The sequence below is a fragment of the Peromyscus eremicus genome, chromosome 14, assembly GCF_949786415.1.
Source record: "Peromyscus eremicus chromosome 14, PerEre_H2_v1, whole genome shotgun sequence".
NCBI lineage: Eukaryota > Metazoa > Chordata > Mammalia > Rodentia > Cricetidae > Peromyscus > Peromyscus eremicus.
In genome coordinates this window covers 67,349,808-67,488,162 of record NC_081430.1, presented here as the reverse complement: position 1 = coordinate 67,488,162, position 138,355 = coordinate 67,349,808, and the positions used below count along the sequence as shown (strand labels likewise).

The 138,355-nt window shown below is 42.4% G+C and overlaps 3 protein-coding genes, 1 long non-coding RNA gene and 1 pseudogene across 4 annotated transcripts; 3 read left to right on the top strand and 2 right to left on the bottom strand.

Moving 5' to 3' along the window:
- Positions 1 to 34,315: 34,315 nt before the first annotated feature.
- Positions 34,316 to 35,554, bottom strand: Arf6 (ADP ribosylation factor 6). Its single transcript, XM_059279031.1, has one exon. The coding sequence runs from the start codon at positions 35,313 to 35,315 to the stop codon at positions 34,788 to 34,790; it is 528 nt and encodes a 175-aa protein (XP_059135014.1). The 5' UTR covers positions 35,316 to 35,554; the 3' UTR covers positions 34,316 to 34,787.
- Positions 35,555 to 36,356: 802 nt separating this feature from the next.
- On the top strand, positions 36,357 to 52,672 carry LOC131923835 (uncharacterized). The gene is made up of 4 exons (XR_009382737.1): positions 36,357 to 36,701; positions 42,107 to 42,184; positions 44,335 to 44,419; positions 50,714 to 52,672. It is a non-coding gene; the product is annotated as an uncharacterized LOC131923835 (long non-coding RNA).
- Positions 38,465 to 41,195, top strand: LOC131923834 (small ribosomal subunit protein eS1-like; annotated as a pseudogene).
- A 12,960-nt stretch (positions 52,673 to 65,632) lies between the features above and the next one.
- Positions 65,633 to 122,937, top strand: Nemf (nuclear export mediator factor). The gene is made up of 33 exons (XM_059279758.1): positions 65,633 to 65,749; positions 66,435 to 66,503; positions 66,651 to 66,753; positions 68,235 to 68,360; positions 71,243 to 71,391; positions 73,663 to 73,730; positions 79,444 to 79,530; positions 83,263 to 83,336; positions 84,611 to 84,681; positions 84,758 to 84,833; positions 85,304 to 85,366; positions 89,908 to 89,985; positions 90,071 to 90,279; positions 90,447 to 90,638; positions 91,706 to 91,769; positions 94,383 to 94,471; positions 104,505 to 104,608; positions 105,381 to 105,443; positions 106,544 to 106,656; positions 109,125 to 109,182; positions 109,618 to 109,676; positions 109,758 to 109,878; positions 111,473 to 111,752; positions 113,386 to 113,428; positions 113,556 to 113,605; positions 116,226 to 116,379; positions 117,285 to 117,362; positions 117,712 to 117,912; positions 119,944 to 119,976; positions 121,891 to 121,991; positions 122,097 to 122,140; positions 122,221 to 122,300; positions 122,501 to 122,937. Exons 1-33 carry the CDS (start codon positions 65,691 to 65,693, stop codon positions 122,576 to 122,578), a joined length of 3,237 nt encoding a protein of 1,078 aa, XP_059135741.1. The 5' UTR covers positions 65,633 to 65,690; the 3' UTR covers positions 122,579 to 122,937.
- Positions 122,938 to 123,651: 714 nt separating this feature from the next.
- On the bottom strand, positions 123,652 to 137,094 carry Klhdc2 (kelch domain containing 2). Its single transcript, XM_059279759.1, has 13 exons — positions 136,815 to 137,094; positions 133,422 to 133,501; positions 131,920 to 132,037; positions 129,630 to 129,745; positions 129,269 to 129,350; positions 128,802 to 128,885; positions 128,245 to 128,325; positions 128,107 to 128,165; positions 126,907 to 127,016; positions 126,485 to 126,557; positions 124,852 to 124,939; positions 124,072 to 124,124; positions 123,652 to 123,961 (listed from the first exon to the last, which is right to left on the bottom strand). Exons 1-13 carry the CDS (start codon positions 136,965 to 136,967, stop codon positions 123,838 to 123,840), a joined length of 1,221 nt encoding a protein of 406 aa, XP_059135742.1. The 5' UTR covers positions 136,968 to 137,094; the 3' UTR covers positions 123,652 to 123,837.
- Positions 137,095 to 138,355: the final 1,261 nt, after the last annotated feature.

The window sequence follows — 138,355 nt, the reverse complement described above, 5'->3', positions numbered from 1 at the left end:
ATCAGTGAACTGTAACACTGGCCAAAACATGACAAAGTCAGCGCACACAGAAAACAAGAAAGCTGCAGGCCAGAATCTCTAATGCCTATCTATCAAGGCAAACAAACCAGGTTTTATTCTAAGGATGCGGGTTTAGATATAATTTTAGAAAATCTATTTATGGGTGTTGAGGAGTTGTAACATCCACCTCTGGGGCACCGACAAGGACAGTCTCCCCTCTCACCTGAATGTGGCTTGGACCCCCTACACTCCCTAAGTGTAGACTCCCACTCCTCCTCGGCCCACAGGGAGCACAAGGGTGGGAAGAAGAGCCAGTGGCTGTACATCAACCACCTCTGGTTTGTCTCTTCTCTGTGTAACCCTGCTCAAATTCAGTCTGTCTTTTGACTGGATAATGAGAAGTCCAAGCCAGTTCTTGGGTATGCCTCTGTCTACTAGAAACAGCGGAACACGAAAGTCACTGGGCAGTTAACATTTTCCAGACAGGTCCCATGTGGTATCCGCAGAATGTGTGTGAAGGGTGACAGTTCATTAAGGCACTAACTGAGCAGGATGTGAGCCACTCATCCTAAGCAAGCCCCCATCCCTTCCCAGATTGACTTCCCAGACTGGGAAAGGGTCCCACACAATGCCCTTAGAAAAGCCATACACTCCAGGAGTAGTCATGGCCTTTGGTCGGAACCTGATGTATTTCAGTATCTTACCAGTATCAGCTTCCAGCTGAAATCTCAATGATGTCCCACACCTGTGCCCCCAAAGTGCCTTATTTTGCCAATACCTCACAGTGCCTTCCACCACACTTTCATTAAAACATGAAATATTAGCCAGGCAGTGGTGGTGAACGCCTTTAATACTAGCACTTGAGAGGCAGAGGTAGGTGGATCTCTGCGTTCAGGGCTAGCCTGGTCTACAGAGCCAGTTTCAAGACAGCCAGGGATACAGAGAGAAACCCTGTCTTGAATAAACCATAACAACAACAACAACAACAAAGAAGTATTATTGGCACTGTGCCTGTCCTTCACTGTGATCTGGACTATGCTTCCCTCTGGATCAAAATGTTGCACCCCAAAAACCATTATAACTTTGGGATGCCCTAGGCTGGGCGCCAGGCTTGGCTAACTTTAGAATCCCAAGGCTCACTTGCGAACCAGTCAGATTGCCGGGAAGGCCCTCCCTTATGTGAGCGGCCCACACCTACTATGGGATGCACAGAGAGCTTCAGGGCGGCAAGAAGGGCACACAGGAGAGGATGCCCAGTCTGAAGGCCTTCTGCCAACTTCTTTCCAACTGTGGAAAAGCTTATTCTAAGGGCTCCTGCCATGTAGGTCACCAACACAAACACACAGTGGGAAGAGAAGCCCCACAAATGCCGCTGGGAAGGCTGTACATGTCTTTCTTCTGTTCCGACAAGTGTGGATAACATGGGCGGAGCCATGCCGGATATCAACTACATAGATGTGATGAGTTATGACCAGTAGTCCATGAGATCCATTTCAGACAACACCAAAGGACTCAGCAGCAGACGCCAGGGTCCCCACAACCTCAGGCCAACAGGACGGGTGGTCCCCTTGCTCTTGGCCAGGAGCTTCAGGGCATCTTCCTCACCATTGGATTCTCCAACCCAAGAGCCTGCTCCCTGCAGCCAGGTCATCTCTAGGGTAAGTAAAGTTTTAAATGGAGACAGGAAACTAGGAAGTGGTGGTAAAGCCTACAAGAAGCTCTGAACCCCATCATAGATTACTCAAAACCCTGAAAAAGTAGTCTCTAGTTCCTTCTTCCGGGGACCACCAACTTCTGCCAATTAGCCACGTGAGAAAACGGAATATGGAAATAGAGACATAGAAATCTTGTCCCATGTCACTCCCCAGTTGTAAATCCTTTAGTGGCTCTTGTCTGCCAGCTCCATGAAACCATGTCCTCTGCTTGTTTCTTCCACAGTTTCCAGAGATGGGCTGGGTTCAGATCCCGAAATCACACCTCATTAGCAAATGACCGTGGGAAAGGTCTTTGAATCGTACCTTTTACCTTCTGGAAAATAAGAAGAGCAACTTCAGTTAGTTCGGGTGTGTCACATCTACCACCCTAGATTCTCTCCAGCACTGACCGTCCCGTGAGCTGGGTTTCTCACCAGACTTGGATGGAATGTCACACCACAGACATGGCACCTGGCATTCCATGAAGCCACAGCAACCAAGCTTGAGGGAGCTAATGATCATGGAGAAAACACTGACTAGTGGGCGATGGGAGCTAGGAGAAAGCCGGGCAGAGACGTCTGTCTTCTCTCCCTCTCATGAATTGTTGCACGGCCCTGTTTCTTCCCCACGGCATCTGAGGGGAGACTTTACAAGCAGCCTGTGAGCGTGGCTTATCTTGTGAGCACAGTTATGAAGAAGTGCCCAGTGTGGAAATGGCTGGCCTGGCACCGATTCCCATTCTTCTCAATCCAGCTGACATTTCCTCACTCCCATACCTTAGCTTTGAACCTCCGCAATAAAACATCAGTATTAGAAAAAAAAAATAAGAAGAAAATTAATTTATTCATACATATTACTAGCTCTACAGAGAAAAGTCATCTACATGATCACCTCTATACTTGCTATGAAAGCATTTGATATCAGTATCACTTTTCAATTACATTTATTTATTGTGCATTTGATATTCAGTATCACTTTTCAATTATGCTTATTGGTTTGTGTATGTCCATGCATGCAAGCACCACAGCACACATGTGGAAGTCAGAGGACAACTTTCAGGAATCAGGTCTCTTCTTCCACCACATAGGCTCCTAAGATTGGGAGGTCGCAAATGTCTGTTCCCCCTGAGCCATCTCACAGGCCCCAGTACCACTTTTTTTTTTTTTTTTTTTTTTTTTTTGGTTTTTCGAAACAAGTTTTCCCTGTGTAGTTTTGGAGCCTGTCCTGGATCTCACTCTGTAGACCAGGCTGGCCTTGTACTCACAGAGATCCGCCTGGCTCTGCCTCCCGAGTGCTGGGATTAAAGGCGTGCATCACCACGGCCCGGCCCAGTATCACTTCTTGAAGAAAAACTCTCGCTAAACTATTAACAAATTGATACTTCCTTAATATGATGAAAATGGCCTCTTTTCCAACCTTGAACCTAGACTCCTGAGAAAGAGGACGTGCTGTTTCTGCATTGCCTCATAGTGCTTACAGGTCTCAGGACCTCATTAAGCATTTCCTGTCAGCTCTCTCCAAGCCTGACTTCCTCACTTTCTGGGCTCAGTGTAGACGTCCCCTCCTCTGACAGACAATGGAAATAGCTTGCTCCTCCAAGCTCATTTACTTATTCTTGGCATCCATTTAGACTGTATGCTTTAGAGACATAGAACCTACCTTGTGTCGGCATTGCCACCTTCCCGACTCCTGGGTCAGTGCCTGGATCTCAAAAGAAGGTTAATGGGACAAAAGGAAGGAGAGAAAGACAGACAGACAGAGAGAACTAAACCACAGCACAGACTAGTAGTGAAGAATGCAAATGTTTGTTTGTAAAAAACAAATATTGATTGGCTTTATTTTTCATTTCAAATCAAATGAAGCATCATCTACAACTTTCAGATTGCTTTCTTATGTATCACGTCTCTGTCATCCCAGGGCCTTTTTTTGTTGCTTGCTTTGAAGCCTATGATTCTTGTAGCTACTTTTCTTCTTGGAAGTCACCATAAAGGTAACTTAGGTTTGATCTAGGGAAAAATGTAGTCAGACTTTCCTTTCCACCACTAGCCCCAAATAATGACATGGTGACTTCTTATTAATTATGAAAGCTTGGCCTTTAGCTTAGGCTTGTTTCAACCAGCTCTTACAACTTAAATGAACCCATTTATGTTAATTCTGTCATGTGGCATTACCTCTCTTTCATCTTGGACCTCCTGTTTTATCTACATGTCTCCTGAGCACCTCGATTCCTCCTCCTCTTCCTTTCTCTCCCCAGAAATCCTGCCTATACCTCCTGCCTAGCGATTTGCCATTCAACTTTTTATTACACCAATCACAGTAAACACATTTTCACACCGTGTACGAATACCCCATAACAGAAAAGTGTGTCTTACACAGGATCGATCAGCTTCCTTTCTCCACCCTACACTTTCTTCCAGACCCAGGCAACAGGCACCTCGGCAACCTCACTGGTGGACTTTTCTGCTCGCCAGCATTGATAGGAGAGGGTTTGTGTATCACATCAACACAAAGCCTTGGATAGGGAAATAACCAGCGTGAGCCTGGTGTAACACAGCACTTCTGGGAGGGTGAAGATGTTTCTCCCACACCCTTGCTCTACTTCTGAGTCTCAAACTAGTTAAGTAAAAAGAGGTCAAATATGATGTCTGAATCAATAGTATTATTGATGTACAGGCTCCGGCATTCCACTAACATAGCTATAACTGTCCTTGATCTTTCTGAAAGATTGTTACGACATGCTCTTTATCTCTAGCTTATGAGAGAGACAGAGGAGCCTGAGGTCATGTATGGCCCCACATCTTGTCCCTTGACTAATACTTTTGAGACTGTTCCTCTATGGACATGTCACTAAGGCAAAACATATCAAAATGCACCAGTATTAAACCACCCCCTTTAAAAAAAATCTTCAGTGTTAGAACTCATCCAGGGCCTAGTCTCCGCTCCTGTGGTACTCTGAATGAGGTTTCCCCTAAAATATTTTGAATATTTTGAATTTGAATATTTGGTCTCCAGTTGGCGGCTGTTTGGGGAAGAGATGTGGCCTTGCTGGAGGAAGTGTGTCACCGGGGATGTAGCTCCATGGAAGAGTGTTTGCCCAATTTGTGTGAAACTCTGGATTTTATCCCTAGCAAACACACACAAAAAAAGCACTTTACAGTGAATACCTATGTGGTCACACTCTGTATCCAGCCTTTATCTTTTCCTTAGGCCTGATCTATTACACTAACCATTCCTCTACCCCCATTAATCTCCCTCAGAGGTTTTTTTTTTTTTTTTTTTTTGGTTTTTCGAGACAGGGTTTCTCTGTGTAGCTTTGCGCCTTTCCTGGGACTCACTTGGTAGCCCAGGTTGGCCTCGAACTCACAGAGATCCGCCTGGCTCTGCCTCCCGAGTGTTAGGATTAAAGGCGTCCCCTCAGAGTTTTATACACTTATGAGAGAATCATAGACATCAGTGCCCTTGTCCCTAAACAATTCAGTATTAATCTACAAAATAGACTTTTTTCTTTTGTGGTGCTAAGTAAGCAGTATGTGAACGAGAATTTAATATTTGCTTATAGCCTTATATGAATTTTACATACCATGATATACATAATTTAAGCATTTTTGACAAATGTGCCCATGTAAGGCAAACCCCTATCAAAATGTAGAACATCATCTTTCCCTCCAAAGTTCCCTCTGCTCATTCCTGGTTAATCCACTCTTTCATGCCTTCAACACATGCTGTTACCCTCTGACATTTCACCATAAATTGGTTTTCCTTATTCTGGGATTTCATATAAATGTAAACATAAAAGATGTACTCTTGTGTAACACTTCCTTGGTTAAATTATCCTTCAAAGTATCCATGTTGTTTTCCATGACAGTGATATGTTACTTTTTATTGATGGTGTGGGCTGCTGAAAAAAAAAAAAAAAAAAAGACCACAGTGGATTTATCAGTTCTTTATTGATGGATACATAGGTTATTTTCAGATCGGGGCTTCTGTGAAGCATGTTTGTAGAGGTGTCTTTGTCAATAGGCTCCATTTTTCTGTGTCACGTGTGGTAACGTACATTCTATTGGTGAGCTTGAACTTGTTGAAAGCAGACGGTAGGAGTGAGGTGGGCCCTCCATCCCATACCCCAACTTGTCTATTGCAAGTGTTCTCTCCAAAATGTTCTCCAAAACATCTTTTCCTGGGGCAGGCTGTTCCTCCTAACTGACCGGGAGCATAGAGAACAGCAAAACAGCCCAAGAGTGAAAACATTGTGTCCTTGAGAACAGCTCACAGATGTTGCTACTGTTTATCCCATAATATAAAAATGCCTGTGGTGGGACCAAGAAGCCTAGAAACCCATCTTTGGAAGGATGAAGACGATCCTATGCCTAGAATTCCCAATCAAGAACTTTAGCTGAGGGCTGGAGAGATGGCTTAACAGTTAAGAGCACTGGCTGCTCTTCCAGAGGACCCAGGTTCAAGTCCCAGCACCCACATGGCAGTTCAAACCATCTGCAACTCCAATTCCAAGAGATCTGACACCCTCTTCTGGCCTCGGAAGGCACCAGGCATGCATACGGTGCACATAAATACACGCAGGCAAAAACCCCATACACATAAAAATAAAAAAATCTTTTAAACTTTTTATTTTTAAAAAAATCGTTAGCTGAGTACCTCAGCTTTCCCAGCCAGTCTGCTGCGTGTTTGTACGTTACCAACTTGACGAGGTTAACCTTTGCTTGCTGTCTCAAATGGACCGTTCCAACGGTCTGAAGGACGCTTTGAGCCCTGATTTGCTGATGTTTTGATATCTATCTGCAGCTAATACCTTCTACTCATGTTCTTTTAATTTTGCTTGCTATATGCTTAATACACTCACTAAATCAAAACCAAGAATATGGCTTCCATTAATCATTTTCTAGACTTACAAAAGTGTATGCTTCATTTTATAAGAAACTACCAGACTTTCCCCCCAAAGTCAGAGTATTTTACATTCCCGCCTCTACGTTTGTAGGTTCTGTTGCTCTATCATGTTCACCACTATGTGAAACTGTACATTTTTTTTTTTAGTTTTAGTTATTTTGGTGAGCATGTGAGCAGTTTTATTTTTTAATTAAAATATTCCCCATTCTAAAAAACGTCAATGAAAGACAAAACATTTACAGAATGTGAGCAATCACAAAAATGAGTGCAGAAGGAACAGGGTGTGTAAGAATCATAAGGGTAGGTATTGGTGTAGACATAAATGCGAGCAGAGGAAGGTGGTCACTTCCTTTGACTCAGACCACCTTCGAGGCCCAAACAAAGGAATGTGACCGGTGGTCAGACATACGCTGTCACTTAGGTGACAGTACAGCTGTATCACAGACCTGTGCCTTAAGGGGTCTCCTTTGTTAGTTCTCATATCAAACACATTGTAGCCCATACTCTTAGCAGTTCTGTATCCAATTACTTTTTAAAATGTAACACCTTCTACACAGTCCAAAGTTGTTTGGGGAGAGGGGGTGACTCCAGAGCAACAGGACAGACATCAACAGGACAGACATCAACAGGACAGAGCAACAGGACAGAAAAGAAGACATCTCTGAGAGCAGGACTGAGACCGCGCAGAGCAACTTGTCCAGTTCCTTTCTCTGCTTGATGATCTCTGCCATATCAGAGCCGATCCTTGTAGAGTGTGGTGGTGGTGGTGGTGTGTGCGTATGTGTGGTATGTATATGTGTATGTATGTATGTAGTGATTTGTGTGTGTGGTGTATGTATATGTGTATGTGTGTGTATGTGTGGTGTGTGTATGAGTATATGAGTGTGTGTGTGTGTGTGTGTGTGTGTGTGTGTGTGTGAGTTTATGAGTATGTGTGTGTATGTGTGTGTGTGGTATGTATGTGTGATGTATGGGGTGTGAGTGTATGTGTGTGTATGTGTGTGGTGTGTGTGTATGTGTGTGTGGTGTGTGTATATGTGTGTGTATAGTGTAGTATGTATGTGTGTCATGTATGTGTGCACACATGTGCCATGGTATGCCTGTGGAGGTCAGAGGATCACCTTGGGTGTTGGTCCTCACCTTCCACCAGGTTTGAGGCAGGTCCTCTTGCTGTTCCATATACATCAGGCTACCTGGAGTTTCCAGGGCTCCTCTTTATTTGCCATAGGAGCCCTGGGATTACAGACACACACTACTGTCCCAGCTTTCTGTGGGTTGTTGGAATTTGAACTCAGGTCTTCATGCTTACATAGTTACATGGTTACACTTTGCCCACTGATTCATCTCCCCTGCCCTAGAGTTGATCTTTATAATCCTAATAATTGATGTTAAATTATCAAATTCATTAATTTGTTGAAATGTGTTATCTTCCATCTTTTTCCAAAAGTAAAATGTATGTAATGTTTCTTTTACTATTTTTTTCACAAATGACCTTTTGTGCATATAATCACTTCCTCCATGACTAGATTATAAATTCCTCAAGGGCAATTTCAATGCCTATATTTCAATCAACAGCAAATATGGACTAGGCTGGGAATGCAGCTCAGTAGTAGAGTACTTGTCCAGCATGTCTAAGGCCTGGTGTGCCCATTTACATAGAAAACAGAATTCATAACAGGGAATGGTGGTACCAGCCTATGGTCCTCATGCTTGGAAAGTGAGGCAAGGGGACCATGAGGTCAAGGCCAGCTTGGGCTACATAACAAGATTCTGTCTTGAAAATGAAAATAGAATTTATGGCTTTTTATAGCTGGGTGGTGATGGTGCATGTCTTTAATCCTCTGTGAGCTCGAGGCCAGCCTGGGCTACAGAGTGAGTTCCAGGACAGCCAGGGATGTTACACTGAGAAACCTTGTTTTGAAAAACAACAATAAGAATTTATGACTTTTTTTTAAAGCTAAAAAAAACCCACTAAAATGCCGGGGGGGGGGGGGTGGCGCACACCTTTAATCCCAGCACTCGGGAGGCAGAGCCAGGCTGATCTCTGTGAGTTCGAGGCCAGCCTGGACTACCAAGTGAGTCCCAGGAAAGGCGCAAAGCTACACAGAGAAACCCTGTCTCGAGAAGAAAAAAAAAAACCACTAAAACAAATGTAGAACACCGTATGTGTATTATACCACATGCCTAAACATAATGCCTTTAGTAAACACCATTGTTTCACAAATCCAGCTATGGTTTGGGTCCTTCAAAATGGGCCCTTCATTGTCTGTCTTTTAAAAATATTTCAGACTTCCTCAATTGCTTACAACAATGTATGATATGCCAGGCAGTGGTGGTGGCGCACACCTTTAATCCCAGCACTCGGGAGGCAGAGCCAGGTGGATCTCTGTGAGTTCGAAGCCAGCCTGGTCTACAGAACGAGATCCAGGACAGGCACCATAACTACACAGAGAAACCCTGTCTCAAAACAAAACAAAACAAAACAAAACAAAAGAATGTATGACATGCCATGGGTACCCACTCAACATCAAGTGTTGTGGTATGACCTTCTCACAAGGATAACAAGAGCTCACTGGAGCACGTACTGAGTACCAACTGACAAGCCTATGTTGCCAAGACCATTTCCATTCCCAGCCTCTGCTGAAGAAGGTATCAAAGTTAGTGTCTCAAATTTTTAGATGCTTTGACAGCTTCCAGAGGTCATATGGTAGGTACTTTTTTGGCTGATGGGACACAGTGGATATATATTAGTACCTCTTATCGCCTTTCCCTACCTTCTATCCTTATCCCTAAAAGCAACAACTTGAACGTTCTAGGGCCATATTGCATACATTGGACAAAGGCTTTCTATGTTGTGTGGTGGTTTAAATAGGAATGACCCCACAGGCGCATAGATTTAATGCTCGGTCATCAGGGAGTGGCACTACTTGACAGGGATTTGGAGGTGTGGCCTTGTTGGAGGAGGTGTGGCCTTGTTGGAGGAGGTGTGGCCTTGTTGGAGGAGGTGTGGCCTTGTTGGAGGAGGTGTGGCCTTGTTGGAGGAGGTGTGTCACTGGGGGTGGGCTTCAGGGTTTTGGAAGCCTACGCCAGGCCCAGTTGCTCTCTCTCTCTTTCTCTTTCTGCTGCCTGTGGCTCTGGATGTAGAACTCTAAAGCTACCTCTCCAGCACCACATCTGCCTGAGGGCCACCATGCTTCCTGCCATGATGACAGTGGGCTAAACTTCCAAACGGTAAACCAGCCCCAATAAAATGTTTTCCTTTTTAAGAGTTGCCATGGCCATGGTGTCTTTTCACAGCAAGAGAACACTGGCTACCATCATGAGGACGGCAGAGCCATGAGGCTTAAGAGAAAGTCTAGGTCCAGAATGACTTAGACTTGAATCTCCCCACCAGCTAAGGTTTCCTACCATCATAGCCAGTATGTGAGAGGGTCCCAGGGGACATAAACTGTTGCTATTCACATCTTAAGTAGTCATCTCCAGCGGTGAATCAGGCCTGACCTATGTGATAATGGAATGGCACAGAGGTAAAGGTGGATCTTTTTTTTGGCTTTAGGAGGCAGGTTCTCATGTAACACTGGCTGCCCTTTAACTTACAGCAATTCTCCTGCCTCAGCCTCCCGAGTCGGTAGGATTATAGGCCGGAGTCACCATTCACGGAAGCTGGCCTCAGCTTCTGCTTGGATTGTTCTGCTGGGGGGAAAGTGAGCTGCCATCCTGGGAGGACAGTCGAGCAGCCACGTGAAGAGGCCCCTGTGGAGGGAAACTGAGGCTGCCTGCCAAAAGCTGGTGTCTACTTGCCAAGCATCCATCTGAGCCGCCGTGGCAGCGTGTCCTTCAGCCCTTCAGGCCCTCAGATGATCACAGCTCCAGCAGCTGCCAGCAACCTCACCAGACATCCTGACAAAGACTTGCCTAGCCAAGTGCCGGGAATTATTTAACTACAAAGAACATGGGAGACTGTTCCACTCATTAAGTTTTGGGGATTAGTTATTATTGACATTATATAACAAGTTTATTATATTTCTTGTGTAAGTTGGGTTTACACAAGTGTTGGTTGAGTAACTTTTTTATTTGCAGTTAAATATCCTAACTGATAAACTATCCCTGGAAATTAAAGAGGAAAAAAAAGGGTCACTATAAAATTGTCCAGTCTGGCAATTTATCCTAAAAACCTGTATTTAAGCTAAATGGTAGGATGTATGTTTAAGTGCAAGGTCCTGAATTCAGTCCCCAGCACCACAAATACAGCACACAAAATTATATCCAATTTCATGGCTTGTTAAGAACAAAATAGGGAAGTGAATCTAAACCTTAGCCCCAACCCCAGTCTCTGTTGTATCCCTGAGAAGACGACTCACAAAAGATCTGGATTTCTCTCTCATTCGAATGACGAGAGGACCAGAGGAGGCACATTCCATAATGCTCTTTAATGGTAAGGTCTGATGCTGTGCAGTAAGAGTTCATTCAGGTGTTTTTCAAGAACTCTGTTAACTAAGGAAAGAAAACATTGCAGTAGTATTTAACCAGCCTACATGTCTGTCCCAGAGTTCAAGGCCAGCTTGGGCTACAGGTTAAGACCTTGACTCAAATCTTGGGGTGGGGGAGAATAGCCCAATACACAATACTAGAAAAATGCAAGGAGATTGGCGCTGCTGTGCCAACATTCAGGAAATAAATTGATTAAATGATTTTGGAAAGCAATTTGGTACTGGGTCAACATTCCTTATTTTTTTTCTTTGTAACAAAAAATAATAGCATAGTAAACTTAAAGATCAAACAAACAATATTACTCAAAATCATGTTTATAGGGCTTGTAATGCAATGAAATACATCTTCATGCTCAGAAAAAAAGTAAATAATAACAATATTTTCTGTTGTAATTATATATATATATATATATATATATATATATATATATATATATATATTTGTTTCTTTGAGACAGTTTCTCAATGTAGTTTTGGTGCCTGTCCTGGATCTTGCTCTGTAGACCAGGTTGGCCTTGAACTCACAGAGATCCGCCTGGCTCTGCCTTCTGAGTGCTGGGATTAAAGGTATGCACCACCATTGCCCTGTAGAATATATTTTAAGATGCATTAATTTGTCTATGCTATGGAACATCTAATGATACAAAGATGTGTGGCATTCTTTTATGTTGCATTTGCTTAACTCTATGAAGCTGTGTTACTGTGCCTGTCTAAAACACCTGATTAATCTAATAAAGAGCTGACCAGCGAATAGTGAGACAGGAGAAAGGATAGGCAGGACTAGCAGAATAAATAGAAATAAATCAGGGAGGAAAATAAGGAACAAGAGAACAGGAGAAGAGGATGCTTGGGGCCAGCCACCCAGCCACCCAGCTACACAGCCAGCCACGGAGTAAGAATGAAAGTGAGATATACAGAAATAGAGAAAGGTAAATGGGGATAATTTAAAGTTAAGAAAAGCTGGCAAGAAACAAGCCAAGCTAAGGCCAAGCATTTATAATTAAGCATAAGCCTCCATGTGTGATTTATTTGAGAGCTGGGTTGGGTCCCACACACAGAGAGAGCTAAGAACTCAAGAGTAAAAAACAACCAACAACAATTTTCCATTGTTTTTGCATCTTCACAATTCTTTATGAGAATCATGACTCATTTTTATGATCTCCAAGCTTTAATATAAGATTAGAGAAAGTAAATTCAAAGAAGAAAATTCAAGACATAAAAAATTTTAAGAGAAGAAAAAAAAAAAAACCAGGAGGGGGACCTTAGGCTAACTCAAGCCCAGGATCCGCTGGGTCTTATGGGTTGGTCAAAGGAAGGTGTCTGCAGTAAGACAGGTTAGTGCAAGAAGAGGCGGCTGGAGAAGCTACTGCTTGGGAAATTGGACTAGGAAATAACCAAACAGACGGCACAGACCCAAGCGGAATGGAGGTTATAGCATCCTATGAGCCAAGGCCAGTGGGAAGTAAAAACTGAAACAAGCAACAGAATGTAAGAAAGTTGTTCATCACCCAGGGAACAGGTGGAATGGGCAGAGGAGCATAAAACCAGTTGTTACGTATTGTACAGTAAGCAGTTTTTAGTTCATCTGCATCAAAGCCACGTACAGAAAGTCAAGGATTTTCTTTTCCTATTACATGGAATGGAATAAAAACACAGGGTCAAACGCAGTTGGAAATGCACATTTGAAGCATGTTTGTTGTGAGGCTTTTGCTCTGCCGTTTTCAAGGGCGAGCAAGCTTTTGTTGAGAAGTGGAAGGATTGCTCCTTATAGCAGCGTCCCCGGGTTCCTCCTTCTGATTAGAACTAGTGTCACTTCCGTGGCCAGCATAAGAGGAGACTGAATACCACATCCAACTTTCACTCTCTCTCAGAGCTGAAGATGGACAGACCAACGGTGAGCACGCACAATGACATCCCCCCAAAGTGCCCTGGATTCCCAAACTGCCGATTTGGTAAAAGCCTAGGGGTGAAAGTCTCCAAAGAACTCTAATTCAGGCATTTTCCCTCTGTCTTCTCATCCAATTAAAATCAATTTGTACTTCACTACAAAAACTTTATGGCGCTGGCTGCTGCTCTTCCAGAGGATACCAGTTCAATTCCCAACATCCACACGGCAGCTTATAACCTGCTATAATTTCAGATCCAAAGGATCCAACACCTTTGGCTATACTCCACAGATACTGCATATATATATATATATATATATATATATATATATATATATATATATATATATATATGTAGGCAAAACACCTGTACCCATAAAAAAAAAACCTCAAGAAAATTTTAATTGGAATTGGGAATATAGCTTGTACATGCTTGTATGCACATGTACACACATGTATACACACACACACACACACACAACCATATACTAATACACACAATTTTTTTTTTATTTTAAAGTTTTTGGGTTTTTGGTTTTTCGAGACAAGGTTTCTCTATGTAGTTTTGGTGCCTGTCCTGGATCTCGTCCTGTAGACCAGGCTGGCCTCGAACTCACAGAGATCCGCCTGGCTCTGCCTCCCGAGTGCTGGGATTGAAGTGCGCCACCACCTCCTGGCTAATTTTTAAAATATTTTCATTTGTTTCATTTTTGAGACACTATCTCATGCTATATCAGAACTCAAGATCTGCCTCAGCCTCCTGAGTGCTGGGACCATACGCATAATCTACAAATCCATCATAGCAGTTTGGGAGATTGTATTCATTTATTTATATTTGTTTTTCAAGATAGGGTCTTGTTCTGGGCAGTAGTGGCTCACACTTTTAATCCCAGTACTCCCAAGGCAGGTGGATCTCTAAATTTGAGGCCAGCCTGGTCTACAGAGCGAGGGAGTTCCAGGACAGCCAGGGCTACACAGAGAAACATTGTCTCAAAAAACAAACAAAAACAAAAAACCAAAAAGATAGGGTCTTGCTCTAACCCTGCCTAGCCTGGAACTCACTATGTAAACCAGGATGGCCTTGAACACACAGATCCCACTGCCTCTGCCTCTTAGACTCTGAGATTATAGGTCTACATCACACACTCGGCTCAACCTTAACTATTTTAAATACGATAGTATTTTCAGATGTGTGGGTTTGAAAAATTATTTAAATTCTTTTTCCCAATTTTCTTTATTGATGTAGTTTTGGAAGATTGAACCTGGGGCAGTTAGGCAAGTCCTTTATCACTGAACTGTACCTCCAGCACAATTTTTACTTTTTTTTTCCTTCCAGATACAGTCTCATTTAATTGCCAAGGCTGACTCTGAACTCACTCCGTGACCCAGGCAGCCTTGAATTTATGATCCTCCTGTCTCAGCCTTCTGCATAGCTGGGATTACCGGCCTGTACTGCCAAGTCCAGCTTAGTCTTACGTTTTTTTCAGAATAGATGATTTCAATACATTTTTCGTCATTACTGTGTTAACTTCAGCTGCAGAGTGTAGCCGCTGTGTTAATGATCTACTATTCAGTCTGACGAAGCCAGCATGAGGAACCTGAGGCTGTGTTTTGTTGTTGATGTTGTTGTTGTTGTTTCAGTGGTAAGTGAAATAATTACAGACATCCACACACACAAATTAGATGAGAGGTGGTGGGGGCCTAAATAACAGACCTGATCAGATCAATGAGCAAAGGGAGTTAGGGGACAAGGAGAGGGGTCAAAGGCAGGCCAGAGGATCTGTTGTATCAGCCAGGACACTGGTGCTAATATGATGAAGATTATGAAACAAAATGGGGTGTGTTGGTACAGAAGGCTGAGCCAGGAGGATTGTTGCAAGTCCTAGGACTCTACAGACTGTCTCAGAAAGAAAATAAAACTGAGAAGGACAAGGCAAGGAAAAGGATGAAAACTGTCTCCTAGAAACACTGACTTAGAAGCATCCACTGAGTCATGCCTGAAAACCCAGCTCCTGAGAAGCTAAGGCACAAGAACTGAAAATTCAAGGCCATTCTGGGCTACGAGCCAGACTCCCTTCTCAAGGGAGAAAAAAAAAGCTCACTGAGATAATCAAAGGGTGGATGCCGGTTGAGTACAAGAATATAAAGTATAGAATTTAGGGATAAATATGGCAACTAATCCCATCACTGAGGTAACCAAAGGGTAGGTGCCTGTTGAGTACCAGAATATGAAGTACAGAGTTTAGGAATGAATATGGCAACTAATCCCATCACCAGGATAACCAAAGTGTGACACCTGTTGAGTACCAGACTATGAAGTACAGAGTTTAGGAATGAACATGGTCACTAATGCCATCAGTGAGATAGCTTTCATGCTGTAAGGAAATAAAATTGCCCAGGGAGCATAAAATGAAAAGTACATAATTTTGTCTAGAAATTCACATTTTTCTCCCAAATTCAACCCTCAAAACACGATGTCTTCTAGCATCATCTACATGCCAGGATATTCCACTCAACATCATACTGCCATCTCAGATATGAAGGAATCTAATTGTATTGTAGGTCAAGCTAGTCGATGCTGGAATTAGCCATGCCTTAGCCTCATTCACTGGTATTTCACAGCTGCGTGGTCACAGCTGCGTCTCGTGGTGTCCTCGCCTCCCTGAGCATCTCCCTATAACCCAGATTGCTAAACAGGGTAGTTCTCACACCCTTCTTCGCATCTCATTTCCCTTTTCCAAACCCTTCTGCACGGCCCTGTTGTTAACAACCGATCTAAACCCCACCCTCACTTTCCAACACTAACACTGTTCTCCACCTAGAAGGGCGGGGTTCCTCCATAGCAGCTACTCTCTCATAGCTGTTCTACGGAGGGCGGCGACAGGTAAGCACTTAACTTCTGTTGAAGAAAGTTTCTAGGTGGATATGGTGGCACACACCTGTAATCCCAACCAAGAATCCAAGGCCAGCCTCGCTACATAGTACCAGGCAAGCCAGATACATAAAAAAGATCCACAAAAAAAGTTCCAAAATCCAAAAAGCACCAAAAAAGGGTTTCAATTCTTCAACAGCAATATGCTTGGATTGTTATAAGCATTTTATTCTCCTTTGCTAAAACTAGAAAAGATGCGGTGCTAAATTCTACATTTTCAGTCAGTTTACTATGTGCGTTCCCTCTTTGGGGAGGGGGGAGACAGATGAGCAACTTATGAGAATGGGGCACAGTGCAACCTACTGTCCTGATCTGGGCAGGTAACCCTCTCCTGCTAGTTAAGCAACCTCTAAGGCCCCGTAACCCCACTTTCTGATAGCTGCGTGGCTGCTAAATCCCATCCCAGCCAGTGAGTGGACTTAATTACCAGATCATACGGTAACTCTGTGATACCATTCCAAGGAAATGCCAAACTTTTTGTCCAAACTGGCTGCAGCATTTTACGATCCAGATTAAGTACTTCTTGTGTGTGGGATGATAATGCAAGTTATTTAGCCTGATTAAATGAGAGGGTTCCAAAAACAAAGATTAACATTTATTGAGCACTTAGAAGCATCAGCACTGTTCTACTTTGCTTGATTTTGCTGATTTTATTCCCTGTGGTAAATTCTAAAATAACAGGAGACTGTTAAATTTAAGTGCTGCTATGTTCCAGGACTGAAGTCAGGATGCAACGGTCACCCAAAGTCTCTTGGTATTGGGTGCTGCCATGTTCCAGGACTGAACCCAAGCTCTAGAGCTGCTGTTAATTTCAGGTACTTCAAGCAGTTCTCGCAATAATAAAGAAAAAACATATCGGGCTTGATGATGTGAGCCTTTTATCCCAGACCTCAGGAGGCAAAGGCAAGTGGATTCCTGTGAGTTCAAAGCCAACCTGGTCTACATGGTGAGTTCCAGACCATACAGGGCAACATAATGAGAATAGTTGATAGCCCCTGTCTCAAAACAAAGAAACAAAAAAATTTAAGAAGACACACAGTACCCACATGAGTGATTAATAATAAATTCACAATAAGTGTTCACCCTCTTCAAGGTCACACTCCCCCTCACTCCCAATGCCATCACCATTAGAATTGAACCACTCACTCTCTATAGATGCTCATGGCACTCTACTTATATTCCTCCTGATATTCTACAAGCTCCTACAGGATTAGGGTGATGGTTGTCCTTGTTGAATGACCATAGTTCCTGAATTGGAGCTCTGACGAAAGATTATCTGTGAACTGAGGCTTTAATGAGAGGCAAGTTGCATATTTATCTACTGTATCAGGTTACGTTAAAGGATACCAAAATCTTTGGAGACAATTTCGAGAAATAGAACACTTTCTAAAGACAGACCAGGAAATCAAAAGCCCCCATTCTCTCTGAATGGACACGTGGTTTCTAATTTGGCTCTTTAAAAAGAAATCTTGTGGCAGAAGAGATGAATCAGTGGTTAAGAGCACCACTGTTCTAGAGAGGGAGGGTGTTGTTTCAGTTCTCAGCACTCATGAGGTGGCTATCACCTGAAACTCCAGTGCCAGAGGAACAGATACCCTCTCTGGCCTCCACAGGCACCAGGCATGCATATGATACACATCATACATGCAAGCAAAGCATGCAGACACATAAAAATAAAACTAAATAAATCTGATTTTTGTTTTGTTTTGTTTTCCAGAGCTGAGGACCGAACCCAGGGCCTTGCACTTGCTAGGCAAGCGCTCTACCACTGAGCTAAATCCCCAACCCCATTGTGTTGTGTTTTTGAGACAGAGTCTCACTATGTAGACCAGGATGGCCCCAAATTCAGAAATATGTGTCTGTCTCAAGAGTGCTGGGAGTAAAGGCATTTGTCACCACATCTGGCTAAATCTGTTGTTGTTGTTATTATTAAAAATAAATAATTATTTTTTGGTGGTGCATGTCTTTAATCCCAGCGCTCGGGATGTAGAGGCAGGTGGACATCTGTGAGTTCCAAGCCAGCAAAAGCTACACAGCATCAAAAAAAAAAAAAAAAAGAATAAAAAGTATAAATAAATTAAATCTTTTTTTTTTTTTCTTTTTTGGTTTTTTGAGACAGGGTTTCTCTGTGTAGCTTTGCGCCTTTCCTGGATCTCGCTCTGTAGACCAGGCTGGCCTCGAACTCACAGAGATCCGCCTGGCTCTGCCTCCCAATGCTTGGATTAAAGGCGTGCGCCGCCGCCGCCGCCGCCGCCGCCGCCGCCGCCGCCGCCGCCACCACCACCACCACCACCACCCGGTATAAATTTAAATCTTTTAAGAGTTCTGGATGTGCCGGGCGGTGGTGGCGCACACCTTTAATCCTAGCACTCGGGAGGCAGAGCCAGGTGGATCTCTGTGAGTTCGAGGCCAGCCTGGGCTACCAAGTGAGTTCCAGGAAAGGCGCAAAGCTACACAGAGAAACCCTGTCTCGAAAAAACCAAAAAAAAAAAAAAAAAAAAAAAGAGTTCTGGATGTAGATGGGAGAGTACTTACCCAGAACGCATGTCTAGCACTGCATAAATTGGGTGTGTATAGCAAGGATTCATGCTCCCAGCACTCAAAGAAGCCAGAGAGCCAGAAAATCAATGTCATCCTCAGATATTAGTAAATTTGAGGTCAGCTTGGGCTACAGGAGCCCTTGTCTTTACACAAATATTTTTAAAATAAGTAAATATAGCCAGACAGCAGTGGTGATGCATGCCTTCAATCCCAGCACTTGGGAGGCAGAGGCAAAGGATCTCTTTGAGTTCTTGAGGTCAGCCTTATCTACAAAGTGAGTTCCAGGACAGCCAGGGCTACACAGAGAGACCCTATCTTAAAAAAAAAACAAAAACCAAAAATAAATAGTTTTAAAGACTAGCTTGGACTCTATCAGACCCTGTCTCAAAAACAACAGTAACAACAAACAAGCAAAAAGTTCCAGGCCAGCTTACACATAGCAAGACCCTGTCTCAAAAAAAAAAAAAAAAAAAAGAATGAATAAATAGATTTAATGGTCAAGAATATCCACTATATTATGATTACCAATTATTAAATGCAACAATGGTAATTCTTTCTTCCAAAAAGTTTCTCAAATACACTAGAATTCAGCCAAGATCTGCAGGGATTTTTAAAAAGATCGTGCTGGCCATGATGGCACTTGGTGACAGTTCCCAGTACTAGGGTGGCTCAGGCAAGAGGATCACTTGATTATGCGTTCAAGACCATCCTAAGAAGTATCGAGCCCCTGCAGCTGGGAAGGCCCTAGGCCTAGTGGAGGAAGCTATGGCTAGTATTTGCCAAATGGACTGAATGTGTCCGTCCAAGTGCTGACAAAACAGTTGAGTTTATACCCCTGGAATAGTGCTACCATCAACTTTGGTCCGAGAAGCTCCTTTTTGCAGTGGGCAGCAGTCAGCTTCAAAGACTCAGACTTATGGAAAACTCAGCCGTAAGTGGAAAATCTGCATCATCCCTCCAAGGCTCAGGGAACACGGAACATGGAAGATGGGGTGGTTAGAATGTGACAGCCAGAGAAAGAAGTGAAGCAGAGTAAGATGATGTGCTCTGAACACGACATCTCCATTGCATTCTTGACCTGTGCAAGACTAGATCTATCAACATGCTGTCAGGGAGGTGGGGGACTTAAGCCCGTACCCAGGACCTAAGGCTACATAAAGGTAGCTGGGGGATGGGCTCACAAGGTACCACCTTTAGCTGCCTGTCTATAGGCACTAAATGGTCCCCGAGGAAGGGGAGACATTTTCTTCAGCGGTGGAGCCTCTGGTAAGATGCCCATGCTCCTGTAAATACTCCCTCACCCAGGAGTCAGGAAGCAACCCTAAGGAAACTTACCAGGTCATCAAAACAAGTAAAGATTTTGAAGTGGAGGACAGGGGTTAACCGAAGCAGGAAGGGAACAAGAGAGGGCATTGGAGGTGAATATCATAAAAGAACATTATATGTATGTTTGACATGCCGTTCATAATGCCATGTAATAATGCAGTTTATGAGATTCCATTCAAGTGCCATGCAATAATGAAATTCATTAGTCTGTATAATCAACATATACTAATAAAAAATAAAGTTTAAGAAGTAGGTCTTACCGGGCGGTGGTGGCTCACGCCTTTAATCCCAGCACTCGGGAGGCAGAGCCAGGTGGATCTCTGTGAGTTCAAGGCCAGCCTGGACTACTAAGTGAGTTCCAGGAAAGGCGCAAAACTACACAGAGAAACCCTGTCTCGAAAAACCAAAAAAAAAAAAAAAAAAAAAAAAAAAAAAAAAAAGTAGGTCTTTCACTTTCTACAGTAAGCAATGTGACTCTAACCAATCATTAAAATGCAGGAAAATAATCTATGTTGACCAGCATAGTTATGAGATGACTCAGGTGTTCCTTGCTGGGCAAGCCTGAGATCCTGAGTTCAGTCTTCCCATTCACACACTAGAGGAGCTGGGGAGGTGGCTCAGTGGTTAAGATCCCGCAGAGGACCCACATTCGGTTCCCACATGGTGGCTCACAGCCATCTGTAATGCCAGTTTCCCGGGGTCAGAAGGCCCCTTCTGACTTCTGCAGGCATGCACACAGTGCACAGATATGTGTACAGGCAAAGCACTCACACTTGTTCAAACATTTTTTTTAAATTAGACTGGCTGCACTCTCCCCATCCTCCACCCTTTGGAAGATCTATGCTCTTATTAAGTGGCCCGCAGAGTTTATCCAGCTATTTGTGACTTGGTGTATATTCATTCTTGGAAGGTTGTAAGATCAAAAGAAGGAGCATTCCTCTCTCTCTGTTACTCCGGAGATGATAGAGGGAAAGCTCGCATATAAAGCTGGCTGTGATGTCGGAGAGCTTGTCTGGGCCCTGTTTCTTGACGCAGCCGCCCTTTCCCCAGGAAAACGATGTCGGCAGGAACCTTCCCACAGAAACTCCACACTGTGCAGTGACTCAGATGACCACACAAAAGCATTTAAACCTCCCCGGGGCCTTTCAGGCTCCCCCTTGACACTCCTTCCTTTTAGTCAAAGAACTACTGGTTATTCATTTTGTGTGGTTTGAAGAAATAACACCACCACGATTCTTCTCATGCTTTGGGGGTGGAGGGTGAACACCTAAAGCAGGGGGATTGCCTTGAGTTCAAGGTTACCCTGCGCTACACAGTTCTTAACCATACCAAGGAGGGCTACGTAGCAAGACTCTGTCAAAAAGAAAACATCCCAGTCACAAAAGGTTCAAGCTTTCTCATGTAACCGTACCAGCGTTTAGCTTGAGATGCACAGCTATGTGCCCACCTTTACTCACAGGCCTGATCATCTGTCGGATTTCAGGTTTGTTAAATGCTAGGCATATATTCAATGGTAAAATGCTTGCCTAGTGAGCAGGAAGCCCTGGGTTCAATTCCCAGGAACACACACACACACACACACACACACACAGTGTTCATTTCAGTTGTGAGCTTAGAGTGCCTAAGAAATAATTTATGGCTCAGGGGGGAAAAATACCAGCAGTGTACCAAAAAGAAATACGATGTATCAGTAGCTACCAGTGTTGCAGGTTTAACCTGTTAAATGAGTCATCAGTTACTAACCTCAAAAAGAAAAAAAAAAAAAAGAAAAAAAAAAACTTGTTTGGAAAACAGCTTAAGAATCACTACGGGTTACCTGCAGCTAAATATATACACAGAGACAATGATTCGTTGCTTATGCTTTTAATCACTACATTTTTTTCAACAGGAAGCATATACTTACTACTTTTAGTGTCTCTGTATTTTTACTAAAATTTCTTGAGAGAATAGATGAATCCTGGCGTTAGAAGATTTCTAAACAACGGTGAACTCTGGATCCATTGATAGTGAGCAGGATTTCTCAGATAACTCACCACTGAGCTCTCAAGTCTACACACTGGAAGACAGCTCTGGTTCACAGCCGCTTACTCATTTCCTTAGATGATTCAGCCTGTGGCTAACGTGTCCAAGAGTGGGGTAGACCTGAGACTTGAGGGTTCCTTTCCCCGTGGTACCATCTGGTTATCTCTTAAATAAACTAAGTCTTCCTACAAGCCTTTGTACGCTTTTTGAAATTGAAGTCCGGTTATATAATTCAACTAAGAGTGGGTCAAATTCAGAATAAGTTACACAGATTTTTCTAAGAGATATCTTAAATTTTTAGAGATTTTTTTTCAGCTCTTAAAAAGTCATTTTTTTTTCCTTGACACAAACATGATTTCATTAAAAAGTGTGGTTTTCTTCTACCCTACACAAAGCTTTGAAAGTTAAATCTGAACTTTGTTTTATTTTTTTCCCATGCGTTCTTTAACTATTATACACCATAAGTGTTGAATTCCTTATGAATATGTTTATGAGTATACTTAATGCAAAATCTGATGGAAGCAGAAAAATGAACAGACAGAAACGTGACTCTGCATGCCCGTGACTTCTGGCCAAATGCACAGCAGAGAGAGAGTACATCTGGCTGTTCTCCAAGCAAAGACAAGACAAAGCCATAAAGGGTTCTGAGATCAGGTGTTCCAATGCTGCTGTTGAAAAAGAGCAACTTTGGGCCCAGAGAGATGGCTCAGTGGGTAAAATCGAAACTGGTTCAAGGAAGCTAACAAAAGGCCTTCAACCCCTGGAACCCATGGGTTGGGGAATATTATTTTAAGGTGTGTGACTTTTGTTTATGTTATATTTGTTTAACTCTGTGAAGCTGTGTGACTGTGCCTGTCTAACACATCTGATGGTCTAATAAAGAACAGAACGGCCAATAGCAAGGCAGGAGAAAGGATAGGCAGGGCTGTTAGGCAGAGAGGATAAATAGAAGGAGAAATCTGGGGGGGAGGAAAAAGTAGCCAGAGAAGGAGGAGGACATCAGGGGCCAGCCACCCAGCTACACAGCAAGCTATAGAGTAAGAAATAATGAAAGGTATACAGAAATAGAGAAACATAAAAGCAAAAGGCAAAAGCTAGACAGGATAATCTAAGTTAAGTAAAGCTGACTAGCACAAGCCAAGCTAAGGCCAGACATTTATAATTAAGAATAAATCTCGCCAGGTGGTGGTGGTACAAGCCTTTAATCCCAGCACTCTGGAGGCAGAGGGAGGCAGAGGCAGGTGGATCTGTGTGAGTTCGAGGCCAACCTGGGCTACAGAGTGAGCTCTAGGAAAGGCGCAAAGCTACATAGAGAAACCCTGTCTTGAAAAACAAAACAAAACAAACAAACAAAAAAGAATAAGCCTTAGTGTGTAATTAATTTGGGAGCTGGGTGGTCAGCCCCCACAAAGAGCAAAAACAAACAACACTCATGTAAAAGCTGGACACAGTGGCAAGCATCTGTAAGGAGAGCACTCTTACAGGAAGATGGGAGGCAGAGATAAGAGAATCTTCTGGGAGCTAAAGGGGCAGCTATCCTGGAGTATGCAGTACAGCCGCAGAAATAAGAAGGACCCTGCCTCAGTTGCTCTCTGACCTTCACACATACAACATGACACACATGAACTCATACTCACCTTATACACACAAATACACATAAATAAATACTTTAGAAAATGGTATTGTAAACCTGATCAAAAGCCTATTGCTGGGTCCAGACAGAGGAAACTCTATGAGTGTTTTGTGACATGGGCATACCAAACTGCCCTCTAAATGTTTATGTTTGGACACATAGACCAGTGCTGCTCCCAAACTTGGTTAGGGAAGCGTATTTGCCATGGGCAACAGTTGGCGAGGAGACTCATAAGTGGTCAAAATGCTAGAAATCAGTGACTGTTGGGTGCATGTCCCTAAATGGGACGTTTATATCCCACACTCCCTTCAAGACTCAGAGAACACTGTAGAAGAGGATCAAAGAAGGCGAGGGCCAGAGACATGGAGAGGAGCCCCGTGAAATGCTGGCTTCTGGACACGATGTGGTGTGGCCATTGCTATCTGAACTCACAGAGGCTGTGGTGACTTGCACAAGACCCACACGATCAAGACGCTTGACGTTCTAACACCAACAGGAGAGGGGCTCATGAGACTCCACCCTTAGCTGAGGAACTATTGGCGACTGATGGCTGCTGGGGACGGGTCATTTTTCTTGGGGGTGTGGCCACCAGTAGATTGCCCCATGCTCCACTGATGGCCCTCCATCCATGAATATGCAGGCATCACTAACTGGACTCGGTGGTTATTTAAAAGGAGAAAAGGACATGAAGAAATAACATGAAGATTATTTAAAAGAAGAAAAGTAAGTGGAGGAAGTCTTAGGGAGTCTGGGTGGAATGGCAGGGGAGATATGGGTTTGATATGATCAAGACACATTGTACACATATATGAAACTAAAGGATAAAAAAAAATTTTAAAAAGAGAAATTTGTCATGCAAACAAACAAGTCCCTTGATCAATGCTATAGAGAAGTAAGCGTCACTTGCTCTCACAACAGAGATCCGTAACTGTCTCTGTGAGTTCGAGGCCAGCCTGGTCTACGGAGCAGAGCGAGGTCCAGGAAAGGCTTCAAAGCTACACAGAGAAACACAGTCTCGAAAGAAAAAAAAAAAGACAGAAAGAAAACCAAGAAACCAAACAAAGCAGAGATCCTTAACTGTTTGTCCTCTTGGCCCTCACCATTCTCTCCCCTCCTCAGCCAGCCTCACTGGCATGTGTTTCACGGACATATAAACAGCAATGTCTGGTAATTAACACTGCCAGCTCCGTCCCTCATATACTTCAACTAGGTCCCTGCCTCTCCACAGTGTCTCCAGGAGCTCACACAGACACCTATAACGTGGACTGACAGATCTGATGCGTTGCAGCCATGGTTTCTTACTAGACTTGATATGTGAATCATACACATACCTGCAGTTTGTGAGAAGTCTTCCATTCTAAAGGCTACTGCTTGGGAGTCAACAAGACTTAAGTCTAAGTACAATCTGTCACTTAAGCTGTGTTATCAGGAACAAATGGCTTAAATTTTTTGTGCATTAAGTCCCTTATCTATAAAATGGGAGATAACACCCTCTCCTTTGGTCTGTCCGGAAGGTTATATTTAAAGCCCACAGCATACTGACAAGCACATAGTAATTACTCAACAGCTACTATTATTTAACTATATGCTCCATTTTCTGATCCTGGAGATGGGGATGAAATATTCCACCATTCAGAACTGAGGCCAACAAAGGGTTAAACTTCAGTTTGCAAATCTTAAGAGAAGCCTCACCAAGGGGGCTGGAGAGATGGCTCAGCTGCTCAGAACACTTGTTGCTCTTGCAAAAGACCTGGGTTCAATTCTCAGCACCTACATGGTGGCTCACGACCACCTGTAATTGCAGTTCTAAATCCTCAGAAATTCCCTTCTGACTTCTTTGTACACATGTAGTATACATGTAGGCAAGACATTCATATACATGAAATAACTCCAAGATATTTTTCTAAAAAAAGAGAAGTTTCATATAAAATGTAAGAGAAAGAGGAGCAAGTGTGCTGGTACACAATTTTAACCCCATTGTTCTGTTTGGAAGGCAGAGGCAGGAGATTCTCTGTGAGTTCCAAGACAACCTGGTCTACATATCTATCTAATCTCAGGCAAGCTAGGGCTACAGAGTGAGACCCTGTCTCAACAGACACAGACACACACACACCCCATACGCACGTAAGTAGAATTTTTTTTTTTTTTTTTTTTTTTTTTTTTTTTTTTTTTTTTTATTGAGACAGGGTTTCTTTATGTAGCCTTGGCTGTCCTGACACTCACTCTGTAGACCACCAGGCTGGCCTTGAACTCACAGAAATCCACCTGTTTCTGTCTCCTGAGTGCTGAGATTAAAGGCGTGCACCACCACTGCCCAGCTAGTAGAATAGATTTTTTTTAATTGGTAATTTTATATTAGTTAAGAGATGAAGTTAAACTGGGAGGTGGTGACACACACCTCTAATCCCAGAACTCAAGAGGTGGAGGTAGAGGCAGGCGGCCGGGACTACAGAGTGAGTTCCAGGACAGCAGGGCTACACAGAGAAACCCTGTCTTGAAAGAGAGAGAGAAAAAAAAAAGAGAGAGAGACTAAGTCAATCAGCATGATTAACTTTTATATTGCACTACCTGAATGATAAACATACAGAAAATTGGAGTCTAGTGTTAACTAGTAGTCATTGCTATGACTTGCTGTCTTAGTCTCGGGCTACCAACCTGTAACCTACTTTGTACATTTTTGGGAGGATATCACAGTTTGCATATATAATTGCTGTGGGACTAGAATTACTTGGGTGTGGTCACCACAGAAAACTCCAGGAGACCTAAACAATGCAAAAGCAAAAATAAAACAAATGAAAAGGACAAGGAATAAAGGCAACATTTTTCAAATGGTTTCTTCTAATTTTCCCTTACCTCAAAGAAACTATGACGAACTCATGTTCCTCATCTTCTACTCCACCCAAACTGCCAATCCCTACAATACTTTTAAGAGAAAATAGCTTGAGAATTCAAGGCCCCTGGCGTATTAAAGTGTCTCTATGACTTCCACCCACATGTCCTCTCTAGCTACCACTTCCCAGCGTCTTCAGCTTTGGGGATATCTCTGCTAGTAGCTTACCCTCCCACCCCACCCTGCCTTCTCTTTCACTGCAGACTAGTCTCTAACTATGTCATTTACAAAATCATCTCAGGAAAGTCCCAGTCACTCTAGTGTCATTTCTAAACCGTTCCTACTGGGACTGGTGAGATCGCTCAGCAGGTGAACGTGCTTGCTGCCACGCCTGAAGAACTACCTGAGTTTGATTCCTGGGACCCACATGGTGGAAGGGAGGGAACGGACTTCCAAAGGTTGTTCTTTGACCTTGCATGAGCTCTGGACACATATACACAAAATACAATGTAATACAAAACTCCAAAGGAGCCACATATAATGTAGAAATGAACACCTGCAGGTACATTTTGATAAATTCTTATCTACAAAAACAAGCAGTGGACGTATTTTGGCTCACAGGCCAGCATCTGTGGTCTTGAAAATTCACCACACCTGAATTTTCTCAACTTGAACACTCTAATCCTTATAAAAGTTTAAGAATGGAATTAGAAACTGAGAGGTGGTGGCACATGCCTTTGATCCCAGCACTCCATTTTTGTGGGTTTGTGGCCAGCCTGGTGTAGTGAGTTCCAGGACAGCCAAAGCTAGAATCACCTTTAAAAAAAATGTTTTTTTAAATGTTCAGTATGTATGTCTCCTCTGCATGTATGTGCATGTGAGTGCAGGTGCCCACAGAGCCCAGAAGTGTGGGATTTCCTGGAGCTACAGGCAGATAAGCCATACAGTACGGCTGCTGGGAACCAAACCCAGGTCCTCTGGAAGTATATGTATGCCCCCATAACCACTGGGCCACCTCTCTGGTCCAAGAAATCATCTCATCTTATGGAAGGCAGGCACTGTCCTGCACGTCAGCCACTAGCTACTTGGATACTACTTCCAGGAGAATGTGGATAGTTCACATTGAGACGCGCTTTAAATGTCATATAATACATCTAGATCATGAAGATTTTGTATAAAAAGGCTGTTAGTAATTTCTTTTTCGTTATTTATTTATTCATTTCATGGTGGTGGGGATGGAACCCTGGGCCTCATAAATACTAGATAAGAATTCTTTCTCTGAGCTGTCTTGGTCCATTGTTTTCATTTATACAAAAATCTTCAGGACCCAAATTGGACTCCCTTTGCACAATGTGAGTCCTGGGGATCTAACTCACGAGGCTTGGTGACAAGCACTTTTATCCACTGAGCATCCTACTGGCACTTTTATATTTTGTTGTTTTTTTCCAGCAGGCTTTGGGTACCCCTGGCTGTCCTGGAACTGGCTCTGTAGACCAGGCTAGCCTTTAACCCGGAGATCTGCCTGCCTCTGCCTCCTGAGTGCTGGGACTAAAGGCCGAGTCACCATGCTGGCTTACCAGCACTTTTATTTGTTTCATGAAACAGTCTTGGTTGGATTGGAATTTGTAGCAGTCCTGGTTTAGACCCCCACATGTTAGGACTGCAGTATATGAGCCACTACACGGGGCCCAGCATCTGACTTTTACAGAAGCTGTTTCTAGTATCATTCTACAGGGACTCAAAATAATCTATTAGAAAATTATGGGAAACTATTCAAAGCAAGCAAGTTTTTAAACAAAATACTAAAAAATATTAAAAGTAATAATAACTGTCATCTAGTCACATTCATAGTAAGGGACAGACCTCCTGAATCTAAAACCTCAGTCCAGAGATTAACATGAACCTCTCTATGCCCATTTTTTCAACTATAAAATGGGAGCCTGTCTGCCAAGGCTGTTGGGAGGCCACTCAGAATTTATATGTATTACATGCCTAGAACAATGTCAGACATACAGCAGACATTCAGCAAATGTGATTATTAGAATGCTTCTTAATATTAATCTCTTTAAGTCCAACTGCAACCTATACCTATTCACGAACTTTTTCTCAATGCTGGGGATCAAACCCAGGGCCTTGCCCATGCTAGGCAAGTAAGTACCCTGCTAGGGAGTTGTATCCCCAGCTGATTATCATATTGTAATAAACTCAAATATCTACATCCCACTTCTATAACCAAAATATTTGGTTGTTTTCCTCTCACATGCTGTGATCTTCTTCCTCAGTCTATTCAGCTATAATAGAAAACTTCTTGCTCATCAATAATGAGTTTCACACAGCCTATAAACTACAAGTTTTTCACTTTTTAAAAGTTCACTTGTGGGGGGCCAGCAAAATAGCTCAGCTGGAAAAGGCCCATGGCACCAAGGCTGAGAACCTGAGTTTTATCCTTGGGTCCCACAAAGTGGAAGGAGGGAACCCACTCACACAAGTCTTCCCCTGACATACAGGCCTGGGCACTCATGGACCCACACATACATATAATAAAATAAATGTGATTTAAAGTGCTAAGTGCTCATTTGTAAATCTCCTTCACAGAACTAACTTCCAGCTAGGTGTGATAATTTATATCCGCAACCCAGCCCTCGGGTGGCTGAAGCAGGAGGATTATTGAGGGCAAGGCCAGCCTGGGCAACACTATGTGAGACCCTCCCTGTCTGAAAAACAAAACTAAAACCACCTTACTTCCATAATTCCTCTTAACCACACTTGTTTAGTTCCCACATCCTGTTATATTAGTATAGGACAACTTTCCAGGCAAGAGAAATTCACATGTGGAATCAATTATTTTTCCTAGTTTATATGGAACAGGGTAATACTGGAGGAAACAAAATATATTAGTTGCTATGTCAATAAAACTTTTCCTCTTGCAAAGTTCCATAATATGAAAAATAGAATTCAGAACTGATTACAGTAATGCCACGAAAAAAAAAAAGGCCACAACTGAATGATGTTATCTGAGCCTATTCCAAACTAATCTAGGCTATCTAAAGGGAAGTGTGCTTTTTAACAGAGAAACACATTTAAATCCAAAGATTAGACCACCATAAAAATAGCCATCTTAAATAATTCACAAATTTTTCAGGAAATGGAACTGAAAACCTCTGGTTTCACATATTTACATGTAGAAAAATGTCAATAAAGCAGGCTTTATTGGTGTACACTTGTAATCTCAACACTTGGGGGGCAGAGACAAGAGGGTCACAATAAATCTGAGGTCTAGCTGAGCTACACAGAGCCTGTATTAAAAAACAAACACACCAACCAACAGAACCACAAAACCTCCAAGGTTAGCCTGGAATCCCAGAAGTTACATAGAAATGTGGTAAATTATATAAGGACTGTTTCTCAAAATTTTGATTCAAATTTGCTTAACAATAGTCTTTGAAAATGTTGGCTTTAGACATGGAGTCACTATTTCCCATAAAGGGCCACATGGTAAATATGCATTTTCAGGTCATATACTGTACCTGTGCCACACTGTTTCTTACACAATCTTTTTCCTCCAGGGATAGGGATCAAACCCAGGGCCTTGCATACATACGCCAGGCAAGTACTCTACTACCGAGCTACATCCCCAGCCCATTTTCCTACAATCTTTAACACTCCTTTGAAAACATTCAAAACTATTCTTAGCACCACTGTAAAAACAGGCCGCAGCTAGATTTGCCCTTGCTCCTGTCTCCCAGTCCAGCTTTTACACTCTATCTTTTTGTTATAGTACCAACTGCACTATTTTTTTCCTTCATCCGTTTGTCCAACATAACCTTGGTGAAGCCTTTTGAACGTCCTTCCATTCCCTTTTATGTAACATACTGTGCAATAGTGTGTCACCAATATTTATACTTACCATCTGATCTTTGTTCTCCACCCACCCACCCGTGTATGTCCACGAAGGCAGACATTTGTTGTTTTGCACTTCACAGAAACAGTTCCAGGAATATTAGGTTCTCAATAAATCAATCTACCCTCAAACTTATACAACAGATACCGCAGGGGAAGTGTGTACTCTATGTGAAATAATCCAACATGTTAAAAAAAATGCTCAAAGACAAAATTGACAAGTAATTGAAAGTTGTTCAAGTAGTCATAAGACATTTTAAATAAAGGGAGGGTTTTAAAAGTTAAAGCATTTTTTCTAGATATGTCTGAGACAGGATTACAAAATCAAAACTAATCTGGATTACATATTAAAACTATCAAAATTAAAAATTTTAAATATTTCTTATCATCCCACAAAGTGAGCTTGCTCTTAGTCTAATTCTCTTGAAGCATACCATTACTTTAGTTAATATAATGAACAAATTTCAATTATAATTCCTAAGTCCCTCTACAGACCAGTTCTACTTTCTTTGATCTTATCCACAAGTGTTCCCTGCCAGTTCAACTAGTTCGGCAGCTTTAAAGTTTGGCAAAGCAGTAAGTTACTTTGCTTTTTTTTTTTTGCAGCTCCTTCTCATAATATTTCAATAATATAAACTTCTGAATATTATCACTTCTATAGTCTACCATTTAATTAAACAAGCAAAATGCTACTCTATTGACAGCTAGGCTCCAAATATTATGTTCAGTGATTAGTCTGATATGAAAAATATTTAAAATTGCTACATATTGTTTTACAGATATAATTATTACGTCTAAGAAACAAGACTTATCTGACTACAAGCTGTGTACGCAAACACACACACACACACACACACACACACACACACACACGGGGGGGGGGGGGGGGGGGGGGGGGGGGATATGAGAATGAATAACTGGAATGTGGTAAAGTATCACTATTCAGACTAAGGTGGCTCAATTTCTGTTGAAAGCATTACAAACCATTAGAAAATATTTTCTACTGTTAACACTGAGAAACTGACCCTGGACATCTCAGTAAGTCACAGTAATAGATACACTAGCAAAGTATCAAGATGAGCTTTATTGGCTGGTTAGTTAAAACAGGGTCTCATATAGACCAGGCTGACCTCAAACTTCTCCCCCTGCCTCCAATTCTCAAGTGCTGGGATTACAGGTAGGCACTAACAAACCCAGCCTTAATGTGTGATCTAAATCATACTATGTATCACATCAAGACAGAATAGAATCAAACTACAAAAAACTTGACGGATTAGTATAAGGAATGCTTACAAGAATATTTAAATGATTTTAAATTATTCATCCACAATTTTATCTTTTACATGGCTATAATTCTGTCCTTATTATTAAACAAGCAACTTTGAACTCTAAAAATTTTAAAATTCAACTCTACTATTAAAGAGTAAGACAACTAAAAAAGGACTCTGCAAACCAATCAATTCCTTACAAACACAATTTTTAAATTTCAAAATGCTAGGGCTGTAATTTGAAAAATGCAGGATAGACTCCTGAGGTGGAGATGGTCGCACAGGCTTGTAACCCCTACTACTTCAGGAGGATGAAACAAGGATCACAAGTTCAAAGTTCACCTGAGCAACTAATCAAGTCCCTATCTCAAAATAAAAACCAAAGCAAAAAAGGTCAAGGATCCAGCCAGCATGTGGTGGAGCCCTTGCCCTGTCTTCACCAGGGGAGGGGAGACAAATACCTTCAACTGTTCCTACCCTCTGTTGTCACAAAACACAGCTTAGTGAAATTAAAACAGGAAATACCTTAAACAGCCACTAATTAGGGGGGAAAATTCTTTTTTATCTTTTATGAAAGTCAGGCGAGTCTCAAATTCACTTTTTACCATATATCCCTGGAGAGTAACATGGCCCAAGATACCAGCACATCCCACTTATCTACTCCAAGTAACGTAACGTGAGAAACTGCACTGTGTAATTCCTTTATTTTCTGCATGTCAGTGCTTAGCAACACTACAACCATAAAGAACAATTCCAAGGACTGCACTTGTTAGCTGGGGGAGGGGGATCACAGTCTACAGACTCATTTACTTATATTAGACAAGATTAACCTCATTCAAAACTTACTGCAAGTTTATAAATTCACACAAGTACAGAAATTGATGCAATTAGACAAAATCTTTAGGACCTTATTTTTTTTAATTCTTCCATTATAACTTTTTCTGCAGGCTCTAATTTCCTGCTTCATAATCACCAATGTTATGGTTCAATTTAACTACATCAATTATAAACCTTTTATATATACTCTTAAAGAAATGTAAGTGAAAATTACAGTTTCTTTCCAAAAGGTTTAGGGTTTTTCAAATTTCAGTTTCCCCCCTCCCATCTTTTCAGACATTTCAAATAAACTAAAAATAACCCATCTCACCTGCAACATTCAGTAATAGCAATCACTTGTATAAAATTTTAACTATGCCCCCAGTTATTTTTAAGACACACACAATCTGTCTGTCACAAGTCAGAATACTACGTTTAAGAATCAACAAGAGGGTTTCAAGTTTCCTCCAGTTTAGGCATTTATACCTTTGTGCTTATTTTGTTTCAGGATGTTACTATAGCATTGATATTCGTATAACCATATTTATGTACCTTAAAATGCAATCATTTAAAACACTAAGAATTACATTTATGCTGGAGCTTTGGGAATTTTAAAAAGCAACTATGTTCTTAAATGTGAATCAGCCTCATTTCTAGAGATATTTTTATGAATGTGAAGATGAGAACTTTAGGCTTGAGTTGCATCTTGAATTCAAAAATCCCTCTGCACCAATAGGAGCCTACAACATAGCACCTTTTCTCATCTGCTTTAAGTTAGCTTTACTTACAGTTCATTTTTGTATAGCCTTCTGTTTCTCATACATCTTTGGTAAAAAGCTCCATTATACAATATGGCCAAAACATGAAGGACCAATACTGTCCAACTATACCATGATATCCGGCTTGATTTTAATTTTCAGACACCCTCATAAGCAAAACCACTCCACCTTTTCCTGTATACTGCCCTTGCAGTCTACATTTCTGAAATTCCCTAAGTTTAATTCCTTGAGGATCACTACATTAATCCTTAAGGCTACATAAGAACCAGATGCTGCTTCACAACTCTGAATAAACATTAACATTTGGTTCAATATATTACCATAGTGGTCTCAATCTAGTAACTGGTCCTAACCAGCTCATCTTGTTAAGATCTGGGTATCACCAGTGAGCACAATGCTTACCCTTAAAGAAGAATAAATTTACATTCATTGTCATCTGTAGGTTCTTCCTCTGCATCCTACTCCCCTTTAACTGTCCCTCCAGTCTGCTTCATTCATTCAGCACATTTCCTTCCTTAAAGGAGATACTGTAGACTGAACCAACAGGATAGCTATTTGCATGAGTTAATCCTACAATCAAGCAAAACTAAATATCTTCTTTTAAATAAACCATCTTTTCCAGTGTTTTAATTCATGGAGATGTAGATCACTCATTAAAAAAAAAAAAGTCATATATCTTCAGTTTAATCAGTTGCTGTAATGTGAAAACAGGAATGTGTATTTTTTTTTCCAGCTAGGTAAAAGGTGCATATAATTTGACTTTTTGAATGTTTTATTAGTGAACAAAGTAAATGTTTAGTAATTTTAAAGCTACTGGTTGTAAGATATTTGAAACAGCGTAACATATTCCAATTTTGCCCGAAAGTCACTTAAATATCTACAGATATTTCACCTGTGTGTGGCGTACACCATTATTGCTCCATTTTCTGGAAAGAGTCTATTTTTAAAGGTAAGAAGAGAGGGAGATAGCAAAGTCCCCAACTTTGCAGTGTAAAAGATATGCACCCTTGTACAGGTTACAGTTGTTTTCTGCAGCGTAAGTTAGCTACGGCGGGGAACTTGAGTTTTACTCCTACTCATGCACGTTAATAGCTGACACTTCAAGGGATTTCTTACATTACCTGTTTAACACACTGATGTGCAACTGGAACATTACACTGGTATTACTCATTACTTTGCCACTGTGGGCTAAGTTAACCATACTGGTCTTGGATATAAAAGGTCACATTTGAAATTGCTAAAGTTAGCGCTAACAAGGAAGGGGGGAAGGCCTTAAACATAAAAGACAAACGGCAGTTTGATTAAGCAATCATTTTCAGTTTACTAGATGAAACAGACTTGCAACACAGTCTGCATGAATGCAAAATAAGCCATCTACAGCAAGTGATAAGAAACTGGGCAAAAAGGAAAAAGGCATACATGGGAAAAAAAGATTCTCTCGAAATAGAAAAATCAAACCATTATTATAAAGGATTTTACCAAGAGCTGCTATTACCCCACCCCGTTTGCTGGAAGTCACAAGAGCATCTAGCACTGTATTCGTGTCAAATATCAGATCAGAGCATCCTAACGCAAAGCAAAAAAAAAAAAAAAAAAAAAAAAAAAGGAAACAAAGAAAACCCCAACCCCACTAAACCGTAGAACTGTAACTCCAGAGTTCAGATTCAAAAAAGAAAGTGGCAATTGAAAGAGGTTGATGACGGTGGCGATAATCCTATGAATGGGTCTTTGATTTCTCTCTTTCCGGGGGATGGGTGGAGGATGCCCATTAGGATTTGTAGTTAGAGGTTAACCATGTGAGCCCCTCATAGAGTCCGTCCCCAGAGGTGGCACAGGAGGGCTGCACATACCAGTTCCTGTCCCGAATCCGGGTCAGGCCCAGTTTCTCCTGGATCTCATGGGGTTTCATGGCATCGGGCAGGTCCTGCTTGTTGGCGAAGATGAGGATTATGGCGTCCCTCATCTCCCGGTCATTGATAATGCGGTGCAGCTCCTGGCGGGCCTCGTCGATGCGGTCGCGGTCGGCGCAGTCCACCACGAAGATCAGACCCTGGGTCCCGGTGTAGTAATGCCGCCAGAGCGGCCGGATCTTGTCCTGGCCGCCCACATCCCACACGTTGAACTTGACGTTTTTGTAAGTCACCGTCTCCACGTTGAAACCCACCGTGGGAATGGTGGTCACCGACTGGCCCAGCTTCAACTTGTACAGGATCGTGGTCTTGCCGGCTGCGTCCAGGCCCAGCATGAGGATCCGCATTTCCTTGTTCCCGAAGATCTTGGATAGCACCTTCCCCATCGCGTCGGAGGAGCCGGGGCCGGGGGCATTCAGGTGTCCCGGGTCCCCTCTGCCTACACCACCACCGCTGCCGCTGCCGCCGCCGCCGCCGGGATCGGAACGAAGCCGCCCCGCCGCGAGGACGCCCAGCGGCCTGCGCGGAAGCTGCCTGCTAGGGGGCAGGGGCCCGGCCTGCGCTCACTCGGGCATCGCCCGCCGCCCGGGCCCTGCGTCTGCGCCGGGAGAGCCGCCGCCCTGCTGAGACGAGGCGAGGCGCGGCCGGCCCGGAACTGCCCTTCCCCCCCGCGGGCGCCGCCGCCGCCGCCGCCGCCGCCGACAGCACCGCCGCCGCCGCCGCCTCGGCCACGCGGCGGGTCAACGGCGGCCCTTCCCGCCTCGGCCCTGCGAGCGCCCGGGGACTCGGCCCCGACCGACCCCGGCCACCCGACGAGGATCGCGCGCGCGCGACTCCGCGCCCCGTTCAGGTCATGGATCCTCGCGGGAACTCGGTGCTGCTGCTGCTGCTGCTGCTGCCGCTGCCGCCGCCGCCTGCAGGGACACACAGAGAGAGGGAAGAAGGGAGTTAACCGCCGGGACGCCGAGGGTTCGCCGAGGCCGACGCGGGCCCGCCTTGCGGGATCGGCCCGTGAGGTTACCTCCAGCCGCCGCCCCAAAGCGCGGGTTCCCTCCGGCCTCCTCCACCACCTCCTCCTCCTCCTCCTCCTCCTCCTCCCAGCTCTGCCGCCGCGACCGCCGCTGCCGGAAAAGGCGCCGAGGAAACCGCCTCACTTCCCCTCCCGACCCGCGCGTGCGCAGCTCGGGCCGCCCGTTCGGGAAGAGCGCGACCTCTGGAAGGAGAGTGGCCGGCGCGCCGAACGTCACGGGCGCCACGCGCCGGCGGCGGGGGAGGGGGCGGGAAGGGGGCGGGGCTACGGCGGCTCGCAGGGCTCGCGCAGGCGCGCCTCTCTCGCGGAAGCCGCGGGCGCGGGGCTGGCCGGGCGCCCACCTGTCGCTCCCCGAGGGTCTCCCCGCTTTCTCTCCTCCGCTCCCCCCTCTGCAGGCGGGGGAGCAGAGCTGCCCCGGGGTGGGCTTTGTCGGCCCTCGAGACCAACGCCCCCACCCAGGCTTGCAAGGCTTGTTCCCAGACTCCCAGCGCCTGGGTCTCCTTTTTTACCCCCGTCGCCTCCCGACTTCCTCCTCCAGTTTTCCTGGAAGACACGTGGGAGGTCGGGAGTGCCCTAGGATCCGCCAGTCTCAAAGTAGCCCGCACTTTTTCTCGTCGTGGGTTCGCTCCTAAGCCCTCCTTTTTGAGCGTTTAAACGCTTCCCCTTCGTAAGTCTCGTGAGAACCACCCACATTTCTTAGGAAAAGAGGATCGGGGCGGACGAGATGGCTCTGCCGCCCAGGGTGAGCACCCGCGCCCCATCCCCAGAACCCATGGAGTGAAAGGAGAAAAGCAACTCCCTTAAGTTGACCTCTGGGCTCGACGCACAATAAGGAAACCTAGTTGGGTTTTGCTTTTGTTTTTAAATACTTTTTCATTTAGTGTGTGTGTGTGTGCGCGTTAGAGAGGTCAGAGGACAACTCGCCAGAGTCGATTCTTTTCCACCATGCGGGTCCTTGGTATCAAACATCAAGCTTGGCAGCCAGCACCTTTACCTGCTAAGCCATCTTGCTGGCCCAGGAAACCTTTTTGTATTAAACGGATAGCGTTAAAGGTTAAAATCATAAACTGGGCGGCGGTGGCACATGTCTCTAATCCCACCCAGCTCTCGGGAGGCAGAGGCAGGTGGAGCTCTGTGATTTCCAGGCCAGCCTGGTCTACAGAGTGAGTTCCAGAACACCCAAAGCTACACAAAGAAACCCTGTCTCAAAAAACCAAAAAAAAAAAAAAAAAAAAAGTTAAGGTTACAGTAAGATGAAACTTTAAATATCAAATAAGGGCAAAAGTAAACACAAGGTGGAAAAACAAGAAAGTTAAAAGAAGTTGCTACAACAGCATATGATAGTACACTGTTTTTATTTTGTAATTTAAAAAATTGTGACGCCACCATCGAGACATGGTGGCTCACACCTATCCCAAAACGGATGAAGCTGATGAGGCAGAAGAATTGTCATAAATTCTAGGTCATCCTAGGCCTAGGCTTTGACAAGTAATACATTCAATCTTTATTTCAGGCTGGGTTCCCAGGCTGGCTTCACATTCACTGTGTAGCTCAGGATGATCTTGAAATTATTCTCCAGCCTCCATCTCCCAGGATAGTGGATAGGGGTAGGATTACAGGTGTGACCCAATGTATGGAGCTAGCAATACTTGAAACCACACCAGGCGTTTTAACTTGGGTGCTGACTGAAGATTCGAACTCTGGTACTTATGCTTACAGAGCAAGAGCTTTTTATCCACTGAGCCATCTTCCCAGGCCCAATAATAAATTATTAAAGAATAATTGTAGTATAAAACAGTTAACAATGGCCAGAACATAATCACTGATAGTGAGAATTTTAAACTTCGTATATCATGCTACTTTTTAAAAATAGGTCAATTTGGGGGCTGGTTGAGATGGCTCAGTTGTTAGAGCACTTGCCACCACCCCTGACTTGAATTCAATCCTTGAAATCCACATGATGGAAGGAGACCTTACTCCTACAAGTGGTCCTCTGAACACACACACACACACACACACACACACACACACACACACACCAAATAAAACGTTAATTTTAAAAAATTTAAGTATGCCCTTGACCCCAGCACTCGGGAGGCACAAGCTGATGCATATCAGAGCCAGCCTGGTCTACATATCAAGCTCCAGGATAGCCAAGGTTACATAGTGGCATCTTGTTTTTTAAAAAAATAAAAGGTAAGATAAGTTTTAATATAATCAAAACACTTCCAAGTAGTAACAATTTAGTCAGCTACTAAACCATACTACAGATGAAACATTTTATTTTCTTGATTCCTTCTGAGGAATAATTTTTAATTGAACTTTTTATTGTCATATTAGTGGTATATAACAATCGGTCTCATTTTGACATTTTCAAATATGTACATAATATTTTTTCAACCATACTTGCCCTCGGTTACCTTCTCTTAATCCCCCTTTCACTGATTTCCTTTTTCAGCTAGGCCCCCTTCTACTTTCTTGCCTTTTTTTTTTTTTAATTTTTTTGTGACACAGTGAGTTTCATTAGGGTTGTTTACAGGAATGTGGACACCTTACCAGCAGCTATGACCCTTAAAACATGCCTGTCCTTCCCCTTTCAATCGTTAACTGCCTATACATTTGGAAGGGGAGAAATACGTGAGCCCCTCTCCACCTCCATGACAGGGTATTAGCAGACCCAATCTCATGCAGGTAATCATGACTGCTGGGAGTTCAAGTGTGCCATTAGCCATACCATGCCATACCGGGAAGTCTGTCCCATCCTCTCCCTCTCCTTCCCAGGATCTTAGATTCTTCCATGATATTCTCTGGGATAGCCTTGGAGGAGGTAATATAGATGTCCTGTTGATGGTTGGTGCTCACAGTCATTATGAGACTACAGTCACTGCAGATAGACGCTTCTCTGACCAAAGCGGACAGCAAGCAACACTACACTATGGACATAAACAGTTATCTAGTAGGCAATCTGATAGGTACATCAGGTCTGTTTAACAAAGCACCAGCAGCAGCTTCCGCAGTGGGGCCCATGTCCTCCCGAGCCGTATCCTTTTGGCCAGGTTTACAGTATCAGGCACGAATTCCCTCCTGTGCAGCAGGCATACATTCCACTCAGACGGTTGGTGACTCTCAGAATTGCCACCGTGGCACCAGTGGGCTCCTCTTGCCTGGCCAGTCAGTATTGTTGCACAAAGGATTCACGGCTGAGTAGGATGTGGAGGACAATTCTCCCCCAACACCCTACAGAGCTCTCGTACTTTGAGGGCTGGCCAGCAAGGAGGATGGATGCTTCCTGCCTTGTTTCAGTTGAATTTCCTTATGTACCAAGATATGGGGCATTTTCAGCAACTGAGTCTTACCAGCCACCATCTTACACCATCACAGTAGGGCTTCTTGTTCTTAACGACAACATAGTCTCTTGATCAGCCTTTCCCACCCCAGTCCCTCCTACTCTCCCCAGTTTCCGGTCATGACCATTCTAATCTCCATGACTACGAATTCAACTTTTTACACTACATTTACGAGAGTGGGATGAAGTGGTGCTTGTTCTTCTGTGACTGGAATATTGGAAACAAGTTTTTTTCAGTAAAGCTTAAAGCCAGGAGTGGTGGCTAAAACTTGTAATGCCAGTACTTGGGAGGGTGAGGCAGGAGGATCACTGCAAAGTCAAAGCCAATCTAGGCAAGAGTGTCTCAAAAACAATAGAGAAAACTCAGCACGGTGGTGCATCCCTTTCATCACACACAGACACAGAGGAGGTAGGTTTATATGACTTCAAGGCCAGCTTGGTTTACATACAGAGTTCCAGCCAGGTCTATATAGTGAGACTCTGTCTCAGGAAAAAAAAAAAAAATCAAACACATTTCAATTTTGAAAAGAACATTCCCATTCAGTTAAATCGTTTATGAACAAACTAGCATTTGTGTATATGTGTTTTGTTACTGTTGTTACCGTTTTTATTCTTGCAGGACTGGGGGTTGAATCCTGGGCCCTGAACCGTGGTAGAACATGGAAGGCCAGCAGTCTACACTGAGCTATAGAATCTCCATAGCTGTCCAGGCTGGCCTTGAACTTACAGCAACCTTTCTACCTTCTCCTCCCAATAACATTTGTGTTTATGAAACAAAATATTATTATTTCTCTACGGGTACCGTTTTATTAATGTATTTTGAACAGAAACAAATTAAATATAAACTAAAGAACCAAAACAAACTAAAGAAAACTTGGAGACTAGATGCCTATAGTCCCAGCACTGGGGAGACCGAGGCAGGAAGGTGGTGTTGAATTGCCATCCTCTGCCTTAGTACAAGAGGATTATGATACACCCAACTGAAGAGGCTTTTTAATGAACAAAACCAGTAAAAATCGAGACTCAACATTGTACAAGGTACTTCCGTCCTTTTGGCTCTCTGGGCAGTACCATGGCAGTCAGCAAGAACAGATGCCTGATGAAACGCAGCGAGAAGAGAGTAGCTGACGCATTTCCTAAGACAGGTTGGCATGATGAGAAAGCTCCAGTCCTGTTCATTGTTAGAAACACTGGGAAATCAGTAGTCATCAGGACTCAGGGAACCAAAACTGCATCTCACGGCCGCAAGGGCCGTGTGTTTAAAGTGAGTTTTGCTGATCTACGGAATGGCAAAGTGGCATTTAGAAATTTTCAGGTAATTACTGAAGATATTCAGGGCAAAAACCGTCTGACTAGCTTCCAGGGCATGGATCTTACCTTGGACAAAATGTGTTCCATGGTCAAAAAGAGGCAGAGCATGATTGAAAGTCATGTTGATGTCAAGGCGACTGACGGTTATTTGCTTCATCTGTTTTATGCTGGTTTCACTAAAACCTGAAACAACCAGACACACAGAAGTCCTGTGTGCATCAGCAGGTCCAGCAGATCCGGGAGATGATGATGGAGCTCATGACCTGAGAAGTGCAGACAAATGACTTGAAGGAAGTGGTTAATAAATTGTTTCCACAGCCAGGCATGGTGACCCACGCCTTTAATCCCAGGAAGTGATGGCAGGAAGCAGAAAAGTATATAAGGCGTAAGAACCTGAGCCTGGTTAAGCTTTTAGGTTTTTTTAGCAGCAGTTCAGCTGAGATTCATTCTGGATGAGGACTCAGAGGCTTCCAGTCTGAGCAAACAGGATCAGCTGAGGAATTCCCAAGGTGAGGTAGCTGTGGTTTGTTCTGCTTCTCTGACCTTTCAGCGTTCACCACCACCCCCAGAAAAAAAATTTTTTTTAAAAATAAATTGTTTCTCGACAACACTGGGAAAGACATAGAAAAGGCTTGCTCTTCCATTTATCCATTTCACAGTGTCTTTGTTAGGAAAGTAAAAGTGCTGAAGAAATCCAAGTTTGAACGGAGAAAATTCGTGGAGCTCCATGGTGAAGGTTCTGGAAAAACTACTAGTAACAAGACAGGTGTTAAAATTGAATGAGCTGCAGGCAGTGGTGGTGCACGCCTTTAATCCCAGCACTCGGGAGGCAGAGGCAGATGGATCTCTGTGAGTTCGAGGCCAGCCTGGTCTACAGAGTGAGTTCCAGGAGAGGCGCAAAGCTACACAGAGAAACCCTGTCTCGAAAAACAAAAACAAAAACAAAAAACAAAAAAAAAATTGAACGAGCTGACGGACATGAACCACTAGTCCAAGAATCTGTTTAAATTCCAGACTTTTAATAGGAACAAATAAAAAGTCCTATTTGTGCCGGGCGGTGGTGGCGCACGCCTTTAATCCCAGCACTCGGGAGGCAGAGCCAGGCGGATCTCTGTGAGTTCGAGGCCAGCCTGGACTACCAAGTGAGTCCCAGGAAAGGCGCAAAGCTACACAGAGAAACCCTGTCTCGAAAAACCAAAAAAAAAAAAAAAAAAAAAAAAGTCCTATTTGTGAACAAACAAAGAAAGAAAATCATTTTCATGTACAAGTGTTCTTTGGTAACTTTAATGGATTGTTTTTTTGAGGCAGGGTCTCTTGTAACCCATCCTGACTTTGAACCCCTTATCCTCCTGATTCTACCTCCCAAGTGCTGAGATTAGAGGCATGACACTGAGCCCACCTAATTATAGCCTTAAATGACTGCCTAGCTCTTCTTGGCTTACCTGGATGATTTACTCATGATTGATTATCAATTTCTCTATTCCTGTCAGGGGAAAAAAAATCTCTTCCATGAATCAAGCAGTCTGTCTTCTTTTCAACAAACTTGAAGAAGCTGAAGCATAGAAAAGGTGAGCAAGTTCTTCAGATCAATAAATGAGCCAGGCAGTGGTGGCACATGCCTTTATTCCCAGCACTCAGGAGGCAGAGGCAGGCGGATCTCTGAGTTCCAGGACAGCCAGGGTTACACAAAGAAACTTTGTCTCAGAAAAACAAACAAACAAAATCAATAAATGATGCAGAGCAGATTCAAATTAACACTTGTTTGTTTTTATTTATTTCATTAGGAGAGCAGATTCAAATTAACACTTGTTTGTTTTTATTTATTTCATTAGGGACTAGTGATAAAACATGGTTTTATGCAGCCATCATACTGGCCCCGAACTCATGATATAGACAAAACAAACTTGAATTCCTCTGATTCTCCACTAAGTGTTGTGGTGACAAGCATACACCATCAGAGATAACTTTTATATTATTTTTAAAAATTAGGTCTTATTATGTAACACAGACTGACCCCAGAATCAAAATCTTCCAGCCTCAAACTTTCAAGTGTTAAGAAAATTAAGATTTTTGGCTGGGCGGTGATGGCACATACCTTTAATCCCAGAGGACTAAAGGGAGGCAGAGCTAGGCGGATCTCTGTGAGTTCCAGGCCAGCCTGGTCTACAGAGTGAGCTCCAGGACAAGCACCAAAGCTACACAGAGAAACCTTGTCTCGGAAAAAAAAACAAAAAAACAAAAAACAAACAAACAAACAAAAAAAAAGATAAAAAAAAAATCCAGCCGGGCGGTGGTGGCGCACGCCTTTAATCCCAGCACTTGGGAGGCAGAGCCAGGAGGATCTCTGTGAGTTCGAGGCCAGCCTGGTCTACAGAGTGAGCTCCAGGACAAGCACCAAAGCTACACAGAGAAACCTTGTCTCGGAAAAAAACAAAAAAACAAAACAAAAAAAAAATTAAGATTTAAAAAAAAATCCATGTCTGGCATTCTTTTTCTCTGTGAATTATTGTATTTATGGGTGACCTCAGGAAGCTGCCTAGATCAATGGCTTTTAGCACTGACTGCACATGTGAATCACCTGAAGAGGAACTTTGAAACCACATCCCAGATCAATGAAGACAAGATACCTGAGGCCAGAGGTTGGGGTTTTTTCCCTTTCTTTTTAAGAATTCTGATTTTCTTGGTTTGTTTTATTGACTGGCTACTTTTGATTTTCCTGAGACAGGGTTTCACACTGTAGCCCAGCCTGGAACCCATATGTAGCACGGGCCGGCCTCAAAATCATGGCAATCTGCCCCAACCTCCCAACTGCTAGGGTCACAGGCATGTACCACCACTGCTGGCTGATGTTTTAGCTGAGTTTGAGGCTCATGTGCAGCTGAGGTTGAGAACTACTTGCTAAGTTTTTCTCACATTCAAAGTTCTGTGAAGTTTGAATTCCGTTCACTGTCTCTCATCCCTAAAATGATACACCCTACACATCTCTTTCGAATAGTGTGATCTGAGAACGGAACGTAACGTATCAAGGTAGAGCTGTCAGCCAAAAGCATAAGTCGTTCGGAAATGCTTTTACTTACATAAAATAAGGGGTTTTATTCTGAAACTGACATTGATACACGTTATTGTACCGTACTGTATTTGTTCATAACCCCCACCCCATTATCCTTCCATATTCCCATTCATCATTTCTGAGATTGTTTTTGGTTTTTTGAAACAGAGTCTCACTATGTAGTCTTAGCTCGCCTGGAACTCACTCTGTAGACCAATGTGGCCTCAAATTCATAAAGATTCACATATCTCTGCCTCCTTTCTGAGAGGTGTAAAAGCATTTTGACTCTACAAGAGCGACCCTAGCAAAGTCTCCTAGTAATGGGGGATATAAAGCCCAAACTGGCCATCCATGTAACCAGACAAGGCTTCCAGCAGTGGGACTGGGACATAAACTCAGCCACAAAACCCTCAACCTACAATCTTTCCTGCCTGCAAGATGTGCTGGGGTAATGGTGGTGCAGAACTTGTGGGAGTGGCCAACCAATGCCTGGTCCAACTTGAAGCCCACACCATGAGAGGGAGCCCACCCCTGACACTGCCTAGATGACCAGGAACCAGAGGCAGAACAGCCCAGACAGTCAGGATAGAACCAAATATGACTGGCCAAAAAAAAAAAAAAAAAAAAGCAAATGAAATTAGTCCTAATGATAATCTGTTATACTCATAGATCAGTGGCTCGCCCAATTGTCATCAGAGGGGCATCATCCAGCAACTGATGGCAGCGGATGCAGAGACCCACAGCCAAACACCAGGTGAAGCCAGGGGAACCCCACAGAAGATGGGGAAGAAGGATTATAGGAGCCAGAGGGGTCGAGAGCACCACAAGAACATGGCCCACAGGACCAACTAAGCAGGGCTCACAGAAGCCGAAGTGGGACAAGCATGGACCCTGTATGAGCTAGATCCTCTGCATGTACCTGATGGTCTAGCATGCTCCTGTGGGACTCCCAACAGTGCAGGTGGGGCTGTCTCTAACTCTTTTGCCTGCCATTGGGACCCTTTTCCTCCTACTGCGTTGCCTCGGCCAGCCTTGACGGGAGGGTTTGTGCCTAGTCTTACTGTATTTTGTTATACAGTGTTCAGTTGATATCCCTGGGAGGCCTGCAGTTTTTTGTTTTTGTTTTTGTTTTTGTTTTTTTAAGGGAAACGGAGGAGGAGTGGATCTGGAGAAGAGGAGATACTGTGGTCAGGATGTAATGTATGAGAGAAAAATAACTTTAAAAAATGTATTTTGTCCAGGCGGTGGTGGTGCACACCTTTAATCCCAGCACTTGGGAGGCAGAGGCAGGTGGATCTCTGTGAGTTTGAGGCCAGCCTGGTCTACAGAGTGAGTTCCAGGAAAGGTGCAAAGCTACACAGAGAAACCTTGTCTCGAAAAACAAAAACAAAAACAAAAAACAAAACAACAAAAAAAGGTATTTTGACAACATACCATAATTATAGCTTAATTATTAGTAGAACCAGAATCAACTAATTAGTGCCACTAAAAGAAGGGACTCAGGCCAGGCATGATGTATTCTTGTCATCCAGCATTCAAGAAGCCAATACAATAAGCTCTTGAGTTCAGAGCCTGCCTGAGCAACACAGTGAGACCCTATCTAAGAAAAATAAAAGGTAGAGGGGAGGGGCTAGAGATATAGCTCAGTTAGTAATTGTCATTATTATTACTATTATCATTATCATTATTATTTTCTTTTAATTGATTTATTTTTATTTCATGTGAGCTCATGTTTTGCTTGCATGTGTATCTGTGTGAAGGTGTCAGACCATCTGAGACTGGAGCTACAGACAGTTGTGAGCTGCCATGTGGGTGCTGGGAATTGAACTCAGGTCCTCTGGAAGAACAGCCAGTGCTTTTAACCTCTGAGCCATCTCTCCAGCCCCATTATCATTATTATTGAGACGGGATCTCTCTACATAGCCCTGGCTGTCCTGGAACTCACTGTCACTTATGTTGACCTGACTGGCCTCCAACTCACAGATATAAGTGCTGGGATTGAAGGTGTGTACCACCATTCCAGGTCAGTAATTGTCTTAGCCTACAGGAAACCAAGAAATTGATCCCTAATAGCACGTAGAGACAAAAACTGTGTGCCTGTAATCCCAGCACCTCGAGGCGTAGAGACAGGAAGAGCAGAAGTTCAAAGCCATCCTGGGTTACATGGGATTGTAGAAGGGCTAGAAAGGTGAGAGGGAGATGGGAGGTAGTGATAGAATATTTAGCAACCATTATTATCTACAGAATTCATGCTCAAGAACCTCAAAATTGAGTTACCCCAAAGAAAAACAGAAAATCTCATTTTTTGAAAGTGAGTTTATAATTTTGTGTTGGGTCCATTCATAGCTATCCTGGGCCACAAGCCTCCCTCTGGCTGCAGGTTGGACACACCTGCTGAACTAAAGTTTCCTATGGATCCTTGAACCATTTAACTACCCAGTGTGTCAAAATCTCTCCTGTCAGGAGGATGAAGATGAGCAGTTAAATCCTCTCTCCTGCCTTGGTGTTCCATAGGTATAGGTGTGGGTGAGCCACACTCAACCAATCAACTAATCAGTGTGTTGTTCCAAGGTTTGAATTTTGAGAGATTGAAAGTTCCGAAGTTTTAGCTGGATGAACATGCTTTACTCCTGGCACTCCAGAGACGGTGGCAGGTGGACCTCTGTGAGTTCGAGGCTAGCCTAGTCTACAGAGTGAGTTCCAGACCAGCCAGAGCTACATCGTGAAATCCTGTTTCAATCAGAAATTTGACTTTGTAGTTTTAAGCTAAAATGAGACTACTATTTCAGCAGAAACTGACACAGACTTTCCACGGCTGATAGTCTTCAGTCATTTTTAAAGAACGGAGAGGCCCAGTCATTCAGGCTGTTTCATTAGCTGAATAGTCCAAACTTAATCATTAAGTAATAAAACAACACTGTGTGCAGCATCTGCGGTGGCAGTTGTTGGGCCTGTATTATCAGCTCCTTGGTTGTACTGTCAGATGCAGTAACACAGTGGCTGCATCTTGGTACAGATGGTTCAGGAGATCAAGGGAAACCAAGACTCTGATGGCTTCTTCTTGTCCTTCAAAGGACACTGCCATCTGACATTGTCATTTTCAAATACATTGGGCTGCCTTCCTAGCTCTCCTGGGACAAGTGCAGGTTGGACATGTTCTGGAGATTTCAATGTAAAATTTCCCAACATCCAGATTTTCTGCTTTGTTCTGGTTTTACTTGTTTTCTCCTCTAGACGTTGACTGATGATGATGATATAGATTCAAACACTAACTTCTAGTTGGTGACATCACAATGGTACTAAACAGAGTCAATCATTTAAAGTATCTTACAAGATACTCTGTGTTGCTCTTTTGCCTCTAGACGGAATTTTGTGTTTTAGCTGCCTAGCTTGATAACTTGTAGGTTAAAGAGCAGCTTTTCAAGTGAGTCCTCCTAGTGTCTAGCTTGTAGTAGTGTCTAGCTTGTCAAAATAATTGATAAACCAGTCTGGTTTAAAGAGCGAGATCCAGGACAGGCACCAAAACAACACAGAGAAACCCTGTCTTGAAAAACAAAACAAAACAAAATAATAATAACTTTAGTGCCATACAGTGTTGCTTTAAAGAGAGAGTAAGTAGAGTAATAAAAAGGATCAGGAAGGATGAAGGAGGGGTGAAGATTAGCGTTGCAAGGGAGAGTTGGGAAATGCAGGGCATGTGCTGAATGAACAGCTTCAGGACGGAAGGGGAAATGCCACTGCAAACATACCCAGGTAGGTTCCTGTGAGACTTTCTGTTCCTTATCCTTTGGAGGTTTTGCTTTGTAAGCACACATAGTACGTGTACCAAGAACAAATACAAATACTGGAGCAGCTTTGATACGCTCAGAACCTTTGAACCACCAGTATGTGATTGATTACCTGCAGTAGCTTCTACTCTGAGATACAGAGTATGGAAAAGGTTGTAAAATCCTAGGTAAATGTTACACTGTAACCAACTTAACAACAGCTTAGCTGAGCACAATTTATGGGTCTGTTTCTATTCTGAGAAAGAAGGATTTACACCACAGTAGATTTAGAAAGACACCTACTGGATTTTATGTCCACAAATAACAGCCCCGTCACACAGGCTGTGGTGCTGAGGACTGGGTCAGTGGTGTGTGACCCTCTCTGGTGGATACTGGGGCAGCCGTTTCTCTGCAGTATTCACTGTGTGAAGGTCAGTTAGTTACCCTGTGCACTGATTTCAGAGTCTACTAGAACCACCACCGCCCAGCTTCTATGGTTAACGAGTGGCTAGCTCCACCCTCTGATCTCCAGGCAAGCTTTATTTGTCAGAACGCAAACAAAATATCACCACAACAAATGCCACAAAAGGGAATCTCCAGCAGGGGCTTTGCAGCAGTTTTTAAGGCTTGACTTCATTTACAAATGTAAGAATGGATCTTTCTTCTGCTCATTTTATCTTATTACTACCACAAGAAAAACAGGTCCTATGAATTAACATGCTGATTATAGAGTAGTAACCCTGGTTAGGTAAGAAGATTGAGCTTTGGCTGGATACATCTTTAGCAGTGTGTTAAAGAATCTAGGAATAGAACAAGTCCTGCTGCATGGACACTCAGATGCCTTTGGGAACACCACCCCCAATACAGAACACAGAGTTGAGTCCTGATGTCCATTTTTCAGGTCTCCCCCAACACAGACATCCACACCACCTGAACCACAGGTAGACAAACTATTCTAATTACCGGCTCTTCCTCCCTCCCTCCCTCCCTCCCTCCCTCCCTCCCTCCCTCCCTCCCTCCTCTCTCTCTCTCTCTCTCTCTCTCTCTCTCTCTCTCTCTCTCTCTCTCTCTCTCTCTCTCTCTCTCTCTCTCTCTCTGCTAGGGCCTGAACCTTCCTACCAGCATGACCTCTAAGATATAGCCCCATATTTTGTTTTTTGAGATGCAGTCTCACTAAGTAGCCCAGGCTAGCCTCAAACTTGTGATTTTTCCTGTCTTTGCTGCCAAGCACTAAAATTTTAGGTGTGCACCGTGCTTGGCACTATCAAATTAATACTGATAATTTAGAGTTAGATACAAGGAAAGATGATGTGATCTGTCTCTCCTCAGCATATCTACATGCTACTAACCAGGATCTGTGTCAAAGTCTATCCTTTGTGTTGGTGGATACTGGGTGACAGTATAAGTTTTCTTTTTCCAGGAGAAAAAAGGGAGCAGATATGTGGAGGGAGCAAACTACTCCTCTATAGTTCTAGGTCCTTCCTTAGCTCTGTAAGTCAACTCTTGAGCTTTATGAGACAGATTATATCTTCATATCAAATTACCTTTCTTCTGCTAAGGCAAGCTCTAGTCAGCTTCTGTTACATGTAAACAGAAGTTACAGCTTTACAAAACACGGCAAGGGAAAATATGCAGGTAAAATAATTTTAACATCAAAACAATTGCATCAAGCTGGGCGTGGTCATCCATGTGTGTAATGTAGCACTCGGGATGGTATGACTGAAAGATGTGTTCTAGGCCGACCTGGACTACACAATGAGCCCTATCTGGGAGGTGGGCAGGGCAGGCATTGAGGCACCAATCTCAGTTTATAAAGAGCACTAAACTGCTATGGGACATAGCCCTTTGGCCTATCTCTAAATTGGTTTATAGAGTCCTTAGAATAACTCAGTGCATTCCAATCTGGATGTGGTGGTACATGCCTGTAGTTCTAGCACTTGAGAGCGACCAGAGGATCGAGTTCAAGGATAACCTCAATGACTTGTGAATTAGAGGCCAGTCTGAAGCACATAAGACCCTGTCTTTAAAAAAGGGGAGGAGGAGGAGAAAGAAAAAAGTCAGGCAAGCAGGTACACAAGAATACAAGGATAATCTAACACATCTTTCAGGCTCTAGACGTAGTATTCTTGCTTTTGTTTGGCAGAGTCCCACTGTGCAGTCTAAGCTGACCTGAAACTTCCGATATAGCACAGGCTGGCCTTGAACTTGCCTCCCACGTGCTGGGATTACAGATGTGTACCACCATGTGGGGCTAGAAGTAGTTTTCTTTTTCCATCCTTCCTCCTTTCTTTCTCTCTTTCTTTTCCTTCCTTCTTTCTTTCTCTTTCTCTCTTTCTCCCTCTGTGTGTGTGTGTGTGTGTGTGTGTGTGTGTGTGTGTGTGTGTGAGAGAGAGAGAGAGAGAGAGAGAGAGAGAGAGAGAGAGAGACTCTGACTATGTAGCCATGACTAGGCTGGAACTCACTATGTCAGTGTGTGTCACAACCCTTTGTGGGTCAAACAACCCTTTCACAGGATCACAGAGCAGATAGACTACCTATCCGATATTTACATTCCGGTTCATAACAGTAGCCAAAGTACAGTTATGAAGTGGCAACAAAATGATTTTTATGGTTGGGGGTCAACACAACATGAGGAATTGTATTAAAGGGTCACAACATTAGGAAAGCTGAGAACCACTGCACTATATAGACCAAGATGAAGCTGGCCTTAAACTCGCAAGAGATCCACCTGCCTTTGCCTCCTAAGTGCTAAGATTAAAGGCGTGCACTTCCATGCCCAGTCTAGAAGTAATTTTGTTAATGTGGGAGAAAAAAGGGACGTCATAGAATCCCTGGGGCAGTCTCTCAAATAGCATCATTAGCTTAAACAGAAAATAGTCATAAAAAATGCAATGGACATCTAGTTCTTGGATGTTGGAGTAGGTATATATTTTTACAATTCTTCTTTCTAGGTAGCACTGAGAACTATAGGCTCTACACACAAGACATGCACAAGAAGACACTGGGGTGACTCTCCATTAAGGAACCCATACACTTGAGTCTGTCTTACTTTATGTGACTATTTGGAAAAACCCAGAACCCATGCTCTGAGGTGTGTCTTAATTCCTTCTAGGCTCCTGTCTGTCTCTTAACCATCATGCTTAAGCCTATATTAAAATATCTTCATTAAAACCCAACTCTGCTTCATTTAAAACAAGGGGAAAAGACACTAGAAGGTGGAGAGAGGTAGACTGGCCTTGTGGTGAGTGCTCTGAATTTTCTTTCTACCTCATATCTTCCAGATGTGGAGCTTAAGAAGCCAGCTACCGAGAAACGGCAAACTCCCCAAACCAAAAACAACCAAACAGAAACACAAAACCCAGACACTTGCAGAAAAGCCTGCCCTCTTGAGGAAACCATAAGGGAAGAGACAAGCTAAAGACTGGAAAACTTGTAGAAATAGTAGCAAGGGCTACTCTTTCTACTAAAGAGTCCCCCTTTGCTTTCTGTACCTGCCAGGCTCCTGAGGAGCTACCCCAGTGCCCTGCACCCTCACTAGATGGAGGAGGGAACCTGTGTGTCACTGCAGGATGGAGTCACAAGGGGCCTGGGCTTCCATTGCCACTTGACAGCACTGACCACTTGACCACTCTTTTTCCCACTGGGGTGATGACAGAAGGCGTGGTGGAGAGCCAAGACATTCACCACAATGAGACCAGGCCCCTCTCACTGTGTCCTGATGTGACATTGTGGCACAATATGTAATCTGTTTTTGGGTTTTGTCCCCAACTTATAGTACAGAGCTGACACGGTTGGAATTCTCTGAACAATCAGCAGAGTGAAGGAAACATCTTATTATTCATTATAAACCTTTCCAGCCACATCCAAGTTTATTCTAATGAGGTGACTCCAGAGGAGGTGGGTGTTGCCTGATGAAAGAACCATGTGATTAGAAGGGTTGGAATTTTGAGATCTCAGGGGAGTGGAGGAAAGGTGTGGAGATTGAGTCAGCCACTTTCAGTCAATGATAGCCAATCACACTTATACCATGGAACCTCTATAGCAACCTGAATGTTCAGAGAGCTTTTGGATTGGTGAATACATCAGGGCCCCCCAAAGCCTGGCACCCACAGAAGGGCATAGAAGCTCTGGGTGCCTTGTACCACCACACCCTGACCAGACATCTCTCTCCCTTGACTGTGTAAAACGAGCTGGTAGTAGTCAAGGTCCTGCCTGAGCTCTGTGAGTTACTTCAGCATATTAGGGACCTTTAGGAGGAAGCCATGGTTCAGTTGGTCCAAACACAAATTAACCCACAGCTCAAAACACAGCTCCCATTTCAAAGGGACCAAGAGACGGTTTACTCTGAGCCAAAGACGAGTGACCACAGCCTAGGAAGACAGAGCTAGGAAGTTGCTCCAAACATGTTTCAATATGGAAGCAGTTGCATGAACTTTTATATATACTCACAGGACAACAAAAAAGTTCTAAATCAAGATATTTTCCAAATACATTGGTGGGAACATCAGGTAGGCAAATTCCAGCAAAGTGGAGAGAACTTTGCTAGAGGTCTCAGACGCTATCTGATGACATTCTCGGCTTCTGAGGCAGTGGAAACTAGTGGTCTAAGTTAATACATTCAACCATAGTCGAAAGGATGTTGTGTCAGACATCGATGTCTGCAATAAATGGCTGCTAAGGAGACTAAAGGTGGCCCGAGATAATTTGGCTCTGGATCTGCAGCATCCCAACTATCTAAAATCATGACATTCTAATCAGTCAATCAGCCTTGTGGAATATCCTAAGTTTGGCTTTTTTCTGGAACCAGCAGTTCATACTTGGAACTTGAAACTGATACTCGAAACAGGAGCATTCTGTTTATTTATGAATGTACTTATTTATTCAGGGTCTCATGCCACTCAGCCTGGCTTTGAACTTGCTGTGTATCCAAGGATAACTTTAGATTCTTGATCCTCCTGCCTCCACCTCCCAACTGCTGAGATTATAGGCCTGTACCACCAAACTAAACCTTTAGCCAGTAGGATTTGCACTGACTCTGGGTAGCTCCTGTCAGAACTGAATTGCAGGGCACCCATTGGGATCCAGAGAGTTATTAAATGGCTTAATGTAAGGGGAACTCCCACATTTGGTTATTCTAGAAATGTGAGTGAAGAGGAAATGGTTTTTCTTTTACTCTTCACCCTGAGTATCATCATCTCCTGTGATAAAATGTCACTGAAAACCAAGTGGGTCAATCAGAAGGTAAGGTGGTTATATGAGTCTGATGAGGAACCAGTGTCCCCACATCCACCCAGCAGTGACAAGGACTTCACCCACCCCTCACAATGTCAATAGAGGCCAGTAGGAAACCTAGACCACTGATTGTCCTTACCTGGCAGAAGCAAGGTTCCTTTTTTGTCAGGAGTTAGCTAGTTAGATATTAGCAGGCTTGGATGCCTTTAAGGTCTGACAGCTCCCTCGTGAAAGCAGCTCGTAAAAACAAGAACTGAAACCACAGGACTCTGACTACTGGTATACAGAATGGGGTCTGAGTCATAGCTCTGACCCTGGGTGGAAGCATGACATTCAAAACTGCCTGAAAGGTCCTTAGCAGATAGCCACCTAAGCTCTATGAGGTCATCATCTATCTGGAGGCTTTGTGCCGAAGAACAAGAATATACCGTTGTTCTCTCCCAAAAATGTCTATCCAAGTGGATCTGTCAATCACTGGGGCAGGAAAATACCCCCTGTGAAAAGCTGTCTCTCCTCTGAAGACTTCAGAAATAGTAAAAATCCTACCTAAAAAGTAGTTCAGGATGGGTGGGGTGCTGGAGAGATGGCTCAGTGGTTAAGAGCACTTGCTGCTTTTCCAGAGTCCCCAGGTTTAGTTCCTAAGCACTCAAACGCCAGCTCCAGGGGAACTGATGCCCTCTTCTGGCCTCTGAGGGTATCTCACACATATTGAGCACACATAACGTAAAAAAAAAAAAAAAAAAATTAAGAGAACAATTTAGAGGAGACATACAGTGTCCTATAGAGGAGAGGTTGTTTCCAGCAGAGTAGATGAGAACACACTCTCAAAGGGTGACAGTGAATAGTAGATCCACTGACAAGATATCATTGTGCTGACCTACTTGTTTTTAAAGGTGTGTGTGTGTGTGTGTGTGTGTGTGTGTGTGTGTGTGTGTGTGTTTCCCACAGTGGAATGTGGAGGTCAAAGGACAACCTAAATGAGTCAATTCTTTCCTTCCACCATTGGGTTCTAGGAATTGAACTCAGGTCTGTGGGCTTGGCAGCAAGTGCTCCCCTCCCTCCCTCTCTCTCTCTCCCCCTCTCTCCCTCTCTCTCTCTCCCTCTCTCCCTCCCTCTCCCCCTCCCTCTCTTTATTTCTCCCTCCTTCCCCCTCCCTCCCTGCCTCCCTTCCCTTCCCTTCCCCTCCTCTCCCCTCCCCTCTCCTCCCCTCCCCCCCTTATATCTCAGGCTGGCCTTCAATTAATATGCAACCAAGGATGGTCTTGAAAGTCTAATCTTCCTACTCTACTTCCCGTGTGCTCTATATTAGAGGTGTACACCACCACACCCAGTGTCATAGTTAGGGATTTCATTGCTGTGAAGAGACACTATGACCATAGCAACTCTTATAAAGGAAAAACATTTCATTGGGGTGTCTTACATTTTCAGAGGTGTAGTCCATTATCATTATGGTGCAACATGATAGCATACAGGCAGACATGGTGCTGGAGAAGTAGCTGAGAGTCCTACACCTTGACTTGCAGGCAACAGGAAGTGGTCTATCTCATTGGGTGTAGCCTGAGCATAAGAGACCTCAAAGCCCACCCCCACAATGACATACTTCCTCTAACAAGGCCACACCTTCCATTAGTGCCATCCCTTTGGGGGTCACTTTCTTTCAAACCACCACACCCAGTTTACAGAATGCTGGGATCAAATACAGACTTCTTGCATGCTGATCCAGAGCCATCCCAGTAACACTTTCCTTGTTAGAGAGGCACTAGAAGAAGCCAGCTGAAAACAGAAGTCTAAGTAAAATCTAGAAATATAATGCTCAAAATATTCAACTTTCAACCCAAACCTACTCATCATAATAACTCAAAGTGATTTGTTTAAGATAATAAATGCCAATACCAAGATGGAAATCATGTTTGACTCTCCAATAAAGATCTCAGCTAGAATAAAAATGTTGTAAGCAATTATGAACATACTTCAAAGAACTGAAAAAATATAAAATCTTGGCCAAAAAACAGTCTCAGCAGAAATATAGAAGATAGATGTTGGGCGTACTGACCTATGCCTTTAATCCAGGAGCCCAGCTGGTAGAGTGCTTGCCTAGCTTTCAGGAAACCATGAGTTCAATCCCTTGTACCACCTCTGTGGCAATCAGGGTACATGTTGTAAGCCCAGTACTTGACAGGGGGAGGATGGAAGGTCAGGATTTCAAGGTCATCAGTTGCAAAGTGATGCAACTAAGCCACATAAGACCCTGTCTTTAAAAAAAAAATCCTGACTGGATGTAGTGGTACACACATCCTTTAACCTAGCAGTTGGGAGACAGAGGCAGGCAGGTCTCTGTGAGTGAGTTCAAGTCAGCCTGTTCTAAAGAGACAGTTCCAGGCCAGCCAGAGCTGCATAATGAGATTCTGTCTCAAAATAAAAAAGCTGGCAAAATTTGTTTTATTGTTTGCTTATCCATTTATATTTCTTTGCTTGAGACAGGATCTTGTTATGTAGCCCAGGTGAGCCCCAAAATTGATTCCTCTACCTCAGATTCCTATACATTAGGACTATAGGTATGTTTCACTATTACATCTAGCTGTCCTGGCAAGATTATTTTTTTTTAAGATGTAGGAAGGATTATTATAAAGCATACATAGGAAGCTGAGCATGAAAGTACATCCCTGTAGTTCCAGGACTCAGAAGCTTGAGGCCAATCTAAGCTACATAATAAGTTTTGGGCTAGCTTTGGCTGCATAGTAAGACCCTACCTTAAAGATCAAACAAACCCCAGGGCGGTGGTGATGCACACCTTTGATCCCAGCACTCAAGAGGCAGAGGCAGGTGGATGTCCGTGAGTTGAAGGCCAGCCTGATCTACGGAGCGAGTTCCAGGACAGCCAGGGCTACACAGAGTATTGCAGTTATCATAGTGGGTTTGGAGTTACAGCTTATTGTGCTTTTGTTTTTGCTGTTTTTCGAAAGCAGAATTATTTTTCTAGAGTTTTTAAAGGCTTTACTTATTTACATAGAGGTAGTGCATGCCACAGCATGTCCAGCTGGTGGCAAGTATCTACTCGATGAGCCATCTGCCTGCCCTGGTTTTTTGACATATGGATACACGGTGTTTCGGCAGACCTTGAACTCCATGTGTAGATGAGGATGACCTTGAACTCTTGATGGCTATTCTGCCTCCACCTCCCAAGGACTGGGATTACAAGCATCTGCCTCTTCTCCCGGATATTACTAAACCTTTTAATCAGAGTAGATGAACTACTTCCTTTATAGTTTTCAAAATGATAATTCAGAAAAATAAGTATATATTATATTATATATACATACCCTTCTGTAGTATGCATATGCAACATTGTTTGTATACGGCAGTGACAACAGATTGTCCATCTCTCTTGCTCTTTTTTTAGGCAAGGTCTCAGCTATGTAGCACTGGCTGGCCTGGAACTCACTATATAGACCAGGCTGGCCTTTAATTCAGACCCCTACACGCCTCTGCCTGAGTGCTGGGGGTAAAAGTGTACATCACAATGCCTGGCTATATTGCCCCCTTTTACAGAATGTGACTTATCTGTGGTGGCTTTCCTTTCATCTCTTGCCATACCTCAGGCCATGCTCCTCTTTGAGAATACACTGTGGCACAAATGAATCAGAGTGTTGTCATTGTGTAGTGGGGTGGCATAAACAGAGGTCAGTTGTAGCCTGTGCCTTCTGTATTCTACATATAAATAGGGTTGCTTGCTGAGGGCATTAGCCCTAAATGCAACCTCTGAGGAAAGACTGAATCCTTTTAATGTGGTCATTAAAAGTGGAACAGAAGCCACAGTGTAATGCAACATTCTTAAATTTTTTGGTTTTTGTTCTTTGTTTTCCAAGATAGGGTTTCTCTATGTAGCTTTGGTGCGTTTTCTAGAACTCATTCTGTAGCCCAGGCTGGCCTGGAACTCATAGAGATCAGCCTGGCTCTGCCTCCCAGAGTGCTGAGATTAAAGGCGTGTGCTACCATGCCCAGCAACAATGTAAACTGGGTTAAGCACCCCCTAGCATGAATCTTGACTCTATGTACTCAATAATTACATCACAAAATTGAAATGAAATATTAACAAGTTGACTAACCACACAGAGAAAAGCTTAAAATTCCCCTCCACAATAAAAGTAAAAGTGGGTTGCCATTTGAGCCCAGTAAGGCTCTTTATAGTTTCAATATTCTCACATCAGTTCTTGAGGAGAGGAGGTCTCCTGGAAGATGTTACTCCCCTAAAACCTCCACAGAAGGAAAGTCTTTGGATTTTTGTGTTACTGGAGGTCAAGACCAAAGGTTAAACAAGATTGTACACATTTTCATTCCTTACTCAGAAATGATGCCCTTTCCCTGGGATTCAAGATGAACAGACATAAATTTGTACATGGTTAGATTGTCTGTAACATGTTGAGAAAATGATTCCTGGCTTAAAGTTTTAATTTTAATACTTAACACTTATCCCCCAAATTAACATTTCAGGACACCCAGAACACAGCAGTCTCAGTATGTTTTGTTTGTTTGTTTGTTTGTTTGTTTTTTATGAGTAAATAGAATGGTTTAGAGCTACAACCCAATACAAGTTCCTCATGTTGTGATCCTCATGTTAGGATCCCCCTTAACCATAAAATTATTTTTGTTGCTATTTCATAACTGTAATTTTGCTACAGTATGAATTGTAATGCAAATATCTGATGGTTGTAAGTGGCCCCTGTGAAAGAGTCATTTGACCCCTGAAGGGTTCAAGACTCACAAGATGAGAACCATTGATTTACACAAAGAATGTTATCTTGATCTCTCACCTTAGTAAATAATTTGATTTCCTATCAAAGCTAGGCTGTTCTAGGATTAAATGTCAGCATTCACATAAATTAGATGAAGTGGGACTCCATTTTTACAACCTGCTATACTTAGTCTTTGGATTTAGAAGTAAAAATAAGGTATCTCTGGTTTTCTGTTTTAAACAGCTAACCTGTTTAAACACATTAACTGTGGCAAATAATTAGACTTGAGAATATAAATTCAGGAAAGGCAAATTGATATGCCTATTATTTTGACTGAGTGTGACATCAGGCTTAGGGACGTCCTTCAAAGGAAGAATACTTCCAACATTGGTTGACTTAAATGAAGTCTTAGAATGATTTTCAAAATAAATAGCAAAGAGCCTCTGCCCCACTGCAGTGAAGAAGCAGAATGGGCATTCTCAATACATTCTGTTAAATATATATATATATATTTATATATATATGTATGTATATATATATATAATTATATATATATAACTGTAATGAAATTCTGTTATATTCTAAGATGTCAAAGCATTCAGGGTTGTCAGATGCAAATTAAAATATATTCAAGTAGGAGAAAATAGGCCTACCAACTATGACATTGGTTAAGTAACTTTTAACTGTTGGGATTTAGTCTGAGAGTTAACTTGACACAAGAAATTCGTTCTTGAATTTTGTTTTTGAGATGGTTTCTCAACTACCTCCAACTGGCACGAAACTGCTACTTACTCGAGGCTGACCTTGAACTTTGATTCTACCTCCACCTCTCAGGTGCTAGGATTACCAGTATGCGCCACCATGAATGAGATTATGGGATGTTGGGGATCTAATCCAGAAATCCAGGGTTTCACGCAAGTTGGGCATGCCCAGCCTAGTTTTTGTTTTGATAAGAAAATATTAATTCCATTAGCCGGGCGGTGGTGGCGCACGCCTTTAATCCCAGCACTCGGGAGGCAGAGCCAGGTGGATCTCTGTGAGTTCGAGGCCAGCCTGGGCTACCAAGTGAGTTCCAGGAAAGGCGCAAAGCTGCACAGAGAAACCCTGTCTCGAAAAAATCGAAAAAACAAAACAAAAAAAAAAAAAAAAAAAAAAAAAAAAAGAAAATATTAATTCCATTCAAGTTAATCCCTCCAAGCAAGGTGCCGCCATTAAGTAAACGTGTGCTATATCAAAGTGTAATTCCAGTTACTTGGTAGCTCAATTATTAAACGTAATAAGAGTCAAGGTCAGACTACAAGGTACATGTCCCTAAAAGGCAAATAAAGTCTGTCCTAATAAATATCCTGTATGCCGTATCAGGTAACCCCATTATGGCGAACCGCAGAAAAGTCTATCCACGATGGGGAAGCAGGGTTTGGTCTGGAGGGCGCAGCTCAGGGACAACCGCGGAAGTTCCATCCGAGGTTGCCCTGGGTGATCAGTTTTCTTCTTGCTCAGCGGGGGCCGCGTCCCGCCTCCCCCTGGCCCCGCCCTGCCACTTCCAGCCCCGCCCCTCTCTCTGTTACTGGCCCCGCCCTTCTCGTTGTCGCCCCGCCCTTCCGCCCGCGTAGGCTGTAGGCTTTCCTGGCTACTGCGAGTCCGCGCGCCTTGCAAGCTTCCGCCCTGAGTCCCCTGAGTTGGGGCTGGGAACTGGACCCCTGAACCCCTCTGTGGCAAGCTCGTCTCTAACCTCTGCGCCGCCTCCAGCCGCACGGCGGCCCTTCTCCAGCGTCCTCTCCGCGTCCAGCCTCCCCTGGTCCTGTGTGGCTGCCCAGGTGGCTGCCTTGGTCTAATGGCCAAGACCCTGCAGAAAGCTGTTCCGTGTGACCCCTTGCTCTTCTGGGATTAATTTAGAAACATCATGAGTCCTAAGGTGTGCTTTGTAGACAGGTTTACATTCCATTTGTGACGAGGGTGTTACCTACAACAATGTTCAGGGCCCAGGATTCTCCATGGTACAGGTTACATTTCAAAAGAGATTGCCTTTTATCCCATCACAGCTGCTCCCAGGCAGCAGCAGGAGGATCTCCGAGAGTTGGAGGTCACCTTGACCTTCAGGGGAAGTTCCTGGAGCATAGTGACCCCCTGTTTCATCAATATAATAATAATAATAATAATAATAATAATAATAATAATAATAATAATAATAATAATAAATAACAATAACAATAATAATCTTATCGTTGGGGGCCACCAAACATAAGGAACTGTATTAAAGGGTTGCAGCATTAGGAAGATTGAGAACCACCGAGTTAGAGCATCCTGTGAGGATGCAGAGGCCCCCAAATATAGTGATTTAAAAGCCGGAGCTGGCCTACTGGCTCAAGATTACTCGTGTTTAGACCCTGGTTTCTTTCTTCCTAAGGCCATCCCAGGTCCCGGATGGGATCCCCGCATCCCTTCCTGATCTGCACGTTAAGTTAAAGCTGGCGGCACTGCGGCTAGCCTTCACTGACGCCCTCTAGCGCCGTAGCAAGGCAAATGGACAAAGGGGAAGAGGAATTCTTCATTTACTTTCGGTTTTTCGAGACGTGCCTCCAACTCCCAATGTGGCTGAAGATGGCTTTGAACTCTTGACCCACTAAATCGCCTGTTGAGTGCGGGGATTCCAGGAGTGTGCCACCCTGGACTGAGGTTATTTTATTTTTAAGCAAGTGTTACATATCACACCACTCTTCATTCGTGTGCCACTAGTGAATAGGGAAACCATGAAATGTGGTCCACTAGGATAAAAATATCAAACCAAAATGTATTAGCGTAATAATGGGGGTAAGAAATTTTGGGTACAACCAACTTTAAGCAACATCCTCGTTTTTATTTAATTCCTTAAGAGGAGCTCTTTAGTTTACATTGGGTCTTTGTTACTTTCAACCAGAATCACTGCGACTCCTTCAGTTCTCAGCTTTTGCTTTACTTTTGCAAAGAGGCATCCAGGGAATAATTGTTTTTATAGTGAAGGCTCAGGGTGGAGTGGGAGAGAGCGGGAAGGAGGAAGACAGATTTGGTAGAGGAATTTTTACAGAGTTAAGAGACCACGGAGGGTGTCTAAAGATTAAACTTAGAGGAGGGTTGGAAACGGGAACGGGTTGAGAGACTTCTCCCCTCTAACGGCCAGAAAGTGAAGTTATCTGCTGCAAGGACGGACGGAGGGAGCAGGGAGAAACTCAGAAAGGGTCTGCTGCAAGCAGATCTATGGTCGGAATTTTTTTCTCCCCCCTTACATGCCTTCTTAACCTCCGCTTGTTCTAAAACACCCTACAACTGTAAGGAATCCACGCCCACTCCCGTCTGCCCACTTGATATCTTTCCTCCAGCAACAGAGGAGCCGAAAGCAGGGGTAGGCAGCGGGGGGAGACTGACGTCCTAGGTTTCGTTCCTTCCAGTTAAGACCCCACCAGTCTCGGCACCTTTGCGAACCCCTCACCTCTGCCGCTAGGGGTCGTGCTACACAGCCTTTAGATGGCTCGCTTGTAAGTAGCATCTCCCAAAAGATGCAGCAGGGACTTCGGGCCTCAGAAGCAACCGCGGTGCAGAGCAACGGGATCGGTGCTCTCCCTTCGCCTCTCGCGGCGTATACAGCTACGGGCAAGAAAACACAGGCCAGTTTTTGAAGACTACGCACGGAGTTGGAACAAAACGCCTGGCTCCAGCGGAAGAAGGCGGGCCCGGGTGACATCACGCCGCCTCGGCCCCGAGACCGCCCGGCGCTGGGCGTGTCTGAGGCGTTGTGACCGAAGGCTTCGCCCCGCCTCCGGTGACGTCACGCCAGCCCGAAGCTCTAGTATCTCCCCGGCCACGTTCCCGACCGCCGGGCGCGGTGGCGCACGCCTGTAGTCCCAGCTACTCGGGAGGCTGAGACAGGAGGATCGCTTGAGTCCAGGAGTTCTGGGCTGTAGTGCGCTATGCCGATCGGGTGTCCGCACTAAGTTCGGCATCAATATGGTGACCTCCCGGGAGCGGGGGACCACCAGGTTGCCTAAGGAGGGGTGAACCGGCCCAGGTCGGAAACGGAGCAGGTCAAAACTCCCGTGCTGATCAGTAGTGGGATCGCGCCTGTGAATAGCCACTGCACTCCAGCCTGGGCAACATAGCGAGACCCCGTCTCTTTTTAGTTCTACCACGGCAGCTTTTTTGTTTTAAATGACATTTCGCGTTTCGCTCTCTAACGTTAAGAAAATTCGGAAACATTATGTTTTTAGGTTTCAAAGTAATTGGCTAACACAAAGTTTAAAAATACTGCCCTTTTTTTCTAACTTAAATCTCTGGCTTCCTCATTCCCACTCTTTCCCCCGTCTATTCACCGGTTTTATATTTCCTTTGGGGTTAAAATTTAACAGGTTCGCTTAAGATTTTTCAGGGACTTGTAGTCTCTCACTACTGACTCCTATCGGAGGATAATCAAAACATATCCCAAAACAGATGTTATTACCCAAGGAACCAGTAGGGGCTGCTAGTTTGTTTAAAAGCGGCTGGAGAAAAAACTGCCGTTTGATAAAAAATGCTTTCCCAAGCAGCTTACAACGCTGAGTTGCTGCTTAGTGGCGAGTGATAAATTTAGCTGTGTTCCCGCGTTCAGTCCTTAACTGGAGACTTTTCTGTTATGTCTTCCGAGCTTTTTTTTTTTTTTAAATGCATGCCTCTGCATCCATTTGTGATAAGTCTTACTGCAGATGAATACAGAACGACCTGTAAAAACTTGGACGCCATGCCTAAGGATGTAGCCCATAGTAGTCCTAATTTAGAATGCATAAGGACTGGCCTCTATCCTTATCACTGCAAAAGAACAGAAGGAATTTAAGTCATACATATTTACTAGATGGAAACAGCAGAGATGCTAAATATTAAAAAACAACAACAAACGTACCGTCTCCCTACTACAAAAACAGAGACAAAACAATTTTGGTATATCTCATTCTGGTTTTTGTTTTTTGTTTTTGTTTTTTGTTTTTTTCCTCCTCTCCTAAATAGGTCCCTGAATTTGAGCCACAGCAGCTTAGCTGCGCCTGTAAGCACCACATCAGAGTAGCTAGCTTCCTTCTTAGCCCTGGAATTCTTACCCCCTTAGTTCTTTCTGAGACTTTTAGAAGAACTTCTCAGCTTTGTGGAACCTAAGAGTGAGAGGTGGCATAATTCCTCTCTCCTCAAAAGATGTCTGTATGCTAACATCTGGAAATGGCCATACAGACATGGGAGGGATAAAAAGACTTCATAGATTCCAGTAACTTTGGGGTCATGAGGTAGAAAGGTTATTCTGATGGGGCCAAATATAATCCAAGGGTCCTTATGTGAAGACAAGAGTGCTAGAATTATGGAAGGAGATAAACCTGGAAGCAGAGATCAAAGCCATTCAGGATCACTGATGAAAGAATATAGCAATTTTGGGAGCTGTGAGAGAAAATGCAGGGGATTTTCCTGAGACACCCCCCCCAACACACACACACACACACACACACACACACACACACACACACACACACACACGGGGAGGGGGGAATGCAGCTCTGCAGACCCCTTTGGGACCTCTGACCCTCAGAATGCTCAGAAAATAAACTCGTGTTGTAGGAGTGGAGAAAGCCTCAAGTGAGTATGGGTTGTTGACATAGGCACAGCCATAGGGAGGACTCCAAAGACCCCCATTAAGACCCGTGGAGGAATGGCAAAGCCTTCCCCTAGGGTGAGGTTCATGGCAAAGTCTTCCTCTGGTCCAAGTATGGATGTTGGCAGTGTATGCAGAAAATGTCCACCATAGCTTTTTCCCTCTATGTATTTACAGTCTGAAGACTGCTCCTCTACAGAGACCGCTCCTACTGAGATGAGCTAAATCTGTCTCCTTGATCCAGCTGTAGACTGTAAACTCTGCCTCCTTGTTCAACTGTATACAATAACCCACCTCTCTGTTCAACTCTAGTTAATTAACACACTGAGCTCAGAGCAGGGGCTGGCGTTTCTCCAGCAGAGAGCCCTGGCCATTTGGTCCCAGCTTTCTGTCTGTGTGTCTATCTTTTTCTTCATTCCCTTACTGCCCTAGTCAGACCCATCCCTGGATGCTGCGCATGGACAAGGCCTCGCATTCTTTCCATCTCTACACTTGTGGCTGTTACAACAGTAACAGAAGCCATTTACAGAAGGAGTAAAGCTTCATGGGTATGAAAAAAAACTGAGAGCTGAAGAGATTCTTGTCTGTTGCTCTCTTCTGTCACATGCCTGTGTTTTATTTTAAATATATTATGTTGGTCACTTTTTTGTCAGTTCTTTCCCCCATGCCTATGTCTCCGTATGTGTTTTGGCCGTACACTGAACCTTCTAATTGTATTTAGGACAGAAAAGAAATTTCTGATGCTCCCTACAGAATGCTGTGATATGGATAGGGTTTGAGTGCTGGAATCTTGGTGCCCGGCGAAGTGGTGTGGAGGTGACAGAATCTTTAATGGTTGGGGCTTAGATATTACCAGGTGGGTCGTTAGAACACTGGGGTCCCTGTATCTCGGGAGAAAACAGTTTCACTCCCATGAAAGAAAACTTACATAAGGCGCAGCCTGGCCAGGTGTGGTGGTGCATACCTTTAATCTCAGTACTCTGGAGGCAGAGGCAAGAGGATCTCTGAGCTCCAGACCAGCCTGGTCTACAGAGTAAGTTCCAGGACAGCCAGGGCTACACAGAAAAACCCCGTCTCACAAAACAAAACAAGAAAAGGAGGAGGAGGAGGAAGAGAAGGAGAAGAAAAGAGCAGCAGTAGCAGCAGCAGCAACAGCAGCCTGGCCTCTTGAGTCCCTGCTGTGTCCTGTCTCACCTTGTAACTGTTCCCTCCTTCTCACATGGGATGCAGCCGGACAGCCCTCGTTAAATTTGAAACAGACAAGACCACTCCATCTCAGATTTCCAGCTTTCAAAATTGTGAAGTAAGTAAACTATGTATCGTCTAACCTTTGGCATTTTGTTACAGCAACAGCAAACAGATCAAGACATTTGCCAATGTTGAAGGCTTATGAGCTGGGCATGGCATTATGTACCTGTATTTCCAAAACCAAGGAGACTGGGTGAGGGAGCCTGAGGCCACCCTAGGTTATATGGTGCATTTAGACCAGCCTTGACAGTACGCTGTCTCAGAAAACTCCAAATAATAATTACAAAAATCCTTATGTATTTAGATATACTAATCTGACCCTTTTCCTGCTTTTGGTGTTTTGTTCTGCAGGGTCTCACCCATTGGTCATTTGAATGCTCATGACTTTTAATTTCTAAGTACACACATCACTGGTCTAAAGTTTGCCCGCTTTGCTAAGAGTGTTGGTAATTTCAGCTAAGGCAAGAGAATAGAGAATTCTAAGGCAGCCTGGACTACATAACAAGACCCTGTCTCAAAAACAACCACACACACACACACACACACACACACACACACACACCCTTTACTGTCCAAAACTAATAGATTTTTGTTTTTAGTTTTAAATTTGTTTATTACTAATACTAGAACTTTAAAAAAGAAAAAAAATAGACTAATTAGTTAGCATATATTTGTACCCGGAATAATTCATGAATCAGTAGCGCGCAGAACCAGAAGTTCAGAGAACGCTGGGATGTGGGCGAGGAGTAATTATTCTCCTTCTCCCACAGGAACTCACGCTTTATTTTTATCTGACATCTTAGCTAAATTCTTGAATATTTGAGGTGGTAAGAATTTATGGAACTCAGGCTGTATAGCACACCCACCACATTCAAGTTGAATGAGAATCCTGCAGTACGCTGCAGAATCCTACTTCGGATCCTACTCATCAAAAGAGGAACCCCTCTCTAGGGACTCGTCTGGATGCAGAAATGCCAACAGTGCGGGTTTTCTCTGGGCTCAAAATCGCGTTCGGAAAAGTGCCCTTGATCTTCCACCCTGAGCGCCAGCGCCCTCCAGGGGAAATTCTCCTTCAACTCGCTTCAAAATTGTTACTGACCAACGCAAAGAGGCAGTACTAATAATCCCGCTAATGTTCAAGGAAGGGACGCGGTTTCGAGAAGGTAGCTGGCCCTATTTTCGAGTTGTTTTAATACAGTGGGAAAAAAAAACAAAACAAAAACAAAAACCCGAGCTGACCATGATTAAACCAAAATTCCCAATTACACGGCGCACTTTCGCTTCAAGAAATATTGGGTCGTCTGGGCTGCCGTAGAGACGAGCCAAGCGCGCGTGCGCAGAAGCCGAGCGGCCGGGCGTCGGGTCAGCAGCTGAGAGAGGACTGCGGTGGCGACCGGGACCCTAGCCATGAAGAGCCGCTTCAGCACCGTTGATCTCCGCGCGGTGCTCGCGGAGCTGAATGCCAGGTACGGTGGTACGGGGTGTGCAGGCTCGCGCGAGGAGCGCGGGAAGCAGAGGCCGGGCTCCGGGTGGCCGCGAGACGGGCCCGGGATCCCCGCGGTCGTCCCCGTGCCCCGGGGATTGGTGAGGCCTGGGGGCCGATCTCCGGGGCCGGGGCCCTCGGGAGACCCCCGGGGACGTGTGCCCGCGTGCAGCCTGTCCCTAGCGCTGGCCCAGCGGGATCCTGCCGGGTCGATCTGATAAACACTGGAGGTGCCAGAGTGATGGCCATTGCCCCGTACTGGCGTCCTGGTGTCTTCGGAACTCCCGTCTTCCATCCCAAAGAGGGGGACCCGTGCCATTTTTTTTTTTTTCCCCCAGCTGTAATTCGCAGTTTTGGACCTGGATGCTGAACCTGTCTTTTACTGTTTGAGCTTTGTCATATTTTCGTGGGGCTCGGCTACTCTTCGATCGTAATAAATCAGTGAGATTAAGTTTTACTGTATTTCCCCCAAAGTCCTGGGCTGTTTCAGAGGAAGGCAGTTATCTGGTGTTCCTGAGGCCAACAGACCATTTTTGTGCTTAAATGTCTGTTTGGAGGATAACCTTAGCAGGTGGTCCTGATGTCCTTCCTCAACCTTAATAAATGACGGAAAGTTTTGCTTCAAACAAGAACATGATTTTGTTATTTGTTTCTTTTTATCTTTGCAGCTTGCTAGGAATGAGAGTAAACAATGTTTATGATGTGGATAACAAGACATATCTTATTCGGCTTCAAAAGTAAGGATATTTTATAGACTTACTTTGGTTAAAAAAAAAATATGACATTCTTGTTGGTTTTTAACCTGCATTTTAGGTTTGTTTTTTTTTTCCAGAGAGTAAGCTTTGGCAATTCCCTAAAGAAAAATTTGACTTTCTCTTGAACAGACCTGATTTTAAAGCTACATTGTTACTTGAATCTGGTATACGTATTCACACAACAGAATTTGAGTGGCCTAAGAACATGATGCCATCTAGTTTTGCCATGAAGGTAAATTTTAAGTTTGAAGCTAATTTTTAAAACTACATTTATGTATTTGTTTGTGTGTAAGTATGTGTATGTAGGTGGAAACAACAGACAGGCACAAGTTGGGGCTCTCAAGTGAATGTCAGGACAGCTTGGGGAGAGTCAGTTCTCCTGGTATACGATGAGGGGAAGGGGGTAAGATCCAACTCAGATCCTCAGAGCTGGTATGCTTTTTCTGTCCGACCTGCCAGCTCCCAAATAACCACATGGAGACTTTTTATTATGTAAGCTCAGCTGATAGCTTAGGCTTGTTCTTAACTAGCTCTTATAACTTAAATTAACCCATATTTTTATTAATCTATGTTCGACCATGTGGCTTTTACCTCTATCCTACTTATGTGTCCCACTCATTTCGTGGCTCTCTGGCTTCTACATCCTTCTTCCCAGCATTCTCTCTGCCCTGAAAATCCTGCCTAGCTATTGGCTGTTTAGCTTTTATTTAAACCAGTCACAGTGACAGATCTTCACACAGTGTGTTCTGGCCTGGAACTTGCTCTTTTTTGATGTTGTTTTTGAGACAGGGTTTCTCTGTGTGGCCCTGGCTGTGTAGACCAGGCTGGCCTCAAACTCAGAGATCATCTGCCTCCCGTCCCTTGCCTCCTGAGTGCTGGAACTAAAGGCATGTGGCACCATTCCCAGCTTGAAATTCGCTATATAGACCGGACTGGTTTCAAATTTAGGATGATCTTTCTTCGTGTGCTAGGATTACAGGAGTTTGCCATCATGTGTCACTCTAAAAAAATTCTTGAGCTGGGTTTGGTGGTAACCCCAATGTTCAAGGGGCTGAAGTAGGGTGGTTGGTCTGGGCTACTGGGTGACATTTTGCCTCAAAACAAACAAACAGAAAACAATAACAAACTCTTAGCAATCTGATGAGTTAAGTATTTTTGTGTACTTAAATGATAAGTTGTTTTTTTTTTCAAAAGAGCAGAAGGTATTTTAGATAAATAAAGAGCTATTGGTATATGACATAAGCAGGGTAATGCCTAGTGCATGGTAAGTCAGTGGTTGCCCTGGTTCTCATCATTATTCTGAAAAATAGAATACAAAATAACCGTTTCAGTTAGAAGTTATTAGAATAAAGGCTTAGGGATTTTTCCACGCGTGAGGGCCTGGCAGGATGGCTCAATGGACAGAAGCTACCAGCCTACTGACCTGAGTTTGATCCCTGGAGAGTGGAAGAGAACTCATTCGTGCAAGTTATTTACTGACCTCCACATGCACACTGTGCCATGCATGTGTTACCACACATACCCCAAATAAATAAATATGTAAAATTTTTTTCTTCTGATTATCATTTGTAAGCTTTTGTTTTATGACAATACTGTTTTATTTACCATTTAAGTATTCTCAGTGGCATAAAAATAATTTTCATAAACTAGTACCAAGTAGTTAGGAATTTACTTTTACTGTATAAATGCTTTTTTTCTTCTGTTTCTTGCTAGTGTCGAAAACATTTGAAGAGTCGGAGATTAGTCAGTGCAAAACAGCTTGGTGTGGATAGAATTGTGGATTTCCAATTTGGAAGTGATGAAGCTGCTTATCATTTAATCATTGAGCTCTATGATAGGGTAAGTTAAATTGAGAGGACTAAAGGAATAGAACAATATATCCGTTTTGTTGGGAGGCAGAGGCAGGTGGATCTCTGTGAGTTCGAGGCCAGCCTGGTCTACAGAGCTAGTCCAGGACAGGCTCCAAAGCTACAGAGAAACCCTGTCTCAGAAAAAAAAAAAAGAAAAGAAAAAAAAAGTTATTTTAATTCTACATCTTTGCTAATAGTCTTTTTTTTTTTTTTAATTTTTTCAAGGCTGGGTTTCTTTGTGTAGCTCTGGGTGGCCTCAAACTCCCAGAAATCCACCTACTTCTACCTCTTGAGTGCTGGGATTAAAGACGCGCACACACACACACACTCTTTTTTAAACTTGGACATAATACCAAGTACTTGTGTATTGTACACTTAGTTTTTACTAATGTTTTATAATATTTGTTAAACAGTGATACATAATGTTAATTGAATTGTAGGCTGTCTTCATTCATGGTTTTTCTGTTCCAAAGTATCATTGATTTTAGGGGGTTTCCATTTGAAGGATCTGAGCAAGGAGGCATGCATACTGTCTAGGTTCTAGAAATCCAATAAGTGATGAATTAGTGGTAAATACTAAGAATTTATGTATGAGAGTGTGCGCTTGGAAATCTGTTTAGTCATTGTGGTATTTGTGAGAGGGACTTGTTAAGAATATATTTTAAAGATTGCTCTTTCCTTTCTGTGGACAGAATTTGACCTCCTAGCTTTCTTGCCTTCTTGCTTGCTTTCTTTCTTTCTTTCTTTCTTTCTTTCTTTCTTTCTTTTTAAGATTTATTTATTTACTATAAATAAATATGTAGACGGTGTTCTGCCTGCATGCCAGAAGAGGGCGCCAGATCTCATTACAGATGGTTATGAGCCACCATGTGGTTGCTGGGAGTTGAACTCAGGACCCCTGGAAGAACAGCTAGTGCTCTTAACCGCTGAGCCATCTTTCCAGCCCCCTCCTAGCTTTCATGTCTGGAATTTTGAGGATTAGTGCATCTAGGGTTGATTAGACTGTGTGTAAAGAGGATCACTGCAACTTAAGACCAACTTAAGAAACTGAGAAATACAAATTTATGATAAGTTTTGGCTGTTGAGATGGCTTAGGAGCTAAAAATGCATGCCATGAAGCCTGAAGACTGAGTTCATTCCCTGGAACCTGTATAAAGATGGAAGGAGAGAACCAACTCCACATACCTGTCCTCTGACATTCACACACAGAGTGTGACTCATTCATATGCCATCTCCACCACACACACAGCGTATATGTGTACATATGTGTGTGTGTGTATGCATATATACACACAAAAATACTAAAAATTCAAAACTTTTTTAAGTTATGATACATTTATTAGGAGCAGTTCTGAGAAAAGTAACATAATATCAGAAAGTAAGCCGGGCGGTGGTGGCGCACGCCTTTAATCCCAGCACTCAGGAGGCAGAGCCAGGCGGATCTCTGTGAGTTGGAGGCCAGCCTGGGCTACCAAGTGAGTTCCAGGAAAAGGCGCAAAGCTACACAGAGAAACCCTGTCTCGAAAAACAAAAAACAAAAAACAACAACAACAAAAAAAGAAAGTAGTGTAGGAGGGGAGGGATTATTTAATTACTTTTTTTAATTTTGTAAAAAGATTTTCAGTATTGGGACAATGGTGGCACCTTTAATCCCAGCATTTGGGAGGCAGAGGCAGGCAGATATCTGAGTTCGAGGCCATCCTGGTCTACAGAGTGAGTTTCAGGCAGCCAGGGCTACCCAGAGAAACTCTGTCTTAAAAGTAAAACCAAAAACCTCTGTCTGGTTGCTATAGAGGGCAAAAGGTCAAAAGAAGGTGCTGAATTCCATGGAACTGGAGTTACAAATGGTCGTTAGCCACCCTGTAGGGACTTAGAATTGAACCCTGGTCCTCTGGAAGAGTAACAAGTTCTCTAAACTGCTGAGCCATCTCTCCAGCTCCCTAATTTTTTTAAATGAATCTTGTAAGAAGATCTATTTTTTCATTTTTAGTTATGTGTATTTGTGGACATGCACGAATGCATTTGAATGCAAATGCTCACAGAGGCCAAAAAAATATCCTCAGATTCCCCGGGGACTGGAGTAAGAGGCAGTGGTGAGCTGCCTGCCATGGGTGCTGGAAATTAGCTCAGGTCCTGTGTAGTAGCAGTATGTACTCTTACCCACTGAGCAGTGTCCCCAGCCTGCTTTGTTTTTTTTTTTTTTTTCTCTTTAATATCCTAGACTGGCCTGGAATCTGGAATCTTCCTGCCTCAGCCTTCTGAATGTTGTGTTGTGAATGTTATAGTTGTGCCCCATCACACCTGGCTACATCCCACTGTTGTCCTTTATCAGACATTTCATACTATGCTATTTCATACTTCCATGCGTTTGCATTTCATATTCTCTTGACCTGAATTTTTTTGAAACTTGGAACTTTTGTTGTTGATTTGTGAGACAGACTCAACTCTGACCTCAAACTTGTTATGTAGCCAAGAATTACCTTGAACTTCTGAATCTCCTACCTTCTGAGTGCTGGGATTATAGGCATATGCCATTCATGCTTGGCTTTGGCACACTTATTAAAGGCACTCAACTGTTAGATTTTCACAGTACTACAGGTAGCTTGTGCAGTAAGCAGACAAAGAATGTAAAGTTGCTCTAAGTTCTTTGCTCTAGGTTACTCTAGGTTGCTTCCAACTTGGAGTCCATAGAATTCATTTCACAGCCTGTTGGGTCAGTGCAAGGAGCCCTACTTAGATGGCCTGCTGGTTTTTGTTTTGCAGTTTCACTTCTGTAGCTATAAGTAGGTCCTCTGAGACATCTTTTTCAGTTTTTAAGATGCTTCAAGACTGATTTGTATAAACATTAAATTATATTTTACTCTATTGCAGGGAAACATTGTTCTTACAGATTATGAGTACCTAATTTTAAATATTCTAAGGTTTCGAACTGATGAAGCAGATGATGTTAAGTTTGCTGTTCGTGAACACTATCCCATTGATCATGCCAGAGCTGCTGAACCTTTGCTGACTTTAGAAAGGTAACAGTGTTTATACAATCATCATATTGTATTAAAAGGTAAACTAGGTTAGATTTCAGAAAAAATTGAATTAAAAATGTTTAATTATATAACACTGAATTGTATAAACATGCGTATGAGCAATTACATTTTATTTGTGGGTAGCAGATGTCTCCTTCTCTCTCTCCCTCCCCGTTTTGGTGCCTGTCCTGGAGCTCACTCTGTAGACCAGGCTGGCCTCCAACTCACAGAGATCCGCCTGGCTCTGCCTCCCGAGTGCTGGGATTAAAGGCGTGCGCTACCAGCACCCTGCCCCCCCCCCCCCCCCCCAGACAGGGTTTCTCTGTGTAGCTTTGCGCCTTTCTTGGATCTCGCTTTGTAGACCAGGCTGGCCTTGAACTCACAAAGATCCGCCTGCCTCTGCCTCCTGCTAGGATTAAAGGCGTGCACCACCACCGCCCGGTTCTCCCTCTTTTTCTTTTTCTTTTTTTTTTTTCCGAGACAGGGTTTCTCTGTATAGCTTTGCGCCTTTCCTGGAACTCACTTGGTAGTCTAGGCTGGCCTTGAACTCACAGAGATCCGCCTGGCTCTGCCTCCTGAGTGCTGGGATTAAAGGCGTGCGCCACCACCGCCCGGCTGGTTCTCCCTCTTTTTAAGTCAAGATCTCACTATGCAGCTCTGACTGGCATAGAACACTCTATGTAAACTAGGCTGGCCTTGAACTCACAAAGATCCACCTTCTTTGCCTCCAGAGGCTGGGATTAAGATATACACCACCAAGCCCAGCCCTCAAGTAGATGTCTTTTTATATACAGTTTGGATTTTTCTTTTCTTTTCTTTTCTTTTTTTTCTTTTGAGACAAGGTTTCTCTGTGTAGCTTTGGAGCCTGCCCTAGAACTCACTTTGTAGCCCAGGCTGGCCTTGAACTCACAGAGATCCACCTGGCTCTGCCTCCCCCACCTCCACCCCCCCACCCCTGAGTGCTGGGATTAAAGACATGCGCCACCACCGCCCCAGCCATTTGTGTTTCTTAGTGCTTCTGATTTCTTGGCAAAGTGAGGTGTTCTCACTGTTCTGTGAGAAGACAGATACATTAGGCAGGCAGAGTGTAGTGTGGGTAGTTCTGATTTATTTAGGAAAAAGTGAAAGGATAAGGTGATGATTAATTACAGCTTCTCTGACTGTAAGGCTTTGCTACCTAGTAGTCCACTTGATGTTCTTCAAGCTCAGCTTTCATCAGAATCAGTGGGAGGGCTTGCTGAACTGTAAACTGCTCTATCTTTGCCATTGCAGTAGATCCAAGGGGGACTTTTTTTTTTGTTTTTTGAGACAGGGTTTCTCTGTGTAGTTTTGGTGCCTATCCTAGATCTCGCTCTATAGACCAGGCTGGCCTCAAACTCACAGATCTCCCTGGCTCTGCCTCCCGAGTGTTGAGATTAAAAGCGTGCGCCGCCACCACCACTCGGCTCCAAGTACATTTTTAACAGGTTCTCTAGTTTGGGGGCTACATCGAGCAACAGAATTCTTAAAGAGTTCTTAGCAAATCTTTAATTAGGTGTAACTATTGCAGGTGTTCAGATATATCATGTAGGTTTACAAACAACATGCAACTTTTATATAGAAATGCATCTTTCATATCACATTGATGATAAGCAATTCATGACTTTGTTGAAAAATACTGATTTCTTATAGAAAACCTGGATTTAAGTCTCAGGTTGCCATTCAGGAACCTTCTAATTGTGAATAAATTATGAGAGTGTGTATGTGTGTGTTGATACAGAGTCTTGCTGTGTAGCCTAGTCTGGCCTTGAACTCAGGGTGTTCCATCTACCACTGTCTCAAGATTATAAGCATATATCACCCTACCCAGCTCCGGCTTAAAAAAAAAAAAATTCCTTTTAAAGTGTGTGTGCACACGTGTATGTGCCCATGTATGTGCGTGTGTGTGTGTGCGTGCGTGTGTGTATGTGTGTGTTGTGCGCTCTACAGAGACTAGAAGAGGGCATCAGAGCCCCTGGAGCTGGAATTACAGATGGTTGTGATCTACCAGTTGTGGGTGCTGGGAAGGGACCTCTGGTCCTCTGCAAGAACAAGTGTTCTTCACCTCTGAGCCATCTCTAGCTCCATGGATAAATTACTTTTAGGACTAGTTTTTCATATCTACAAGAATAATTTCAGACTCTTGTAAAGAAAGATTAAATAAATTGATGTAGATGAAGGTAATATGAATGTGAATAATGCTATAAAGTTTATTAAGTATAAGATGATAAAATGTACCAATTTTGTCCACAGATTGACTGAAGTCATAGCTAGTGTTCCTAAGGGTGAACTGCTGAAGAGAGTTCTTAATCCATTACTTCGTGAGTACTCCTGCATTTGCAGTAAGATGTTTGTATGACAACACTTTCACGAATATATTTAAAAATTTTTTTCCCCTTTCAAAAAATTGAGCAAGGGGCTGGAAAGATACTTAAATTCAGTTCACAGCACCATGACCAATGGTTCATAACCACCTATAACTCCAGCTCCAAGGGATCTGATACCCTCTTCTGGCCTTCATGGGTATCGACACACATGAGGTATACATTTACATAGCATACACATAAATAAAAAAAAGCATTATTATTATTTTTTTGAACAAGAAGTTAAAAGGGATCTTTTGAGTAATTACGGTTTTACTCTTAAAGAAAGAAGTTTTTGTTTGTTTTGTGGTGCTGGACATTGAGCCCAGGGCTCTATGATGATGAGCAGCCGTCTCCCACTAAGCTTCATTGTCCTGAAAGATGGAGATTTTTATATTGGCTCCATCTTATTTAAAAACAGTGCAGATGGAGCTGGTTATAGCTCAGTTAATAGAGTGCCTGCTTAGCATTCACAAAGCCCCGGGCTCAACCCCCAGCATTATGTCAAAGTGGCCTGATGGTCCACACCTACAATCCCAGTACCCTTGGGAGGCAGGAGGATCAGAAGTTTGAGGTCATCCCTTGACTTTGCAGTCAGCTCAAGGCCAACTTGGGACAGATGGATGAGTAGCCCTTTTCTCAAATATAAACGCAGTGGCTGGAGAGATGGCTTAGTGGTGAAGAGTGCGTGCTCTCATAAGGATCTTTCCCAGTACCCACTTGTTGCTCTCAGATGCCTGTAACACAGCTAGTTCTAGGGCTTCCGATGCTGTTCTGGCCTCCATGAGCTCTTGTTTGCCCTTGATGCAAGTAAACCCACATACACACATAATACACATAAATAACACATCTTTTTAAAAAATAAAAGTGGCCAGGCGATGGTGGCGCATGCCTTTAATCCCAGCACTCAGGAGGCAGAGGCAGGTGGATCTCTGTGAGTTCAAGGCCAGCCTGGTCTACAGAGCAAGGTTCAGGGCACCAAAACTATACAGAGAAACCCTGTCTTGAAAAAACCAAAAAATAAATAAATAAATAAATAAAAGTGATACAGAATATGTTATCAGTACTTCAGTATTGTAGAATACAGAGTATTTGCTTTTTTTCCCCAAATAACTGTTTTGTTTAAAAACCACTTAGCTTAGTTGTTTGTATTTATATTACTTTATTACTTTATTTATTTATTTATTTAATTTATTTAGTGTGTATGCAACATTCTGCCTCCATGTGTGCCTGCACACCAGAAGGGGTGCCAGATCTCATTACAGATGGCTGTGAGCCACCATGTGGGTGCTGGGAATTGAACTCAGGACCTCTGGAAGAACAGCCAATGCTGTCAACCTCTGAGCCATCTCTCCACCCCAGTATTTATTTTGTTATTTTACAACGTTTGTGGACCTCCAGGCTGATAGCCTCTGCCAGATATTCGTTCTCTCCTGTCCCTCTCAGCTTTACCATGTCCTTTGTCTGTTTGCTTCTGTTTGGTTTGCTTTGGTTTTGACACAGGCATGGCTCAGTTAGCCTTGAACTTGTATGTAGTGCAGGCAACCTTAAATCCATGGTGATCCTCCTGCTACAGTTTATCTTGGCAGATTTCTATGGCTTTTGAAATTAGATAATTTAAATATTGTTAGGTCTTTCTTTTTTCCTCCGAAGCCTTTGACTATCCTTTTGCATTTCATTGTACAGTTTAGAGTTGGAGTATTGCTTTCTACAACAACAAAAATTTGCTAGGATTTTGATGAGGGTTGCATTGGCTCTGTGGGGAGAATAGCAGTCTGAATTTGCAGAGTCTTCTATGAACAAAGAACATCTTACCATTTATTTGGATTTTTCTTTTAATTTCAGTATTTTATAGTTTGTGTATATAAATTTTATTCTTAAATGCTTGGATTTTCTTTTTGTGTTGTTGTTAGTTTTTAAAAATTACTAGGCATGATAGCTCATGCCTTTAATACCAGCACTTGGAAAGAGAGGCAGTCAGGTCTCTGAGTTTGAGGCTAACCTGGTTTACATAGGGAGTTCCAGGACAACTATGACATAATGAGACCCTGTCTGCAAAAATAAAGAACAAAACAATAATTATATTTTAATTTGTTTTGTGACAGTGGGCACACTCAAGCCATGGTGCACAGTGCATCTCAGTCAGAAGACAACTTGGAGGGAGTCAATTCTTCCAATGTGTGGGGGTCTTGGGATTGAACTCAGGTCATGAGACTTGGCAGTGGCAACCTTTACCTGTGGAGCCATCTCACTGGCCCATAGAATTGTTTTCTTAGTTTCGTTTTTTGTTAAGAATACAATTGATTTTTAAAAAATATTTGTTTTTATTTTTTATGTATATGTGAGTACCTACATGTATGTCTAGTGTCCACACAGGTCAAAAGAAGTAGTCAGGTCCCCTGGAACTGGCATCACAGTGGTTATAAGCCACTGTGATTGTTGAAACTAAACCAACATTCTCACTAAGATTAGCAATTTCTCTTAATTACTGAACCATCTCTCCAGTCCCCAATTGATATTTATATAAACTTAATTTATATATATTGTATCTTTCAGAGCTGATAAAGTCATTTAGTCTAGAAGACTGAATGTGTGTGTGTGTGTGTGTGTGTGTGTGTGTGTGTGTGTGTGTATGTGTGTATTCTTTAGGAATTTTTAGCATATAGGGTCATATCTCCTCTGAGAATAAAGCTGCTTTTTCTGTTTTACTTTGAATGCTTTTGGATAATTATATCTTTTAAAAAATTGTTTTATGGGTATGGGTATTTCGCCTGCATGTATGTCTGCTAAGATTTATTTATATATTTTATGTATGTGCATGCTTTGTCTCCACACCAAAGAGGGCATCAGATCCCATTACAAATGATTGTGAGCCACCATGTAGGTGCTGGGAAATTAATTCTATCTTACTATACCAACTGTGATCTAGAGTACAATGCTAAGTAGCTGTGGTAAAAATTAATAGCTTTACCTTTTACCTCATCTGAGAGAGAATATATTTAGTGTTTAATTAGTAAGTATGGTATTAGCAGTAGTTTTTTTTGTTTTGTTTTTTGTTTTTTTATAGGTATCCATTGACAAATGGAAATGGTTCCTTTATTGAGTGTTTTCTAATAGGAATCGGTGGTGCAATTTTCAGATGGTTTTCTGCATCTCACTGATATATGGTTGTTCTATGAATATGAATATGTTCTGTGAATATGGTTTATCTTATTAGCCAGTTGTTTTGTTTTAATTTAAATATTTTTTTCTGAGTTTGATATTGGTTGAATCCTCCTTCTTACACCAAGCTATATCCTGGGCTCTTTTTATTTTAGTTTTTTAATATAGTGTTTTGCTTGCGTGTGTGTATGTGTGTGTGTGTGTGTGTGTGTGCGCGCGCGCGCGCGCGCGCGCCTGCCTGCCTGCCTGTATGTATGTGCCTGATGCCCAGGGAGTCAGAAGAGAGCGCTGGATCCCCTGGAAGTGGACTTATAGATGGTTATAAACTACCATGTGGGTTCTAGGAACTACCAGAGTGTGCCCAGATTCTCTTAACCACTGAACCATCTCTGTCTAGCCTCCTACCCACCCGTTTTTAAATTTTTGACATGTCTTTACTGTGTAGTACAAGCTGGATTCCAACTTGAGATCTTGCTGTTTTCAGCTTCTTGGGATGGAAAGCATGTTCCAACATGCCCAACATCTTTTTTTAAAATCTGGTACCTAATAAAAACTGTATATATTATTAGGGTAACAAGATTTTAACATACATGTGCAGTGTTTGTGTTATCTTTAGTCACCCTACTGTGCGGTAATATACCACAACTTTATACTCTCTAACTCGGTCTAACTCTGTACCCACTGATCAACCTTTCTCTAACCTGTCATGCCTATTCCCCTGTTAACCACTCTCTGTTTCTTCTTTTTTTTTTTTTTTTTTGGTTTTTCGAGACAGGGTTTCTCTGTGTAGCTTTGCGCCTTTCCTGGGACTCACTTGGTAGCCCAGGCTGGCCTCGAACTTACAGAGATCGCCTGGCTCTGCCTCCCGAGTGCTGGGATTAACACTCTCTGTTTCTGAAATTTAATATTTTTAGATTTTTATGTACTGTGAAATAATGTAGTTCTTGTGTTTCTATACCTAGCTTATTTCATTTAACATAATATACAGTTCCATTCTTGTTATTGCAAATGACAAAATGACAGGATTTCGTTCTTTTTAATATCCAAATAATATTGCAGTCTTTTTTTCTTTCTTTCTCTCTTTCTTTCTTTTTTCTTTTCTTACTTTTTTTCTTTTCTTTCTTTTCTTTTTTTTTTTTGTATTTGAGACAGGATCTCTCTATGTAGCCCTGGCTATCTTGTGTAACTCACTTTGTAGGATGATACCTCATTTTTATTTTGGTTTGCATTTTGTGGATAATTAGTGATCTTGTACAACTGTATTTTATTTTATTTTATTTATGTGTATTGGTGTGTGGGTATGTGAATATGTGTGCCATTGCCTGTAGAGCTCAGAGGCATCAGAACCTCCTGGAACTAGAGTTAGGTCCGGTTGTGAGTTACCTGATGTAGGTGCTGGGAATCACACTTGAGTTTAACTGCTGAACTGTCTCTCCAACCTGTGTAGAACATGGTCTCCATAACTTTTGGCCATTTGTGTATCTTTTGAAAAGTAGTATTGCACATTTGTTAATTGTAATATTTTAGTTGATTTTTGTAAACCAAATCAACCTTGAAATACAATGACAAATCCCTCCTGGTCATCGTTTATAATTTTCCTTATGATTTCTTTGTGGTATTAAGGGTCAAGCCTAGGGGTGTTTGTTTGTTTGTTTGTTTGTTGTTTAATGTGCTAAGCAAATGCTCTGCCACTGAACTACATTTCTAGCTAATCTTATATGTGTGTTGCTTAATGCCATTAAATACCTGTAACATGCACAAATTCTCTGTTTGCTGTAATTTCAGACTCCTCTCTTTACTTCAGGTCTTAATTCTACTACCATTTGAAAAGAAGTAAAATTACTTTCCCTGGCTATTTATATTGAGTAGGTTATTCATACTGAGCTATAAATTTTTTAAAATTTATTTAAGTTTATCTTATGTGCATTGGTGTGAAAGTGTCAGATCCCCTGGAACTGGAGTTATCGACAGTTGTGAGCTGCCATGTGGGTGCTGGGAATTGAACCTGGGTTCTCTGGAAGAGCAGCCAGTGCTCTTAATCACTGAGCCATCTCTCCAGCCCCCTGAGCTATAAAATTTTTTTTTTTTTTTTTTTGGTTTTTTTTGAGACAGGGTTTCTCTGTGTAGTTTTGTGCCTTTCCTGGATCTCGCTCTGTAGACCAGGCTGGCCTCGAACCCACAAAGATCCACCTGCCTCTGCCTCCCGAGTGCTGGGATTAAAGGCGTGCGCCACCACCGCCCAGCAATATAAATTTATACTGTGGTTTTTTTTTTTTTGTTTTTTTTTTTTTTTTTTGGTTTTTCGAGACAGGGTTTCTCTGTGTAGCTTTGCGCCTTTCTTGGGACTCGCTTGGTAGCCCAGGCTGGCCTCGAACTCACAGAGATCCACCTGGCTCTGCCTCCCGAGTGCTGGGATTAAAGGCGTGTGCCACCACCGCCCAGCTATACTGTGTTTTAAATGTGAAGTCCTAAAGGAAAATAATAACAACAATACTCTTTACTTTTGTAGCCTATGGACCAGCTCTTATTGAGCACTGTCTTATAGAAAATGGATTCTCTGGCAATGTCAAAGTGGATGAAAAACTTGAAAGCAAAGGTATGTATGTCTGCATGGTCCAGATTTTGTACATTTTCACTTGTTTCCTTTTTCCTTTGATCCTTTTTCTTTGAAGTTTTGTGGTACTGGAAATTAAACCTAAGAACCCACAAGTCCTAGAAAAATGTACTGCTGATAAACACCTCATTTATTTTCTTTTTTCCAATTTGATTTTTTTTGGAAATAAGCTTTCTCCTACATTGTAGTGCAGTGTCATCTTGAGCTCTGAGTCTCCTGCCTCCGCCTCCTGGATGCTGAGATCACATGTGTGTGCTAGCACACCTAGCCCGCCCTTCCTTCTTTCTTTCTTTTCCTTCCTGGTTTTTTTGGGTTTTTTTGTTTTGTTTTATTTGGCTTTTCGAAACAAGATTGCTCTGTGTAGCTTTGGAGCCTGTCCTGGAACTTGCTTTGTAGACCAGGCTGGCCTCGAACTCAGAGATCGGCCTGGCTCTGCCTCCCGAGTGCTGGGATTAAAGGTGTGAGCCACCGCCCAGCTTTTTCTTCCTTTTTCATATGTAGGAATGTCTTGCTTCCTTGTGTATCTGTTTGCTACATGCTTGCCTGGTGCCCTGGAAGGCCAGAAGAAGGTGTCAGATCCCTTGGGACTGGAGTGAGAACCCATGTAAGCCACCATGGTGGATGCCAGGAATTGAACCTGTGTCCTCTGGAAGAATAGCCAGTGCTCTTACCTGCTGAGCCATCTCTCCAGCCTTTGGCCCTTGTTTCTTTACTAGGAATAACTTAACTTTTTAAAGTTAGAAGTGAATGGATAACTCAAGACTTAGAAAACTTTGGTCTGGGATTGGTAAGATGGCTCACCAGGTAAAGGCCTTGCTGTCAAGCCTGAGGATCTTAAGTTTGATCTCCAGGATCCACATCACATGTTGGAAGGAAAGAACCAGGTCCAGCTTTTTATTTGTCCTCTGATCTCTACATTTGGGCCCTACCCCTGTCCCTATACATACATACATATATATGTAAATATATAAAGGTAAATAATGGTAGTTCATACCTGTAATCTCAATGCTAAGAGTGGATTTTGATGAGTTTGAAGACAATCTGGGCAACATAGTGAGTCCCTGTCTCAAAAAAAAATTTTTTTTTTTTAATTAAAAAGAGCAACAAAAAACAACAAACAAAAATTTGATCAGAGTATCCTACACATATGGCTTTTCCTCCATTCCTCCTCCAGTGTGAACATTTATCCCTATTAATAAGCACTTTAGTCTTGTTTACCTACCTTCATGCCTTTGAACTTTAGAACTTTCTTTTCATACCCTCTTGTTTTTGCACTGAATACTGAGCTTGGGATAGTAGACATCTAGATTAGTTGGATTACTAGCCTTCTGACTAAAAGCACAGGGTACGTCTAGAAATAGCATTCATCATATATTTGAATTTCTGCAGTCCTGTAAAGTGGCTGCATGATGAAATTAGGCTCTAGTAATTACTTATGGAAGCTAACTTATCAGAATGAGAAGAATAAGAAAGTAGGGCTGGTGCGATAGCCCAGTGGAAGGGTACCTGCTCCCAAGCCTGATGACCTAAGTTTGATTCCAGGATCAAACTGACTCCCGAAAGCTGTCCACTATTCACCACCTGCACACTGAGGCACACACACAAACATACAATAATAAATAAATATTTTAAAAATAAAATAATAGCTATTTTAAAGCTGTTATTTAAAAAGGAATTTAAAAATAAATGTAAGGAAGATTTGTTCTTGGACAAATTATGACCTGTCTGGCTCTATATGATGTTTGAAACATTCCTAGTGTTTGTGTTTGAGGATTATTTATCATTTTCTAAGGTATAGAGATAATTTTCATTTTATGAATGAAATTTTGTTTGTTTAAAAATACAAATCAATGCCAAGTGGTAATGGTGCAGGGCCTTAATCCCAGCACTTGGGAGGTAGAGGTAGGCAGGTCTCTGTGAGGTTGAGACTAGCCTAGTCTACAAAACAAGTTGCAGGACAGCCAGGAGTGTTACACAAGAAACCCTGTCTTAAAAAACAACCAAATAAACAAACAAAAACAAAATACAAATCAAACGCTTCCTGAAATATACTAATGCCATGTATCCTCTTTGTCTCTAGTGACAACAGATGGTGGTGTGTAGCTGGAGTTTTCTCCTCTCCCTCCTGGGCCAGCAGCTGCTCAGACCCAAATAAACACACACAGAGGCTTATATTAATTAAAACTGCTCGGCCATTAGCTCCGGCCTACTACCGACTAGCTCTTACACTTAAACTCAGCCCATTTTCGTTAATATGTCGCCACATGTTTCGTGATTTTTGTGATTTTACCTGTGTGCCATTACATGCTGCTCCCTGGATGGGCGGGCTGGCGTCTCCTGATTCAGCCTTCCTCTTCCCAGAGTTCTCTTTGTTTGCTTATCCCGCCTATACTTCCTGCTTGGCTACTGGCCAATCAACATTTTATTTATCAACCAATCAGAGCAACACATCCACAGCATACAGAGCAGTATCCACAGCACTTCCCCTTTTCTGTTTTTTTTTTCGAAAAGGAAGGTTTTAACTTTAACATAGTAAAATTACATATAACAAAACAGTTATCAAGCAGACTTAGGACTGGTGGGTGAGAGAGATTTGTCCTGACCACAGGCCAGGTGAGACACAGGAAAACTTCAGCTCAAAGGTGGTATTTTTTGTGTTTTTTTATAAAATGAGCAAAAGCATGGGAAAGTGTTTGGGACAACTCTGGTTACTTAATGTTAGTTAAATAACCTTTTCACAGGTTACAATGTGTTATAAGGTTGTAGAAATTAAATAGTAACTTTTTGGAGAAGGAATTTACAAAGAACCCAGAAACAAGTATATATGGAAATTAGTTTTATGAATAAAGAATCCTCTTGTATGAAAGGTGGATGATTTAGAATAGGCTGACCAAATTATAACATATATATATATATATATATATATATATATATATTTTGTATATATATTTAGTATATATATTTTGTATATGTAGCAATTACACAAATGAAACAACTGTACCTTATTTTACTCATTTTATTAAGCACTTACATTATTTCATTAATACTTTTCCTTTTTTTGTTAAAATTTGTGTGTGTGTGTGTGTGTGTGTGTGTGTGTGTGTGTGTGTATATGTGCGCGTGTGTGCCTGATATGTGTTGGAGAGACAGGACACATGCCATAGCATCTATGTGGAGGTCTAAGACCAACTCTGTGGAGTCTGTTCTCTTTTCACCTTTATGTTGGGTTCTGGGGATTGAATTCATGTCTCTAGGCTTGTGCAGCCATCTCATTGGCCTGTTTTTATTTTTATTGTTACTAGATTTAGTGTGTTTATGTGTGTGTTCAGAGGGCGGCTTGCTAGGAATTGGTCTTCTTCCTTCCACTTCTGGAGACTTGACAGCATCCCAGTTTTTTGGTTGTTTTTTTTTTTTGGTTTTTTGTTTTTTGTTTTTTTGAGATAGGGTTTTACTGGGAAAGTTGGCCTTGAACTCATAATTGTCCTGCTTCAGCCTCCTTACTGCTGGTATTAGAGGCCTGTACTACCATACCTAGCTACCTTCCTGCTGTTCTTGTATTTTAATAAATATATTGAGCCAGGTGTGGCAGCACTGCATAACGCATAATGAGACCCTGCCTCAAAAAAAACGAAAATAAATAATACATAGTTATTTAATAGTGGTTAATCAACTTGATTGGCATCCCTTTTTCCCTTGTTTTTATTTCTCCATTAGATATTGAAAAAATCCTGGTTTGTGTGCAGAAGGCAGAAGACTATATGAGAAAAACATCCAACTTCAATGGAAAGGTAGCAGCATCGTGTAAATACTTGCCATGTATTGTTTACATGTATCTGTTTATTGGGGAGGTATCATAGCCTTGGAAAGGTTAGACAGCCTGCAGGAGTTGACTAATTACTTTACTGTGTAGGTCCTGGGGATCAAACTCAGGCTTGTCAGGCTTGGTGACAGACATCTTTACCCATTGTTGCATCTCAGCAACCTTGTATTATTTTGATCTTACTGGATTTCCAGAAATAAATTATCTTTTAACTATTTAATATCTTTTATTTATTTATTGTTCTAACTTAGAGTTTTGTTTTTCTTATGTGGGGCTTGAATGCAAGGCCTTGTATATACAAATTCATACTGTACTATTGGACTATACACCTGGTTCTGGGGTAGTCTCTTCATAAAAATTTTTTCTATCCTTTATCTTTTATAGAAAATACTGTGTTGGGGCTCAAGGTAAAACTCAGTTGATAATAGTCTTGCCTAGAGTACACTTGGTCCTGGGTTTGGTCCCCAGCACTGCATAAATTAGGCACTATGAGTGCATGCCTGTAATCTTAGCACTTGAGAGGTGGAAGCAGGGGGATCAAAAGTCCAAGGTCATCCTTGCCTGCATAGCAAGTTGAAAGCCAACCAGAGCTAAACAAAATCTTACAAAACAAAACAAAACAAAATCCACAAAAGAGAAGAACAGTTGAGGAATTTGTGTAGAAGAAAAAAAGTTTGACTTTATTTTTAATTACATGTATGTATATGTGCATATGTGAATGCATGCCACAGTATGTTAGTACCCTTGGAGGCCAAAAGAAGGTGTCGATCCCTTGGAACTAGAGTTATAGGCAGTTGTGAGCCTCCTATTATGGGTGCTGGGAACCAAACTTGGGTCCTCTGGAAAAGCAACAGACAGTCTGAAGTGCTTACTCCAGCCAGTTTCTCTTTCTTTGATACAAGGTCTTGCTATGGAGCCCAGGATGGCCTTAGTACTCAAGATGTTCCACATCGGCCTCCCAAGTGCTGGGTTTATAGGCAGGGATCACAGTACATGGCTAAAATGTTTCATCTTGAATTGATTTTAGAGAAGCACTCTTTAATTTGCTAGCACTTTAAAAAAAATGGTGGCTTATAGTCTCCTCATAGTTAAACAATTAGAAAATTACCTCATACTTTAATATTTTTCTTTCATATTCAAAATGCATCTTTAATTAGAAAAAACAACAGTCATGTCAATTTTTGTTAGTTGTGAATATAGATGAGTCTAATATTAGTTGCTTTTTGTTTTTTGTTTTTGTAGGGCTATATAATTCAGAAAAGAGAGGTAAAACCAAGCCTGAATGCAGATAAACCAGCTGAAGAAATACTCACGTATGTAGCCATGGGTCAGTTTGCTTTGTATGCTAATTAATATTCTTAATTGTGATATAATAAATATGTTTTACAGGTATGAGGAATTTCATCCTTTCTTGTTTTCTCAACATTTACAATGTCCATATATAGAATTTGAATCATTTGACAAGGTGGGTTTTCTAGTTCTGTTTTTTCACTGGTTAACATGACATGAGTTGTAAGAATTGGTTATACTGTCTTGGGGTTGGGTGTGTAGTGTAGCCCATTGTGAGTGCATGTACTAAGCCCTGGATTGAATCCTCAACACTGCAAAAAAACAAAAAAGAAGAAAGAAAAGTAACTAAAAAAATATTTCTTGCCTTATAGTCAGTGTGAATCTGGGGATTGATTAAAAATCAATACAGTTACAGATACAACTATTAGAAATAGTTGTTGCCATTTTTATTTAAAGATACGACTAAATACTTGACCTTATTTTTATTCTTGACATTGTTAGCTGTATTATTGGAAATGTGGTCAGGTCCAGTGAGGGCACTACAGTATAAAACAGGCTAACATTGTGTGTGTGCAAGGTGAAGTAGAGACCATGCTTTTTTTCCTTATAGCCAATTGTTTGTCTTTTTTTTTTTTTTTTAATAAGGCCGTGGATGAATTTTATTCCAAGATAGAAGGTCAGAAAATTGATTTAAAAGCTTTACAACAGGTATAGTATTATTTAAAATATTTGTATTAGACTAGCTAGTCAAAGTGGTTTGGAGGTAAATATGCTTTCATTTAAGAATAAGTTGCGCCGGGCGGTGGTGGCGCATGCCTTTAATCCCAGCACTCGGGAGGCAGAGCCAGGCGGATCTCTGTGAGTTCAAGGCCAGCCTGGTCTCCAAAGCGAGTTCCAGGAAAGGCGCAAAATTACACAGAGAAACCCTGTCTCGAAAAACCAAAAAAAAAAAAAAAAAAGAATAAGTTGCGACTTTAAATTATAACCTGTTTTATGTTCAAACTATCTGTGTGTTATTTCTCCTGTAGTTGTCCATAAAATGTTTTTACATTAAAAAAGGGACAAATACTATAGAATTGTATTACATGAAATATATAGAATATACAAATTCATAGAGACAGAAAGATTAGACATTATCTTAAGATAGAGAAGAAAGGAATATAGAGCAATGATTTCCTAAGTACAGAATCTCTGATCTGTGTGATGGAAAAACCCCACAAATGGATAGTAGTATCAGGACATAATATCATGAATGTAATAAATCAATACAATTAATGTAATTAATGAATATCATAAATATAAATATTGAATGAATACTGCGAATGTGATCAATGAATAACACAAATGTAGTTAATATCATGAGTGTAATTAATGAATATCATGAGTCTAATTTAAAAAAATAAATTAAAATAAAAAAATAATTTAATAAATTAAAAAAAAGAATAAGTTGCCTTCTAGAAGTAAGGGACATTGTATGAGAGTTCTCAGATCAGACCCCCCGGAACTGGAGTTACAGATAGTTATGAACTATCGTGTGAATTCTGAGAACGGAAGAGTCCTCTAGAAGGGCAGCAACTACTCTTAACCACTGAGCATCTCTCCAGCCCCAGTGTTTTCTTTTGAGCTAGGGACTCACTGCATTCCTGGCTTGTCTTGACATTCGATGTGCAGATCCAGTTGGCCTCAAACAGGTCTGGGTTGAAGGCATATGCCACGATGACCCGGCCTTCTCTTAGTTTGTGATAAAAGCCCAGGGGAGTCCTGTGGAGAAGTACGCCTCATCCCATCCTCCCACTTTTATTCCACTTCTCATCTTTCTAAAACCTGTTACGTACCCTGGTATGACTCAGGATAGTTAAAGCCACCCAGAGCTTCTCAAACTTGGACATTATGAGACTACATGATAAGGAACACGTTCCATGGGCCAGGGGGAGAATGTATTTTCTGTACTGTTTCTTTATTGTAAACTTTGTATTCTTTTTCTTAAGCTGCTTTAAAACTTGTCTGTTCTGTATGATGATTCGTCAGTGAGGATTTTACATGCACTATTTTTGCAGCATATTTGACCACGTTTTTAGAGCATGTGCTATAGATCTGTTTCTTTTTAATTTTTATTTATTCTCTCATACAATATATCCCAAAAGTCACTTTTCAAAAATATTAGCCATAGGGCCTCAACCCCAAAGAAGTATGGGCAACTATGGAATGCTAAGAGTGGGAGAAATGGTCTTCCCCAGGGAAAGCCCCTGAATTGGCTGTCCAATGCTAGGTGGGCAGCACTGAGATCATATACATACTGGTAGTATTATGTGGACTGAACAGGTTGTATTTTAGTATTTGGCGTAGGAGGTGGGGGGAATGTGTGTAACAATGGTTAAAGAAAGGCTGAGTTTGGGGAAAGAGCAAAGGAGTGTGCATGGGAGGGGCTGGAGGGAAAGGGGAAAATAAAATGTTGTTATAAAAAAAGAGTTAAAGGGCTGGAGAGATGGCTCAGAGGTTAAGAGCATGGTTGCTCTTCCAGAGGTCCTGAGTTCAATTCCCAGCAACCACATGGTGGTGACAACCATCTGTAATGAGATCTGGTGCCCTCTTCTGGCCTGCAAGAATACAGGCAGGCAGAACACTGTATACATAATAAATAAATAAATCTTAAAAAAAAAGAGTTAAACATAACAAAAATAGTGCAAGATTCCAAGTTATATGACTGCCTATACACTCTTCTCTTTTGTTTTAAAATAGTACAATTTCCAAGCATGTAGTTAAATAAATTGCATCATGTGATTGTCACATGATGGCAGGACACTGGCTGGCTGGAGAACAGATATTTAGCAAGAATACTCATTATCAATATTATTATTATATTTTTAATTTTGTTTTTTGAGACAGAGTCTATACATAGCCCTGGCTGTCCCGAAACTCACAGAGATGGATCTGCCTCTGCCTCCTAAGTGCTGGGATTAAAAGCATGCACAGCGATATTCATTATTTTATTTATTTATTTATTTTTTAATATTTTTTAAAAATTTAGATTTATTTATTTTATAGGTATGAATATTTTGCCTGCATGTATGTATGTATGGATGTATGCATGCATGCCTAGTCCCATTGCATTAGGGCACCAATGCAATTTTATATGCAATTAGATCAACACAATGATATTGAAAGGGTTTCAGATATTTATATTAGGGTTGCACAGCTGATAGTGTATATACAGGTATTCCAAAATCCAAAACAACTCCATTGTAAGAAATGTACCAAACACTTAGGTTTAAGGATACTCAGACTATACCAATAAATTCTTGTGATAATCACTTTTAATAGTCCCCACTCTTATAAATTAGATCCTTTAGGTATTTTGTCCAACATTTAAATAATAATTAATTGGTGATGCTATAAAGTTTAAAAAAAGTCCTCAAATCAGTAATTTTGAAATATAAGTCAGGATGGTAGTGTATGCCTGTAATCCCTGCTGATGAGAAGTGGAGTCAGGAGGATCAGGAATTAGGCTAGTGAGTTTGAGGCCAGCCTTGTCTGCTACATATAAGACCCTGTCTCAAAAAACAAACTCTGAAGTATAAATTATGTCTGATAAATGTTATACAGGAGGGCAAATAACTTCTCTGAACCTTTGTATTATTATGTGAGGGAAAGGTGTTAATGAAAAATACTGGAATTTAATGCTGAGATAACTAAATGTCAATAAGACAATAATTTGTGCCTTTAAAAAGTTGATTTTAGTGGGGGTGGGGTTGTGCACACCTTTAATCCCAGCACTGGGGAGGCAGAGGCAGGTAGATCTCTGAGTTCGAGGCCGGCCTGTTCTACAGAGCGAGTTCCAGGTCAGCCAGGGCTACATAGTGAGACTGTGACTTGAAGAAAGAAAAAAATAAGTTGATTTTAGATGTATTTATTTTATGTGTATAAGTGTTTTGCCTGCCTATATGTGTACCACACGTGTGCCTGTTGCCCATGAAGGTCAAAAGAGGGTGTCAGATTCCGTGGAACTGGAGTTACAGATGCTTATGAGTCACCATGTAGATTCAGGGAACCAAAACTAGGTCCTCTGCAAGAACAGCAAGTGTTCTTAATCACTGAGCCATCTCTCCAGCCCCTTGTTTGTACTTTTAAAGAACTTACTGGGAGGCTAGAGAGAATGAGTAAGGATGCATAATGCTCTTCCAGAGGCCCCGGGTTCAGTTCCCAGCAGCCATGCTAAGAGGTTCACAACTGTCTGTAACTCCAGTGCTAGGAGATTTGAACCCTCTTCTGGACTTCACATATAGAAATCCACACACATACACACATACAATCTTTAAATACATATTTTACACAAGACTTTATGGTGATGTGGAGGGAGCTCAGCTGTTACGAGCACATGATGTTCTTGGAGAGGACACAAATTGAGTTCCTATGACCCACGTTGGGTACTCAAAATCAACTCTGACTCCACCTCCAGGAGATCCAGTGTTCTCTCTGCCCTCCATGGGCACCTGTAATCAAGTACACATTCACACATACATGTAACTAAAATAAATTTAAAAAATTTTTATTTGGAGCTACTGATGTAATTCAGTGGTAGAGTGCTTTCTTGGTATTCATGAGGCCCTGGGTTTGATCTCTAAGGCTACATAAGAAAGAAAAACTTAGCCAGGTGGCGGTGGCACATGCCTTTAATCCCAGCACTCGGGAGGCAGGCAGATCTTTGTGAGTTTGAGGCCCTTCTGGGCCAAAGAGTGAGTTCCAGGAAAGACACAAAGCTACACAAAGAAACCCTGTCTCAAAAAACCAAAAAAAAAAAAAAAAAAGAAAGAAAGAAAAACTTACACGCCTTAAGAAATCTTGAATTTTGCCTGCTTGAATAATACCAAGGGAGTTGGGGTCATACTTTATATATAACTTACTTGTAACCAAAGCACACATACAGGGACTGGGAGGTAGATAGAGATAATATTTCAACATGACATGTCTTGAGGGAGTGAACTATTTTTTCTTTTTGGTTTTTCAAGACAGGATTTCTCTGTGTACTGCTGGCTGTCCTGAAACTCAGATCCGCCTGCCTCTGCCTCCCCAGTGCTGGGATTAAAGGCGTGCGCCACCGTCACCTGGCTTATGGAGAAACCTTACAGCTGCCTATGTGATACCATTGACGGGTAGAGGAACCATTAGGACAGTAAGTTTTAGGAATTGAGGGTAGAAGTGCTGTGCATTGAAAGAAACCTAACCTGAAAATTCTGTTTTGTTACTGAAAGGAAAAACAAGCCCTGAAGAAATTAGATAACGTTCGAAAGGACCATGAAAACAGACTGGAAGCTCTCCAGCAGGCTCAGGTATTATGCCGAGCTTTTCCGGTTCTTCTCCGAACGTGATCATCTCAGCTGGCTTTATAGTAAATACACTGGGTGTGTTTCTTAGGAACTGGACAAACTGAAAGGAGAGCTCATAGAGATGAACCTCCAGGTAGTCGACCGAGCCATCCAGGTCGTCCGAAGTGCATTAGCCAACCAGATAGACTGGACGGAGATCGGAGTGATCGTGAAAGAAGCCCAGGCCCAAGGGGACCCTGTGGCCACTGCAATCAGAGAACTGAAACTGCAGACAAACCATGTCACCATGCTGCTCCGGTGAGTGTGCTCCTCACCAGCTGGTGACGCTTCATTTGTGAGTTGTTCGTTGTGTTCTTTCACATAGAAAATATATAACTAAATCATTGCTAATTGTATTGAGGAAAATTTGAAATGAAAAGTGATGTCATTGACATTAGTGAAATACTATTGAATATTTTTAATAGAAATCCATACTTGTTATCAGAGGAGGAAGATGATGATGGTGATGGTGATGCCAGTATTGAGAACAGTGATGCTGAACCACCAAAAGGGAAAAAGAAAAGGCAAAAGAACAAGCAGCTGCAGAAGCCTCAGAAAAACAAGCCGCTGCTTGTCGATGTGGATCTCAGCCTGTCAGCCTATGCCAATGCCAAAAAGTAAGCCATTTAACTATTCCTTTTAGCTTGTATTTATGTGTGAATAGTTTACTGGCATGTATTATGTGCATCAGTGTATGCCTGTTGTCGGAGGAAGCCAGAAAAGGGTGTCAGGTCCCCTGAACTGGAGTTACAGATGATTGTGAGCAGCAGTATGGATAACAGGAACCAAACCAGGGTCCTCGGGAATAGCAGCCAGTGCTCCTAACGGATGACTCATATCTCTACACCTAACTATAGATTCTTGGTAAAATATTACTTATGGTAAATCAGTAGGATGTTAAGAACAGGTGTCATTTTGCCTGTTATATAAGAGACTTTCCCTGGGGAGATGAAACACAGCACACATACATGTGCACATATATATCTATTCACCTCAGAAAGGGAATCCACAACAGACCAAAGAAGAACACTCAATCACTCACTCACTCTCTCTCTCTCTCTGTCACACACACACACACACACACACACACACACACACACACACACACACACATACGTCTTTTCACCCCAGAAAGGGAATCCACACAGATCAAAGTAACAATCACACCGAAGTCTCCCTTGGTGAGCCAGTGAGTTTTTATTGGGTTACTGGCTGGAGTCCGAGTGAGGAGGGCTGGCTTACAGGAGCAAGGATAAGGCTGAAACAGTTGCCTCTCAGCATGGGTGATGCTGCCTCAGGAAAGCTGTGTATCTGGAGCCCTGTGCTCAAGTTAGAGACACCTGGACAAATGCAAGGCATCTCTCGCAGTTCAGCTGGAGTCTCCTCAGGCAGTTGTTTACTGCTTCTCTAACTTGAAGGAGACCTTGAGGAATCGTACTTACTGCAGGCTACAGCTTTCTCAGACTTGCGAAGTGTGTTCACTTCCTGGGTCTCTTAGCACCCCCTCCTAGAAGGGAGTGTTTCAATTTGTAAGAAACTGCTACAGAACATGTATACATACTTCTTTTGGTAAAAATTAATTTTGTGCTCTATACAACTTGGTTCTATATGATTTAGGACTGTAAATTAAAAATAGAAACTATGAAGGTTTTACTTAATATTTAAAATAGATTTATTTTTCTAGATATTATGATCATAAGAGGTATGCTGCTAAAAAAACACAGAGGACCGTTGAAGCTGCTGAGAAGGTAACTTGATAGTACGACATTCATTGTTTTTTGTAGCTTCAATGACTTTTCTGTTTAAGTGAGCTTTTCTTTTTTCTTTTTCTTTCTTTCTTTTTTTTTTTTTTCAAGACAGGGTTTCTCTGTGTAGCCTTGGCTGTCCTGGAACTCAATCTGTAGACCAGGCTGGCCTCGAACTCAAAGAGATTCACCTGCCTCTGCCTCCCAAGTGCTGGGATTAAAGGTGTGTGCCTGGCTAAGTGGGGTTTTCTAATTAAAAAATCTCCTCCATTTTTAAATCTTGCTTTAAATGTGCTTATTTCCTGCGTTTACTTTCTTCCCTAACCCTGCACCTCCCTCTTTTTTCCTCATCTCAGCAAATAGCACTGTCATCCTTATCTGCTTCAATGTTAGAGATTTCCAGAACTCTCTTCTCATGTCCAAATCAGTCGTTTCCTGTGTTAGTGTGTGTGTGCATATGCATGTGCACATACCACAGGGAACCTGTGGGCTTGAGGACAGTTCTGTAGAGTTGCTTTTTCCTACCTTTATGTGGGCTCCAGAGATCCAACTCAAGTTAGCAGGCTTTGAATCACGTGTTTTACCCACTGAGCCATCTTGCCAGTCCCACATTTTTTTTTTTTTTTTTTTTTTTTTTTGTTTGTTTTTTGTTTCTCAATTTCATGTATAACTAGAACCTACTGGGTCCTTTGTCACTTGACTGTGATTTTAGGACTTGGGAAGTGGGGGCAAAATGATCCTGAGTTCAAGGTCATCCTAATCTGTCTAGTGAGTTTGAGACCAGCCTTACACACACACACACACACACACACACACACACTGTACACAGAATTTGACCACGTATCGTATTCCTTTGGTTTAGGCCTTGGTTCCCTGTATCCACATGGCTAGACCTTTTCTCCCACTGCAGTCTGTTCTCAACTTAGCAGCCATAGTGATACTTTTAAACCACAAGCAGACTCTGTCATCTTTCCTGCACTCAAACCTTCCAGTTCCATCCCGTCTGAGTACAGTCAGGGCTGTCTGGCCTGCAGAGAGAGCCCTGTGTGATCTGTTCCCCTTTGACTCAGTATATACTCAGAATTTCTGCTACACTTGAGCCTCGCAGTTCTGAAACCGGAGTGCACTGCTCTTCTCCGAATCGTTGTCCATGCTAGTCTTCTTAGCTGAAGTGATCTGCCCTCGGATTTTCAAGGTTTTCTTTCCATTTGTTCATTTACATATCTGCCTGAGTGAGACATCAGAGAAGCCTTTGTTGACCATTTCTACTAAAAATAATGCCACTCTCAATCTACTTCGCTGTTTTTCTCAACTCCTCAACTGATAGAAAATTATGTGAATATTTATCTGTTTATCTTTTAGAGTGTAAGTCCATAAAAGTATCATTGTTGCTGGGTGTGCTGGCGCACGCTTTTAATCCCAGCACTTGGGAGGCAGAGACAGGTGGAGCTCTGTGAGTTCAAAACCACCCTGGTCTACAGAGTGAGGTTTACATTGGTGAGTTCTAGGCTAGCCAGAGCTACATAGTGAAACAACAGAAAACAAAAACACCACCACCCAAAATTACCATTGCTGTTTTGTTCATTGTTGCGTTCTAGTCTTCAGAGATTGTCTGGAACAAACCAGAGACTTGAATTTCTGTTAAATGAGTAACCTCCTTGACCTACCCTCCATAATCCAGGCTGGCCTCACACTTGTATATCCAGGCCAGCTTCAAACTCAGGATCTTCTTGCCTCTGTCTTTCGGGTGGTGGGGTTATAGGAATACACTACAATTCCCAACAACAAGAAAGTTCTTAATTTATAGCTCTTAAAAATTTGCATACAGGGGCTGGAGAGATGGCTCAGAGGTTAAGAGCACTGACTGACTGCTCTTCCAGAGGTCCCTGGTTCAATTCCCAGCACCCACATGGTGGCTCACAACAATCTATAATGAGATCTGATGTGTAGGCATATATGCAGGAGGAACACTGTATACATAATAAATAAATCTTTTAAAAATTTGCATACAGTAAATATTTAATTCATTTTACTTCTTAAGGTAAAATATCTTTTCATTATACATATACTTGTGTGTATAAATCAAGTCACTTTATGACATAAAATCTTTTTTCTGGCCGGGCGATGGTGGCGCACGCCTTTAATCCCAGCACTCGGGAGGCAGAGCCAGGCGGATCTCTGTGAGTTCGAGGCCAGCCTGGGCTACCAAGTGAGTCCCAGGAAAGGCGCAAAGCTACACAGAGAAACCCTGTCTCGAAAAACCAAAAAAAAAAAAAAAAAAAAAAATCTTTTTTCTGTTTTCCTTTTTGCTCATAGTACACATATAGAGATTAGAGCACAACTTGTGGGCACAGGGATCAAACTCAGGTCAGCAGGCCTGGCAGCAGAACCATCTCATGGGTCACAACAACTGTTTATTAAACTAGGTGTGATGGCTTGTTCCTATAATCCATGGGGCTGAGGCAGAAGGATCTTTGTGAGTTAGAGGCCAGCCTGGGCAATATAGTGAAAGCTGTCTAAAGCAATTTGTTACGCCATTATATACTTTGATGCTATGTAACTACATCCTAAAATTACTAAAAAAAAAGTTGTTTGGTCTCTTTTTTTTATAAATAGGCATTTAAATCAGCAGAAAAGAAAACAAAGCAAACCTTAAAAGAAGTACAAACAGTTACTTCTATCCAGAAGGCAAGAAAAGTGTATTGGTAAGTGTTCTGCTCTTTTTTATATTTTGGGTTTTTTAATTGGAATTATATACGCCTATTATTTGGAAAGTCAGGCAATTATACAGCGCTAGCTATAAAACCAGTAGTCTTACTACTCTTCATCCTTACCCATTGCCTGCTCTCCCAAGGAAACTACTTTTTAGTTTTAGTTCTTTCTGTTTATTTCCTTATTCATTTATTTCTTGTGTGGGTATGTCAGTGGGGAAACATGCCGTGGAGCACGTGTGGAGGTCAGTGGACAGCTTTCAGGATTGTTTCTCCTGCCTCCATGTGGGTCCTGGGAATTGAGCTCAAGTTTGATGGAAGTACGTGGACCCACTGAGCCGTCTCTCCAGCCTCTGCCTTTAGCTCTTTTAGGTCAGCCTGTTAGATACTCCGGTTTCTCTCTGTAATAGCTTGTATTACTACTTCATGGGTTTTTTTTGGGGGGGGGGGAACGTGGGGAGGTGGGGGGGTTGTTTGTTTGGTTTGTTGGTTTTGGTTTTGGTTTTTTGAGACAGGGACTCTCTGTAGCCCTGGCTGTCCTAGAACTCGCTCTGTAGTTCAGGCTGGCCTTGAACTCACAGAGATCTGTCTGCCTCTGTCTCCGAGTGCTGGCATTAAAAGCCTGCACAACCACCTCCCGGCTCTGCTTGATGATTTTTGTTGTTCTGTAGCCCTTCATTGACCTCTCCTATAGAAGATGAGAATTTCAGTTTCTTTCCACGTGTCTTCTGTTAGATACAGACATAGTTTTGTCAAGATTGATAATGAGCTTTCACATTTTATGGATTATTCAGTTGCAGTCATAGCTGAGCCTTGTAGTATTCTGTCTTCTGTAGGGCTGGAGAAATGGCTCAGTTGTTAAGAGCACATGTTATTCTGGCAAAGGCCTTGAGTTCAGTTCTCAGGATCAATGTTGGGCAGCTTACAACTACCTGTAACTCAGTCATGTAACACTTATACACACACACACCCCCCTATAAAATTTTTAAATTTTTTTTTTTGTGTGTGTGTGTCACAAATTCAGTGTCAAACTTTCATCTATATTCAAATACATTAGAATTTCATTAGTATTACCTTTTTGGATATGTCAGAGATCTTGTTAATATTCGGATCCCTCCCATTGGTGCCACCCTGTGTCCTGACATGAGTCTCTTTTTAAGGAAAAATTTCGCCCATTTCTCACTTGTGCGCTCTCTCTCCCCCACCCTCTCCCTCTCCCTCTCCCTGTTTCCCTCCTTCCCTCCTTCCTCCCTTCTCTCTTCTCTCTCTCCGCCTCCCTTCCACAAGGTGCTCACCCTTGAATCCCCCTCCCTCCCTTCTCTCTCTCTCTCTCTCTGTCTCCCTCCCTCTTTTAGCTCTATAAACTCTCCAAGGGGATGCATCATCTGGGTTGTGTATCACATGTCTCGAATGGCTGCCTAGCCTGTCGCTGCATCTGCCCAGCATGTTTCCCTGCCCGCGGGATACCCTCAGGGCCCACCGAGCAATTCATAACAAACCTCTCTTGAGTTTTATTTATATTTTGGTGCTAGGCCTTCACATGTTAGACCACATGCTTACTCTTGGAGATTTTCTAGCTACTATATTCTTGTTTTGTGTGTGTGTGTGTGTGTGTGTGTGTGTGTGTGCGCGCGCGCGTGCGTGCGTGTGTGTGTGTGTGTGTGTGTGTGTGTGTGTGTGTGTGTGTATGCACATATACACACATATATTTTTGTTTGTTTTTCATTTTTTGGTATTTTCTTTTTGTTTTTCGAGACAGGGTTTCTTGGTGTAGTTTTGGTATCTATCCTGGATCTCTCTGTGTAAATCAGGCTGGCCTCGAACTCCCAGAGATCCACCTGGCTCTGCCTTCTGAGCACTGGCATTAAAGGTGTGAGCCACCACCGCTAGGCTATTTTTTGGTTTTTTGTTTTGTCTTGTTTTGTTTTGTTTTCGAGACAGGGTTTCTCTGTGTAGCTTTGCGCCTTTCCTGGATCTCGCTCTGTAGACCAGGCTGGCCTCGAACTCACAGAGATCCGCCTGCCTCTGCCTCCCGAGTGCTGGGATTAAAGGTGTGCGCCACCAATGCCCGGCTTATTTTTTGGTTTTTTGAGACAGAGTTTCTATGTGTGGCCCTGCCTGCCCTGAATCTCACTCTCTAGACGAGGCTGGCCTTGAACTCACGGGGATCTGCCTGTCTCTGTCTCCCAAGTGCTGGGATTAAAGGTGTGTGCCACCATTCCACCCTTACCCCCACCACACACACACACACACACACACACACACACACACACACACACCCTTACCCCTACCACACACACACACACACACACACACACAGCTTGGTTTTGTTTTTAGGTGAGGTCTCATTATGTTGCCTAGGTGCGTCTTGAACACCTGGGCTCAAGCAGTCTTCTAGCCTCAGCCTCCTGAGTAGATAGGCTCAGTTGTATGGCACTGCACTAGCTAGTGCCCACACCCCTTATCTTCATCATGACCTGCCTGCCTTTCGCCCGCCCGCAGGTATCCACCCCGTAACCTTGTATGGACTTGGCAGGCTGTCTGTGGCCTGAGCTTTAGCTCCAGCTCCTCAGTCGTTCCAGCAGCTGATGCTTTGTGCCTTCTGCAGAGCTCTTATGTAGAGGAGCCCCACCCCACCCCCTCCCACTCCCCGCCCCAAATCCCCTTACAGCCTTTTCCCTTCAGAATTTCATGGATAGGAGTTGGGGAAAATGTTTTAGTCTGTCGTGCTGCATACTTTGTGGGCCCTTTTAGTTTGGAAATTTAAGTTCTGAGACACTTTCTTGACAGTTTTTTCCTCCCTGTGTGTTTAATGCGTGCATGTGGAGTGAGGGGTGGGGTGGGTGATGGCATTCCTATTGAGGTGAGAGGACAATTTGTGGGAATCTGTTCTCACTTTCTACTATGTAGGGATTGAACTCAAAGGCAAGTGCCTTTACCCACTCAGTTATCTTGCTGTCCCCTTTGTATAGTTCTCTTAATGTATTTCCTTTTCTGTGTTTACATATGGAAACTTCTGAATGGGTCCTCCAATTTTCAACTCAGTGTCTCTTTTCTGCACATTCTCAGTGATGTTTTCAACTTTATTTTTCAGTTCTTCCGCAGAATTTCTTACCTGACTTGTCTCTCTTGTATGTGCTCACAGCTGTGTACATGGAGGTCAGGAGACCTCTGTTGCTCTCTACTTTTGTTTTGTTTTTTGTTTTTTTGAGACAAGGTCTCATTTTGTAGTTCTGGTTGGTCTGAAACTCACTATGTAGACAAGGCTGGTCTTGAACTCACAGATGTGCTTGCCTCTTCCTCCTGAGTGCTGGGATTAAAGGCATGTACCACCACACCTGGCTTCTCTAACTTACTTTTTGAGACAGGGTCACTCACTGAATCTGGAGCTCTGCATTTTGACCAGACCAGCTGCCCATTGAGCCTCCAGATTTCTCTTCCCTTACCCTCTCTCTGCACTGGTGTTACAGTTGTGTGCTGCCTCTCCCAGCTTTTTGCGTGGGTACTGGGGATCCAAACTAAGGTTCTTGTGCAGTACTGTACTGGCTGAGCAAGCTCCTTAACTTCCTGTCATGTTTTCAAGGAAGGGCTAATTAGTTGGTTGATTTCTCCAAGTACTCTGTAGAAGCTTTGATTTATGTATTACTGTTTGCTGGGGTTGTTCTTTGTTTGTTGATAAAGAGTCTTATTCTATAGCACAAGCTTTCTAAAATCCATTAGGTAGACCAGGCTGGACTATAACTGAAGCAATCCTACTTTTATAGACCCAGTGCTGGGAACCAGTCCCCACTGCCGTATTACTTACTCTTTTTTTTTCCCCTATCAATTATAACTTCTCCAAGTTGTTATAGTTTATTTTATTGTATATATTTTTGTTTTGTTTTTCAAGACAGAGTTTCCTAGAACTCACTCTGTAGACCAGACTGGCCTCAAACTCAGAGATCCGACTGCCTCTGCTTTCCGAGTGCTGGGATTAAAGGCGTGCACCACCACCGCCGCCCAGCTTTTATTGTATGCATTTTAAAGTATACAACATGAAGTTTTCATGTATTACATGCACAGTGAAATGATTATCACATCCAAGCATATCCAACATAGGCTGGGTGTGGTGGTGCATGCCTGTAACCCCAGCAGTGGTGAAACTGAGGCTGGAGATTTGTCATGAGTTCATGAACCAACTTGGACTAAAGAACAAGTACTAGGCCAGCCAAGACTTCAGAGCAAGATCCTGGCTCAAAACATAGGGCCTGTTGATAGGCCTTGGTGGGTGTAAAGGTGCTTGCTGCCAGGCCTGCTAATCTGAACTTAAGCTCCAGGAGCCCTTACGCATATGGTCCAAGGAGAGAGCTCCTACAGGTTGTCCTCTGACCTTCACTCATGCGTGATCCTACACAGAGAGAGACAGAGAGACAGACAGACAGGCACTGGACATATAAATGTAGTTTTAGAAAAAAAGGTTTAAAAAGCAAATTTCTATTTATCATGTTTCATTGAATACCCATTTTGTTGTTGTTCGGTGATAATACTCTGATCAAATTTCCAGTGTACAATAAGCTAATTCTTCTCTTCTCCTTTTCTCTTCTGTTTCTCTGTTTTGACAGGGTCTCACTGTGCAGCATTGGCTGTCCTATAACTCCTAGAGATCCACCTGCCTCTGCCTCCCAAGTGCTAGGATTAAAGGTGTTTGCCACCACACCTGGCTTTACAATTCTAATTATTAATTATATATAGTCCTCATGTTGTACATTAGATCTACAGATTTGTTCAGCCTGTATAACTCTAACTCTGTAACCTTAGAATTATATTTGCCTTATGACCTTGCTTGCCTACCCACTTTTTTCCTGGAATCGCCAGTTTTCGTAGGGGAGACATTCATTAGTATTTGGTACCCCTGGTTGTCACTCACATTTCAGAGGAGGATATTAAAATGCTAATGAGATGTTCTCTGGGTGGTTGGGCTTGTGACATGATCTCTGTTACCTGTTTGTGTAGACCTCTCAGTCTAATATGATTGATTCTTTCTCATTTATCAAGTTTTTGTTGTATTTCTTGTTTCCCTTTTCTTTCTGCTTAATTTGATTACATTTGACATCTCTATTGATCAGTCTGACCTATAATTTTCATTTTCTTTGTAGTTTTCTTATCAGGTAGTCATATCTAGGTCATAGTGCCTTATAAAACAAGCTAGAAATGTTCTTTTTCGAGTTGTCTTTAAATGTGGATCAAATTTTCCTGTAAAATGGAGTAGTCCTGAAATTTTCCTTATGGGAAAGTATTTCAAAAGCCTGGTATGGTGATGCATACCTTTAATCCTAGCCCTCAGGTGGATCTGTGAGTTCGAGGACAGACAGGACTGACTACACAGAGAAACCATCTTGGGCGGTGGGAGGGAAGGAAGCATTCCATTACAAATAAGGGTTTTGTTTTGTTTTTTAAGACCAGGTCAGTCTGTCTGTCTTTGGCTGATCTGGAACTCACTGTGTAGGCCAGGCTGACCTTGAACTTGCTGTTTTCCTGCTACAACCTCCCAGATACTCTAGATTATAGGCCTGCATCAGCCGAGTATGCCTGGCTTTCTTTGTAGAATTTGACTGTTTAGATTCTCTAGTTGTAGTAATGGGGGTTTTTCTTAGGTATATAGTTTATAATAATTCTACTTAAGAACTTAATATAATTATGGATTTGTCCATTTCTCCTTTTCTGCCATTTTTGCTTTATGTGAGGCTATAATAGATACAGATATGAAACTGTTATCTGGTTGGGCTTCTTTTCATTAGTGTGTGAGTGCTCTATCTCTTTGTATTTTATTTCAATCTTTCTATAACCTGTATTTTACACACACACATGCACACACACGCGCACATGCTGTTGTTATTATTTTCTGACCTGATAGTTTTCCATGTTTTACTGAGGGCTCTTACTATGTTTATGCCACATGTAACTTCCTGTTATTTGCAGCTTACACGCACCCATCTTGCTGTCTGCTTTCTGTTTGTCCCATCTGTCCTGTGTTTGTCTTTCTTATTGCACTCTGTACGTTGGCTAGTCTTTCCTGACTTCTGTATTAGTTCCCTTCCTCATTGTTGTGACAGAATACTAGGAAAAAGCAAATGAAGAAAACGTTTACTATGGCTCCTCTACAGACCTGCATGCTGAGGCGGGGGCATGGCAAGGAAGGCATGGTGGCTGGGGCAGGAGGCAGCTAGTCACTGTGTTCATAGTCAGGAAGCAGAGAGAGAGGAAGGCAAGTGTTCAACTCGCTTTCTCCTTTTATTAGTGCAGGAGCCCAGCCCATGGGATTGTGCCACCCATATCCTGGGTGGGTCATCCCTCTTCAATTACACCTTTTGGAAACATTCTCTTGGATACACTCAGAGGAGTGTTGGTTCCTTGGTGATTCTGAATTCACTCAAGTTGATAAGTAACATTAACTGTCATAGCTTCTTAGTTATATATATTCTTCTTCAAGTGTGTGTTCTTTTACTAGGTTGATTTTAGGGTATGTATTTTATCTCGCCTATTCTGTTTGCTTATCCTTGTTTTTCTATAGATATCTTTTCTGGCGGTCGTGGAATTAAATAAAGAATTAAAGGCATTCAGCAAGGATATTTTGTGTGAAAAAAGAAAGAAATGTAGAACATTGTATGCTATGTCTGAAATATGACAAGGCTGGAATAAATGTTTTGGCTTCTTTGTACATAAAGAAACTAGAGTTCTGTATGCAGGAGCTAACCGGTTAGACAGTGATGAGAAGCTGAAGGGATGCACCATGTCTTTTTGTAAACCTTGGCCTGACGTTTTTGAACCAGTGTATACTTCCCAGTCAAAAGCCAGAGTGGGGCGTAATGCCAGCACTCAGGAGGCAGAGGCAGACATGTCTCTTTGACTTTGAGGACTGCCTCGTCAACATAGTGAGACTCAGTCTCAAAAACACCACCAATAACAAAATTAGATTACAGGAAAGGGATGTAACTCATTAGCTAAAGCACTTTCCTGGCATGGCCAAGTCCCTGGGTTGTATCTCTGGCAATGCTAAAAACATGCAAAAAAAAAAAAAAAAATGAACTAGGCACAGTGTCATCTTTTTATAATCCTGGCACTCATGAAGTTCAGGCAGGATGATCATAAGTTCAGGACTAGCCTGAGTTACTTCGTTGAGACCATGTCTCCAAAACAAAGGATGGGGGATGTTGCTCAGTGGTAGAGCATTTGACCATCATGTCCAAGTTCCTAGACATTTATTAACAAATCAGTCAAAATTAACTCAAGTTCTGTCTCCAGCAACAAATAAGTAAATAAACCAAAAAAGAAAACCTTTTCATATTGTATTTTGAGGGATGTATTGATAGATTTTTTTTTTAAGATCTATTTATTTATTATGTACACAGAAGAGGGTGCCAGATCTCATTACAGATGGTTGTGAGCCACCACGTGGGTGCTGGGAATTGAACTCAGGACCTCTGAAAGAGCAGTCGGAGCTCTTAACCTCTGAGCCATCTCTCCAGCCCCCTTGATAGATTATTGCTTGATGTATATATGTCATATTTTAACTGGAAGTTTTTGGTTCTATAGATTGACTCATATAGACGATATCTGTTATATGTAATATAGCAAATCTTTATTTTCATCTATATTGTCTGTCATTTTCTAAATGTCATATAAACACTTACTGTTAGACCTTCTTTTATTTAATTTTATCTTATAAATATGGCTGTTCAACATGCATGTAGGTCTGTGCTCTACCCTAAAGTGTCAGATCCCCTGGTACTGGAGTTACATATGGTTGTGAGCTGCCATGTTCATGCTGAGAATCAAACCCAGGTCCTCTGGAAGAGCAGCATGTGCTCTTAATCTCTGATCCATCTCTCCATCCTTTTATTCTTTCTATCCTAATAATAAATTAATGAGAACCTCAGTTACTTTGTCTTTTGAGAAAAGCTATATAATGTTACCCTGTTGGAGGGGAGACACATGTCAAAGGGAATGATGAGACAGGGTGTCTTAGTTAGGGTTTCTATTGCTGTGAAGAGACACCATGACCATGGCAACTCTTATAAGGAAAACATTTAATTGGGGTGGCTTATAGTTTTAGAGGTTCAATCCATTATCATGGCGGGGAGCATGGTGGTGTGTAGGCAGACATGATGCTGGCTACATTTTGATCAGAAGAACAGGATGCAGACTGAAGCTCTGGATGTGGCTTGAGTATATATGAGACCTCAAAGCCCACCCCTACAGTGACATATTTTCTCCAGTAAGGCCACACCTACTCCTACAAGGCCACACCTCCTAATAGTGCTACTCCCTGTGAGTTTATGGGGGCCAGTTACATTCAAATTATCACGCAGGGTCTCCCTTGGTAGCCCAGGCAGGCCTTGCACTTTGATTCTCTTGGGTCACCCTCCCAAGTGCTGGGATTACAAGTATCTACCACCCCCGCCTGGCAGTTTCTTTCTTTACCAGTGGTCCAGAACCTATTTAGTATCCCATTGAAAGAAAGCTGAATCTTAGGGCATTTGATATTTTGTACTTTTGATTTGTATAATTAACTCATTGTTATGCCATCCCTATGTTTAAGAATGCTGCCTATATAGAATAAAGAAATAATTTGGGAGTTGGGTAGATGGCTTAGTGGTTAAGAGCACTTACTGCTCTTCCAGAGGAATGGAGTAAAGTTCTCAGCACCCACATTGTGCAGTTTACAGTCTTCTGTAACTCGAGCTCCAGGGGCTTCAGTACCCCCTTTTGGACTCCCTGGGTGTTGGTGGAAGTTTCTGTTCCACCAACACCTCCAAAATACTCAACAGCCACTTCCCAAATTACCACACAGAAGCTTATATTAATTATAACTGCTCGGCCATTAGCTCAGGTTTATTACTGACTAGCTCTTACACTTAAATTAACCCATAATTCTTATCTGTGTTTAGCCATGTGACTTGGTAACTTTCCTGAATTTGGTATTCTTATCTTGCTTCCTCTGCATCTAGCTGGCAACTCCTGACTCCGCCCTTCCTCTTCCCAGCATTCTTTGTTTGCTCGCCCTGCCTATACTTCCTGCCTGGCTACTGGCCAATCAGGATTTTATTAAACCAGTTCGAGTGACAAACCTTTACAGTGTAGAAGAGCATTATCCCACAGCACCTGGGCACCTGCTTTCACATGTACATATCCATAAACAGATACACACATGAACATACATGTATAATTTTAAAAAGGTTTTAAAGAAATAAATAGAGCCAGGCAGTGGTTGTGCACACCTTTAATCCCAGCACTGGGGAGGCAGAGGCAGGCGGATCTCTGTGAGTTCGAGGCCAGCCTGGTCTACAGAGTGAGCTCCAGGACAGCTAGGGCTACACAGAGAAACTCTGTCTTGAAAAACCAAAGCAACAACAAAACAAACCCACAAAATAACAGCAACAAAAACAAGAGGAACCATCTTGAAAAACCAAAAGAATTAAATAGAAATAACTTGGTTTGTGGCTTGTTGTTTTTCTGATAGCTTAGTATAGCCTAGGCTAGCCTTAAATCCAATATGTAGCTGTGGCTGGCCTTGAAAAACTCTTGATTCTCTAGCCTCTTCCAAGTGGTAGGAACTTAGGTATGTCTTACCCACCATACTTAGTGAGATGTTTTTTATAGAATTCATTTAGTTCATCCTCCTTCTCTTCTTCCCCATCTTGTCCTCCCTGACCCCCACCCCCAATGACAAGGTCTCACTGTATCAGTGGGTGGCATAGAACTCAGAGGGTCCCTTACCTGCCTCCCCAGTGCTGGCATGAACCACTATGCCCTGCCAGAATGTAGTTTCTTTTAAGACTGTTGTGAAAAATACATTACAGGTTTTTGTTTGTTTGTTTTTTAATTTTTAAAAATTTTACTTGATCCTTGAAAAGTAATTGGATTGTTGATATTTTATTCTATATAGGAATGACAGCTTCCTGTTTTGTTATATTTTGTTTTAAAAGTGGTATGAATTCAGGCAGCTATAAAGAAAAAATGTTAACTTTATTTTCTTTCAATTTGATAGGTTTGAGAAATTTCTGTGGTTCATTAGCTCAGAGAACTATTTAATTATAGGTGGTCGAGATCAGCAACAGAATGAGATCATCGTGAAAAGATACTTGACACCAGGTAAGATTAAAATCTATGAAATTTTCTCTTAAATGATTTATCAGTTGTTTCATTAATAGGCACTGGTTTTCATCTTATTCTCTTGTTTGACAGAATTGGGGGTTTAATGCTCTCTGGCTTACAATTGGTTGAAGTCTTTGCCAAATCTCGTTAAGTGGATCTGCTGTATTTACAAAATAGATTCCAGTTCTCCAAGTGATGGTGGATCAAAATTTTTAAAGCTTAGTGTTTAAGTGCTAAAGTCTGTGACCATTTGTCCAGCTTACATGCTGGGTGTGGAGTGAATGCCTGTAATTGCAGCTGCTAGAGGCTAAACCAAGAGGACCACTTGGCCCCAGAAGTCCCAGAATAACCTCAGAGCATAAAGAGACCCTGTTTCAAACCAGGAAAGAAGCAGGCAGGAGAGGTGGCTCAGCACTTATGAGCACTGACGACCGTCGCAACTACCCTGAGTTCAGTCCCCAGCAATCACATGGTTGCTCCGCACCACCTGTAACTACAGTTCCAGAGGATCTGATGCCCCTTTCTCCCTTCCGTGGGTGCTGCATGTGGGTAGTTCACTTACATCCGTGCAGGCAGAACAATTGTGATAGGAAATAGAAGACTGAACGGATTGATAACTAAACCTAGCAATATCTCTAGAACATGGCCTCACACGTATACAGAGAACATAAAATCTTAAAGTAGAAATTTAGAAGAAAACAAAACAAAAACCAACCAAACCAAAAGAAATAGGACCTAAAGTATCATTTCACATTTGTCTTTCTTTAAGGAGATATTTATGTGCATGCTGATCTTCATGGAGCTACCAGCTGTGTGATTAAGAATCCAACAGGTACTATAAGTCCATTACCTGGAAATTTCTTTCCTTAACATTTTGTTTGTTTGTTTTTAGTTATATATATGTGTGAGTGCATGTGTGGGAATGTGCACATGCGATCCATGAAGGTGCCCATTGTGTCCAGAACAGAGTGTTGAGTCCCCTGGGTAGAGTCACACTCACAGGGACATAAACTATTTGGGCTCTGGGGACTGGCCTCAGGTCCTCTGCCAGAGCAGTATGCATTCTTAACTGCTAAGCCATCTCTTTGGCCTCCTGAAAACATTTTTAATGTTACTGATAAACAAGAATTAATATTCAGCTCCCAGTATTGTAAACAACAAGAAAGAGATGAAGATAGATTGTAATGATATGAGAACATTGCATGAATCTAAGAGTCATAACACGTGTGTCTGACACACACACACACATATATATATATATATATATATATATATATATATGTCCTATAATAAATGAAACATACAGTAATGGGGTGGGTAGACACAGGTACATACGGTAATATTTGCAAATGTCAACATTGAACATGAACATGAATAGAATAAACAGTAGATTAACAAGGAAGTAGAAGACTTGAACAGATTGATAACTAAATCTAACAATATCTCTAGCACACAGCCTAACAAGTATTCAGAGAACATTCTCTACATAGATCAGATGATAGAAACAGAAAATTGGGGAAAAAAATTCATAACAAGAGATTGAAACACTTCCTAAAGAAAATTCCAGCTAGGCAATGTTGGTGCACACCTTTGATCCTGGCAACCAGGAGGCAGAGGCAGGCAGATCTCTTTGAGTTTGAGGCCAGCCTGGTCTACAGAGCAAGTTCTAGGACAGCCAAGGCTACACAGAGAAACCTGTGTTTAAAAAAAAACAAAACAAAGCCGGGCGTAAATAAATGTAAAAGATAAAACTTTTGGTCGCTAACACTGCAACAACAGGTGAGTAGATAGGTAGATAGAATCTTGAAAGAAAATGTGGTATAAATATTTAAGGTAGAAGATGATTAAAACTGTTGTACTAAGTATAACTTTGGCGTCTTGCTCTGTAGAAACCCTGTACTTTGGTATTGAAACATAGCTTTGCTGTTACAGGAGAACCCATCCCTCCACGGACTTTGACTGAGGCAGGCACAATGGCACTTTGCTACAGTGCTGCTTGGGATGCACGAGTTATCACTAGTGCCTGGTGGGTGTACCATCATCAGGTAATAAGGGCTGTGGTCCATTTTCTTAATCTCTTGAGCTATACCTCATTACAAATGGTTAGGCTATAGAAGGTAGACAAAGTACCTACCTTGATAAAGTTTATGTTTAAGCAGTAGAGAAAAATATATGCATACCAGGTGGCAAGTGCTGTGAAGAAAAAAACCAAATTTCTCCTTTGGGTTTTTGAGGCAGGGTCTCCCTGTGTAGCCTTGGCTGGCCTGGAACTTGTTTTGTAGACCAGGCTGGTCACAAAGATGATCTACCTGCCTCTGCTTCCCGAGTGCTGGGATTAAAGGTACACAGCACCACATCTAGCTCAATTCAAATTTTTTCTGAATTTTCTTTTGCCCTTCCTTAGAAACTAGGTCTAACTTGTGTTTTATGTATTCATTTGGTTTTAGTGATTGCCCTTCTTTATGTTCAGTGCTGTTGGGTTTGCTTTTGTATACATGTTTGATTCTGTTTTTGTCATACTGGAGAGTGCACTTAGAGACTCATACATTCCAAGCAAGTGCCCTTAGCCCCTTTATTACTTTTGCTTTGTGAGGAGATCTCAGCTCCTCCAGCGGGCAGTGAGCTCACAGAATTTGAACTCTCAGTCCCCCACCTCAGCCGACCAGATAGCTGAGACTCCAGGCCGGTGCCTCCAAGCTCAGCTGTTAGTGCTCTTTGATATTACCATCTCATAGTTGACTTCCCATTGCAAATAGATCCACATTTTCAAGAGTTATAGTTAATAATGATGCATCAATTCTACAAGAATCAGAAATTATGTGGTGATTAAAGAATATCATCTTTGAGATTTATTTTATTTTATATTTATGTTATTTGCTATTCTGTGATGTGGTTTTAGGAAATTAATATACTTGAGGGATAATACTTTATTTATTTTAAGGCCTTTGTTTAAAATTTATTACGAATACAATGTTCCATCTGCATGTTGCCTGCACACCGGAAGAGGGCACCAGATCTCATTATAGATGGTTGTGAACCACCATGTGGTTGCTGGGAATTGAACTCAGGACCTTTGGAAGAGCAGCCGGTGTTCTTAACCTCTGAGCCATCTCTCCAGCCCAGGGATAATACTTTATACCTCTACTATTAATTAAAGTGGTTTTCTAACTGCTTATAACTAATAAAATACACTCAAATTTAGAAAATTCACAAATATGTAAAATCTTTGGAATAAGCTCGCTCACTTTGTTTACCAAACTACATTTTTAAAAATTCTGTTATCTTTATTTCCTTCTAGGAAAAGCTGTTTTAGCAGCTGGGGAGGTGGCTCGGTCAGTAAAGACCCTTGTCATCAAGCTTGATGACCTGAGGTCAGTCCCTGGGACCCAAGTGCTGGGAGGGGAGAGCCAAGTCCTTTCTAGCTGTCTTTTGACCTCTACAGTGCGGTGTGTGTGTGTGTGTATACACACACACACACACACACACACACACACACTCTTAAATTGTTAAAGTTTGGGAGCTGGAAAGATGGATTACAGGTTAAGAGCTCTGGCTGCTCTTCCAGAGGTCCTGAGTTCAATTCCCAGGAACCACATGGTGGCTCACAGCCATCTACAGTGAGCTCTCTGGTGCCCTCTTCTGGTGTATGTATACATAATAGATAAAGAAATCTTTTTGAAAAGGAAGGAAGGAAGGAAGGAAGGAAGGAAGGAAGGAAGGAAGGAAGGAAGGAAGGAAGGACTTTCAAAGCCAGGCGTGGTGGTGGATGCCTTTAATCTCAGCACTCTTGAGTTTGAGGCAAGTAGCCTAGTCTATAGAGTGAGTTCCAGGACAGCCAGGGCTACACAGAGAAACTGTCTCGAAAAACCAAAACCACAAACAAAACTTTCAAAATATTTTTTTAAGGAAAAGAAAAGCTGTTTTACTATCAAAAAGAATCCTGAGAAAGGATTTTAGTGACTGTAACTTTATCTTCCAGTAAGGTTTTGTGCTAAGCTTATTAAACTTATTCTTTTCTCATTATATCCTATGCTGGAAGAAAAAGCTAGTTCCAATCTAGTCCATGTCATTTTATTGGACTAGTAGATCTTTTGTTATTTCTTTATAATGTTGTCAAGTATATCTATCATTGGGAGGATATATCTGTGTCTGCAGTGTTGAGAATTTTTGCTAAATTATAAAGTTTTCAGGACTTAGAGTTGCTTGCTTGAATATGATTATCTGCTCCTCTTGGGTAGAAAAGTTTTGAAAAGAACGTCTTAGGAGACTAAAGATGCAATTCAGTTGGGTAGAAGGCCTTCCTAGCATGCACAAAGCCCTGGCTTTAATCCCCAGCACCACTTACAGGAGGCATGGGAGGCACAATGGTAATCCCAGCGTTTGGAGGTGGAGGGACTTGAAATTCAAGGTCATCTTGAGTTACATAGCAAGTTCAAGGCCAACCTGTAAGAACTGAGAGCCTGTCTCACTTCTTTCTTTAGATAAGAATGTAATGCATTCTTGTGTTCCTCAGGTGTCTAAAACAGCACCAACAGGAGAATATTTGACAACAGGAAGCTTCATGATAAGAGGTAATAGCTTAATATGAAAAATACCCTTAACTTGTATTATGAAGGCAAGAGCCATTTTACAGATATTCTTGAGTAGAAATGGACTGCTGTAATTGCACATACAACTTTATGTATAGGAAATAAGGGAATTTTCCCTTGGCATGGCAAATTCAGCATTTGTCATCATCACACATTTATTGATGAATAAGAATTACAGCCTGACCTTTTAAAATAAAAAAAAAAAAATAGATTATTTTGGTTCTGACAAACCCAAAATGTGGGAGCAAGTATTCATACTTTTTCTTGATAATTATTCCTATACATAATACTAAGTATTTTAAATGCTTATGTCTAGTACAAGGTAAAGATGGATATAATCATTGGTATATAATACTTTCAGACAAAAAAGTGGAGAAAACTGATTTTTATAACACTAATATGTATTATCTTTTACAGGAAAAAAGAATTTCCTTCCTCCTTCATATCTAATGATGGGGTTTAGCTTCCTTTTTAAGGTACTCATCTTCACTTTCTGTGGGCTTACTTTATATATACTCTCACTAAAGTTCAGCAGTGAGGAAGAACTCTTTCTCCAGGTAGATGAGTCTTGTGTCTGGAGACATCGAGGTGAACGGAAAGTCAGAGCCCAGGATGAAGACATGGAAACCCTGACAAGCTGCACCAGTGACCTCATGTCGGAAGAGATGGAACCACTAGGTAGTTGATGTGCTATAGTAAATGGCTTGTGATATGTGTCTGTGTGTTCATGTGCACGTGTGTGGGAAGCCAGAGGACAGCATTGTCTGCTTTCTCTGGAGACTGAGCTTCTTTCTGTCTGGAGCTTGCTGATTAGGCAAGGCTGTCTGGGAGCGAGCCTGCTTCTTATTACCATCGCTGTTGGGGTTACAAGTGCGTGCCACCACACCTGGTTTGTTGTTGGTCTCCCCCTCATGTGGTCTCCTGAAAGAGAAGCACTTGACCAACTGAATTGTCATCTCCCCACCAGGCTTGTGACTTTGTTTTCCTCCTGAGACGACTGTAGCTCTGGCTTACCTGGAGCTTATCGTATGGATCAGACGGCATTGAACTTGCATCAATCCTTGTGGCTTTGTCTCTCAGTGCTAGGATTCTAGAATTCATCATCAGATCAAGTCAAGCCTCGTGAGGTTTACTCTCGGGTTTTATTTCTAAATCTTAAGAAATTGTGTCTTTTCTGTGATAACCAAAATTTCAAAAATAGCCCAAAGTACTATCAATTTTACTGATTTTCGTTTCTGGAAATGCTGAATTTTTTTATACTAGGGATTGAAAAAATATTCTAATGAATTAAAAAATAGTTAATGAAATACATCACCAAAATACTTTTGGTAAAACTTGAGCATTTAATGGATATCTTGTAAATATATTTAACAGATAAACTTGGATAAATATGAATTAACATTTCTTTTTGGGTTTAGGAGTTAGAACTGATAGGAAGATGAATTTATATCAAGTATAATTTCTAATATGAGAGTTTTGGTTCAGGCCAGGCTTTTGACTACCATCCTGACTCAGTTTTCAGATGCTGATATTACAGGTATAAGCCAGTATGCCCAGCTTTGATTGATTTTTTTTTTTTTAATTTTTATTTTGCAATACAATTCAGTTCTACATATCAGCCACAGATTCCCTTGTTCTCCCCCCTCCCGCCCCCCTTTTTTTTTTTAATAATATATTTACCTCAAGTAGAGAGATCATCTACCTAGAGAAAGGGTACCGTGAACCACTTCTGTGGTTATCCTCTCTCCTAGGGTCATTCCTTTTTGGAGTCATATTGCATTGCTTAATTTAAAACTACTGTGTATTAGAGTCTATTGATTGATGCCTACCATGTCCTTGTCATAAAGTGATATATGAATAACAATAATATATATTACTTAATTTCATGATAATCCTTGAAAGATGGCAATTGGACCCAGTTATTAGTATTAGTATTCTTTCACTTAAGTGTGAAATTAGTTATATAATGAATGTGTCTTGGATTTCATTTGCAAATTAATAAAACTGTAGAATTCATACAACTACTTTTACTGTCTTGCCTTTTAGAAGTAGCTGTGACAGAAAACTTAGGTTTGTTACAGAAATAATAGCAATGTCCATCTGTGGTAGAATGATCTTGGTCATGTCAGAACTGTCCTTTTGTCAGAATAGAGTATAATACATTGTGGAGATGACCAGGAAGTTTTGGTGACCTTTTGGGCAACCTAGGAATCGTTGGGATCACATACTTCGGTGGGAGCTGCATCCTGACTTTCCTTATGGACTTCTGCAGACGGGGGTGACAGCAGTGAAGAGGAGAAAGAGGAGCTCCATGGAGCTCCTGTAGAAGGAGAACTCGGGACTCAGCTCCAACGGGAGGACGTGGCTGCTCAGAGTGGCCGGGATGAAGTAAGTGAGGAATTGATACCTGAAGAAAGCTCTGAAGATGAAGAAGCCAGCAAAGTCACGAAAGATGAGGAGCCGGTTGGTGAGACGAAGGGTGAGGAAGAGGAGGAGGACACCTTCGATTATCCTGACACCACCATTGACCTGTCCCACCTGCAGTCCCAGAGGTAACTGTGGACAGAGTGGAGTTCCTTTATAGACTGGAAATGATGTTGAGGGAGCCCATAAAACAGTGTCCCTAAGATGACTTCACCATGTTATGTCACGCGGGGTTATGCAGGTCCTTTCATCCTCCTCTGTGTTTTGACTTCGTCAGCGTTTGATTGGTCTCCTGCTAGAAGGCCCAGGACCACAGGAAAAAAGTACATAAAGTAGCCAAAGTAGGTCAGACTAGAAACAAGCAGGCTCTGGATGTGCTCAGTGGTAGTGTTTGCTTTGCGTGCTTAGAAACCTGGGATTAAACCAGCATTGCAAAAGCAAATTATGACATTTTCAGGAAAATTAATGGATCTGGAAAATAAAATACTAAGCAAAGTGATCCAAACTCAGAAAGACAAAAGCCACATTCTCTCCTATATGCGGATCTTTGTCTCTATGTCTATAGAAATGGGTATGGAGTATAGCCTAAAACTAGAAAGGAGGCCAGGAGAGGGTCAAAATAAATGATGAAGAAGCATGGAATCCCGGGGGCGGTGCAGAAGGACCCAGAACGTGACAGAGGAAGAGAGACTGCAGTGAGGTGTTACCAGAGGAGCCAGGAGATGGTGGGAGCGAAGACTCTACTAAAACGTTGATTGGAAAATACTGCAGCGATGGCAGGGCCAGGAGATGACTCAGAAGAAAGTATTGCTTTTGTAGGGTACCTGAGCTTGGTTCCCAGCACCCCTGCTGGACCATTCACAACTGCCTGTTACTCCAGCTCCAGGGAATCCAGGGCTGTCTTCTGGTTACCTCCACTCATTTATTTGCACATACAGACACATAGACGTAATTAAACATAAATCTTAAGCTGAGTGTAGTGGCACATACCTTTAGTCTCAGCAGAGGTGGTAGTCTGCTCTACAGAGTGAGTTCCAGAACAGTCAGTGCTACACAGAGAAACCTTGTCTCACAAATCAGTCAATCTTTTGTTTGTTTGTTTTTGTTTTCAAGACAGAGTTTCTCTGTGTGGCCCTGGCTGTCCTGGATCTCGCTCTCTAGACAAGGCTGGCTTCGAACTGGCCTCGAACTCACAGAGATCCACCTGCCTCTGCCTCCCAAGTGCTGAGATTAAAGGCAGGCACCACCACAGAAGATAATTTTTTATTGTTGGTTTGTTTTTTGTTTAAAGCATTATTAGTAGAAGTCAGACAGATCAAAATGAAGTCTTTAGGGTGTGTCTTTTTTTTTTTTTTTTTTTTTTAGTTTTGTGTCCTTGAGTAAGCTACTTTAAGTACTGATTTCTATCTTAGAAAATGGAGTATCCCTTTCACAGGGTTTCGGTGGAGATTTGTGCACGGCATCTAGCAGCACCTAGCACAGAGTGAGATATCAGCTGTACAAGTGGGTGTAATGCTGCGTACCTGAGATTGGAAGAGCAAAAGTTCAAGGTCATCCCCAGCTACATAGAGAGTTCAAGGACAGTTTGTCTCTAAAAGATTTAATACATGTTACATGAAGAATGTATATAAAAGCATGGGAAGATGATTTGGTTGTGTTTTGTCAAATTTGAAGGTTTGTGGGATTTTAAGTAAGAAGATGGGAATTTTAGGACTTAACTGAATGGCTTTCATAGGCTAGTAAATTCTTTTGTTTTCATAGGCCTCTGCAGAAACTGGCTTCAAAGGAAGAACCTTCTAATTCAGTAAGCTATTTTTGAAGTTACGTTTAAAAAAAAAAATTGTGTTTCTCTGAATAATTTTCTCTTAAAATTCTCCTTTTGAAAAAAATAATAGTAATGGTCTCATGATTCCTTGTTTTTGTTTTAATAGAATGACAGTAAGTCACAGAGCCGAAGACATTTGTCAGCCAAGGAAAGAAGGTAAAAGTACTTTATGACTGAGTCCCGTGATGAGATGACTGAAAGGGTGAAAACGTGTGCTGTATGAGCGTGGTAACCTAATTGATCCCCAGATCTCATTGTAGGAGAGAACTGACTCCTGAAGGTTGTCCTCTGATCTCCACATGTATGCCATAGCATGTGTGTGCCTGCATTCACACATCATCTACACAGAAAATAACCAATAAATTTAAACTTTAAAATAACTTAGCTAACACATATTTGACTATTTTGAAGACTCCTTAATCACTAAAATTCTTTTTTGTTGCTGTTTTGTTTTTCAAAACAGGGTTTTTTTGTGTAGCCGTGACTGTCCTGAACTTGCTTCTATAGACCAGGCTGGCCTAGATCTCAGAGATGCACCTGCCTCTGCCTCCCTAGTACTGGGATGAAAGGCGTGTGCCACCACCATTGGGGACTAGAGAGATGGCTCAGAGGTTAAGAGCACTGGCTGCTCTTCCAGAGGTCCTGAGTTTGATTCCCAGCAACCACATGGTGGCTCACCACCATCTGTAGTGGTCTGATGCCCTCTTCTGGCATAAAGACCTACATGCAGGTAGAGCACTCATAAAATAAATACATAAATCTTAACAGAAGAAAAAAAAGGGCATGTACTACCACTGCCTGGCTATCAGCAAGATTCTTTTTGTCCAACTCTAATGTGTTTTTTTTGTATTTAAGACTCATCTGTGATAGGTGAGATAAATAAGTAGTAAAACAGATCTTTTATTATGTAACCATGTACAGCGATTATAGAACATTACAGATATAAGTTTTTAAAAATTTATTTATAGTAGTTGTACAGGTTAATGAGTTTCACTGTGATATTTCCATACATTTCTATACCATGCTTTGATTTTTTAAATTATTTATCTTTTAAATTTTAAGTACATTGGTGTTTTGTCTGCATGTATGTCTGTGTGAGGGTATTCTGTTCTCTGGAACTGGAGTTACAGACAGTTGGGAGTGCCATGTGGGTGCTGGGAATTGAACCCTGGGTCCTCTGGAAGAGCAGTCGGTCATACTCTTAACCACTAAGCTATCTCTCTAGGCCCCATGCTTTGATCTTATCTCCCTCTTCTCTCTTGCCCTTCCCTTTTTCCCCCCTCTTTAATTCTAGGATATTAATAAGATTAAATAGAAATTCTTAAAATTAACTAGGAAAATTTTGAATAACACAAAAGCCTAGAGATGGGTTAGGTAAGTAAAGTATTTGTCAGGTATGCATAAGGACCTGTGTTCCAATTCTTAGTCCTCTTGTAGAAAGCTGAGCACATCAGTGAGCACATGTTGTCTCAGTAATAGGAGGGGAAAACAGGAGGTTTCTTGGGTCTTGCTGGCTGGCCAGCTTAGTCATAAACCAAAAAGATAGAGAAACTCCCAGTTCAGTGGGAGATCCTGCCTCAAGGGGATAAGGCAGAGTTTGATGGAGCAGAACACTTACCGTCCTCTGAACTCTCCATGCACAGACACACAAATATACCTAGCTGGGCGGCGGTGGGCATGCCTTTAATCCCAGAACTAGTGAGGCAGAGGCAGGCGGATCTTTGTGAATTCGAGGCTAGCCTGGTCTACAGAGCAAGATCCAGGAAAGGCACAAAGCTACACAGACAAATCCTGTCTCGAAAAACCAAAACAAAAACAAGAAATATACCTTAGATATTTTAGCATTGAGGTACTTGAAGGTAAAGAGAGACTCCAAGGAGAACTACCACTAAAACAAGGACAGAGAGGTTTGGAAGTAAAATGTATATGTGATACTTTGGAAAAATGATAAATAGACTTGAGGGGAAAGAAAAAGTTTGTGTATATGTTATAAAGTCATAGATGGTTAGATTAGAAGGTAAATTTAGATTAAAAATAAGAGGAGTTGGAAATTTATTTTACAAGTGATATTAGGGGAAATTTGGAAATTTTTCAGTGGGACTATGACTTAGGTAAGGAAACAGAAAGTTTTAAGGAATACAGAGGAAGTCTAAGAGCAGTGAGGACCTGGACTAAGATAATAGCATTGGGAATAGAAAGATGCCAAAGCAACAGAATGTACCCTTCTTCCTTAATGTGTTTATGTTTGGATACACTTATTTATTCCACCAGCCAGTCAACAAATGTATCAAATATCCAAGATCTGGCAAAGCCATGCTGATAGAATACTAGAAGTCCCGGTGTCTGCCTATCAGGGTTGTTAGTTGAATAAATGAATGTGTAGTTGAGGAGGGATAAGCAGAAGTTATGAGAGTAAGAGCTAGACATGTTATATGTAATTTTACTATGTTAAAGTTAAAACCTTCTGTTTTGAAAAAGAAGAAAAGGGGAAGTGCTGTGGATATCTCTATATGTAAATAAACTCTGATTGGCCAATAGCCAGACAGGAAGTATAGGTGAGACTAACAGGAGAATTGAGGAAACAGGAAGGGAAGGGAGAGACCGCCTGGAGCCGCCGCCAGGACAAGAAAGATGTAAAGTGCTGGTAAGCCACAAGCCACGTGGCAAAGTAAAGATGAATAGAAATGGGCTAAATATAAGAGTAATAATATAACAACATTTTTAGGGCACATTGGACATTCTTAAAATTGGATATTTCTGCTTGGTTTCTATTTAGAGAAATGAAAAAGAAAAAGCTTCCAAGTGACTTGGGGGATTTAGAAATGATGGACGGGAAGGACAGAGAAAAGGAAAATGCTGTGCACACTGAAGCTTACCAGCACAGCAGCAGAAGTGCTGCAGCTGGGCAGCCGATGAAGAGAGGACAGAAGGTAAGAAGCGCGCCTCTGAAGGGTCTGACAGTTGAGGGTGGCTCACAGGTGCGGACCCCGGTCCAAGTCCAGCACTTGCGTGGCCAGTTCCAGGAGCTCCAACCCCCTTTGCTGGTCTCTGGGGCACCAAGCATGCAAGTGGTGCACAGATACACATGCAGGCAGAACGCCCATATACATACAATAACTTCTAAGTTGTTTTAATTCTGAGACTGAAAGCTGGAAAGGTAAGACTGGACCTGATGCAGGTGTCCCGGGAAAGAGCTCCTCCTGACACATACCAACTTCCTGACGTTAAACGTAGCTGAGAAGTCATGAGTGCCAGCACGGAGGCTGACACGGTAGAGAACACTTCCTTCATTGTTGCTGCACTGGGATTGGAAAGTTGGACAAGGCAGTAATTGTGATGTAGATGTCATGTTCTCACTGTGCCAGGACCATCCCAGAGGGCATCATTTGCTTCAGACAGTGGGAAGCAGGAAACAGGAGACCCATGTTCTGACAAGAGGGCTGCCAGTGTGTGTCACTAACAACCTAAGTCACCTGTGGAGTCACTTAGAGGAGCCTGCTCAGTTCTGGCCCTCCACCTACTCAGGGATCCACTGGACCTCTTGCACCATTCTTGCAGAGGAGCCCAAGAAGGAAGGCTCGTGGACAGTGGGAGAGGGGACTTGTACTGCAAATAAGTTGTGGTGATTTACCCTTACTTGTATATCTGTCTGCTGTCTCATATGGCAGATTCCATAAGGGATGAGGGCTATGGTATACTCATCTTCCTGTCCTCCATATTGATTGTTCTTTACAATGGTTGGTGCCTTGTTCAAAAGCTATTTGATAGAATGAAGGAGGCATTTAAAAAAATAATGGTTTATTGCTTTTTTTCCCCCCAAATCTTTTGATTTCAGAGTAAAATGAAAAAAATGAAGGAAAAATACAAAGACCAGGATGAAGAAGATCGTGAACTTATTATGAAATTGCTAGCAGTGAGTAATATCTTAAATCATTTCTCTTGGTTTTCATTGGGCATCTAGGCTTAACATTCAAAACCTTAACAATATTTGGGCCAGTGAGGTGGCTCAGTGGGTAAAGGCACTTGTCACCAAGCTTGGCAGCCTGAATTTAGCTCCTAGAACTCACATGTTCAAAGGCAAAAACTAACTCCTCCATATTGTCCTCTGAACTCCACATGTATAATATGACATGGACACCCCTACACTCATAAACATACACAAAAATGTAAGGAAAAAGAAAAAATTGATTCAAAACATTAAAGTAAAATGATTTAAAAACCTTAGTAATAATTACATGGATTTTCCCCTTATGAATTGAAAGTCTGCAGGTTCAAACAAAGAAGAAAAGGGGAAGAAAGGAAAGAAAGGAAAAACGAAAGATGAACCTGTGAAGAAACAGCCACAGAAACCCACAGGTAGACCTCAGCGGGCTTTAGATGTTGTTCAGAAAGAACCTCCATCCCTTCAAGTTGTAACTCATGACTTACAAGACTTAGCTGTAGATGATCCTCAGGATGACAAGGTAAGTGTTCCCAAGTGGGGTGACTACAACCTGGGGTGACAAGGTTACAGTCTTCATCTTAGAAGCAAAGCCTCAGAGGCTAAAATTAGTTTCATAAAAATGTGCAGCCAATAAATTGATTAGAAACCTTTGGAAAATTAGTCTGGAGCTAGGAAGATGGCATTTTATAAAATGCTTGCCACGGGGCCTTAGTTGTAGCCTCAGAACTAGGTGTAATTTATGTGCTTAGGATCCCCACACTCGGGAGGCTGTTGGCCAGGGAGCAGAGACCACTAAGCAGGCTCCAGGCCAGTGAAAGATCTTATCTTACAGTAGATGGTGTTCCTGATGACATCCAAGATTGCCCTCTGACCTCCCCAGAGGACACAAGTGTCCATGCACATAGCACACACAAAATAACAGTTTTATGGGAGAGGTTTCACAGGATTCCAGTGGAACTCAGTGAAAATAAGAGGACGTATTGGGCTTATCTTGAGAAGAAAATAAGCTTCTACTTTCAGGCTTTTCTATAGGATTATAAGCTTTATCATATTATGTAATATTAAAAATAACTATATTATCAGGGGTTAGGTCTCAGTCATAGAAGCAGGAAGAACATTTTTTCCAGCTAAGGTAGTTACTTAATTGCTTTATCAAATAAATCATTTAAAAGCCACAGTTAAGTATATCTTTGTGCATAGATAACATTCTTGAAATGGTGAGCTTTTAAAAATATATCTGTATAAAGTACAGGCTGAGGGTTGTCACGTGTGATGATCACTGTAATCTGGACTCCGTCAGCTGTTTAACTGTTTTTAGTTAACGTGAATTACACCTTCACTAGTGAGACGTTTATAGGGATTTCTTGTCAGTAGTCTTTTTCCTCTACTGGACAGTGTTGTTATTGGTTCTAAATTTCATTTTGGTTTGCAAGTTTTTATACTATTACCATATCTGTAGTTTTAGCTATAAACTTGAGGCTCAAAAATATCCATGCCAGATATGGTGACATATAGCTAGAATTCCAGCACTTCAAAAGCCAGAGCAGAAGGAAGGAGCGCAAGTATGAGGCCAGCTTAAGATGAGTAGCAAGTCATGCAAAGGGAGAGATCCCTAAGAGGATCATGAATCTTCTTTCATGGTGTGGATCATGGTCTAAATGCCAGTGTGGTAATATTAACAAGTGGAGCGTTAGGGGCCTGGCAGTAGTGGTGCACACCTTTAATCCCAGCACTCAGGAGGCAAAGGAAGGTGCATCTCTGTGAGTTTGAGGCCAGCCTGGTCTTCAGAGTGAGTTCCAGGACAGCCAGTGCCACACAGAGGAACTCTGTCTCAAAAACAAACAAACAAACAAACAACAAAATAAATAAAGTCTCATGCAGCACAGACAGAGTGGTCCTAAACTTGCTGTTGCTGAGAAAGCTCCTCATGCCTGGACCTTTTAGGGGCTGGGGTTACAAGTGTGTGCTACCATACTCTACTAAGGTACCATTTTGAGGCAAGTCTTCACAAAACCTGCTGTCCTGATCTTGAACTTTTAGCCTGCAGAACTGTTAGGTGTAAATTTATTATTTAAAAAGTTGTGCACTCTGAAGTCTCTTGTTACAGCAGCCTAAACATACTGAGACTAGTTTCTCTCCAAATAGGTATTGTCCACATAACTTAAATACACAAAATTAAACTTACTTCAATATTGTTGGCAAACGTTTTTTTGAAGTTCTTTTTGTAAGATTATTTTCTGTACAAATATTGAACTTAGTTCTTACTTCAGGTTGTCTCTACAACTTAACACAACTTCAGCATATACTTTAAGTAAAAGATTTTGTCACACTGATTAAAAAAAAAACGTATTTTTCTTTCAATGGCAATGCTTTCTAAAGTATTAAATATGTACACACTGATTCACTTTAGAGTCTTAGGGGACCTAAGTTGTATTCTACAATTTCCTATTTTATGAGTTACACAACAGCCTTATTATATCAATTTCTTTCTGCTTTTGGCTTATTGGTACAAAATTTCATATCTGACTTTAATCTTTATGTTTGGAACTAGGAAGAACATGATCTGGATCAGCAAGGAAATGAGGTATGATGTGAGTGGGGGTTTCTGTCTATCTGACTGTAATCTCTGCCAGAATGGCTGATAGTATTCAAAACTGAAAAGTAACTGTGCAGATCTCAAGCTGTTCTTGTATTTGTTGTTTGACATACATTCTGAGAATGTAGCCCTGGCTGGCCTGGAACTTGCTTGGTGTTGAAATATCTTGAACTCGAGATATGCCTGCCTCTGCCTCCTCGGAGCTGGGATTAAAGGTGTGCACTACTAGCCGGGCGGTGGTGGCGCACGCCTTTAATCCCAGCACTCAGGAGGCAGAGCCAGGTGGATCTCTGTGAGTTCGAGGCCAGCCTGGGCTACCAAGTGAGTTCCAGGAAAGGCGCAAAGCTACACAGAGAAACCCTGTCTCGAAAAACCAAAAAAAAAAAAAGGTGTGCACTACTGTACCTAGCCTGAAAATATTCTTTATCCCTCCCCTTCCTTTGTGCCTCAGTATTATTATTATTATTATTATTATTATTATTATTATTATTATTATTACTATTATTGGGATAATAATCACTTTTTAAAGTATTCTGTAAATTACTTTAAAAGTTCAGCACCAAGTGTTTTGCCCTTGTAGATAGTCTACAAATGAGAACTAGTTTAAGGAGTTCTGAAAGTTCTCCTTAAGAACAGAGGAGGCTCAGCAGTTAAGAACACTGGCTGCCCTTCCAGAGGAGCCAAGTTCAGTTCCCAGCCTCTACATGGGCCCACTCCAAACCAGCGGTAGCTTTAGCTTTTGAGGAGATTTGATGTCCTTTTCTGGTCTCCATGGGTGCACACAAGTACACACACATAATACACTCTCTCTCTGACACATAAACACACATACATTAAAAAGAGAGAGAGTAGCCTAGGCTTTCTCATCAACTTTAGCACCGCTAACATTTTGGGAAGTATGATCCTTTGTTGTCAGGCCTGTATAACATATTATAAATTGATTACCCTAGCCCATTAGATGCCAATCCTTTCATTCTGAAAACCAAAACTATGTCTAGATATTGGTGAGTCTCCTGTAGCAGGGGCAAAATCCCAGTCCAGAATCATTGGTCTAGCCTAAGTGTGGTAGCACACGCCTTTAATCCCAGTACTCGGGAGACAGAGGTGGGTAGATCTCTGTGAGTTTTATGTCAGCCTGGGCTACAATAATGAGTACTAGGATGGCCAGAGGCTGCCCAGCATGCGACTGTTTTGTCTCATGAGATAGCTCAGTCTGTAGAGTGGGTGCCATGCACACGAGGACCTGAATTCAATCCCTAGCACCCACATGAAGACCCAGGCAAGGCAGCATGCTCCAGTAACCTGGCACTGAGGAAGTGGAGACAAAAGGCTCTCTGGAACTTCCTGACCAACTAGGCTTGCCCAATTTGTGAGCTCTGAGCTCAGTAAAACTTAATTAAGTTGGAGATTAATAGAGGCTTCTACACAGGACAAAGAACAGTCACTGGTGTGGCCCACGTCGAAGTCCCGTTTCCTTGCAGTCCTTAGTGTGCATCTTTTGAATGCACAGTTGCTTCCCTCCCTGCTTAGTTGCAGTGTCCAACTTGTCTTCCTGCCTCTCTCTAAGTCATTAAATGGTGCTTTGACAACTGTCCCATTGTTGACTGTCGCAGGCCAAAGTTGTAAAGAATATATATTGAAACATTACTCTTCAGTTCTTGGGAACTATAAAGCAGAGTTTGGGCACTGCTGTCAATCGGTCAGAAAAGCTAAATCTGTATTATACATTTAGATGCTAATGTGTTGTATTTTAGATCTTGCCTTTGCCTTATGATGGTGTGATATGAGAGGGTCTGCACATTGAGCAGGGCTGCTATTCAACACCTCCCCCCCAGCACCTACTGTTCTTTTTCAGAGTTTGGCATGAGTTCCTTTTATAATTGTTTTTATTTTCCTCTTTAGGAAAATCTGTTTGATTCTTTGACAGGGCAGCCACATCCTGAAGACATACTAATGTTTGCTATTCCAATATGTGCCCCTTATACCACCATGACAAATTATAAGTAAGTCACCATTACTTCACTCATGATAGTTGCCACAATGCCTTTATGAGAAATCTCTTTACAATCTCCATGTAGTAACTCATACAATTTTTTTTTTCTTTTAAGATACAAAGTGAAACTTACTCCTGGAGTTCAGAAAAAGGGGAAAGGTAACTTAGGATTTTAGTTGTGATTATAAAATAGTTTAAGTGACTGAACCAGAAGTAATTCTTCAGCTCTCTATTTACAGCTGCTAAAACGGCCTTGAATAGTTTCATGCATTCCAAAGAAGCAACAGCAAGAGAAAAAGACTTATTCCGCAGTGTGAAGGTAAAGTTTCCCTTCAAAACTCTGGTGGTGTGACCAAGATCATTTCTATTGTCTGAATAAAGTACTGTCTCATTAGGAACCATAAATAAGTACAGTCAACTCAGCAAAGTTACAAATGTCTTTCTTCTGACAGTAGAGTATACATAATTATCCTAAATATGATTTACTACATGGGATATTAAGCACTTTTCTTTTTTTAGGACACAGATTTATCAAGAAACATTCCTGGCAAAGTGAAAGTCTCTGCACCTAATCTTCTTCATGTAAAAAGAAAATAGCCAAAATGAAATCCTGAAACACTGTGAAGAGCCAATTTTATAGCCTTGGGAGTTCAAGGATGCAGACATGTTAACAGGACTTCCACATTTACAAATTGCCTTGCTATATCACCAAAAGGACTTAAGAGTTTTTTTCAAGTTTTATATATATATGTATATATATATATATAAACTATTACAATAGTATTTCCTAAACTATTTGTGAAAAGTTCAGTGATACACATCTGTAATTGTTCTACATTTTATTGAAATTCTTGAGGTTTCATTTAATGATGTAAAGACCTGACGTGGCTCAGCTGCATTAACTACTGACCAGAGGTTTACTGTATTTAACATCTAATACACATATTACAACCAATCATGAGGGGTTTGTTTGGTTTTCTCGGGGCAATTAAACATTCAGGGTTTGTGTCTTGAAAATTTTATCAAGTTTTCCATCAAATGCAAAAAATAACACCTAGAGGAAAATGACAGTTGTTTCCGTGTGTTCATATACATCCCTTCCACCCTACTTTCTTCTGTGCAATGTTGTTCAGTTGTGTGCCAGCTTCTTTTCCATCCCTAGCAGCCATCAAGTAGTGTCCTAACCTATAACATCAGAAGTGCACTTTTTAGGGTTACCACTAAAGATTCCTGGCCCAGATTTCTCTCCCCTACCAGAACAGAGAATAAAGTCATTTGTTTTATCTCTGTTTCTTCATGAGGTACAAACTGCCACTTTAATTAACTGGACAGTAAACATGACCGCCTGTTCCAGGATCACACCAACACATTAAGGTTGAAGTACTAAATTAATTGTAGCTTGGGCTGTATAAGACTTTCACTTCCTCTGCCCCCACCATCAACACACCCAGGTGTGATAGCACGCTTTTAATCCTAGCACTTGAGAGCTGGGGGCTGGAGTATTAATGATTCAAGACCAGCCTTGGTTACATAAGTGAAAAACTAAAAATGTAGCATTTTTTATATTACATCCAAATTATCAAAAGATAAATGTAAAAAATATTATACCCATTCTTGGTATAAAAAGCCAATGCAGTAATTTTTTTTAAACTTTAACAATGGACAAGTACTGGTGTTAAATACATTTATTGTAAACTTTAGACACAAAAATAGGTTCTCTAGGCCATTCACATGCACATAAAACCCAGAAAGCTGCAAACTACAACAATGAATATAATTATACAATGGATGCCACTCTGTGACAAATACAGGGTTGTTTTCCATGCAAGCAGATCAGAATTATTATCTGTGAAGCCTTATGATCCAGAAGTGTTGTTACTACCGAACCTTTGATTAACACTGTGAAGGAGGTGTTTTGGAAGGCAGTTCCACGAGTTGGCTAGCATTTCTTTAAAGCAAATGACTGCTTCTAGGCTTAGCCTAAAAGTGGACAAGGAAAGAGAAAAATAATTTTACATTAACTTGAATGAAGATTCATTATTGCCTTTAAATAACCATCTACCTCTACCAAGTACCTGGTAAGAACTTACCGTACAAGAGATTTTGGTTGAACTGAAAATATAAGTACTTCATTACTGTGTGCCTGGAAAAAAGGAAGACCGTGTTCAAATGCAAGTGCTGAAAGGCTGGTGTGGTACACTCCTGTAAGCCCAGCTCTCGGAGGCAAAGACAGGTCTGAGCCCAGCTAGTGCAGGAGCTGCACCCAGAGCTGGTTAATAGATAATACAGCTCAGTGCTGAAGTGCTACTTAGCGTTCAGTCCTTGTGTTCAGAAAAAGAGAGTCTGGAGAGAGAGGATGGCTCAGCTGTCTGCTCTTCCAGAGGACCTGAGTTCAGCTGCCAGTACCAACATGGGGCTGTTCACAACCACCTGCAGCCCCAGCTCTAGGGGATGTGATACCCTCTTTTGGTCTCCATGAGAACTGCATGCATATGGCACGTAGACATACATGCAGGCAAAACAACCATCACACTTTACAGCCATGTGGTTGTGGTGCACACTTTTATTCCCAGCACTCAGGAGGCGGAAGCGGATGGATCGCTTGAGTTCAAGGCCAGTCTGGTCTACAGAGTGCTACACAGAGAAACCCTGTCTGGAAAAATCATAAATAAGCCCAGCAAGGTTCATCTGCTAAAGGCTCTTGTCACCTTGGATGACAACCTGAGTTGGATTCCCAGGACCCACGTCATGTTAGGGCAGCATTAACTACAAGTACTGTCCTCCTCCTCCCATCGCACACATGCACATGTGCTGCACACACAACATGATGTATCCCATGAATATGTGCAACAGCAGTGAAGTGTACTCACAGCTCTGTGGTGGACCAGCAGGTTGTTTGCACAGCCACCAAAGACAATGACTTCCCCTTCATCGCTTGCACAAGCTGTATGCCATAACCTGCACGTAAAACAAAAGTTTGAGCCGGGCAGTGCTGGCGCACACCTTTAATCCCAGCTCTTGGGAGGCAGAGACAGGTGGATCTCTGTGAGTTTAAGACCAGCCTGGTCTGCAGAGCGAGTTCTAGGATAGTCAGGGCTACACTTAAGAAACCTTGTCTCTTAGCCGGGCGGTGGTGGTGCACGCCTTTAATCCCAGCACTCGGGAGGCAGAGCCAGGCGGATCTCTGTGAGTTCAAGGCCAGCCTGGGCTACCAAGTGAGTTCCAGGAAAGGCGCAAAGCTACACAGAGAAACCCTGTCTCGAAAAAAAAAAAAAAGAAACCTTGTCTCTGAAAAACCAAAAAAAGCTTTAGTTCAATGTAACTCAAAAGTCCAAGCTGATTACTTTAACTACATTGTAGAGCTAGTGATAGAAAAACAGAGATTTCGCCAGGCGGTGGCGCATGCCTTTAATCCCAGCACTCAGGAGGCAGAGCCAGGTGGATCTCTGTGAGTTAGAGGCCAGCCTGGGCTACAGAGAGTTCCAGAACAGGCTCCAAAAGCTACACAGAGAAACCCTGTCTTGAAAAAAAACATACAAAAAAGGAGAGATTTCAAAGTAGTTCAGACCAAATATGGTAAGAAATCCAATCTCAAGGAAAAGAAGCTTTTCATAAGGCTGGCTTTGGTGTTGTACACCTTGAATCCCAGCACACTGGAAGTGGAGGTAGATCTCTAAATCTGAGGCCAATCTGATCTACATAATGAGTTCAGGCCAGCCAGGGACACATAATGAGGGATTTTAACCAAATAATCAAGGTCTTTGTTAGCAATGAAAGTCTTATGCATAGGGGCTAAGCAGTGGAAGGGTGAGCTGGCCTCAAACACAGTGTCTCAAAGACTGAAATTACTAAAGCTTTCCAAGCTGGGTAATTCTGTGGAATGGTCATTTCTGCCAAATGTCTTAGCAGAATGACTGACTATACTTGGGTTAGGGGAAAAGAATGGAGGCTGGCATATTTAAATTCACTTTAAATACCAATGCTAAGTATATAATTGCCTATAGCAATTCCTTTGGAGACTAGAAATATCCCATCAGTATTTATAAAGGAGTGTCTCGTGTCTCATGTAGCCCAGAGCCCCTGATCTCCTGACCCTCCTCCTGGCTTCACAGGGCTGGGATTACAGGTCCGTCCGTGTCTCCTCATACAGCACTTTTTTCCTGCTTTTAAAAACAGTTGTACTTAAATCTTTCTTGAATATTGCCACTACAAACTAGTGAACAATTCTTTGGTTTGATTTTTTTTCCCCATGTACATGCTTGAAAATTTTAAAGCATTACCAGTGTTCTTCATATAGATGGGGAGAAAGCAAGCTCTGGACACTCAGGTAATGTTGGTTGGTCTTCTTTTGGGAAGTATGACATCAAACCTTAATCAGCACCAGATTTTCCTAAGCATGTTGGATAAAATCTAGCCAAAACATCTTCAGTTCTTACCAGTTCTGTACACTCATGGGACTTACTAATTAATTGTAAGAAATTATACCTTTCGGGTAGTTCATACCTTGGCTTTTCAGTATAAGGATGATTAAACTGAATCCATTCATTTTTACTGATGCAGTAAGTCCAGGCATCACCTGATTAAACAAAGGAAAAAAGTATGTTCATCCTGTCAGTGTGTCACATAAAGGGCACAGCTTTAACAAGAAGCACATCAAGTCAATCCTAGTCCCTGTCCTCTGTGGTTACAGAAGTAAGGCTCCCACTTGTACAACCTTTCAGCAGGGATTTGAAGGGTTCCAAGTCATTTTTTTTAACCAAGCAGCATGGATTTAATATGTACAATTATAAGGTGTTACAGGGTCAACATGAAGTCACCCTGAAAGGGTACAGCTAGGACTGAATTTCAGTGAATAGTATATATAGTAGTATACTGCTACTGAGTGATTATGATACATGATGATAATATATATTGAAAGGACTCACTTAGTGGCTGTTTTTCAGTGGTAAATCCTCCAAAGAGAAAAAGATGATCGGAAGAGACTGGTGTCAATGAGTGCCAGGATCGGCCAACGGGGCATATGCCTTGTGGAATTCTAAAAATAACAGCTGAGTTAGAATATCTGTGGTTAGAGTCTGGGAGATAACTCAGTCAATCAAGTGCCTGAGAACCCGAGTTCTATCCGCAAAACTCACATATTATTTCAAAGGGGGGCAGGCTGGATGCATGCTTGCAATTCCATTGCTGGGGAGGTGAACCCCTAGAGTGTGCTGGCAAATCCCAAGCCAGCCAGAGACCATGTCTCAAAAGGAAAAACAGATTCACACTCAGAATCCCAGCACTTGGGAGGTTGAGGCAGAAGACTTCCACAAGTCTGAGGAAAGCCCAGGCTATGTACTAAGTTCATGCTAACCTGTACTGCAGTGTAAGACCCTGTCACAAGAACAACACCCCAAAATTAAAAAGGTGAACAGCACCGAGTACAGAAAGACTATTCTTAGTCTTCACATGCATATATCATCAACCTTATACACAAAAAGTCTATGTTTACAGCAAACACCACAGAAGAAGTGCTGAGGATTTCTTTAAAAATGTATATGGATTATTAGAAAAAGAAAACTTGAAAAAGGCTTCCTGAGGTCTCAGGAAGTGGCCTAACAGGGAAACTGCCATGAAAGCATGAGGACATTCAGATCCCAGCCCCTACATAAGTCACATGTTACTTAGTGCGGGTAGTGGCACTGAGTGGGCTTAGAAGGCCACAATAAGATCCTGTAAGCAAGCAGGCTGGCCAGCTATATTGGCGAGCTCTGGGTTTAGCTGAGAGACCCCTTCCTCAATGAATACAGTAGACAATGTCTGATGTCAGCTCTGGACCTACACATACCTGCACACACGACATGCACCCACACAAACACACATCATGTATGCACATCTTATATCTAGACACATGCTTTAGAAAAAGAAACCTCTCAGTATTAACCACATACTTATACTGAACTATGTTCTTTGAAGGCAGAATCAACTTTAGACTTTCTTTTCAGCAAACATGCTGTGAACCAGGCACATAGTTAGGGACACTGGAAATAAAAGTAAAATTCCTTCCTTAAGGACCCAGTAATCACGTTCATTACATACTCTAGAGAATGGGGAAGGGTCTGAAATGCATGGAAGGTAATACCTACAATTCACTCCACTCCCATGTGTCCAGGTTAAGACAGTGGAGATCATTCATTCTAGCATCCTAAAAAAAAAAGAGTAAGTGAGCAGTTAGCATCTGAAGGATCCAAAAGCAAGTCACTCAAAATGGTTTCTGTACTCACTCGGTATCTGCCGCCAAACACAAAGCCCTTGTTTCCAACAGTGGCACAGGCGTGGGCAGCACGGGGGGAAGGTGCTTTACCCTGTTCAAAAGGTAGAAAAACAGCTTCATAAATATGTGAACTCTATAAACAGAGGGAAATATCAGTCTTTTCTGAATATCAGACAACAAGAATATGCCAGATACTCAGGCATTTAAAGGCCAAAGTACAGATTTATTGACAGCAACAGTATTAAAAGCTAATACTAAAACTGAACATTTTAATATTTCTGAGACTTACTGAATGAACTAGTTAGGAGGTCATATAGTTGCTTAAAAAAAGACTGGCACACTGTACAGTGTCTTTGAAAGGAAAGAAATCTGATCTGTAGTAACTTTCAACTTAAAGCTCGATTAGTTCCTGGCAGATGAAGGTAAAACACAGGTTCTATCTGCTGAACTTTGGAGGTTTGTACTCCTTGGAGAGCAATAAACAACCAGGATGGACTGTCAGTTTCAGACCCTCCCAACTCGGGTGTACCCTCTTCTCTAAGTACACTTCATTCTTCGAGAACTCACGGTGGTGATGGGCTGGCTCCAGGCAAATGTTTCAGTATCTAATATATGTACATGATCATTCCATCCTCTTGGATGACTTGAATTCTGCAGAAAAAAAGAATCTGTGTTACTTTACAAATACTGTTTATTAAATTACACAACCCTTGCTTGTCCAGTTTATTAACAAGTAAAATGAATGAAACTACTGGTGAATGTAAGTGATTTCTGGGTTGGTAAGACTACTCGGCTGGTAAAGTGCCTGATGCCCTAGGGTGAATCCCCAGATCCCACATGGTGGAAGGAGAGAACCAATTCTCCCAAGCTGTCCTCTGACTTCAAAACAGTGTCACTTGCACTACGGCATGCACTCACACACAATAAATTAAATTTTCAAACTGTAATAAAAATTTCAGAAAGTAAATAAAAACAAAATAGAATATATTTTTAACATACTAAGTAGGCCATGTGCAATATGAAACTTCACTTACCCAAAAAGATGTTTCATCAAATTCAAAAGTTCCCAATACTTTATCTTCAGGTAAATATCCATACCCTCCAAAAAATATTAACCTGTTTGATATAAAACCAAACATAAAAGATTTAAGTTATCTGTAAGCTAAGTCAGAGGATATTTTCAATCTTGATATATGGAATGAGTTGAGTACAACTGAGTATATGGAAATACTATTCAAAGAATACTGCTTAACATGACAACTAGCTGCTAGTTAAATGAGCTTGTGTATTCATTTACTATGTGACGTGCTCCATGCTTATTTAGAATGCTGACGGGTACTTACAGGGTAACTAAATTCTGCACAAAAGGCCAACCCTACAGAGCTGCTAACGTACTTGTTTTTATAGACCCAGACACCAAGTTTGTCCTTGGATGATGGAGGAATTCCTTGGCAATCAATTCTTTCCCACTGTAACACTCTGTCTGCAGATCTTGAATCCAGCATGTAGAACTGTCAGAAGCAATGATTTCAGTTAGTTTGGGTTCTGGAGAAAACTCAGTACTGGCATTTGTTTTTAACTGTATTCTGTGATGAAGGTGCCATCTAATTCGGTGCTGAGTCGGACTGCGGACTGGCTGCCACACTGGTCTGGGTCAAGATTATGATTTACAACAGAATGTAAACTTTTTGGGTTTTTTAAAGTTTTATTTATTTATATTTTATGTATGAGCACTCTGCATGCATACCTGCAGGCCAGAAGAGGGCATCAGATCCCACTATAGATGGTTGTGAGCCACCATGTGGTTGCTGGGAATTAAATTCAGGACCTCTGGAAGAGCAGCCAGTGCTCTTGACCTCTGAGCCATCTCTCCAGCCCCCAGAATATAAATTTCTTAAATGAAAAACACTTTAAAAATGTTCAGCTGCTTTTGTTTTCATTAGCTACACTTCTATGACAAAAGAATTGGCTATGTGGTCCTTTGTGTCTTGGCACAAGCTCTGTATGTTGCCCTAACTTTGGACAAGCAGCTTGAATTTTGCTGATTTGTTTGTTCATTTACAGCAAGACCATGTTACCAAAAAAACAAAAAAAACTAGGCTCTTCAAATTCAACTAACATGTCTTCCTGCCTAATTAATGATAAAAGCTAAAAGATCAATCAATACTTAAAAGGTTAAATACTCAAGAGTTGGCTAGATGACTGAGTGGTTAGAGCACTGACTGCTCTTCCAGAGAACCTGGGTTTGATTCCCAGCACCCACATGGCAGCTCACAACTGTTCCAGGGGATCTAATACCCTCTTCTGGCCTCCATGGGCACCAGACACACATGTGGTGCAAAGACATACACACAGGCAAGATACTCACACATAAAAATAAATCTTTAAAAAATAAACTTTAAATACTGGTCTAAGGACTTGAATCGAGGTATAGAACACACACACCTCACCTTTCTGAGACACCTAAGTTTCCTTCTGGTCAAATGTAAAACCCTGAACTATAGCAGTGTTAGTAACTATTAATCATTCTGTTCCCCAACTCCTGGAAACCAGCTTCACTCCTTCCTAAGCCTTTTTGGGTAGAATCCACATATTTTCCTGCCATAGCTGCATTTGTTTATATAAGGAAAGAAGGGATGGTCTGGAGCTTAAGTGACACCATGGTGCTCCTCCCAGCACCCAAATCACAAAGCCACCTGACATTTCTACCAACAGAACGGACCTGCAAGTCTCCACTCTGACTTCTGACTGCTCAACTGAAGCACCGTCTACTGAGTAAGCACTTGTTCCACACCCATCCTACAGTCCCAACAGAGCTGCTACTGTGCACCAGGCTCCATCTCACCACAGAAGGCCTAGACTGCAGTCATTTAGTCATATTCCTTCAGGTGTCTCTTCCGGAACGTGAGCTCCTGAACTCGGGAACTACATTGTTCATCTCTACTGTTTCCAATGTCCAACTCTGTACTCTGCATAGAAAATGCTTACTAAGTCGCAAAATAAATGAGTTAATAGGAGTTTACCTATAAACTGTATGCCTTGCTGAAACTTCATCTGTCTTTTACTGTCCTGAAAAGAACAGCTGACATCTTTTTCCCTATTTGGAAAAAAATCAAAGCAGCATGTATCTTAGGGCAACATTAGAGGAGTATTACAATTACTTCTTTCTTTCTTTTTGGTTTTTCACAGGATTTCTCTGTGTGGCCCTAGCTGTTCTAGAACTCGATTTGTAGACCAGGCTGACCTCGAATTCACAGAGATCCACCTGTCTCTGCCTCCCCAGTGCTGGGATTAAAGGCATGTGCCACCTAGCTACTTTCTTTTTTTAGTATTTAATTTATTCCTGTGACTTTGAGTTCACCTTTACATTTACTATACATCCTTTGTCTGTAACCGTCTTTGAAAATGCTTTCTAGTTAACATTCACCTACCCCTCAGTCGGCAAGAGGACAGGCAATTGAGAGCACCAAGCAAAACCACCTAGGAAGTGACTATACACAGGCTGCTAACATTGTTTTACAAAGGCCTAGTACAGACTGGTAGAGAAAATCCTACAAAACACATTTATACCACACTCAAGTGCACACTTAACTAGAGTGCACAAGTATATGCCCAACTTTAGAAACCTGAGGTTGAAAATGAAGGAGAAAACCGCTACAAACCACACTCGTTAGAAAACACTAACCTTATTTGTATTACCCCTGGAATGGTGTCCTCCAAACAAGTACAGCACCCTGTCCACACACACAGCACAGCTCCCAGACATGGAAGGAGGAACGTCACCTTCAGTGTTGATTTTTTTCCTAAAAGGGGGAGAGTTAGATAAGTTTCCCAAAGGGTAAGAAACACAAGGCTTACTAACTTATATCCCATAATAAGAGAAAAGAAGGCTGACAATATCTAGGGTCTTCTAGCTTCAAGATACCCCAAGGTATCAGCTTCCCCGTTTTAAACCTGTCCCGACAGTGTCCCGACTGCCTAACAGGCAGAAGGAAAGGCTCTGAAAGCCTTTTCTCAGACTCTTGGCTTTTTATTTATACGGTCTTAACTGACTGGAAGGTCTCTGTTTTCCACTGATTTGTGTGTATGTCTGGGCACAGCTGTGTCACAGCATACTCTGCGGGTCTGCACATGGCAGGTACAGAAGATTTGCTCCCTCTACCACGTGGGCTTGATGGCAATCACCTTTACTTGCTGAGCCATCCCCATGGCCCCAGTCTGTTTCTAAGTAGGCCAAGAAACCAAAAGGAAAACGTCAGCATTACTAGTGCTGACAGATCAATCCAACAGATTTTTTTTTTTAAGTCACCTTTTAGTGACTTAAATAAACCCCTATGTAATACTGCCTGTTATGAAGTCCTGGCTGGCCCAGAACTCAGAAATCTGCCTGTTTTCTCCTCTCTTAAGAGCTAGAATTAAATGAATGTGCCACCATGCCCAGCTGTAGAGATTCACAAAGCTCAGGCCTTCTGATTACATCATCAGTTATTGTTACTTTATCTTTGCTTAGCTCGAAGTAGGCTTAAATTCTTAATCTTTTTTGTTGTTGTTTCGAGACAGGGTTTCTCTGTGTAGTTTTGGTGCCTGTCCTGGATCTCGCTCTGTAGACCAGGCTGGCCTCGAACTCACAGAGATCCTCCTGGCTCTGCCTCCCTAGTGCTGGGATTAAAGGCATGTGGCACTGCTGCCTGACCTATTTTTATTTTTAAATAGATCTTTTTTTTTTTCTTTTTCTCCAATTGAAAAGTCAAGCGGGGTGGCAGTGGCACATGCCTTTAATCCCAGCACTCGGGAGGCAGAGTCAGGCAAATCTCTTATGAGTTTGAGGCCAGCCTGGTCTACAAAGCAAGATCCAGGACATGCACCAAAACTACACAGGGAAACCCTACCTCAAAAAACAAACAAAGCCGGGCGGTGGTGGCGCACGCCTTTAATCCCAGCACTCGGGAGGCAGAGCCAGGCGGATCTCTGTGAGTTCGAGGCCAGCCTGGTCTCCAAAGCGAGTTCCAGGAAAGGCGCAAAGCTACACAGAGAAACCCTGTCTCGAAAAACAAAAAAAACAAACAAACAAAAAAAAACAAACAAAAAAAAAAAACCGAAGCACACACCCCCTCATGCGTTTTCAACTTCCTCTGCAACCTTATTTGAAGTTTGTAAGCCCCACCACCTGCCCTAAAATACAGTTACCATCTTCCAGTCTCCATGTTGTAGATCCAAAGTTCTTCTCTGGGGAGATAAAAGTCATATAATCCTCTCACTTGATTACTCTATGAAGAATAAGAAAGATTGCAAATATAAATAACTGCCATCTTATTTTTAACTTATTGCTAGTGTGTTGGGGCGTGTAGTGATGTGGTCATTGGACCATGTGCCACAGTGCTCATTTAGAGGTCAGAGGACAACTGTGTGAGTCAGTTCTCTCCTTCCACCTTTACGTGGGTTCTGGGGATCGAACTCAGGTCATCAGGCTTGTGCAGTGAGATTTTTACCCAGTGACCCATCTCCTTGCCCCAGTAACTGGTATTTTAAAGAGGCATCTTATGGGGTTTGTATCTATCTTTTCTGAGATACTATTTATGACAGTGATCATATAAAACTAAGTTTTGTATGCTTATTAAAAGCAGTCTTCCGCCGGGCAGTGGTGGTGCACGCCTTTAATCCCAGCACTCGGGAGGCAGAGCCAGGCGGATCTCTGTGAGTTCGAGGCCAGTCTGGGCTACCAAGTGAGCTCCAGGAAAGGTGCAAAGCTACACAGAGAAACCCTGTCTCGAAAAACCAAAAAAAAAAAAAAAAAAGCAGTCTTCCAAGACCCAGCTATGTACAGTAATGCTGAGTACAGACAGGCCTTCAGTCCAGCTTTTGATACAACACTTGCAAATAGTACAAGGGCCCCTGGGGGTCCCTAAGGCAGCGGTCCTCAGCCTTCCTAAGGCTGTGACCCTTTAATACAGTTCCTCATGGTGTGGGGACCCCCACCATAACATTATTCTTGTTGCCTCTTCATAACTGTAATTGTACTGCTGTTTTGAACTGTAAACATCTGACATGCAGAATGGTCTTAGATGAGCCCTGAGAGTCTTTGGACACCCAAGGGGGTGGAGACCCACCAGCTGAGAACTGCTACTGTAAGGTCTGCTGTATCCCAGCAGACCAGACCACACACCTGATTCCAGTGGCCTGACTGTGGACAACTTACATGCCCCACCCACATTAACATGGTGTTCTAGCCAAGCTTTCCTTTCACCCACTCAATCGGGGGAAAAACTACAAATACGCAAATATTGAGTCTTTCCTTGTTCCATTCTACTCTATGTCTCTAACAAAGACCACGTTTACTGTATGTCCTCAAATTTCCTTTTTAACCCTAACAGAAAACTTATTACAAGATTTCAAAACATAAATGATCTGCCTAGGGTTATTTAACAAGCAGTGGTGAAACCAGGAATCTTCCTTTGCAGTGAGGATTGCCTGATCGCATTCCTGGACCCTCCCTGGCAATAACAACTGCACTTCTCTGAAAAAGAGTCAGGGCCCCAAACCCTTGAATGTTATCATATAGTAACCGAGCAGCTACCCAAGGAACTCTTCTTTTCCTACCGGAGTGCTAAGAGAAGTAAAGGCCAACACTAGAAAGCAAACAGTGGGCTGGCCAGCCTGGCTTGGGGTGAGTGTGTTTGTGTGTGTGTGTGTGTGTGTGTGTGTGAGAGAGAGAGAGAGAGAGAGAGAGAGAGAGAGAGAGAGAGAGAGAGAGAGAGAGACACAACTGCTGACCACTAGGAAAGAAGCCAGTTTATTGCCTCTGATATATCACCAAGGCTTCCTGTGCCTATTCTGAGGGTTACAACCAAAGACATGTACAAGTTGCCAGGAGTGATGGCACACACCTTAAATCCCAGCACTGGAGGCAGAGGCAGATGGATTTCTGGGAGTCTGAGGCCAGTCTGGTCTACATAGCAACTTACAGCCAGCCAGAGCTAGAGACCTGTCTTTGTTTGTTTGGAGGACTGCAGGTCTGTATCACCTACTTCACTGACAGCGACTCTGCTCCCTCTCCTTAATTTCAAGGCATCGAGGACCTTATAAACCCACCACCAGAAAATTTCCACTTACAATTTCCCAACACACTGTGGAAGAGTCTCATTCCCATGTCAACACTTGGGTGACAGAAACAGAAGATCAAGAGTTCAAGGACAAACTCTATGACACCATGGCTCAACGCTCATTTTTTAACAACAGAATTATGAATAACGTAGTTTAGCCTGAAGTGTGATCGACCAAGAGGTCTACCTTCCTCAAAGAGAATTTACATTTTTGAAGAGATTAATTTTATGTGTGTAAGTTTTGCCTGCATGACTGACTGTGCACTCCCTGGGTGCAGTGCCAAAAAAGGCCAGAGGAGGGTGTCCGATCCCCGGGACTGGAGTTACAGACAGCTGGGAGCTGCTTCGTGGGTATTAAGACTCCAACCTAGAAATACGGCCAGTGCTCTCAACCATGCAGCCACCTTTCCTCCAGAATTTTCGTTTTAATAATGCTCCCTACTTCTGAAGTTCTCGACACCAACCTCTAAAAACCTAGTCCCTGGAAGCTGGAGACAACATGATACATTAATTCGGACGAGCAAAAGAACTACTGGTTCGACGTTATCAGGACAGTTACCTCAAAAGTGGCCAACTGTGATCAGGTCACCAGTACCATAAGCTAAACTGTTACTAAGTCCCTAAGTAAACGCGCCCAGCAGCATGGGTGCAGAGAACTGGATTTCAGGCCAATACCAAGGGCGAGGTCATTTTAACATTAAAACAATATTCATAGTTTTGTGGTTCAAATGGATCAAATGAGTGTGCACCAAACGAAATCCAGGAACCACAGCGACCGTGGAGTTCTAAAACCAGTACAACAGGACCGGTTAGCACCGTGTTAAATAGGAGACAACAGAGCAGTATATTCCCCACCTCGGGGCACAACACGCAGTGCAAATGTCTCTACACAGATACCTGGTCACAAAGGCCAAAGAACTGCACTCCAATTACATACGTTGCTGGGGATTCATTCGTTACTGGTGGAATTTTTTTTTCCTTTAATTTTCGTAGTAGGGCCTTCTGAGGAGCAAGCCTTTCTCAGCTGAAACTAAGAAAAACGGCCCTGCGTTCATACAGTAGGTTGGTGGACATCAGCACAGGGGTTGTTACAGCTTCGGGAAGGTGGTTCACACAGTGGGCCAACCATATAACATCTGTCGGCTAACTGGCCCCGGCTCGGGATGCTAAAAAGCCTTCGCGGGTGAACGGGGCCAAAGGTACGAGTGACTCTCGCACGCCCTCGCCTCCACCCTTTTCCATAACTTGGGCCATAGTCACCCGCTACTCAGCCCACATAACAGAGCCTGGCTCTGATCGCTCCAAAGACAACAAGGCGGGGGAGGAGGGGCAGGCGGACTCCTAAGTCCCAGAGAGCGGTGACAACAGTCCGGGAGCCTGGAGTCCACCAAGGCAGGGGAGGAGGATGCTCTCCGGAACGACCGACCCGGAGCCGCAGCGATCGCCCACCGCTGGCGGAGCCCGCCCCGCCCCCGCTGACCTTGTAGCCGCCCCAGACGAACATGTGGCGCCCATCGCTGACGGCGACGTGGCCGCTGCGCTCGGCCGGGCAGGCCAGCTCCATGGCCTCGTAGCTCTCGAAGGCCGGGCCTGGCAGGTCGTCCGCTCGAGCATCCTCGTGGCCATCAGCCATCTTGAGGCCGCAGGGCCGTGCGCCGGGAGCGCTCCGGCCGCCCCGCGGGCGGGAGACAAAGGAAAGCGGAGCCGGGGACCGCGGCGCGCAGCCGGCGCTGGCGACCACCCGCCTCTCCCGCGCGGCGCCTCCACCTCTCCCGGCCGAGCGCTGAGCCGCGCCCGCGCGCGCGGGGGTGGGGGGGGGAGGAGGAGCAGCGGCTGCGGGCCTCGCGGGGGACCGCGGTGCCACCCGGACCGACCCCGGCTCTGAGCGGGAGAGCGGCCGACACGGCTCGCACTCGCAGCCCGCCCCGCCTCCGGCCGCTGGGGCCTTGTTTACGCCTTCGCCGGAAGTCGTCCGCCGCCGCGGCCCGCGCGCTCCGGAAGCGCCCCCCCCGCCCCCCGCCCCCCGCCCCCCGCCCCGCGTCGGTCCTCCGGTGGTCGGTTCCTCCCACCTCCCGGGGCTCCAGGACTAGACGGTTCCTAAGCCACAAACAGACAGACAGACCAACCACCCTTGGGGGAAGAAGGCGAATCCCAGCCTCACAGTTTGGGCTTCTTAAGGAGGCCAAATGAAAATGACGAATTCTTTAAACCCGATTCCTCGCCTATAAAATGAGGCTGGGTTGGGAAACACTTCGGGTTCCTCATCTAAATGGTGTCTGTCAAGGGCTGCTCATCTTTTTTCTTTCCTCTCTTCATTTTGGGACTGTCACGAAGAGCAATATACACTGGAAAAACAACAACAACAACAAAAAAGCTTTTCTCTGTGACACTCCCCCAGCTGCTGCAGATGTGCTTGCTGAAACTCAGAATTGAGGGCCTGGAGTGGTTCCCGAAGGATGCTTATTCCAGCACTTGGGAAACGGAGGCAGGAAGGGCCAGAGATCATTCTCGGAAAATTTGAGGACAGTCTGAGCTACATGAGAACCTATCTGAAACAAAACACCAGCAGCACTCCGATCTACGTGTTGGATTGGCCCTCACTTGAGTGACCGTCGTTTTATTTCATTCAAATCGACTGTCGTATATAAAGCTCATTTATTATGTACAGAATGCCCTTATAAATGTCCGTCTGTTTTTTGTTTGTTGTCTTGAGATCAACTGCTGCATCCCTGCCTTTATTTTAGAAGTTTGGGATTACCAGCATGTCCTATCATACCTGGCATAAATGTTCATTCTTCTTACAGGCTTACATCCTTACAACACAGTGAAACACTTTTTATTGTTTAACAACAGCCATTATTTCTACCCTCTCCAACAAAGACCCAGACCAGGTGTGTGAGACTTGTTCTGAAAATGTGGGGAGCTACACCTAGCTGGAGAACCCCCAAGGGTCTCCTGCTTTTGGGGCCTTTCAGAGATGGCCCTTCCGACAGAATATTTTTAGACTGTGAGAACAATAGA

What these genes read in the sequence shown, in the direction of transcription:
- Arf6 (XM_059279031.1), bottom strand. Translation starts at nt 35,315, where the DNA reads ATGGGGAAGGTGCTATCCAAGATCTTCGGGAACAAGGAAATGCGGATC.
- Nemf (XM_059279758.1), top strand. Translation starts at nt 65,691, where the DNA reads ATGAAGAGCCGCTTCAGCACCGTTGATCTCCGCGCGGTGCTCGCGGAG. An exon ending in TCCCACCTGCAGTCCCAGAG is followed by an intron (nt 111,753 to 113,385) that starts GTAACTGTGGAC and finishes TTGTTTTCATAG; the next exon opens with GCCTCTGCAGAAACTGGCTT. An exon ending in TTGTCAGCCAAGGAAAGAAG is followed by an intron (nt 113,606 to 116,225) that starts GTAAAAGTACTT and finishes GTTTCTATTTAG; the next exon opens with AGAAATGAAAAAGAAAAAGC.
- Klhdc2 (XM_059279759.1), bottom strand. Translation starts at nt 136,967, where the DNA reads ATGGCTGATGGCCACGAGGATGCTCGAGCGGACGACCTGCCAGGCCCG. An exon ending in TGCTGGTCCACCACAGAGCT is followed by an intron (nt 124,125 to 124,851) that starts GTGAGTACACTT and finishes CCTTTTTTCCAG; the next exon opens with GCACACAGTAATGAAGTACT. An exon ending in CAACCAAAATCTCTTGTACG is followed by an intron (nt 123,962 to 124,071) that starts GTAAGTTCTTAC and finishes GTCCACTTTTAG; the next exon opens with GCTAAGCCTAGAAGCAGTCA.